Source organism: Trichosurus vulpecula, chromosome 2 (assembly GCF_011100635.1).
Source record: "Trichosurus vulpecula isolate mTriVul1 chromosome 2, mTriVul1.pri, whole genome shotgun sequence".
Taxonomy (NCBI): Eukaryota; Metazoa; Chordata; class Mammalia; order Diprotodontia; family Phalangeridae; genus Trichosurus; species Trichosurus vulpecula.
In genome coordinates, this window is record NC_050574.1 from 4,790,800 (window position 1) to 4,934,978 (window position 144,179).

The window sequence follows — 144,179 nt, forward strand, 5'->3', positions numbered from 1 at the left end:
CAAAAATATTATTTAATTTGATCCTCATAACGAACCTGTGAGTTAGATGATGTTATTATCCCCATTTCACAGTTGAGGAAACTGAGGCAAGCAGAGGCTAAGTGACTGGCCTGGGGCACTGAGCTAATAAGTTTTTGAGACTGGATTAGAACTCGGACCTTCCTGAATCCAGGACAAAGTCTCTCTGCACTGCATTGCCAGCTGCCTCTTAACTTCTAGATAATGGAATCTGTGGATTCAGCCCATCTTCCTATGAAGGAAATAGAGAAAAAGAATTTCCTGCTTCCTCCTTCCCCTCCCCCACTATAGCTCCCAACAGTAAATATCATGGCAGAGGTTCTTGTGGTGTCCTGGGAACCTCCTGTGATGCTCCTTTCCTGCCCCCTTTCCCTAGAGAGACCTAACTCACCAGAGTTTCTCCAAGCTCCTCCCTTCCTTATCCCACCTCCAGGACTTCCAGGTCCCAGAGAAGGTTTGAGCTACCATTTTGGACAAGGGGAAGCTCCGGGGATGCTGGAGCAAGAAGACCCCAGAACCTCCTGTCTAGGTGAGTGAGGGGAGAGCAGGTCTGTGAGGGCTGTTATCACAAGTCAAGGTTATCACATTTCACAGTGAAGGAAGTGCTAGACTTGGGGGCAGGAAGACCTGGCTTGACATTCTATTTCTGACATTTTTAGCAGTGGAATCTGGGAATGTCACTGAACCTTTTTACCTCAGTTTCCCCATCTGTAAAATGAAAGGTGATAAAACTATGATCCCATAAAATCCATTGTTTGGAACTTTGGGTCACAGAGCTCTCCTGAAGTTATCTAGAAAGGACCTAGTTGTTTGATACAGTCTGTTTACTAGAATATCTTCAAGTCCGCAAGCATTTCTTAAGTGCCTACTATGTGCCAGGCCTCATGCTAAGTGCTGGGGATTCAGAGAAAGGCAAGAGACATGCCCTCCTCTCAAGGTGCTCCCAGGCTAATGAGGAACACACCATGGACAGAGCCATATACAGAGCTATATACAGGTTAATTTGGAGCTGTTCAAGGCAGGGAAGGCACTTAGATTAAGGATGGTTGGAAAAGCCTTATTGTGGAGGGTGGTCTTGAGCTGGGTCTTCAGAGAAGCCCAGAGGAGCACTCCAGGCATGAGAAGCAGCCAGGGAAAGCCCATGGAGACTGGGGATAGTTTGTCCTGTTCAAGACATAGAAAGGAGGCCTTTGGTACTGGATTATATTATATGTGGAGGGGGAGTGAGATGAAAGAAGACTGGAAAGGGAGGAGAGGGGCAGGTGAGGAAGGCCCCTGACATCCCAACAGAGGACTTTTTATGTCATCCTGGTACTAGGGAGCCACTGCAGTTTATTGAGGAGGCAGTGAGGTGGTCAGATGTGAGCTCTAGGAAGGTGAATTTGACAGCTGGGTAGAGCATTGATTGGTCTAGGGAGAGACTGGAGACAGTGAGACCAAACAGCAGGCTTTTGCAACGCTGCAGGTGTGGCATAATTGGCATCTGAACCTAGAAGGTGGCAATGTTGGGAGAGAAGAGGAAGGATGGTATATGTGAGAGATGTTGCGAAGGTGGAATCAACAGGACTTTCCAAAAGATTGAAGATGGAGGGAGAGTGATGGTGTGAATGTGAGAGATGGTGAGCAGTGGATGACATCTCTTTTATGAGTCTGGACAATGGGGAGGGTGTCCTGGATAGTGTTAGGTAAGTAGGAAGATGGGAGGGTTGGGGGAAAGATAGTGAGGTTAGTTTGGGACATGGCAGGAGGAGAACCCAAAGAGACAGTGTGTCACCAAGACCGAGAGGGAAGGGAGTATAAAGGAAAAGGGGATGAGTGATGGTGTCAAAAGCTGCTGAGTGGTCAAGAAGGTTGAGGAGTGAGAAAAGAGCCTTTGGTTTAGCAATTAGGAGATCACTGGTTTCTTTGGAGGGAGGAGTTTCAAGTGACCAGTGAAGTTGGGAGCCAGAATGCAGAGTTTTGTAGGAAGTAAGAGTAAAGGAGTTGGAGACCTAAAGTGTAGATGGCCATCTCTAGGTGTTTAGCCATGAAAGGGAAGAAAGATAAAGGATGCTATCTGCTAGGTGTGGATAAAGTGAGGGATTTTTAAAAAGGATTTATTTATTTATTTTTAGTTTTCAGCATTCGCTTCCATAAGATTTTGAGTTTTAAATTTTCTCCCCCACTGTCTCCTCCCCCTTCCTCAAGATGGCCCGCAGTCTGATTATAGGCTATACAGGTACATACATATTAAACACATTTTCCCATTAGTCATGTTGTAAAGAAGAATTAGAACCAATGGGAGGAGCCACAAGAAAGAAGAAACAAAACACAAAGACAGCAAATAGTCTTCAGTCTGCATTCCCACTGCATAGTTCTTTTTTCTGGATGTGGGCAGCATTTTCTAGCATGAGTGTTTTAGAGTTGTCTAAGATCCTTGTATTGCTGTGAAGAGCTCAGTCTGTCAGACTCAGTTATGGCACAATGTGGCTGTTGTTGTCTACCATGTTTTTCTGGTTTCACTTCCCCCAGCATCAGTTCATTTAAGTCTTTCTTAGGTTTTTCCACTTGCTCATCAGTTCTTATGGAACAGTAATATTCCATTCCAGTCACGTACCACAACTTGTTCGCTGTTCACCAATTGATGGCTGGAAATCAATTGATTTCCAATTCTTGGCCACCACAAAAACAGTGCCTACAAATATTTTTGTACATGTGAGTCCTTTTCCCATTTTTATAATCTCTTTGAGTTAGACCCAAAGTAGTATGTCTAGGTGAAAGGGTGAACATTTTTATAGCCCTTTGGGTATAGTTCAAAATTGCTCTCCAGAATGGTTGGATCATTTCACAACTCCACCAACAATGCATTAGTGTTCCAATTTTCCCATATTTTCTCTTAACATTTATTATTTTCCTGTTTTATCATTTTATCCAATCTGATTGGTGTGATGTTGTACCTTAGTTTTTTTTTATTTGCATTTCTCTAATCAGTAGTAATTTGCAGCATTTTTTTATATAACTATAGATAGCTTCAGTTTCCTCCTGAGAACTGCCTGTTCATAGCCTTTTCCCATTTGTCAATTGGGAAATGACTTGTGTCCTTAGAAATTTGATTCAGTTCTCTATATGTTTTAGAACTGAGGCCTTTATCAGAGGCACTGGCTTTAAAAAAATTTTTTTCCCAGCTTTCTGTTTCCCTTCTAATCTTGGTGGAATTGTTTTTCTTCATGGAAAACCTTCTTTAATTTCATGTAATCAGAATCTTCTGTTTTGTATTGCAGAATGTTCTTTATCTCTTATTTGGACATAAGTTCTTCCCTTTTTTGTAGAGCTGACAGGTAAACTATTCCTTGCTCTCCTAGTTTGCTTATTATAATATCAGTCTTTATACCTAAATCATGTAATCATTTTGACTTTTTCTTGGTGTAGGGTGTAAGACCTTGTTTTATGCCTAGTTTCTGCCACACTTTCTTCCGGATTTCCCAGCAGGTTTGCTAAATAGTGAGTTCTTATTCCAGAAGTTGGAGTCTTTGGGTTTATCAAGCAGTAGATTACTATAGTCATTGACATGGAATAGGTACCTAACCTATTCCACTGATCCACCACTCTGTTTCTTAGCCAGTATCAAGTGGTTTTGTTGCTTGCCACTTTATAATACAATTTAAGGTCTGTTACAGCTAGGCCACCTTTCATTAATTCCCTTGAATATTCTTGACCATTTGTTCTTCCAGAAGAATTTTGTTATGATTTATTTCTAGCTCTGTTATAATTTTTTGTTAGTGTGATTGGCATGGTACTGAATAAGCAAGTTAATTGAGGTAGAATTGTTATTTTTATTTCATTAGCTCAGCCTATCTATGAACAAGTGATATTTTTCCAGTTATTTAGATCTGACTTTATTTGTGTGAAAAGTGTAGTTATGTTCTTACAGTTCCTGGGCTTGTTTTGGCAGGTAGCCTCTCAAATATTCTATATTATCTATAGTAACTTTATTCTTTTGGTTCTGTTTTGTAATTTCTTGATTTCTCATAAAGTTACTAGCTTCTACTTGCTCCATTCTAATTTTTAAGGCATTATTTTGTTCAGTAATCTTTTGGACCTCCTTTTCCATTTACTTAATTCTGCCGTGTGTGCGTGCGTGCGTGCGTGTGTGTGTGTGTGTGTGTGTGTGTGTGTGTGTGTATGTTTGTTTATTTATTTATTTGTTTATTTGCAAGGGGCAAGGTAGGGCAATTGGGGTTAAGTGACTTGCCCAAGGTCACACAAGGACTATTTTTGTAGAATGGTTGTGATGGTCCATGATGGTTTCAAGATCACTTGTAGGGCATTCATGGCTTCCAAAGAGCCTGCCATCTGTGCAAGTACTTGTAACACCTCTATCTGGTGATTACCCTGGGAATGAGCTTTGCTGTGCCTACACGGTAACCTGGGAATGACTACCGTAGTGTGGTGACAGCAATCAAATGACCACAAGTGCATGCCTGGGACCATCCACTGGGAATCAATTTGCACTTGAATTTCAAACTTTTCTGAGTGCTGGGAAACAATTTGATGTCAGTTGGAGAAATTGAAGGAACGTGTTGCACTTAATCAGAAGTGGCCAGCGTTTGGTATAATCGCTGCATGAATCTGAAAAGCATTGTACACCTGGTCCTGAGAGTCTAGAATTACTGCAGAAAAACCATTGTGCTTGAAATTAGTGGTTTTTGTTGTTCTAGTGCAAAATATTGATGTATTTACATTTATTCTATATTTATATATTAATACATTACATATTCCTATACTAAATAAATTTATACAATTAAATCAAATGATATATTTACATTTATTTTATTTACTTAAACATATGCATGACTAAATTGGGCAATTATTTCCTGCTCCAAGTTCCATTAAAGAATTTTTAGCTCAAACCCCTTAGGCCACTATTATGGAGGCCCAAAGGGTTTATCAGCCACCAAATGTCTGGTGCTACAGTAGGACCAGTAGTGAAGCATGCTGTCCAGTTCCTGACAGAAGGATGACAGACTGAAAGTTCTGTGTAACAGATACTGCTTTTGCACATGGGAAAGAAATGGATTTTTAAAATCACGGTCATTCCCATTGAGGAGCACAAGTATTCAAAGATAAAATTTTAAAAAAGAAACACGTAATGGCTCTCCTAAAAAAGTGATGGATGAGTCCAGAATATAGCACGCCTCAAGTGAATACACAAAACAAGGCTTGCAGTTATGTGGTCTTAGACCTAAGAACAGAAGAGAGAAAATAAAAGGGATCACCAGGGAAATTAACTATGCTTATAGACATGATGGGTAGTGAAATAGTGTGAGCATTTATTGTATAGGCCACAGATGGCTTATCTTTGGGTCTAAAGATACTATAAGAAAAGTTGGACACACACAAAGTTGAAAATTACTAAAGAACAGCTTTTAATCTTAGCTTATGATTAACAAAGAAGGACTGATAAATTATCAAAATTGATCAATAAAGAGGAACAGGAAGAACCCCAAGCACATTAGAAAGTACAAACAACAACTAGTATTTGGAGAAATGCAATGGAGGTGAAGGGGTGGAGAGTGGGGGGAGGCTGGGTTGTGGGGGTCACATTCCTCCTGGGACTGTGGGATTCTTTGCTCAGGAAGGTCTCCAGAGATCCAGGGTCCATAGTGTTTGGGCATGTTGCTGTGGAGACCAGCAAGTAAGAGGCCACCTGTGGGAGATGACAAGGGTCTCAGAGACCCCTCTTAAAGATTTCTGTACCTCCCTCCCACCCTGAAGTGTTCTGCACAGCAGGAGGGACCCTCACCTGTCTCATGTCCGGACTATACACCTCAACCTTGGGCTGTTTGTCTGAGTGTTGAGAGTTTTGGACAAGATTGGAAGAAATGCATTCAAATCCTGCCACTGGATCCTAGTTGCTGTATACTTTATCTGAGCCTCAGGCAATGATGGAAGACTTCTACTTAAAGGCTTCCTTATACCCAAAGTATGCCCCCTACAGTCAGTGCAGAGAACCAGAATCTTAACCTCTGGGAATCCTCCAAGTATCCTGACACAGCCACTGAAGGGCAATGACATAGAGGGCTATACAGTCATGAAGAAGGGAAATAACCACCAGAAGACTAGGCTGGAGCTGATTGTGTCAGGGATCATTGTCCAGTCCTGGTACTTGGCTACGGTCACCTTCTATTCCAGAGTGGGATACTGGTCCACTCCCTACAATCAGGGAACTTAGTGATGCCTTCCCAAGGGAACTATTTTTCAAACACCTGAGTACAAATTGGCAATCATCACTTTTAATAAGCACAATGAATTTAACTATAGGATGTGAAAAGCAGTATAGCTTTTAAAAATCCAACTAAACTTGTATTTTAAAAATGTCTGGACTCAAATTACATTTTCTAGTGTATTTCTCTTACTGTTCATTGGGCTTGAACTCATACTTCTACAGCAGTGCCTCTAAAATGATATTCCAGACATGCCAAGGGGGTACTTGTTTAAATGACTACTTACATAATGATCTACATACATGCTCACAAATACAAACAAATAAACATGTAATAATAAAATAATTTTTCTTTTTAAAAACAAAGTACAATAGAGAAACACCGTCTAGACAGAGCATGCCCAGTCACAGGGTTTGAATTCCAGTCTCAGCTACAGGGATGTTGGTTAGGTCCCTCAGCCATTCTGAGCTCATGGCCTGAGCTGGGCATGTAACGTGGATGATGGTTTCCCCTATATTGTAGCATTGTTATGAGAATCCTGTGTTGTGTGTGAAACTCCTTGTAAATTAAATCATCTGGGATGTGAGCTAAAGGCATTTTCAAATGATTGATTCTGCACGTTTAAGTTTGAAGACTCTTTTTTTCCCTAGGGAAATTAATTACAAATGAGTTACTCTCTGGCAATGGAGGAAAGTGGATATATTTGGTTATATGTGCATGTGCCCATAAATAAACAAATGTTTCTTTGCTTCCTTCAGATGAAGAGACCCGGCTTGAAGTCAGGGAGATTGCTTCAGATCCAAGCATTTCTGTGGAAGAATCACCACAGCCAAGATTCATGATTGTGAAAAAACAAGAGAGTCACTGCGAATTTGATAAAGATGGAAAGAGTTTCAGACAAAGTTCAGTCCTAATTCCTTGTGAAAAAAGGACCTCTGGGAATGGCTGTTTACAAGATCATAAATATAGAGAAAGCTTAATTGGACAGGTAGGGCTTATTGAGTCTCATGGGAAGCCTCCAGAAGTGCAAACTTATCAATATAATGAATGTGAGATGCCCTTCAGCGTGAATTCAATTAGACATCAGAAAAGTGATCCCAGAGAAATGCTTTATACATGTAATGAGGGTGAGAAGGCCTTCACTCATAATTCAAAGCTTATTGACCATCAGAAAATTGAAAATGGAAACACTGTAGAGAAATCGTATCGTTGCAGTCAGTGTGGTAAAGCTTTCACAGAGAAGAGCAATCTTGCTTCACATCAGAGAATCCATACTGGCGAGAAACGTTATGACTGTAATCAATGTGGAAAGACTTTTAAATATGGTTCTGATCTTGATAAACATCAGAGAATCCACACTGGAGAAAAACCTTATGAATGTATTCATTGTGGAAAGACTTTCACACAGAGTTCCCATCTTTTTGTCCATCGGAGAATCCACACTGGAGAGAAACCTTATGAATGTAACCAATGTGGAGAGACTTTTAGATATGGTTCTTTTCTTGATAAACATCAGAGAATCCACAGTGGAGAAAAACCTTATAAATGCGTTCAGTGTGGAAAGTCTTTCACACAGAGTTCTAGTCTGTCTATACATCAGAGCATCCATACTGGAGAGAAACCTTATTACTGTAGTCAATGTGGAGAGACTTTCAGACAGCGCACTAGTCTTGCTGATCACCAGAGAATCCACACTGGAGAAAAACCTTATAAATGTAATCAGTGTCGAAAGACTTTCAACCACCTAGTTAGTCTTGCTAATCATCAGAGAATCCACACTGGAGAAAAACCTTATAAATGCGTTCAGTGTGGAGAGTCTTTCACACAGAGTTCTAGTCTGTCTATACATCAGAGCATCCATACTGGAGAGAAACCTTATTACTGTAGTCAATGTGGAGAAACTTTCAGACAGCGCACTAGTCTTGCTGATCACCAGAGAATCCACACTGGAGAAAAACCTTATAAATGTAATCAATGTCGAAAGACTTTCAACCACCTAGTTAGTCTTGCTAATCATCAGAGAATCCACACTTATGAATATAATCAGTGTGGAAAGTCTTTCACACAGAGTTCCAGTCCTGTACACCATCAGAGAATCCACAATGGAGAAAAATTTTATGAATGTAACCTATGTGGAAAGACTTTTAGATATAGTTCTTGGCTTGATAAACATCAAAGAATCCACACTGGAGAAAAGCCTTATAAATGTATTCAGTGTGGAAAGACTTTCACACAGAGTTCCAATCTTTTTGTACATCAGAGAATCCACACTCGAGATAAACCTTTTTACTGTAGTCAATTTGGAGTGACTTTCAGACAGCGCATTAATCTTGTCGATCACCAGAGAGTCCACACTGGAGAAAAACCTTATAAATGTAGTCAGTGTCGAAAGACTTTTATTCACCTAGTTAGTCTTGCTAATCATCAGAGAATCCACACTGGAGAGAGACCTTATGAATGTAATCATTGTGGAAAGTCCTTCACACAGAGTTCCAGTCTTTTTCTCCATCAGAGAATCCACACTGGAGAAGAATTTTATGAATGCAACCTATGTGGAAAGGCTTTTAGATATAGTTCTTGGCTTGATAAACATCAGAGAATCCACACTGGAGAAAAACCTTATAAATGTATTGAGTGTGGAAAGACTTTCACACAGAGTTACAATCTCTCTGTACATCAGAGAATCCACACTGGAGAGAGACCTTATTACTGTAGTCAGTGTGGAAAGAGTTTCGCACAGAAGTCTACCCTTGATAATCATCAGAGAATGCACACTGGAGAAAAACCTTATAAATGTAGTCAATGTGGAGAGACTTTCAGACAACGTTTTAGTCTTGCTGAGCATCAGAGAACTCACACTGGAGAGAAACCTTAAAAATGTAGTCAATGTGAAAAAACTTACACAGAGATCTATTTTTTTCTCTGCATCAGAGAATCCATACTGGAGAGTAAACTTACAATTGTAATCAGTGTACAAAAAACACTTCACAAACACCTCTTATCTTGCTGCACATCAGAGAATCCACACTGGCGAGAGACCTTGTGAATGTAATTAGTGTGGGAAAACTTTCAGATGTAGTTCTGGCTTCTGTACAATCTTAAACATCCCAGATTTCATATTGTGCATATACCCCTTTAAATGTAATGATTTTTTCTTTGACGTACTATTGTTTTTCAATTCTCAATAATATTCCATAACGTTGACATCCCATAATCCCATCAGCCATTCCCCAGTTGATTAATACTTGTTTCCTGTTTTTTTTTTTTGTTGACACAAAAAATTCTGTATAAATATTTTGGTAACTGTTAGACATTTCTGTATTGATTTCTTTAGTATGTGGCACAATGCATAGAATGCTTCCTCTGGAATCAGAAGACCTCAGTTCAAATTCAGTCTCTGGCACTTCCTAGTTGTGTGACCCTGGGCCAATCACTTAACCTATCACTGTCAGTTTACCCCATCTATTGTAGGATGTGTATACTAATGACACCTCTCTCTGAGAGTTGATGTGAGGATCAAATTTGACAGTATCTGCAAATTGCTTCATAAGCATTAAATCACTCTAAGTGCTGGGAATTATCATTCCTTGGGTCATAAGTCTCAGAATATTTGCCTAAATATTTGGACAATATAGTCACTATTTTAATAATTGAGATTGCTATTCAAAACAATGTAGAGAAAGGCAATTTGTTGTAATTGTAGGGCACTGGATTTAGAATCAGGAATACTTGAGTTCAAATGTTGCCTGAGATGGTTGCTTGTTGTGTAATCCTGGGCAAGGTACAACCTCTATTTGTCTCAATTTACTCAACTCTAAAATGAGGAGGTGGATTCCAGTGACTACAAGCAAAGCCTCCAAGAAAAAGGCAAAATGGGCACAAGCCCACTGAGAATTCTTGAAAGAGTTCAACAAAGAAATAATAAAAGGCAAAAGATTTTGAAAATGCAATAACAATATTAGGGGATAATTGAGAAAATAAAAGCAATAGAAGAAAATTGTGGCAGAAGGAAAAACAGCTTAGTAAAAGGCAGAAAAAAAACTGAAAGAAAATTCCTTTAAAATCAGAATTGGCATTAGTATATTATGTTTGTGTCTAAAAGAATTTGGTAGGACTCCACCTATTTTCCCAAATGGTCTCTAAAGTATGGGAATTAATTGTTTTTTATATGTTTGATTGAATTCACATGCAAATGCATCTGGCCCTGGGGAGTTCATTGATGGCTTGCTCAACTTCTTTTTCCCAGATGGAGTTATTTAGGTATTTTACTTCTGTTAACTTGGGCAATTGGGCAAAATTATTCCTAATTATTTTAATTTCCTCTTCATTGGAGTTGAATTCACCCTTTTCATTTTTGATACTGTTAATTTGGTTTTCTTCTCTTTTTTAATCAAATTGACCAAAAGTGTATTAATTTTATTGGCTTTTTCATAAACCAGCTTTCAGTTTTATTAGGTCAATAGTTTCCTTGATTTCAATTTTATTACTCTCCTTTGGTTTTCAGTATTTCTAATTTGGTATTTAATTGAGGGTTTTCAATTTGTCCTTTTTCTAACTTTTTCAGTTGCAGGCCTAATTCATTGATCTCCTTTTTCTCTATTTTATTCATGGAAGCATTCAGAGATATAAAACTTCCCCTAAGAACTGTTTTTGCTGCATCCCATAAGATTTGGTTCAGCAACTTATCATGAGAATAATATACTACAACCAGGTGGGATTTATTCCAGGAATGCAAGGCTGGTTCAATATTAGGAAAACTATCAGCATAATTGATCATATCAACAACAAAACTAGCAGGAACCATATGATTATCTCAATAGATGCAGAAGAAGCTTTTGACAAAATAAAACACCCATTCCTATAAAAACACTAGAAAGCATAGGAATAAATGGAGTCTTCCTTAAAATTATAAGTAGCATCTACTTAAAACCATCAGTAAGCATTATATGTAATGGGGATAAGCTAGATGCACTCCCAGTAAGATCAGGGGTGAAACAAGGATGTCCATTATCACCCCTGTTACACAATATGGTACTAGAAATGCTAGCTTTAGCAATAAGAGAAGAAAAAGAAATTGAAGGAATTAGATGAGGCAAAGAAGAAACTAAGTAATCACTCAAATAAAAAACTACTTGAAATAATAACTAGAAAAGTTTCAGGATATTAAATAAATCCACATAAATCCTTGGCATTCCTATATATTATTAACAAAGCCCAACAGCAAGAGATAGAAAGAGAAAATCCATTTAAAGTTACTGTAGACACTATAAAATATTTGGGGGTCTACCTGCCAAAACAAACCCGGGACCTATATGAACACAATTACAAAACACTTCACGCAGTCAGATATAAATAAATGGAAAAACATCAGTTGCTCATGGTTAGGAAGAGCTAATAAAATAAAAATGACAACTTTACCAAAATTAATTTACTTATTCAGTGCCATATCCATCAAACTACCAAAAATTATTTTATAGAGCTGGATAAAATAAAATTCTTCTGCAAGAACAGAAGTTCCAGAATATCAAGTGAATTAATGAAAAAAATGCTAGTGGAGGTAATCTAGCCATACCAGATTTTAAACTATATTATAAAGCAGCATTAATCAAAACTACCTGGTACTGGCTAAGATACTGGTGGATCAGTGGAATAGGTTAGGTACACAAGACACAGTAGTCAATGACTATAGCAATCTACTCTTTTGACAGATCCAAAGAATCCAGGCTATGGCTTAAGAATACAATCACAAAAATTACTGGGAAAAGTGAAAAATAGTATGGGAGAAACTGGGCATAGACCAATATCTCACACCATATACCAAAATATAGTCAAAATGGGTTCAAGATTTAGGAATAAAGGCTGATATTATAAGCAATTTGGGAGAACAAGAAATAGTTTACCTGTCAGATTTATGGGAAAGGGAAGAAATCATGACCAAACAAGAGAAAGAGAACATTGCAAAAGGGATAATTTTGATTATGTTAAATTGAAAAGTTTTTGTACAAACAAAGCCAATGCAACCAAGATTAGGAGGGAAGCAGAAATTGGGAGAAAATCTTTACAACCAGTGTCTCTGATAGAGGCCTCATAGCTAAAACATATAGGGAACTGAGTCAAATTTATAGGAATACAAGTCATTCCTCAATTGAGGAATGATCAAAGGACATGAGCAGGCAGTTTTCAGAGGAAGAAATTAAAGATATCTATAGTCATATGAAAAAAAGCTCTAAATCACTACTGATTAGAGAAATGCAAATCAAAACAAGTCTTAGGTACCATGTCTCTCCTGTCAGATTGGCTACCATGACAAAACAGGAAAATCATAAATGCTGGGGAGGATGTGGGAAAATTGGAACTTTGTTACATTGTTGGTGGAGTTATGAACTGATCCAGCCATTCTGGAGAGCAATTTGGAACTATGCCCAAAGGGCTATAAAAATGTGCATACCCAGTAATACCACTTCTAGGGCTGTATCCCAAAGGGATCACACAAGTGGGAAATGGACCAGTATGTACAAAAATATTTATAGCAACTCTTTTTGTGGTGGCAAAAAATTGGAAATCAAGGGGATGCCCATCAATTGGGGAATGGCTAAACAAATTGTGGTATATGAGTGTAATAGAATACTATTGTGCTATTAAAAAGCTGGGGAGCAGACGGACTTCATAAGAACCTGGAAAGACCTATGTGATCTGATGCTGAGTGAAGGAAGCAGAACCAGGAGAACATTATACTCAATTACAGACACATGGTATCTGCGATGGCTAACTTTGATAGACTTGTCTCTTCTCTGCAATACAAGGGTCAAAGACAGCTCCAAAAGACTTATGATGGAAAAAGCTATCCACATCCAGAGAAAGAATTACAGAGTCTGAATGCAGATTGAAGCAAACTATTTGCTCTCTCTCTCTTTTTTCTTTTTTCTTCTTTTTTGGTTTTGTTCTTCTTTCTCATGATTCATCCCACTGGTTATAATTCTTCTTTACAAGTGGACTGTTATGTAAAACAGTTCAATATGAAGGTATATGTAGAACCTACATTGGATTATATGCTGTCTCGGGGGAGGGGGGGGAAGAGGGAGGGAGAGAAAATTTGGGACTCAAAAACTTGTGGGACTGAGTATTGTAAATGAAAAATAAAAAATAAATATAAAAAAAAATCAGAATTGGCTAAGTGGTAAAAAAGGGTCAGAATTTCCCTGGAGAAGATAACTCCTTCAAAATTGGAACTGGTTAAATGGAAGGTAATAACACCATGAGTAATCTAGAAACAATAAGGCAAAATAAAAAGAGAAGAAAATGTGAAATATCCCATAGGAAAATAAGCAGCCTAGAAAAGAGATCAAGGAGATGTCAAGAATAATTGGACTACTACTGGTGCAGCTAGGTGGGACAGTGAGTAGAGTACCGGCCCTGGAGTCAGGAGGACCTGAGTTCAAATCTGGCCTCAGATGCTTGACACATATATTAGCTGTGTGACCTTGGGCAAGTCACTTAACCTCAATTGCCCTGCCAAAAAACAAAACAAAAAGAATAATTGGACTACTGTAGTAGCAATTTTGATTTGAAGATCTTTCCCACCTATTAATGGGCCATGTGACCTGCTTATGTCACATGAAGCCTAAGTTACATGGTGGGAGGATCTTCCTGACAGGACAAGGAAGTTGTGACATAGAAAATCCTGAGAGAGAGAGAGACAGGAAGATGTTATAACTGCTGGTGGCTGCTTTTGTGATTGTTAGAACTGAAGAGGCTGACTTAGCTGTACTGTGAGTTTGTTTTGGGGAAGACCCCAGCAGGACGTCAGAGTGGTTTTGGGATGTTGAGGCTCCATGTTGTGATTTTCTGTATTGAATGTTTTGGATTCCTTGCTGTTGTGATGAAGTGGACTGACTGGCTGTGGGAGCTGAGCATTTGGTTATGGGATATGGTTCTCTGGTGTCTGAATAAATGGTTTACTTCTACTTTCTATGGGGAGAGTCTGGTATACTTTGGGATACAGAACTACATAGGCATTTTGACAATTATCATCTACATTGTTATTTTTGCCTAACTGTTTCAACTATCTAAAAGCCGTGATAAAAAACAAAAGAGTCTAGATGTCAGTGTAATGGTAATTAGGGTGGGATTTTTTTTTTTTTACTGATTTGTCTTTTGGAATGCTGATGTAATCAAGTACCTCTGATGAGTCCTACCTTCCAAATGTAATGGCAAGCAAAGTGAACTTTTTGTTGTCTTTGTTTTAGAGTGCTTCTCAGCACTAAGGAATCTTTGATTGAATTGGGAGTCTTTGATGACCTGCTTATGTCAAGGCAAGGCCTAGTTCACATGAGTTTGAGTCACATGGTTGTGACGCCCATTGGCTCTGAGATGTGTATATTAGGCCTGAGGATAGCATTTTATCTTGGGGGGGCACGTCCATTGAATTCCATAATTTATTATTTAATATTTTTTAGTTTTCAGCATTGATTTCCACAAGATTTTGAGTTACAAATTTTGTCCCCATTTCTACCCTCCCCCCACTCAAGATGGCATGTATTCGGATTGCCCTGTTCCCCAGTCAGCCCTCCATTCTGTCTCCCCACCTCCCCTCCCCCTATTTCCCTTTCCCTCTTACTTTCTTGTAGGTCAAGATAGATTTCTATGCCCCATTGCCTGTATATCTTATTTCCCAGTTGCATGCAAAAACAACTTTATTTTTTGGAGCATTTGCTTTTAAAGCTTTGAGTTCCAAATTCTCTCCACTCTTCCCTTCCCACCCACTGTCTCTAAGAAGGCAAGCAATTGAACATAAGCCACACATGTATCATTATGCAAAACACTCCCATAAATAGTCATGTTGTGAAAGACTAACTATATTTCCCTCCCTCCTGTCCTGTCCCACTTTATTCAATTTTCTCCTTTGACCCTGTCCCTTTTCAAAAGTGGTTACTTCTTCCCCCATCTGCCCTGCCTTCTATCATCCCCCCTTTTTTATCCCCTTCCCCCTACTTTCATGTGGGGTAAGATACCCAATTGAGTGTGTATGTTATTCCCTCCTCAAATCAAATGTGATGAGAGGAAGATTTACTCATTCCCCCTCACCTGCTCCCTCTTCCCTTCTAATGAACTGCTTTTTCTTGCTACTTTTATGTGAGATAATTTACCCCATTCTATTTCTCCCTTTCTCCCTGTCTCAATATATTCCTCTCTCATCCCTTAATTTGATTTTATTTTTTAGATATCATCCCTTCATATTCAACTCACCCTGTGCCCTCTGCCTATATATATGTATATTCCCTTCAACTACCCTAATACTGAGAAAGGTCTCATGAATTACACATATCATCTTTCCATGTAGAAATGTAAACAAAACAGTTTGACTTTAGTAAGTCCCTTATGATTTCTCTTTCTAGTTTACCTTTTCATGCTTCTCCTGATTCTTGCATTCGAAAGTCAGATTTTCTATTCAGCTCTGGTCTTTTCACTCAGAAAGCTTGAAAGTCCTCTATTTTATTTAAAATCCGTATTTTCCCTTGGAGCATTATACTCAGTTTTTCTGGGTAGGTGATTCTTTGTTTTAATCCTAACTCCTTTGACCTCCGGAATATCATATGTGGAAGCTGCTAGATCTTGTGTTATCCTAATTGTGTTTCCACAATACTCAAATTGTTTCTTTCTGGCTGCTTGCACTATTTTCTCCTTGATCTGGGAGCTCTGGAATTTGGTGACAATATTCCTAGGAATTTTCTTTTTGGTATCTTTTTCAAGAGGCGATCAGTGGATCCTTTCAATTTCTATTTTACCCTCTGGCTCTAGAATATCAAGGCAACTTTCCTTGATAATTTCTTGAAAGATGATATCTAGGCCCTTTTTTGGATCCTGGCTTTAAGGTAATCCAATAATTTTAAAATTACCTCTCCTGGATCTATTTTCCAGGTCAGTGGTTTTTTCAATAAGATATTTCACATTGTCTTCCATTTTTTCATTCCTTTGGTTCTGTTTTATAATCTCTTGATTTCTCATAAAGTCACTAGCTTCCACTTGCTCCAATCTAATTTTTAAGGTAGTATTTTCTTCAGTATTTTTTGGGTCTCCTTTAGCCAGTCCTTGACTTGTTTTTCATGATTTTCTGGCATCACTCTCATTTCTCTTCCCAATTTTTCCTCTGCTTCTCTTACTTGCTTTTCCAAGTACTTTTTGAGCTCTTCCCTGGCCTAAGTGAAAACAATATTAATAGCTAACAATTACATAGTGCCTCATCTGTGGCAAGACTTTACAACTGTTGTTTGATTCGATCATCATGAGAATCTTAGGAAGTAGGTGATATTATCATCCCTATTTTACAGATAAGGAAACTGAGGCAAATGGATACACTGTGACTTGTCCAGGTGTTTCAACAATCTGGCTAGCAGCTTCTGTGGGGGTGTAAGATCCACCCACAGCCAGCACCCAGAAAGCTGCCGGCACGCTGGGAGAGCACAGGTTCTTTTGATCTGCTTAACCAAGGAAGGCAAGGTGAAGGGGTTGACAAGTTTACTTTAATCCAGCATACAGACAGCATTCAGTTAGTTCAGGGGAAAAAGCCAGCACCCTGAACTTCAGAACAAATACAAACAAATTAGAAGCATCAACAGACAGACCAAATACAGATTCATTCACTTACTTCAGGGCAAGAGACCAGCACCATGAACTTCAGAACATTCATTTAGTTCAGGGGAAAAAGTCAGCACCCTGAACTTCATAACAAAATACAAACATCAACGGACAGACCCAATACAATTCATAGTTACCGACATCTAGGTTCAGCCCGGGAGCTCCGAACAAGGGCTGGACCAGAGTCATGCGTCACCACTGCTGCCGCAAAGAGCTCCAACAGAAAAGGGATCTTCAAGCTGTCTTCTCTCCTCTTATAGAGCTTTTGACATCATCAAGCGTCATCTGAATGACCAGAGGCTCTGGTGATTGGTTCTTGAGTTGGCCCCTCCCCCTAGGACCCTGGGAGGCTCACATCCACATAGATTAGGTCAACACCCAATAGGGCATGGCTCTGGAGTCAATACCTCCCCCTAGCCAGCCCCATCCTGGGCCCACCCCAGTCACCAATCTGCACCCACATAGGTTCCACACCTAATAGGGCTCTGGGCCTGGGGCCCAGCACCCGGCAAGGCTCAATGAAATACACTGAGTCACTCAAAGAAAACAAAGGCCATTTTGCTTACCAACATACTCCACCCCTTTCAATGTTCTAGGATACACAATCCAGTCATAATCTAAATTAAATTATGTATCCTAGAACATTGTGATCCAATTATGCAGGAAACTAAAACATATCATTCAGTGACATTCCCAAATATTTGTTTACAACACAAACATGACCCACCCCTAGGTCCCAGCAAGATAATCTTGTCAATCATTCCCAAAATACTTGTTTTACAATTCATATGTCCACCACTAGATCTTTGTATCCATTACATAGGATCAATAATATCATAACAATAAAATAATACAGCAAGGATAATACAAAATAAGTACCTAGTACAGTATCATCGTTCACCCCCACTCGAATGATTGGGGCTCAAAACCTTGGGGTAAGGGGTGAAGGTCTCATTTTCCATAGCTTCTTCTTGCTGAAATTGGATGTAGAGCTGTCCCTGCCCCAAGAGTCCCATTCCAGAGGTCAGTTCTTTAACGAGCTGGCAGGAATTCCAAGAATTCTATATGCTTAGGCAGTCACCTGAAAGTGTAGGGTGCTTAAGCCTAAAGGAGACAGAACTGGCAACAAAGTTAACCAAAACAAAGAACAAAAAGAGTAGGCAAGTATGGGCTATTATCCTTCAAATAAAATCATCTCCAGTTTGGTTGAGATTCCAGTTATGCAAAGATCCAATATCAGAGCCAAACTCAGGTGGGAAATGTTTCTTTTCAAAAGGAACACCAAGAGGATCCCATCCTAGATAGAGATTAGGATTTCCCTCAAGCCTTTTTCCCCAGATACAAACTTTCATCCGTTAATCACACAAGATCACCTTCTCTCTGAGTGGCTTGTGGCATTTATCAGCATCAGCCACACTTGTGGAGTCCATGAATCTATTATTATAGTCCTATTCACGGTAAAATATACAAAGGGTATTTTTTCACAGGGGATAATAAGCATGATAGTGTAAAGCAAAATCATATACATGCTTCCCCTCTATGGTAAAAAGATTACCCACTGGCCTCAAGTCTTTGTTCAACTTCCTCCCATAGGTCAGCTCTGCTACTGGCAGCTCCTGCTTCAGCTTCAGCTGTGGCTGTAGCTGTAGCAGCCGCTGGCTCCAACGGAAGCTGTTTTTAACCATCCGGCTTCTGCGGGGGTGTAAGGTATGCCAGGGAAAGCACAGGTTCTTTCCATCAGCTTAAGCAAGGGAAGCAAGGTGAAGGGGCTGACAAGCTTACTCCAATCCAACATACAAACAGCATTCAGTTCAGGGGAAAAAGCCAAACTAGTCAAGGGCCCTTGTTGACTAAGTGCTAAGGAGCCCATTTTTGGTTACCAACACACTCCACCCTTTGTTCTAGGATACATAGTCTAATCAGCCATGTATCCTAGAACATACATTGTGATCCAATTACGAAGGAAACTAAAACATATCATTCATAGTTAAGCAAAACATATCATTCAGTGATATTCCCAAATATTGGTTTACGATTCAAATGTGACCCACCCCTAGGTCCCAGCAAGATAATCTCTTCAATCAATCATCCCCAAAATAATTATTAATAATAATTCAAATGTACACCCCTAGATCCTTGTATCCATTACATAGGATCAATAATATCATAACAATAAAACAACATAGCAAGGATAACACAAAATAAGTACACAGAACACTATCATCATTCCCACCCCTTCGAACGATTGGGGCTCAAAACCTTGGGGTAAGGGGTGAAGGTCTCATTTTCCATAGCTTCTTGCTGAAATTGGATGTAGAGGTGTCCCTGCCCCAAAAAGTCCCATTCTAGAGGTCAGTTCTTTAACGAGCTGGCAGAATTCCAAGAATGCTGCCTGCTTAGGCAGTCACCGGAAAGTGCAGGGTGCTTAAGCCTAAAGGAGACAGAACTAGCAACAAGGTTAGCCAAAACAAAGAACAAAAAGAGTAGGCAAGTATGGGCTATTATCCTTCAAATAAAATCATCTCCAGTTTGGTTGAGGTTTCAGTTATGCAAAGATCCAATATCAGAGCCAAACTCAGGTGGGAAATGTTTCTTTTCAAAAGGAACACAATGAGGAAGGCAAGAGGATCCCATCCTAGACAGAGACTAGGATTGTCCTCCCAGCCTTTCCCCAGATGTACAAGCTTTCATCCGTTAATCATACAAGGTCACCTTCCCTCTGAGTGGCTTGTGGGTTTGCAGGAACAGTTCTTATTTCCCTATTTCTTCTGTTATCAAGTCCTTTATCTCGGTCCATTCGGTACAATTCATTGGTTGTAATGCCATCTATCATTCCAAAACCTACCCCTGCTCTCAATAGAGCAGTAAACATTTCTTTCCTTGTTACTCTCCTTTGGCGCCAAGTTTGCTGGTTATTCACCCTTCTCTCTGGAGGAGATCTATCCCTTCCCCAGTCTCCTAAGTCATGTAACTGTAAAATCTTATTTATCACTGTTGTAAGACAGCTCCCTACTTCCCCAAGTAACAAATTCAAAATTAGTTGTTTATAAGCAGGGGGAGCTGTCCTAATTATTAAATTCCTATGAGGCAGTCCCATTGGATCATTGTAATATTTGTCTGCAGTTCCTATCATGATAGCAGTCTTCATTACCTCTTCCTTTAGTCTCATGATACAATCTCTAAGTGAATACTAGGGTTTGTGCTCAGTGGGCCACATAGATTCAGTAGCATATCTCTTATTGCATCCCGCAGCGGCTAACGCCAACAGAGTAGTCCTGCCAACACCATCTCCTGGCTGATGATGTTCCCTAAAAGCTTGTTGAACTAGAGGATCATGGCTGATACCTATGAATCTCATAGAGTCTGTCCTATCTACTGACATTCCACTGGCCCCTTGATCACTGAGTCTTACCATCCAAGATATTAATGGTTCTCCTATTCTTTGGCTGAATCTACTCAAAATATCTGTGACCTCTTGCGGTGAGAAATCTTCCTGAATTTCCCTTGTAACTGAGTCATCACCTCAGGTTTCTGTCTTCCTCCTTTGTATGGGTCGAGCCCTTGTCTGATCATTTAACCATCTCCCATTCTCTATGCGAGGGATGTCCTGAACCCTAGTAGTGTTTTGTGCCTCAGCCCCTAACGTTGTCTCATTTTCCCCCCACTTGCTTCCCCTGCCACCATGGCAGGGACAAAGCAGGCAGTCAGGTTCGGTCTGGGCTGGGTTGGAATGCACTCTTGGTTTATTTGGTCTCCTGTTGCTCCTAGCCACATTGATAGAAAAGTTTTCACTTGAGTCAGTTTGTTCTCCTGCTATCTGAGATTCCCCTTCTTGCCATGGGGTAGGAGTGCCCCCATCTCTTTCACTTAATCTCAATCTTTCATATACTAGATGGTAGGCTGATAACACTATCCAGCTTTGCCTAGATAGTGATGCCCCTGACTGAATCCCGACCTCTTGTAAACACCTTTCCAAATCCCTAGGATCTCCTCTCTGTAGCCTTGGTTCCTAGTTTTCACAGGGCCCAGCTTTTTTAGCCAATTCTTTTGCTAGGGAGGAATAAAATGGATCCTCCCACCCTGGAATATTCATCTCTTCCTCTGAAGTTCTTCTGCTTCTAAATAGAGATCTTATACCTAGCGATCCCATCCTCATTGCCAAATGTAGTAGGAGGGCAGAGTTTATAATTTCAAAGAGGATCATATATATGTCTGAAAGGTTCAGAACCGCCGGATATAAGAAACTCTCAAAGTAGGAGGCAGAAGAATCAAAGCATATATTTAGGCTCCACAGTAACCAACCCATGAACCAGCATCCCCATTCTGATATATTGATCAAAAGCTTCCAGGCCCAATAAGTCCGCCTCACAAGAGTAACCAGGAGGCCACAGAGAAGCATGATAGAGTAAAGCAAAATCATATACGTGCTTCCCCTCTACGGTAAAAAGATTACCCACTGGCCTCAAGTCCTTGTTCAGCTTCCTCCCATAGGTCAGCTCTGCTACTGGCAGCTCCTGCTTCAGCTTCGGCTGTGGCTGTAGCTGTAGCAGCCTCTAGCTCCAACGGAAGCTGTTTTTAACCATCCGGCTTCTGCGGGGGTGTAAGATACGCCAGGGAAAGCACAGGTTCTTTCGATCTGCTTAAGCAAGGTGAAGGGGTTGACCAGGAAAGCACAAGTTCTTTCGATCAGCTTAAGCAAGGGAAGCAAGGTGAAGGGGCCGACAAGCTTACTCCAATCCAAAATACAAACAGGACAGTATTCAGTTCAGGGGAAAAAGCCAAACTAGTCAAGGGCACTTGTTGACTAAGTGCTAAGGAGCCCATTTTTGGTTACCAACACACTTGAAAGTCTTAGCATCCCAAAAGGGAAGAACAGGGAAAAGTCTGATTGCCTTAACACAGTTATGTGGTCTTAGACAAGAGAACAGAAGAGAGAAAATAAAAGGGATCACCAGGGAAATTAACTATGTGTATAGGCCTGATGGGTAATGAAACAGTGAATATCTAGTCTATGAGCCACAAGTGGCAGATCTATGGATCTAAAGATCATATATGCAACATTGGACAGAAAGTTAAAAATTACTCTAGAACAGCTATTAAGCTTAGCTTATGATTTATAAACAAGGACTGTGATAAGTCACCAAAATGGATCAATAAAGAGGAACAGGAAGAACTCCAACCCCATGAAAAGTACAAACAACAAGTGACATTAGGAGGTCCTGTGCAGTGCAGTGGAGCTCCTTTTGAGCGGTGCAGAAGCTGGCTTTTGGGGGTCACATGCCCCATGGGACTGTGGGCATTTTTCTCCAAAGTCTTTAGTGGTTGGGCAGGTTGCTGTGTAGACCAGTAAGTAAGAAGCCACCTGTAGAAGATGACAAGCATCTCAGAGACCACTTGTCAAGATTTTCTGTATCTCCCCCCCACTCTGAAGTGTTCTGCACAGCAGGAAGGACACTCACCTCCCTCATGGCTGGGCTGTACACCCCGCCCTTGGGCTGCTTGTCTAAGTACTGAGAGTATTGGACGTGATTAGAACAAGACATGCATTCAAATCCTGCCACTGGCTTTGTACCTTATAGTTAAAGGATTCCTCATAACAAAACAATGGCACCTACCAGAGTCTTAAACTCTGGGAATCCCCCAACTATGCTGACACAGCCACTGAAGGGCAATGGCATAGAGGGCTATACAGTCATGAAGAAGGGAAATAATCACCAGAAGACTAGGCTGGAGCTGATTGTGTCAGGGTTCATTGTCCAGTCCTGGCACATGACAACGGTCACCTTCTATTCCAGAGTGAGATACTGATCCACTCCCTACAATCAGGGAACTTAATGATGCCTTCACAAGAAACTATTTTTCAAACACCTGAGTACAAATTGGCAATCATCATTTTTAGTAAGCAGAATGAATTTAACTATAGGATGTGAAAAGCAGTATAGCTAAATAATCTAATTCTAAAGAATGTGTGGGCCAAAGAACAAATCATAGAAACAATTAATAACTTCAATCAAGAGGATGACAATGAGACAACATACCAAAAATTATGGGATGCAGCAAAAGCAGTTCTTAGGGGAAGTTTTATATCTCTAAATGCTTACATGAATAATATACATAAAAAGGAGAACAATAAACTGGGCATGCAACTGAAAAAGCTAGAAAAAGAACAAATGGAAAATCCACAATTAAATACCAAATTAGAAATACTGAAAATCAAAGGAGAGGTTAATAAAATTGAAATCAAGAAAACTATTGAACTAATATATAAAACTAAAAGCTGGTTTTATGAAAAAAAACCAATAAAATTGATAAACTTTTGGTCAATTTTATTTTAAAAAAGAAAGAAGAAAACCAAATCACCAGTATCAAAAATGAAAAGGGTGCATTCACTTCCAATGAATAGGAAATTAAAACAATAATTAGGAATTATTTTGCACAATTGTATGCCCATAAATTTAACAGTCTTAGGGAAATGGATGAATATTTACAAAAATTTAAATGGCCAAGTTTAACAGAAGAGGAAGTATATACACCTAAGTAATCTCATCTCAGGAAATGTAATTGAACAAGCCATCGATGAACTCCCTAGGAAAAATTCTCCAAGACCAGATGGTTTTAAACATGAATTCTATCACACATTTAAAGAACAATTAATTCCCATACTTTATAGACTATTTGGGAAAATAGGTGAAGAAGAAGTCCTACCAAATTCTTTTTATGACACAAATATGGTACTAATACCCAAACCAGGAAGAATCAAAACAGAGAAAGAAAATAATAAACTAATTTCCCTAATGAATATTGATGCACAGATTTTAAGTAAAATATAACAAAAAAATTGCAGCAACTTTTATGAGAATAATACACTATGATGAGGTAGAATTTATTCCAGGAATGCAAGGCTGGTTCCACATTAGGCACGCTATTAGTATAATTGATTATATCAACAAAAAAAACTAACAGAAACCATATGATCATCTCAATAGATGCAGAAAAAGCCTTTGACAAAATACAATACCCATTCCTATTAAAAACGCTAGAAAGCATAGGAATAAATGGAGCCTTCCTTAAAATTATAAATTACATCTACCTAAAATCATCAACAAGCATTATTTGTAACGGGGAAAGGCTAGATGCATTCCCAAATAAGATCAGGCATGAAATAAGGATGTCCATTATCGCCCCTACTATTCAATTTGGTACTAGAAATGTTAGCTTTAGCGATAAGAGAAGAAAAAGAAATGGAAAGAATTAGAATAAGCAAAGAAGAAACTAAATTATCACTTTTTGCAGATGATATGATGATTTACTTAGAGAATCCTAGAGAAGCAAGTAAAAAACTGCTTGAAATAATAAACAACTTTAGTAAAGTTGCAGGATGTAAAATAAACCCACATAAATCCTCAGCATTCCTATACATTACTGACAAAGCCCAACAGCAAGAGATAGAAAGAGAAATTCTATTCAAAGTTACTGTAGACACTATAAAATATTTGGGAGTCTATTTGCCAAGACAAACTCAGGGCCTATATGAACATAACTATGAAACACTTTTCACGTGAATAAAGTCAGGTTTAAATAAATGGAAAAATATCAGTTGCTTACGGTTAGGCTGAGCTAATATAATAAAAATGATGATTTTACCTAAATTAATTTTTTTATTCAGTGCCATACCAATCGAACTACCAAAAAATTATTTTTCAAAGCTGGATAAAATAATAACAAAATTCATCTGGAAGAATAAGAGGTCTAGAATATCTAGGGAATTAATGAAAAGAAATGCTAGGGAAGGTGGCCTAGCCATACCAGATATTAAACTGTACTACAGAGCAGCAGTCATCAAAATTACTTGGGACTGGCTAAGAAACACAGCCGTGGATCAGATTGAGAAGTCAATGACTATAGCAATCTACTCTTTGATAAACCCAAAGAGGCCAGCTTCTGGGCTAAGAATTCACTATTTCACAAAAACTGCTGGGAAAATTGGAAAATGGTATGGCAGAACCTGGGCATAGACCAATGTCTTATACCATATACCAAAATAAAGTCAAAATGGGTTCATGATTTAGGAATAAAGGCTGATACTATAAGCAATTTGGGAAAGCAAGGAATAGTTTACCTATCAGATTTATGGAAAAGCAAAGAATTCATGACACAACAAGAGATAGAGAGCATTACAAAATGCAAAATAGATAATTTTGATTATGTGAAATTGAAATGTTTTTGTATAAAAAAGCCAATGCAACAAAGATTAGGAGGGAAGCAGAAAACTGGGAGAAAATCTTTACAAGTAGTGTCTCTGATAAAGGCCTCATCTCAAAAATATACAGGAAACTGAGCCAAATTTATAGGAATACAAGTCATTCCCCAATTGAGAAATGGTCAAAGGATATCAGAGGAAGAAATTAAAGATATCTATAGGCATATGAAAAAATTCTCAAAATCACTACTCATTATAGAAATGCAAATCAAAACAAGCTGAGCTGAGGTGGTCTGGGTTATCCATTAAGGCTTTTCTCTTTAGCTGTCCCTTCATACCCATAAAGAGTGTGGAAAATATTATACTGTTTTATAATATTTCTAATTTCAACCAGACCCAGAGCCTGAGTTAATGAGTAACTGGATGAAGATCCAGGACCTGGGCTTCTTTGTTCTCTCTAAAAGTTTGCTCAGGCAATACCCTTACCTCTGTCAGCAAGGCCAGATTAGACTGACCTAAGGACATTACCCTAACCCCAAGAGAGATTACCTTGCTCAATATTCTACAGGTATATACTATGTTATGGAATGTAATGAGACACAGAGATGCCGGGCTGTAGTTTCAACTGACTTTTGTCAACATCCTTTACAACTCTATTCCATTAAGGAAAATCCTCTTCTTGTATCATGGTTAAACATACATGGGGGTCATAAAAAATGAGGTAATACAGGCTTGCTAGCTCTGCTAAAATAACGTATATAAGTTTTCTCATTGCTTTGTTCAGGCAGCCAGAGTTTATACTCTGACTCCTTGTACATACAAGTAAGCTAGCTCCGCTATGCTTTAAGGGAAAATAATAAACAACATGGATTTTTCTATCACCTAGCTCTGTTGTTTCCTTCAACCAAATTTTCAGGTTTAACAAGAGTGATACATTTGAATCCCCCAATTGTCATGCCAATGTGGACAATTTTTCAGAAAATATTCCCCAATTTCAGGTAGAGCTTGATTTGTAAAATGTACATTAATAATTTTAGCATCTCTTGGATTGCGTGAATCTGATACAGCTACCACATAGCATTTGTCTGTGGTCTATCATAAAAATGAAAAAGGGGTTTATTTTACTCTTGGACAGATTCTTGGAACATGCGCACACCTCCATAAGTCTGATTAGAGATGGCCTAGCCATCTGTAGCCTGGTGAAGCCAGCTGGGACACTGGGGTCCCAATGAGAGGCTTGCAACAGCCAATTAGGAACCCAGAGGGCCAGCAGGAGATCCCATTACCGGGGCTCGTCTCTTTGCAGCCTCTACAATGGCAGTTCTTTCTCCTGGAGAGAGTAGGGTTCCCATCAAATCTGTAACATCTCCCCAAGTTGAGGTATAACTTCCAAATACGCCCTGATATTGGGAATAGCCACAGGATCGTCATCAAATTTGGGAGGATTTCTTCTCCATGTGGAGAGGTCAGAGAGACTAAAAGGTTGATGATGTCTAAACCTTAAAAAAAATCTACTGGGTTAATTGGGTCAAGAACAAACCTTTCCTGAAGAGGATAAACACCTGAAGCAGTCCTGAGGACCAAAATAAATCAAAAGTCTTGTTACAGAGGAGCAGAAGGGCAGTGAGCTGGAGGAGCAGAGAGGAGGAGAACTTTGTTTAGTAGCTTGTCCAGCAGCGTGAGGTAGAGAAGCTGCAGTGGCAGAGAAGGAAGCATTGGATGGAAGGGGCTGGAGGAGAAGGAAGGATCGGACTGAAGAAGAACCCTTTTGTGGGGGAGGAGGCAGAAACCATCCCTCAAGGCTGCCCAGCATAACCAGGAGTTCGTCTGATCAGAAGATTTTTCAGTGGCTAGCCTTCATTTCTTTAGTTTGCAATCGTGAGAAGACCCACACTGGGGCCAGAACAAATGACCACTCGAGTCCCTGGCAGATGGGTACAAAATGGGACACACCTCAATTGCTTGCCTTTATTTACTCCTGTGCCTAACAACAGCTGAATCCTTTAGTTCCAAGCTATCAAAATTCTATCCAAGGGGAAACTCTCATTGCTTCTGGGGAAAAAAATAATCAAAAAGTTAACTCTAAAGCACCCCGCTCCCTGGGGCGACTGCCAAGCCTTAAAGTCAAAAAAGTCAAGCTACACCCTACACCTTACCTGAACTCGAAAGATAATGGGATTGAGAGCAGGAGTCTGACCTGCGGGCCAGTCAGTCTCAAAGAGGTCCCGTGGTGGAATCACCAGGGCATTCCTGGGTGACCCCCACCCCAGAACCAAGCCAGGGGCCAGAATCCAACCTAGATGGCTCTGCCAAAGGTGTGCTAGAGAATCATTAATAGCCAAGGAAACAATCTGAGCATAAGTGATTTATTGGCCAGGCAGTCAGAATGAAGGGGTCAGTGGACTCCCGTCAGTCCAAAGACCTCAAATACAGAGTAAAGCAGATTTTTATACACAAAAGGCAATTAATTTAAAAAAAATCCAACGTATTATAATAAAAACAATTGACCAGGATATAAACAAAGACACAAAATTAAGTTGTCTAATTTCTAAATGGAGAAAAAACGAGGGGCTTTATAAGTTGAGAATAGAAAAGAGTAAGTTTTGGTCAAGGTGGAAGGGGGATGGGTAGGATTCAGGGTTTTCTGTTCATAACATGACACAATATTGATTAAATGAATCAATCTACATGTATGAAACAATAGAAGTTTTTCTTAGATGAATATCAGAAAAACAACAAAATGGGGGAGAATACATATGGCAGCTGAGGATCCTATGAGATCTTTTTAAGCCCCCAAGACCTGAGAAAGTTTTAAAACTTGGATTGGCCAATCAGGAGAAGGACATTTTTGGCCCACTCTGACCTTAACCTACCATAATTCCTTGCATGCTCTGGCATAACAGACATGCTTTGCTTTGCTCTCTGAGTGAACCCAAAATGTCCCCTCCTGCATCAGCAACTACAAAGCCAGATGAAGCTGACCAGGAGAATTCTTCTGTTTATGACAACCAACAAGGACAAGGCACCTTGAACTGGGGGGAAGCTGCATGTGTGTGTTTTCCTTTTCACCTAGGGAAGATCAGTTCAGAGAAGGACAAAATGAATGTTAATTTAAAAATTAAATTTGACAAAATTTGGCATTTTGAGGGGTATTAAGAATAGGATTCCCCTTCGCCCCACCAATTTCCCTTCCAAAAAAAAGGACAAGAAGGAAATTGTTGGACATTTGCAATGCTCACACAATAGAACAGCAGGAAGGCCAGAAGGAATCAGGGCAGTTTTAGAAGTGGCGTGTTAAATTTTTTTATGATCTCAAAAAGAAAAGCAAGCAATAAAAGATAGAAATTATTTGACATGCAATTTTCTTTTTTCTGACAAATTATATCTGTCTCTATGTGTATGTGTAACATGTAAGAAAGGTTTTCTAATTAATGGTAAAGGTCATATTATAATAAATACAATAGAATGGGTTCACTTTCTTTCATGTTTGTGAATTTTAAAATGAATCAATCAAATATTAATAGTTTCCTCTTTGTCATTTTTGCCAGTTTTGAAGGCATTCTCTCTGTTGGATGTAATGATTTTATGGTTCATTTCTGATGTAACATTTGATATAACTGAGGATAACCCACAGAAGAAATGCCCTAGAATCCAGGGGGTTAGGGAAAGGCTTCCTAGAGAAGGTGCGATTTCAGCTGAGACTTTAAGGAAGCCAAGAAAGATAAGGGGTGTGAGGATGAAGAGGAGAGCCAGGCATGGGGGATGGTGAGGAGAGCCAGGTATGGGGGGTGGTGAGGTGAGCCAGGCAGGGGAGATGGTGAGGATGCCCATAAGGAAGTTAGAATATTGGGGCTGGGGGCAGATTTGTTAGAATTTCATCAGAAATATAGTCATATAAAAAGGAAAAAAGCATTTGGGATATTATTCATGTCCCAAAATGTGCTTGTTATTCTACATCTTGGATCCATCACCTCTTTTTAGGAAGGCAGACAGCACAGACCTTTCTACGTCCTCTGGGAGAATGGTTGGCCGTTACAGTAATCAGAGTTGTGATGTCTTTCTGGTTGTTGGTCTTTACACTGTATTGTTATCACTTACTTCTTTGCCTCCACTCACTTCACTCTGCATCAGTTCACATACATCTTCCCATGTTTCACTGTGATTGCCTGTTGTTTCTGGCACGTTAATGCTCCATTCCATTCATTTATCAACATTAATTCAGTCATTCCCCTATTGAAGGACCTCGTGCCTCAGTTTCCAGTACTTGGCCATAACCAAAGGAGCTGTCATTAATAATTAAATTGGCTCATTTTCCTCCTTCTTTGATTTCTTCAGGGGAATGTGCCCATTATTACCGTCCCTGAGTCAAAGTGAATACAGAATTTAGTGACTCTGAGTGTCACAGCTTCCCCAGCAGTGAATCAACATGCCTGTTTTCCCAATGAGCCTCCAACACTTATTTCCTCTTCCTGTCATCTTGGCCAATCACATGCATTTGAGGGAGAACCTTAGAGGGGTTTAATTGGCATTTTTCTAAGTATTAATGATATGAATCATGTTTTTCTTGAGCTCGTTTTTTAAACTTAATTTTCTTTTTAAATTAACAAACATTTATTTCTCTACCTGACCTGGCCTCCCCCAAGTGAAAATGAAAAAAAAAAATACAAAAGCCATGTAACAGACATATAGTCAAGCAAAATAATTTCCCCAGCTGTCTATATCCAAAAATGCCTACCTCAGTATGCAGGAAGTCCATCACCTCTCTGCAAGGGGGTGGGAAGGACCTCCCCCATTGGCTACTGTAGCATTTATCTGAGTTCTTCAGTTGTTCAAGTTGTTTGGGTTTGTAATGTTACCACTCTCTGTTTAGTTCTGCTGGTCCTCCTCACTTCACTCTTCAGTTCATATAAATTTTAATAAATTTCTCCAACTTGCCCCTTTCAGAATTTCTTCTTGTAAAATTATATTCCATTCCATTAACATGTCATAATTTTCTCAGCTATCATGGCCACCTCCTTTTCCCCATTCTTTCCTATAACAAAAAGAGTCACTGAAAATATTTTTAACACTTGCCTTCTTTTCCTGTTTCTTGATCTTGCTGGCACACCAGCTTAATAGAAACATTCCTGGCTCAAGGAGTATGAACAATTTAGGAACTTTTTGTGCATCGCTCCAAATTGTTTTTACAGAAATGACAGGGCCAGTTCACTGTTCCACTAACAGTGTCAACATAGCTAAGACTCCTCAGGCCTGCCAACATTTCTAATTTTTATTTTCTTGTCATCTTTGCCAATCTGATTATCTTTCTAATTATTGGTGACTGGGTTTAGTGATTAAAGATGTGGAATGTTTTTTCCTGTGGTTGTTGATAACTTGGCTTTCTTCCTTTGAAAACTACAAAGGAAGATATCCAAGCTGTCAATACTCATATGAAAGAATGCTCTAAGAATTAGAGAAAGGCAAATGAAAGCAACTCTGAGTTGCCACTTCATACCCATCATATTGGCTAATATGACAGAAAAGGAAAAGGACAAATGCTGGGTGAGATGTGGAAAAATAGGGACACTCATGCACTGTTAGTGGAGCTGTGAATTGGTTTAACCAGTCTGTAGGACAATTTCAAACTCTTCCCATAGAGCTATCAAGCTGGGCATACCCTTTGACCCAGAAATGCTTCTACTAGGTTTGTATCCCAGAGACTTCATGGAAAAGGAGAAGGACCTGTATGTACAAAAATATTGACAGCTGCTCTTTTTGTGGTGTCAAAAATTGGAAACTGAGGGGATGCTCATCCATTGGGGAATGGCCAAAGAAGTTGTGGCATATGATTGTGGTGGAATTTGTGAGTGTGATCAACTCATTAGTGAAGCTGGTAGTAACCAATAAATTGGGTCAATGGCCTCTCTCAATGCCCAAAAACTCTGAGTGAGGGCTCATAGGGTCTTTTATTAGTGTTAGACATTTCAATGAGAAAGTTGGCTCAAAGTCACCTTAGCTCCTCCTCATTACTTCCTCCTTAGGAGATGGGAGTACTCCTTCATGGGAGGATTAGTTTGAAATCTTGGGTTTAGTCTGTAATGAAAGTTTTGATTGAATCAAATGGAATTGGAGGGAGTGCTTAGTGAGGGGGTGAGCTTACAAAGAGAGACCATACAAGGACAAAGATTCCATTCGCAGTGCAACGCTGTTGTCATTGTTGTTGTTGGTCCTTCCTTTTCAAAGAGGACCAATGACATCACAGATCTAGAGACTCCTGTGTGGATGGCTTTGTGGTGAGGCACAGCTACACAAAGTTATGGGCTTCACTCACCCAGAGTCATAACAGTCCAGTGCCAAGACAAAAGTCAAATGGTGGGCCATAGCCCTGGATGCAGTGGATGACCTTGGTGTCTTTGATATCTGACCAAGCTCTAAGCACTCCACAATACCTGCTTCAGCCACCCTCAGGGCCACTGGGACAAATTGTTCTCACCCATCCATTCGACTAGGACAAGTCTTCATGTGCTTGTACTAGCATTCCCCCTAACTCACCAACAGTTTGAAGCCTGTCAGTTACCCTCAACCATCTGCCAAGAGGATTTACCAGGGTGTGCCCTGTGTACATGCTACAGCTTCCGGGAGCCACAGGTGAGAGTTGAGTGTGAGGTAGACACCAAAGAGGGATGAACAGCCCTGAAAAGGGCTTGGTTCTGGAGGTGGTAGACCTTCTGAAATACCCCATATACCTCCCAGAACATAGGGGAAGGAAGGCATTACAAGGTAAGGAGTTTGGACTTGCACAGCTGTGACAGAATATTAACCCCATGCCAGTTTAAGTCTTAAAAATAGAATTAACACCATTTTTTAATTTACAGCTCTAAGAAAAGGCAAGTAGGATGATTTCAGAAAAACTTGGGAAGACTTACATGTACTGATGCAAAGGAAGTGAACATTGTACACAGCACCAACAATATTGTAGCAATAACCAACTGCGAAAGACTTAGCTGCTCCGAACAATACAACAATAAATGACATTTAGGAAGTATTCATGATGAAAAATGCTATCTACCTCTAGGGAAACAGGTGAGGGACTATAAAGCATATTTTTTCTCTTTATTTTTTCCTCAACATAGCTGATATGGAAATATATAGTAGCTCAAATATTTCGTGCCCTCCCAATGGGTGGGGGAGAGTGAAGGGAGGGAGAGAACTTGGAACTCAAAATAAAAATTATAAAAATAAGAAAACTGCCTTTTCATGGTTTTTGACCAGAATTCTATTGGAGAATGGTTCATTTAAATAAAATTGCATTTGTTTTTATATATATTGAAGATAAGTCTTTTATCAGAGAAGCTTCCTGAAAATCTTTTCCCCAATTGATTCCATCTCAATTTTAGATGCATTGGTGTTTTTCTGTGATCCAAATGGTTAGTTTTATCTTCTATGATCTCCCCTATCTTTTGTTTGGGGGGGTGAACTCTTCCCTTCCCCATAATAGCACAACGTATCTTCTTCATGGTTCCTCTCCTCTCTTTGAGGTGAGCTCAAAAATTCGGCCCCAATTATTCATTATATAGGGCAACGGGAATTCTGGGATAACTGGTGTCAACAAAACTTCACACAACAATATAACAAGGAAAACACAACAAAAGTATATGAAACAATGTCATCATTCCCCCGTCAAATGAATGGGGCTCAAAATCTTGTGGTAAGGGACACAGGTCTAGTTCTCCCAAGTTTCTTCCTGCTGAATTTGGACGCAGAACTCTCCCTGCCCCAAAAGATTAAGAGTCCTATTCAAGAGGTCAGTTCTTTAGCAAGCTAACATCTGGAATTTGGGCTATACAGATATCCTTGTGGCAATTGGGTAAAAGTATATTGTCAGCCCTGCCACATAAAGTAAACTAGTTCCATTGTTTGGAGTCTATTGTGATTGTAAAGAAAGAATTGGCCAAATCATTAACTGCATACCAAGTCCCACCATATTTCTGGATCCTTTCTATTAAGGTAACAGTATCTGGAACAGCAGCATACAAGGGAGGAGTCACTTTATTCAATGGTCCATAATCCACTGTCATTCTCCACGTTCCATCTGACTTTCCTACTGGCTATACTGGATTATTCCATTGAGTGGTTGTAGGAACTAACACTCCCGCTTCAACATATTCCTTTATAGTATTAGCAATCTCATCTTGCCCACCTGGCACACAATACTTCTTCAAAGTAATTACTTTAGAAGGTTCAGGTAAAGTGATTCAGTCCATCTTTATTTTTCCCACTAAAACTATATTAATTCTTCCTTACTGCAAAATGAGATCTCCCCTTAGGCAAATTCAGAGTCATGCCTTTCAATATATCTATTCCAATAATGTATTTGGGGAATGGATATGATCACCATGGTATATTCTTTCTTAGGCTATATCAGGTATTATTAGGTAATTTTAGGTATTATAATATTAGGTATTATAGTAGGTAATTAGGTATATTCTTTCTTAAGATCTGTAGGATTTTTAGGGGCAGTTCTTACTCCTCTGTTCTGTTTACTATTAAGTCCCTTCTCTTTGTACATTTTGCATAGCTCATCAGTTGGAATACTATCTATTCTTCTAAAATCTACCCCTGCTTTCAAAAGAGCAGTAAACATTTCTCTTCTTGTCACTCCACTCTGACACTGAATCCACTGGCTATTTACTCTTCTGTCCCAAGGAAATTTATTTTTTTCCCCAGTCTCCTAAGTCACTTAACTGTGAAATCTTAACCAGCACCTCTGAAAGAGGGTTCCTTGCTTCTGCAATCAGCAAAGTCAGAATTACATGTTTATAACTAGGGGGTGCTGTTTTAACTATCAAATTCCTAAGAGAAATCTCAAGGGAGTTTCATAATTAACTTTGTCGTTCCCTAACATAGTAGCAGTCTTCATTACCTCTTCCTTTAACTTTCTCGAACAGTCCCTAATTGAATACCAGGGTCTATCTGCAGTAGGCCACATAGAATCAGTGGGGTATTCTGTATAAAAACCGGTTGCAGTCAAAGCTAACAGATTGGTTGTTTGGTTACCTCTTTGAAAATGATAATCCCTAAAAGCTTGCTGTATGAAAGAATTCGGACTAATAGTTATGAATCTCATATGATCGACAGTATCTACAGACACTCCTGTGGCCCCTTCATCACTGATTCTCACCATCCAAGATATTAATGATTCTTCCATTGTCTGGTAGAACCTACTGAAGATACCTGTGATTTCCTGCTGTGTAAAATCTTCCAAAACCTCCCCGAACACAGTATTATGATCCTGTTTCTTGCCCTCTTAGCTGTATGGGGCGCACTTCTGTTTATGAAGTCTGGTATGATACTGTAACATGATGCTTAGCAGCGTCATAGCACAAAGTATCATCAGCTTTTGACATTGTATCCTCCCGTCTAGATTCTCTCCCCCTGTTACCAATGGTAACGAGACTGGCTGCTAACACTCGACCTGTGCTGAACCGAGGTGCACTCTTGACTTCCTTGGCTCTCTCTCTGCCTTCTAGCTGAATTTAGAAGCAGTTAGTGGATTCCTGTTGTAGGTAGAACATCACCTGAGATTCCCCATTTTCCTGTGGTATACAAGAAGCACTCTCACTTGAATTAGGAGACATTTCAGTAACTGTCTGAGTCTGAGTTGTCTCTTATAATAATCTGTCCCTGCTTTCATATATAATACGGTAAGTTATGAGTAAAATCCAGCCTCATCTAGAGATTGCTCTTGGCATTCCCATTGCTGGCTCAACAGTAACTTCTCTGAGACATCGCTCCAAATCTCTGGGTCCTCCCATCTGTAGCCTCTGCTTCCAGTCCTCACACAAACCAGCGCCTTTAGACCATTCCCTTGCTAGGGAGCAATAAATCACATCCTCCCACCCTGGGATAACCATTTCTTCCTCTAAAGCCCTTCTACCTCCAAATGGAGATCTTATACCTTGCGATCCTGTTCGTGATGCCAAATAATGTATCAACGTAGGTGATCATTGTCAAAATGCCTATGTGCTTCTGTATCACAAAGTATATGAGACTCTGCACATAGAAGGTAGAAGAAGTACACCATTAATTCAGACACCAGAGGACCAGATCCCACAAGCCATTTATCCAATCTGTCAGAGCAATAAAACATACACAGTATCACAACGTGGAGCCTCACTATCCCAAAACTTCTCTGACCCCGTGCTGGGGTCTTCCCCAAAACAAACTCACAGTACAGCTAAGTCTATCTGTTCAGCTCTAACTATCATGACAGCAGCCCTTAGCAGCCATAACTGCTTACTCTCTCTCTCTCTCTCTCTCTGCATTTCCTGTGACATAACTTCCTTTTCCTGTCAGGAAGCTCCTCCCACCACATGTAATTTAGGCTTCCTGTGATGTAGGCAGGTCACATGGCCTATTAATGGGTTGGAAAGACCTTCAAATCTAAATTGCTAATACAATGGTTCTTTAGAAACGTTTATAGCTCCAGATGATTTTATAATTGAAAACAACCTTTGCAAAGATTGAATTGTAAAAATTACAGTGGGTCATCTGAAGTGCCTGGAGACACACACAATTTCAGAAATACTTCCCTTCATATTTTGATTCTAAAAAGCTAAGCTGGGTTCATAAACCATACTCAGTTGAAATAAAAACCAGTCATCTGCCATTTAAAGTTCAAGAAGATTTTACAGAGTTATCAAGTGAAACAGATTCAAACCTTGAGTTTCCTTTAAAAAAATAATTAAATGAATTTTGGCTTGGGATTAGGATAGAAATTCCAACAATTTCTGAAATGGCCCTAAAAACATACTTCTGCCATTTTGTACTATGCATTTATGGGAAGTGGCGTTCATAGAATTGATGATTATTAAATCAAAATGATGGGGATGGGATTTGAATCTCCAAAAGGAAAAGACCATGTCTTTGGGATCTTGATCCCTAAAAGGAAAAGCTCCTGGACTTTCAGAGATGGCTCAGGTCCCTGGCTTTCACCTGGGGAGTCAGCCCTTCCCACTTAATTGACTGTCTGGCCCCACCCTGGACCACCACTCCCTTAATTCCATCTGGACCCCTTCTCTGTTCCCAAAGTCTTCTACATAAAAGATCCATCTTGCTTCCATGAAAATGCTCAGATTCCTTAAGTGTCTGTCCAACATGGCTGATTTTTAGAGTCGCCCTCTATAGGTGTTTTAATAAACCTTGTGTTTCTTTGACTGAAAGAAGGCTTGGGTCAAATTCATTCGGGCAGGATCTGCATGTTGCTATTTCCAGAGCCTAGCACCCCTCAACCTCCACAAAAATACTGATCAGCTCTGAAAAACGTTGAAGATGCTCTGCGTTGGAGATGCTCTATGTCCTGCAGTAGAAAATATCCCACCAAGATTTAATTCTTTATGTAAAAAGAAGTGTAAATATCACAGCATGCAAATTTGCTTTCACATTTAATAGCTAGTAAAATTGTATGTATACCAAAGAATTGTTTTAAAATAATTTTCTTTATGACTTATTATCCTTGAATGTTTGATTCACATATTTTATATGCCTACATACTTGAGGTGGTGGAAAAATTTCTTGGGCCAAAAGGAGTCACCAGTGGAAAAAGTTGAAGAAGCCCTGGTCTATATGTACTTTCTGCCTGATGGCTCTCCAGTTTTTCCAGTATTAGTAGTACTGTATTAGTATTACTAAGCCTGGCTCCCCAGTGGAGGTCTTTGCATTTGTTGAATCAAGGTTCTTATTCTCATTTTCTTTCGCGTATCATTCACCTGGTCTCTTCAATGTGTCAACCTCTCTATTTTTTTAATATCACAAAATATTTTGATGACGACTGCTTTATAGTCTTCCTGGCACAAAATGCAGTGCCTTATCCATTACCACCCCCTGCCTTCCCTTGCACGGTTCTGAATATCAGTGTGAATGATAAGAAAACTGACCAAACTCTGCATAGCTTTTACTCCATTGACTTTGCTATAAGACTTAGGATCCCAGGCAAGTAATAATAACAACTCCCATTTATGTAGTGATTTAATGTTTGCAAAGCATTTTACAGATATTATCTCATTTGATCCCCCCATCGACCCTGTGAGGTAGGTGATCATTCTCCCTATTCTACAGATGGGGAAACTTAGGTAGGAATAAGTTAAGTGACTTGCCCAGGGTCATACAGCTAGTAAGCAACAGTGACTTAATTTGAATTCAAGTCTTCTGGTTCCAGATACAAAACTCTCTCCACTGAGCCACCTAAAGAAATCATTACCAAAATAAATATTGAACAGACTCCAAAATAGCTAAACTAGGACTTTTGGTGCCAGTGAAGAGCTGGAAACAAAGTGGGTATAAATCACTTGAGGAATGGCTAAAGAAGTGATGGTATGGGAACACTACAGAACACTATTGAAGAGTAAAAACAACCATTAGGATGTCGGAGAAAAAGTCACTGCTTTTGTACGGTTTTATGCACAGTATGAAATTCCAGATGTCTAATGAAGTCTGTGCTGCAGCGAGAGGCCTTCCCTCATTGAATTAATCCACATGCATTATCTCCAGCAGTATTTCTCCAGCAACCCCTCACCTATGAGCTCTAGGTGAAGGCCTTCCCAATGCTTTCATAAGGCTTCTGTCCAGTTCGAATATTCTAATGTCCAGTGACCTCCTCCTTCCAGCAAAAGGCATGTCCCCAGTAAGCCTATTCATGAATGTAAATGCTCTGATGTAGATAAGAGATGCTCTCTGGCTAAGGGCCTTCCCACACTGAGTCCATGTAGTGATTGTCTCCAGAATGAATTTTCTGTTGTCTAACAAGCTCTGTAGGGCAGCTAGGTGGCACAGCCTGGCCTGGAGCCAGGAAGATATGAGTTCCAATCTAGCTTCAGGCACTTACTAGCTCTATGACCCTATTTGCCTCAGTTTTCTCATCTGTAAAATGAACTGGAGAAAGAAAGGGCAAACCATTCCACTGTCTTTGCCAAGAAAACCCCAAATGGGATTTCAAAGAGTGAGACATACTGAATGAGAACAAAAAGCTCTGTAGTCCATTTGAATGCCTTTCTTCATTTATTGCAGTGATAAGAGTTCAATCTAGCATGAATTCTCTGATGGCCAATGAGGGATGACTGTTGTCTAAAGACTTTATTACCTTAATAACATTTATGAAGTTTCTTTCCAGTGTGAATTTTCTGATGTCTAATCAGCTTTGAGTCCTGACTGAAGGCCTTTCCACCTTCATTACATATAGAAACCATTTCTGGCAAGGGCATAGAGGGGATTGTTGGGGTAGTGCCTAAGAAGTTGGTTAAGAATAAAGAAGTGGTTTTGATGATGATTTCTCTGGCCACTAATTATGAAAATTATAAAATTGAAACTGGCATAATATTGTATTGAACTTATACCTTTGAGCCACCCTAGTTCCAACACACCCCAGATTTTGGCTTTAGGTGTCAATATGTAATACCTTAAGAAATCCTTGCCCGTCGTACCCTGGAGACTTTCACTGGCCTGTGGTTGTCTGGGTTTGAGTGAGCAGTCATGTATTCACGGCATGTGTGTCACTATAGAATGTGGTTATCTTGTCCACATCTACTGATTGATTTCTGCTCTAGGCTAGCTGTAGACTGGAAAGAGCGAGGCAAGACCACGAATGTACTTAGTAAGGACTTAAGACTCATGTTTTTCTCACGAAGTGGCACTGAAAGAAAATGAAAAAAAAATCTTAACTGTACCTTGCCCTCAGGTGATTAGTAAAACTGACCATTTGAGGAAAAATCTCACAGGACAATATGTGTATGTATACATAAATAAATAAATACATACACACACAAAAATTTATGCCCATATATGCATATATTCATACATATACACACATACATACATATACATATAAAAATTTGGTATTGTTTTGAGTTCTAAATTCAGGCATAATTGTCTGAATTACCATTATACCAGAAAACTACCATTCAAAGGAAATGCCATAAGCTGCTCAAAGTGAGTATGATCTGAGAATTGCTTCAGGTTGCTGCCTGTGCCTGGGAAGGTTGAGAAGACAGCCTTACAAAGATAATGGAAGAATTCTTTTGACTTGATTTCCCCAGTGTGCTATTTCCCTTGTGAACAGGAATGTTTCCCATCTCCTTAATCCTGAGTCTCTCAATGATGCCCTGTGAGTAATGTGGACCTTTTCTACGTGATTGGCTATTTCATAATGTTAACTATAATTTACCTGCAAAGTGACCACAGCTAAGGAACTTTTATCCTCTTCAGGTCAGTTTGTGCCTTTGAAGGGACAGTCTTGATGTTGTTGCCATCATGTCCCTCCCTCTTCCTTTCATAATCAATTTCTAAAACCAGGGCAGTAGAATTCTAAAGGTGTTTGTTTTTAATGAATCTTATTTTTGTAATATTTAAATATCTCTGAGTGGCTGTAATGTGACGCAAGATTTTATTGTTTTGATTTTAGGATTCTGAATTGGTGGTCACCATTTCTTTCAATTTCCCAGCCTCAGCAACTAGGAAAGTGAGTCAGTAGGCTTGCCATCCAGTGCCTTGTTGAAATATATGTCATTATGTGCAGCATCAGGTCTGAACAGTGCCACTTCCTTTCTAGAAGATCTGATGAGATACATACATATGTATGTATATGTCTCTAGATCTTCCCTCAAAGAAGCTGAGGACAGAGCGAAAGGCCTAGGACAAAGATATAATAGGATAAATATGTAAAAGTTTTAAATTTTAGTTACGAATTTTAATGAAGTAGTAACCTTCACTTTGAGAAAAGGAACAAGATTAGACTGTTTTCCCTGAGAACTGGGTATATGAGATTGGCTTCCAGATGTTTCTATTGGGGCAAGTAAACATCAGGTCCTGAATGATATGCAGTACAACCTCAGTTTAGGAATAACCTAGTTTACATATGCTTTGCTGGACGAGGAAAACTCTTTCCCAAAATTTGTCTTGCAGGATGATCAAAAATCCACAGTACGAGCATCCCTCATGTCAAGCGAGATAAGAAGGTTTATCAGACATGGGAAAAAATGCAAAATTTTGTTGAAAAACGTCACCCAAATAAGGCTGTAGCAACGAGAGCCACTAATATTTTTAATGATGATGCAATGTCACATTCCTGTGACATTCTGAAAAAAACACCAAGAACAAGTGTCATTATATAGATTCCTAGTCAGAAGCAAATGTAGAGAAAAAAAATCAGTGAGTCAAAACATGAAAATGATTCTAAAAAAGGAAAAGTAAGTGAAGGCACTAGTGTTAGTCTTACTTCTGGTGAAAGTAGCTTAAGAGAAAACACTCCTGACATTGAAATCCCTGATGTTCTTATGGAAGGACATTCTCCTTCCAAGCAGTAACCCTTCTTCCTTCTCCCTCTCATCTCCCTCACACCAGCCAGGACCCTTCCCAAAGGTAAAGTGCAAGTTGATTTCTTTCATTTTCGGTTTATATTACGTAATAATCATTGCAATTGTATTCCAGGTGCATTAGGGACAAAAAACTTACTTAAAGCTATAAATAATTATTTTATACGAATATTTTTGGGGATGGGGTATAGCTCATTCAACTTTACATTATTTCCTATGGGAAAATTCACTTTGCAATACAAACAGATCGTATGAAGAACAGAATCTCAGGTTCTACTGAACATTTCCATTTTCTTTTGATCCTGAAGGTGTGAGAGATTGGTAAAAGTTAGAGAAAGTTAGGTTTTCACAGAAGAGTTAATTAAGTTCCACAGAATAATTAATGAAGTGTCAGCCTGAACAATGAAGGTGTAAAAATTAACCAGGATGAGGTTCCCCAGCCAAGCGGAATTAAGTTTGTGGTTTGAAAGAAACCACAGATTCAGGATGTTAGGAAAACTGGTCTAAACTGGCCAGAGAATGGTCAGGGTTGAAGAGAAAACTGGGTCAAATGGCTACCACCCCTGCTTAATTGGCTAATTGAATATTACCTTACATACTGTGGAAAATATTATACTATTTTATATCATTTTTAATTTCAACTAGACCCAGAGCCTGAATTAATGAGTAACTGGACCTGGGCTTCTTTGTTCTCTCTAAAAGTTTGCTCAGGAAATGCCCTTACCACTATCAACAAGGCCAGATACCTGTTAGCCATTAAGGGATGAGACCCTAACCCTAAGGGAGACTACCTCGCTTAATATTAAGTGACCTTTGTCAACATTCTTTCCATTAAGGAAAAATCCTCTTCTTGTATCACGGTTAAACATACATGAGGGTCATAAAAAATGAGGTAATACAGGCTTGCTAGCTCTGCTAAAATAACGTATATAAGTTTTCTCGTTCCTTTGTTCAGACAGCCAGAGCTTGTGCTCTGACTCCTTGTATGTACAAGTAAGCTAGCCTAGCTATGCTTTAAGGGAAAATAATAAACAACATGGATTTTTCTATCACCTAGCTCTGTTGTTTCCTTCAACCAAATTTTCAGGTTTAACAATACCCAGAGGGAGGAGTTTTCTGCCAGTTTTGAACATGCTTACACATATCAAGGAGAGAACACACAAAGAGTTGCATCAGGAAGAGTGGAGTGGGCCAGATAGTTCTCTGAAGGGAGGTGCTGAGCTGGTGGTGCATCAGTCTGTGAAAGTCTAACAGAATAAAGCTGGTCTCACTCCTGTGTTCTCCACTCCCTCTTCCTAAAGAAGGGTGGAGTGGGTTCCTGGCCAGGAACTTTTACCAATTCCTCTGGATTCCTCAATAACAATAAATTGCCCTTGATCCTTGAATTTCAGTGTCAAGCCTGTTTCTAACAAAGGTAATAAAGTACAAAACTAAAAAGGAGACCAAAGTACGGAATTTCCTTATGGTCCAATGCATATATAGAGATAAATGACGTTTTTGTGAATTTATTTTATTTTTTAACCTAAGATATATAGGCTTTGTTTATGTTTTAATAATTGACTATACATCTCAAAATCAGGTTAAAAGTTTTTCATATGAAATTGGTTTAATAAATTGTGAATAAATTTTAAATCATGTTTTCCTCTCTGCTTTGAAATCCGTCTGATAATATGAAGACACAGAAGGGCTCATTATACAAGCACCTGTAATACCCGCCCTGGGACCCTGGGGTCCTGACTTCCTGGCCCTAGCTCCTCCAGAGGGTCCATTTGTCTTCCAGTGAGAGAATGTCCCTTAGGGAAGAATAACATGATAGAAGGAAAGGTCCCCAAGGCTGTCCAAATGAGCCCAGGCTGGAAAAGACAGTTAAACTGAGGTGGGGGGGTCTGGAGTCCAGACTGCAGGGAGGACAGAGACACCTGCCTAGTGGGGGAGGGGAATGGTTGGGAGAGTCAGATGGGAGGGTCTGGGTGTCCTAGTATGGAAGAAGATGAGTGTTGGGGGAGGGGATTGTTGGGGAGAGCTAGAAGAAGACCAGGACATTGTGCTCAGAAGGAGGAGGGTCTGAATCCCAGAGCAGGGGGAAGGAAGGAGGGAGATTATTGCTAAGGGACTCTCCCAGATGACCAGCTGTGTGGGTGGAGGCCCAGGTGGAATTTGAGCCCTGGGGTGGAGTTTGGCGGCCTGGGAGGGGAAAGGAGTTGATGCAGTGACCAAGGCATTCCACATGATGGAGAGAGGAGAAGCAGGCAAGGGTCTGAGCACCTGGCTCTGGGAGCCACTGGAGGAAATGGAAGATCCCGGGGTCACAGCAGGAAGGGGCAGGGCAGGGCTGTGGGACTGAGAGGACCCGCCCAAAGTGGGCTGGCTGGAAGCAGGAGCCAGTGGAGCTGACGTCAGGCAGCTTTCTTTCTTTGGAGCTGTGACTTCACTGCCTCCTTCCCTCAGAGCTGAGATCTGCGTTCCTACAGGAAGCCAGCTCTGTGCCTGCAGCTCCAGGTAGGTCTGAGCCAGGAAGCTATGCAGCCCTAGGCTTCTGCTGGCCGCCCTTTCCTCCCCATGTGGCCTCCTGCTCAGGGTCCTCTGGGACTGCTAGGAGCCCTTGTCTCCCAAAGCCGGCTCCCTGGCAAGCTCCCAGCTTCTGCCTCCTGTCCAGGCTCCCCAGCCCCTCCCAAACGTCCTGGGGCCCCTTCCCCAGCTTTACCACTGAGTCACACTTGGCCGACCTTCAGACCTCCCCTTAGGGACCCAGGAGGACCTCCTTCAGCCTCCTTATCAGGACCCCAGTGTCCTGTCCCCCTGCCCCCAGCTCCCGTTCAGAGATTCGGATGTCCCCCCAGCAGCGCTAGCTCCCCGTAAGGACCAGGAATCCTGCCTCCTCGCATCCAGGACCTCCCCAGGCACCAAAGCCCCTGCCTGACCTCCCTCTCCTGGACCTGCACTCTCCTGCTGGTTCCCTGTCAGATCCCAGGCATTGGCTCCCTGCCCCCACTTTCCCTCCAGGGACCCAGATGAGCAGCCTCCAAGCCTAAGCTCCAAAGAGGGTCCCAGGAGCCCTCTCCAGCTCCTGGGTGGACCCAGGACACAGTCATTTTTCTTTCCCAGGCTCAGCTGCCCTCCTGGAACCCTTCTGTCACTCTGATGTCCTCTCTCCTCCCCCCACCCCCCCAGCTTTGTTATACTGACTTGACTCCCGGAGCTTTCTTTACCCACCTCCTGCCAGGTGACTGAATCCCAGACAGGATTGTGTCTCCCACCTCAGGCTTCCCCTAGTCATTCCTGCAGCTCCATCCCAGAGAAAAAGCCAAAACAGGACCCCTAGGCAATGCAGATGAAGTTGTGACACGGTTATCAGATTCAGGAAGTTGTACTGAGGGAGAATTTAGATTCTGTTTGTGTGTTCCTTGGGGAGAGGGGAGGCAAGAGGGCAGAGGACCAGTTGGAGGGAGAGCTCTGGGTTAGGGGTCACTGAGGTTCTGGCTGGTGTCCTCCCACCTGGGATCCCAAAGCCCCTTCTGCCTCTTGGTTCTTGGTAGGAGAATGGGGGAGGGGAGTAGTCTTCCCGTTTAGACCATCTTGATTGCCAAACCTGACCCTTCTGCTGCCTCTATCCCTCCATAGGTTGGCATCTCTCCCCTAAGGGCAGGGGTAGAGGCTTTGTAATTCCTGTGGGACTCCACCCTCTGTAAATCTCTGTGGGCCAGGCTCCTGCCCAGAAAGTGAAGGGAAAGACCTTCACCCCCTGGAATCCTTCAGCCTCCCCAGCTCAGCCTCCAGAGGACCTAGGCCTGGCCCAAGCTTGGAGCCTGGAGCCAGAGGGAATGGCCCCTGGGAGCTGCAGACCCCCAGCCCAGGTGAGTGCACTCTGTCCTCAGACTTGGCCAACATCAGCCAAAGAGGCCATTTCCAGTGACCCAGAGCATTATCTGTGAGGCTGGTAATACCTCACCTACGGATTGTTTCTTTATGAAGTAGGTATGAAGTTGAATGCAGAAGTAACAACACTGCCCTGCTCTCTCTGGTGTTTTAAACTGAGTTATTGGCCCTCTGGAATCTTTAGCATTGATCGTCCCCACCCCACCCCAACAACCCCCCCCACACCACGCCGCCCTGCCCACCACCACCAAATTAGTGCCTTGCTGTGTTTGTCTTTTAAGTTCATCTTTACTATAACTGAGTCACCACAGGGACATCCACTTCACTCTTTGGTCTCTATTTCTTTGACATGGTGGCTTTGCTCTCTTTTTGTAGGCCTAACACACACGGACACACACACACACACACACACACACACACACACCCCTTCTCCTCCTCCTCTTTGTTTCTTTTAACCCACCTCTCCCTTATAGCCCCTGAAGATCCAGGAAAGTCCCTGACCCTGAGTCCTGCCTGGCCAGGCCTAGAGCAGAGCCCTGGAAGCTCCCCCAGCCCTGGTCCTTGGCAGTGCTGTCAGCAAACCAGAGATTGTCCTCCTGGTGCTGCTCATGTCCTCCTGCCTCAGTCACACATATCTTCCCTGGTCCCTCTGAATGCTTCCCATTTACATGTTCTTGGGTGAAGTTCACAAGCATTTAGAAAGGGCAGGGACACTGCACTAACCTACTGTGGGTACAGAGGAAGGAAAAACCATTCCCTGGCCTCAGGGAGCTCCCAGTCTAATGGGGAGAAGACATGTCAGCAGCTTTGTCCAAACAAGCTCTCTGCGTTGTGGATAGGGGGCACCCTGAGAGGGAAGGCTCTATACTGGCCTAGCGTCTGAGGCAGCATCTGAACTCAGTTCTTCCTAACTCCAGCCAGCCAGAGAAAATGATGTGAACTGACAGATGGAGTGGCAAGGAGGCTGGTGTCATTGAGTCACTGAGGAGGTGGCAGGAAATACAGCTTTAAGAAGACTGGAATACCAGGTGATGTCTAGGTCATGGTGGGCTTTGAATGCAGGAGATTTTGTACTTGATCCCGGAGGTGGTAGGGAGCCATTGGAGGTTATTGAGTAGAGGAGTCACAGGATCAGACCTGTGATTTAGGAAAATTCCTTTGTTGACCAAATAGGGGATACACTGGAGTGGGGAGAGTCTTGAGGCCAGCTGAACAGCAGCAGGCCATAGCAACAGTCCAAGAATGAGACAATGAGATGCAGTACCCAGGTGGTTGCAGTATCAGAGGAGAGAAGGGGTGCATTTGAAAGATGTTGCAAGGTGCAATTCACAGGTTTGAAAGACAGCTGGGAGCAGAGCTAGGTCAGCTGGAATGGCTTTAGTTGAGAAAGGACTGTAAGGAGGGAGGGTTGACATGGGAGTGGTTGGGAGGTCAATAGTCAATTCACCATTTATTAAGTACCTACTGTGTGACATGCCCAGTGCTGAGGGCTGGGAAATGAAATTTAAAAAGTGAAAGACAGTCCCTGCCTTCAAGGAGCTTATAAAGTCTACAAGATGAGAGAAGGTCCCAGACATTGGGGCCCTGTGGGGAAGCCAGTCTCATTAAGTCCCAAAGTGGTGCAGCCATGTCAGAAATGAGGTGGGCCAGCTGGGCTCTCTCCTTAAGTAAAAGTTCATGGCCCAACCCCACAGTGGTAAAGGATGAGTGTGGAAGGGTGGAGAAGAAAAGGAAAAGAAGCTTGGAAGTTTCTGTTGGGAGTGAGTTAGGGACCCAACTGTCAGTCAGCAAAAGCCTGCCATCCTCCAGTGAGAGCCCCCACTGTGAATAAATGCTGTGAAGGGAAGAGCAGGGACTGAAAAAACTAGTGAAAAGGAAATTCTTAGGAATTTCCCAAAGTCAGAAGTGTCTGTAAATTCCCTAATTGTTCAGCAGATACATAATGGAAGTAAAGGAAGTTAAAAGTGAAATATAGATTGCAAATAAATCATAAATCTGTTGTTTTAAAAAACATAGCAAAATCATAAAAAAAAACAACAAAAAGAATTTTATCTGCATGATAGAGAATGAGCCAAAATAATACAAACTCAAGAAAGTTGAGTCAGGTCACTACACAATGGAAGTAGAAGAAAACGAGATGGAAGAGTATGAGATTCCTAGCACACTGGCCCAACACGTGTTCCACATTGAAGATGTTGGCAAAAAGGATGACATATCCCATGTGTCAGTGTATTTTCAGATCTGGCCAAGCTGTCCTGTGTGCTGTTCATCAGTCTGCTCTGATCCATTCTCTTGACTCTTGTTCTCTCAAATTCCAGAGTTTTAGGGGTCTTTTGACACACTTCATTTTTCATAAGGAAACTGGCAGTGTCATTCTCATTTCTTATTAACCTTGGTTAATAAAATATCACCTTCATAATAAGTGAAGAAAACCTCCTTTCCACTTCCTGGTCACTGATTTCTTTATCACTAAATACCACAATGAATGAATATATGCCATTAACAAATGAAAGCAACCATCCAGCAAAGGCAGGAGATGCTTTGGCCCTGACACGTCATACCCAGAGCCACCTCAAGCCTCCATACAATAACTGATGGCTGTTTTCCCCTTGGCTGGCAACAGTCTCATGCTGCTAAGTTTAGTCCAGAATGTGATTGGTGTTTCTCTGCTTTCATCTGGATGAGACCTTACTTCAGGCACTCAGGCAATTGGACTAGATCAATTCTGAAGTGTCTTTCAGCTCTAAGTCCTATGGTTTTTGATGGTTTAGGATTTGGTGACATTCCAGGATGTGGCTGTGGACTTCACTGAGGAGGAATGGGGCCACTTGGACCATCTGCAGAAAGAGCTATACAAGGAGGTCATGCTGGAGAATGCCCAGAACCTGCTGTCCCTGGGTAAGGACACTTCCCCTGGAGCTATGAATTGACCATCAAAGGAACTGCCTTCCTGGTCTCCCTAGTGTTCAGGGTTTGGAGCAGTTTTCAGTGATTGAAAGGCCAAAATGTAGCTCTCTTGTGTCCAAGAGACAGGGTCCTCCTGCTGCCTGGTTTCCTGTAAAAGGTCTTAGCAGTGTGTAACAGGGAGCTGAGGGTTTCCTTCTTGCCCTTGAAGGTTACTGGTTCTTACTGGTTCTAGGCAGCCTGAGGTCAAAGATCAAGCCAGTGTTGAAGAATCTCAGACTTGGAAGTGAAGTGAGAGGTTGTACCTAGGCTGACCTCTCCCTGAACATGGATTAGGTCTGCCTAATCTCTACTGAGGCAGCTTTTCTTTGGAGAAGGACTGTGAAGGAAAGCCCCTTCCTCCCAAAGCAACCTCTTCCCCTTTGGGTTGGGTCTGGTCTTTGGAAGGTTCTTCTTGTTGACAAACACAAATTTGGGCCTCACAGCTCCTGGCCTTACCATCAGATGCCTGGTATTGCAAAGGTGTCCTTGGGCTTCCTTCTTAAATCCTCAGAATTCTAGCACAAATGATGGGAAGGGAAGGGAATATAAGCATTTATGTATACCTACTATGTGCCTGCATTGCACCAAAAATGTTTTTTAATTTGATCCTCATAACATGCCTGTCAGTTAGATGCTATTATCATCCCCATTTCACAGTTGAGGAAACTGAGGCAAGCAGTGGTTAAGTGACTTGCCTTGGGAACTTTGCTAATAAGTGTTTGAGATCAGATTTGAACTCAGAACTTCCTGAATCCAGGACAAAGTCTCTCTGCGCTGCAATGCCAGCTGCCTCTTCTCTTCCAGGTAATGGAATCTGTGGGTTCAACTCATCCTTCTATGAAGGAAGTGGAGAAAACAGAATTTCCTGCTTCCAAATTGGCTTTCACATGATCTCCTTCCCCTCCCCTACCATGGCTTCCAACAATAAATATCATGGCAGAGGTTCTTGTGACCTCCTGGGATCCTTCTTTCCTGTCCCTTTTCCCTAGAGAAAGCTTAGTTACCAATGCCTCTCCATCCCCGTCCCTTCCTTATCCCATGCCCAGGACTTCCAGCTCCCAGAGAAGGTTTGATCTCCCATTTTGGACAAGAGGAAGCACCATGGGCACTGGAGCAAGAAGACCCCAGAACCTCCTGTCCAGGTGAGTGAGGGGAAAGGAGGTCTGTGAGGGCTGTCATCCAAGGGGTAGCTACATGCCACAGTGAAGGCAGTGCTAGATTCGGGGTTAGGAAGACCTGGCTTGCCCTTCTTTTTCAGACACTTTTTAGCAGTAAGATCCTGAGAAAGGCACAGAACCTCAGTTTCCCCATCTGTGAAATGAAGGGGTTGGATACCATGGCCTTTTTCTTCCCTTCCAGTGATTAAACTTATGACACTGTAAGATCTATTTTTTGAACTCTGGGTCATGGAGCTCTTCTGAAGGTATCCAGAAAGGCCCTAAGCTGTCACAGGTTGTTTACTTGACTATCTTCAAGTCAACATGCATTACTTAAGTGCCTACTACATGCCAGGACGCCTGCTTAGCTCCAAGGATTTAAACTAAGGCAAAAGGTATCCCCTAGTGTCAAGGAGCTCTCAGGCTAGTGGGGAAGACAACATGGACAGAGTCATATACAACATGGACAGTATAACCTATATACAGGTTAATTTGGAGCTGGTCAAGGGAGGGAAGGCACTTAGATTAAGGATGTTTGGAAAAGCCTTATTGTGGAGGGTGGGCTTGAGATGGGGCTTCAGAGAAGCCAGGGGGAGCACTCCAGGCATGAGAGGCAGCCAGGGAAAGCCCATGGAGACTGGGGATGGTTTGTCCTGTTCAAGGCATAGAAAGGAGGACTTTGGTACTGGATTATAGTATATATGCAGTGGACATGAGATGAAATAAGACTGGAAAGGGAGGAAAGGGGCAGAAGAAGAAAGGCCCTAACAGCCCAACAGTAGACTTTATATGTCATCCTCATGCTAGGGAGCCACTGCAGTTTATTGAGGAGGCAGTGACATGGTCAGATATGAGCTTAAGGAAGGTGAATTTCACAGCTGGGTAGAGCATGGAATGTTCTAGGGAGAGACTCAAGACAGTGAGACCAAACAGCAGGTTTTTTCCACACTGGAGGTATGAGGTAATTGTGGTCTGAACCTAGAAGGTGGCTGTGTTGGGAGAGAAGGGGGGGAGGGGGTGCAGGGGGTGTATGTGAGAGATGATACCAAGGTGGAATCAACAGGACTTTCCAAAAGATTGAAGATGGAGGGAGGGTGATGGTATGAGCATGAGAGATGGTGAGCAGTGGATGACATCTCTTTTATTTGTCTGGACAATGGACAGTGTGACCTAGATAGTGTTAGAAAAGTAGGAAGATGGGAGGGTTGGGGGAAAGATAATGAGGTTAGTTTGGCTCATGGTGGAAGGAGACCCCAAAGAGAGGAGTGTCACCAAAACCTAGAAGAAAGGGAGTATCAAGGAAAAGAGGATGTGTGATGACATCAGAAGCTGCTGAGAGGTTAAGAAGGATGAGGACTGAGAAAAGGGCCTTTGGTTTAGCAATTAGATCACCAGTCACTTTGGAGGGAGGTGTTTCAATTGACCAGTGAAGCTGAGAGCCAGAACGCAGTATTTTGTAGGAAGTAAGAGTAAAGGAGTTGTAGACCCAAGTGTAGATGGCCATGTCTAGGTGTTTAGCCATGTGAAGGGTTAAGGGAATAGAAGATCTTCCCTGTACCATTAATAGCTCCATATGACCACGTGTTCCCTTTTTGCTTTGGAACGGGTACTTTCCCAGGTCTAAGGGTACACAGGTATTTCAATTACTGATATCTTGCTGCTTTGAACTCTGGCCCAGTTCACAGTTGTGATATATTCCAGGTTGAGTCACATAGAGCCCATCAGGTGAAAACTATATATTAAGGGAGATTTATATTGCCTTGAGAGAGGAAGCGTGCTTAGTGGGAGGCTCACATATGGAAGGATGTTTGGCTGTTATCAAGAGCCCTGAGAACCCCTTGACTTGAATCCATATGTTGGTTCTCTCTCTATCTGGTAATGTATATGGAGAGGAGACCTCTCATACCAACCTTTGTGAGAACTCTGGAACACTGGGACCTCTGACAGAGAGGGGACTTTTGATACCAACATTTGAGGGAACACTGGAACACTGGACTAGAATAAAATACTAAAGGAAAGTATGAGGTTTAGTGAGACTGGGATAGTTGTCTGTTGTTTTCCAATTACTGTATTATTTTGCTGGGCCCAAAGTCCAGACCGGAGCAGCCAGGTTGGGGGAGGACGAGCTACCCGAGAGTTGGGGTGGTGTGGGACAGAGGCAGAAGCTGGGATAGGGGCCCCTGGAGCCTGTTGTGCCTGGACCCAGGGAGGAGCAGAGAGAGCTTGGAATCGAGCAGTCCCTTCCCCTGTGAACTGGAACATGGAGCAGGAGCAGAGAACTGCCTGCCTGTGAACCCAGGCAGGAGCCGGGCATTGGTCCCTGGGCCTCCAAGAGGAAGAACCCCAGAACTCAGTACTCAGCCTTGAGGTGAGATGGAAGCTTTGGAGCAGGGAAGGAGCAGTGAGCTTACTTTTCTGCCAGGCCCCCTGGGATATGTTGGGACCCAGAGTATGGAGTTGTCTATGGTGGGATGGGGGAAGTCCTGTGGTCCCCTAGGACTTACCCAGTTGGCTTTGTTGCCTAGCTACTCCTCAGGCCTTGGAAGCTGGGGCTGCAGCAGTATTGGGAGGAGAACTCTTTGTCTCATTTGAGCATGTGTGTACCTGACAGTGGCAGGTGGGAGCCTGCAACAGCAGTGTGGGGAGAAGGACACACCCCCAAGAGGACTGTACTTGGACGCTTTGTTTTGAATTGAGGGGATTGTGATCTACTGTCACCTAGGGGTGGAGTGTGTTGTGTTCTCTGCTGCCTCTGAGGATGTCCTGTGTTAGGGAAGACCCTGGCCTGGAATCCCCTGATTGTATCAATAAGGATAAGGTGGGGGGTATGCTATATTATGTTATATACTTTGTTTCTCTTTAAGGTCATATGGCCACCCTGGTGATAAGTTATGTTGTTATCAACTGCGAATGCTTTGGTTTCTTGAATAAGGTTTAGTTTTGAGTAAATAGAGAGTTCTTTATATTTTGAATTTCAGCCCTAAATTAATATGTATATATTCACAGCAGCAGCCCTCAAGTGTGCTGTGTTGTTTGGTGTTACACCATGAAAGAAAAGAGAATGAGGATGATATCTAGTGTTGATGGATGCATAACGTGAGGGTTTTTTGAGGCCAGAGGACAAATGGTTTCATTTGTGGCAGTAGGAAAGGAGCCAATAGAAAGGGAAGGACTGAAAATTCATGAGAAAATGGAGATGGTAGAGTAGGGAATATGCTGCAGGAGCAAATGGGATGGAATGGGATCACTGGGACATGTTTGCCTTATCAATCAGGAGGGGGCCCTCTTCGTGAGAGAAAGGGATAAAGGAGGAAAAGAAGGCGTCTGGTTTATGTGAGATAAGGAGAGTTCTTGGTCAGTGTCCATTTGTTTCAGTGAAATATGAAGCCAAGTTCTCAGCTGAGAGGGTTGGTGGGAGCAAGCCATGTGGGACGGTTTGGGAGGAATGAAAAGATCTGGCATGTTGAGTGGGAATGGGAGTCAGGGAGATGTCAGAGGATTCAATTGCATTGTCCTGGTCAGGGCCCAGCTGAGAAGATGTTACCGAAATTTGTAGTAGACCCAGGCAACCTGGTTTCATGGTTTTCTCTCTTTTTATTTAGCAGCACATGAGTAGGACCAATGACTAGTGTCTTACCTTAACCCAAGGCTGAGGCTTGCATAAGTCATCAATCCAAATTCCTTTCATGATCTTTATGGTCCAGTCTTTGTCTGCCTTCTTGTAGAATCATTGGCCAGATCCATGTAGGTGACTGCCACCCTGTATTAGGAGGGCAGAGTTTATAATCTCAAAGAGGATCATATACATGTCTGAAAGGTTCGGAACCGCTGGATATAAGAAACTCTCAAAGTAGAAGGCAGAAGAATCAAAACATATATTTAGGCTCCACAGTAACCAACCCATGAACCAGCAACCCCATTTTGATATATTGATCAAAAGCTTCTAGGCCCAATAAGTACGCCTCGAAAGAGTAACCAGGAGGCTACAGAGAAGCATGAGAAATACTGATACCTCGATCCTGTGCCCATCGGTGGGTGGCCTGGACCCCTAAATGGCCAGCAGTCTGGTGGACCCATCTTGCTAAGGCTGGGTCATCAGTTGGAGTCGGAGTAGGGACAATACATTCAGTAGCAATCTTTGCTAGTCGATCCGCATGTGCATTGTACTCACGTTCTGGTGTGGTCAGGGTCGCATGAGCATCAACATGAAAAACTGACATATCTGTAACCAAAGACATGTCCCATATATTTTCCCATAACTCTTTACCCCAAACTTGTTTGCCATGAATCTCCCAATTCTGATTCCTCCATATAGGCATCCACGTAGCTAATCCATTAGCTACCGCCCACGAGTCAGTAAATATATGACACTGTCCTCCTTTCTCTGCTCTGATGGCCTGATGCACTGCCATCAGTTCAGCATATTGGCTACTTCCACCTATCCCAGAACTTTCCAGAGGTCGCCTTGTACAGGGGTTATAGGCTACTGCTTTCCAATGTCTCTTCTGTCCTAAATATTTTGCTGTCCCATCAGTAAACCAAGCATGTTTCTTCTGTTCTTCGTTTAGTCCGTCATATCCATTATTCCATTTCACTAAGGATGGTACCATCTGTTGCTTAGATTCAAGGGGCTTTTCATTCCTCTCAGTATCAATGTTCACCACAGATTCATGTAAAGCAGAAACTCCATTTTTGCCTGCTCTGGATCTATTCTGAATATACCACTTCCATTTGACTATGCTTGCCTCTTGTGCATGTCCAATTCTGTGAGAAGCTGGGGTACTCATTACCCAAGTCATAATTGGAATTCCAGGCCTTAATACCACTTCATGACCCAGAGTTAGTTGCTCAGTTTCTACTAAAGCCCAATATGCAGCTAACAGCTGCTTCTCAAAAGGTATATATTGCACTCCAGATGAGGGCAGTTTCCTTGACCAAAAGCCTAAAGGTACACTTCGGCTTTGTTGTTTTTGCCACAGACTCCAATTTGCATAGTCATCTTGTACAGTCACTTGTAACTCCATTGGCCCATTTTGCATAGGCCGTAAGTCTAGAGCTAATTGGATAGCAGCCTTTGCTTCCTCCAAAGCTCTACTTTGTTCAAGGCCCCAATCGAATTCATATTTCTTTCTGGTGACTTTATACAAGGGTTTTAAAATCTGTCCCAAATGTGGGATGTGGTGTCTCCAATAACCAAATAGCCCTATGAACTTTTGGGTCCCTTTCTTATTGGTAGGGGTGGGAAAATCCTGGATTTTTTGTCGAGCTTGTGGGAGAATTTCTCGCAGTCCTCTATTCCACTGTATTCCCAACAATTTTACAGTTTGAGCTGGCCCTTGAACCTTTGCGGGGTTGTAAGGTACACCGGGGAAAGCACAGGTTCTTTCAATCTGCTTAAGCAAGGTGAAGGGGTTGACCAGGAAAGCACAGGTTCTTTCCATCAGCTTAAGCAAGGGAAGCAAGGTGAAGGGGCCGACAAGCTTACTCCAGTCCAACATACAAACAGCATTCAGTTCAGGGGAAAAAGCCAAACTAGTCAAGGCCACTTGTTGACTAAGTGCTAAGGAGCCCATTTTTGGTTGCCAACACACACCCTCAGTTTGGGGAGCAGGCAGGTAGAGGTTCCCAGGTGTCCCAGAGCAGGACACCCTCCAGCAGCCTTTGGATCACCAGTATTTGGTCTGCTCAGGTCCCATCCACATTAGAAATAGACAAAGGTAACTCCTTGCAGGTTATAAGGTGAAAGAGACAGAAGGCAGGAGTGAGGCCAGAACCCACATGTGACCAAAGGGGAGAGACTAGATTCCAGGGATTGTGGTAGAGGTCAGGGCCTTTTATGGGCCTGGGCCAAGATAGCCCATCAATTAACATTCCTTAAGTGCCTGCTATGTTCTAGGCACTGTGCCAAGCTCTGGGGATACAAAGAAAGGCAAAAGCCCATCTCTGTTAAGGAGTTCACAGTCTAGTATGGAAAATGGAGATGGTTTGCGAAGAGGCAACAGATCACAAGCCTCAGTCTTAGCTGATCCAGGGAAAAGAGGGTATTTTGGTGAGGAAACACATGAAATTCAGCAGGGACTTAAATATATGCAAGCAGAGACATTGGCAATTCACAAAGGAGAGCAGAGCTGAGGAGAAGATAGTGAAAATAATAATAATAGCCAACAATTACGTAGAACCTCATCTGTGCCCAGACTTTACAAGTATTGTTTGATTTGATCATCGTGAGAATCTTAGGAAGTAGGTGGTATTGTCATCCCCATTTTACAGATAAGGAAACTGAGGCAAATGGCCACACTGTGACTTGTCCAGGGTCACATTGTTAGTAAGTTTCTGATCTGGAATTTGGGTCTTCTTGCCTTCAGGCCCCACTCTCTATCTATTGTACCACCAGCTGCATTTAGGTTTATAACCAGAATGCAGTGAAATTGTTCCTTCCCATGTGAATGAGGTGGGAAATGGCAGGAGAATTTTATGAGTTATCTTGCTGAGAGTTGAGAATTTTTGGTTTTTGGCTCTATGCAGTCAACAAAATGAACAACATGGATTGGTGTTTTTCTACTGGCCAATGATAAGTATTGTATTAAATACTAAATGTAGTTGAAGGTCAATTGCATGTATTTTTTTTAAACAATATTTATATGTAAAAAAACAAAGAACTTTTCTAAGGAAAGAATCTCGTTAGATATAATTGTCTTCTTTCTACCACTGGCACACTGGCTCTGCTCTCACATAAACTCTGCTGGGTGACTGAACCATGGTGCCAACAAATTCCTTTGGAAAGCTGCTCGATGGAAGAGTGTTAACTTAAGTACAGGACAAATCTAAGTCAGAAAATAGCTGTAAGACTGTAGTGAGGACCAATATAAGGAGTATTTTTGTAGAGTGATTGCGATTGTCCATGTTGGTGTCAAGATCACTTGTAAGGCATTCACGGCTTCCAAGGAGCCTGCAATCTTTGCACGTATTTGTAGCACCTGGATCTGGTGATGACCCTGCTGATGAGCTGTGCTTACAAAGTAACCTGGGAATGACTACTACAGTGTAGTGACAGCAATCAAATGACCACAAGTGCATGCCTGGGACCATCCACTGGGAATCCATTTGCACTTGAATTTCAGACCTTTCTGGCTCTTGGGAAACAATTTGATGTTGGATTGAGCATCTGAAGGAACATGTTGCACTTAGAAGTGGTCAGGGTTTGGTGTAATCACTGGGTGCCTGATCACTGTAGTTAGGAATTACTGCAGAAAGAAAACTATTATACTTAATCATATATATGCCTGTAGTCCAAGAGGAAAATGTATTTTATTGTTATCTTATAATATTTATAACAAAATTGGGCAATTATTTTCTCTTAAAGGTTCCATTAAAGAATATTTAGCTCAAACCCCATAGACCATTATGATGAAGACCCAAAGGGTTTTCAGCCACCAAAAAGCCAAGGCTTCAATAGGACCAATAGTGAAGCGTGCTGTCCACTTCCTGAGAGAAGGATGACAGAATCAGGGCCCTTTATGAGAGTTACTGCTTTTGGATAAGAAATGTTTAGATTTTTAAATTTTTTAGATTTTTTGGTCAGGCCACTCTGTCATCATGAGCTCTTGGCTTGAGTTGGGAATGTCATAAACATGCTGGTCCTGCCTGTGTGGCAGGCTTGTTGTGAGTATCCAATATTATTGTGTGTGAAGCTCTTTGTCAATTAAATCATCCTGGGCATGTGAACTAATGGCACTTTCAAATGACTGAGGACTTCTTTTTCCCTAGGGAAACAGATTACAGATCAGTTACTTTGTGTCAATGGAGGGAAGACGATGTATTTGTGTATATGAGCATGTGTCACTATATATATTTCTTTGCTTCAGATGGAGAGACAAGGCTTGACATGAGGAAGGCTACTGCCAAGTTGAACATTTCTTCAGAAGAATCACGACAGCAAAGATTCATGAAACCTGGTCCCTGTGACTCAGATATCACGATGGAGAAAAAACAAAAGAGTCACTGTGCATTTGATCAAGATGGAAAGAGTTTTAGACAATGTTCAGCCCTAATTCAGTGTAAGAAAATGACCTCAGGGAACTGCTGTTCACAGGATCATAAATATAGGGAGTGCTTTACTGAACCAGTAGAGGTGGTTGATTCTCATGTGAAGCTTCCTAAAATGCGAATTTATAGGTGTGAGAAGACCTTCAGCTTGAACTCAGAACTAATTAGATCTCAGAAAAGCCATACTGGAGAAATGCTTTGTATCTGTAATGAGGGTGAGAAGGCATTCAGTCATAATTCAAAGGTCATTGACCACCAGATAATTCAAAATGGTAAGCAACAATATGGATGTAGTTTATGTGGTAAAGCCTTTAAGCAACACTCATCCCTTATTTCCCATCAGAGAACTCATACTAGAGAGAATTCTCATGAGTGTCATGAATGTGGTAAAACTTTCAGTGAAAACTCATCCCTTAATTTACATCAAAGAAGATATGCCAGAAAGAAAATTTTTGAATGTAATCATTGCAGAAAAACTTTCAGACAAAAGTCCCGTCTTGCTGCACATCAGAGAATCCACAGTGGAGAGAAACCTTATGAATGTGATAAATGTGGAAAGGCTTTCAGACACAGCTGCAGTCTTGCTGCACATCGGAGAATCCACACTGGAGAAAAACCTTATGAATGTAATCATTGTGGAAAGAGCTTCACACAGAGGTCAATTCTTGCTAATCATCAGAAAATCCACACTGGAGAGAAACCTTATAAATGTAATCAGTGTGGAAAGAGTTTCAGACAGAGAGCCAATCTTGCTGAACATCAGAGAATCCACTCTGGAGAGAAACCTCCTTATGAATGTAATCAGTGTGGAAAGACTTTCAGCTTCAACTCCAAACTTACTGATCATCAGAGAATCCACACTGGAGAGAAACCTTATGAATGTAATCAGTGTGGAAAAGCTTTTAGACTCAGCTCCCATCTTGCTCTACATCAGAAGATCCACACTGGAGAGAAACCTTATGAATGTAATCAGTGTGGAAAGTCTTTCACAATTAGTGGCAATCTTGCTACACATCAGAGAATCCACACTGGAGAGAAACCTTATGAATGTCATCAGTGTGGAAAGAGTTTCAGACACAGCTCAAGTCTTGCTAATCATCAGAAAATCCACAGTGGTCAGAAACCTTATGAATGTCATCAGTGTGGAAAAACTTTCAGCGGCAACTACAAATTTGCTCTGCATCAGAGAATCCACACTGGAGAGAAACTTTATGAATGTAATCAATGTGGAAAGACTTTTACAATCACTTACTACCTTGCTCTACACCAGAGAGTTCATACTGGAGAGAAACCTTATGAATGTAATCAATGTGGAAAGACTTTTACATATAGCTCAAGCCTTACTAAACATCAGAGAATCCACACAGGAGAAAAACCTTATAAATGCAATCATTGTGGAAAGGCTTTTACACAGAGGTGGACCCTTACTAAACATCTGCGAATCCACACTGGAGAAAAACCTTATGAATGCAATCAGTGTGGTAAAGCTTTCCGACAACAGTCATCTCTTATTAACCATCAGAGAATTCATAATAGATAGAAATCTCATCACTGTCCTGAATGAGAAAAGGCATTCAGATGGAGTACAGAGCTCATTAGATTCATTCTTCAGATATGTTCTATATTGACTCAATGTAGGAAAACCTTTACAGATCATCTCTTTATATCAGATGATTCATAGTGGAGAAAAACTGTGAATGTGCTCAATGGGGACATGTGTGTTGCATGTATTATATTTATAGTAAATGTTATAATAAATTTAATAGAATGAGCTCATTTTTTATTTCATGGTTGTGAATTTTAGAATAAAAAATCTAGTACCAATAGTTTCCTCTTCCACCATTTTTTCCAATTTTGAGGGCATTCTCTCTCTTGGATATAATAATTTTATTGTTCATTTCTGATGTAACATTTGCTATAACTGAGGATAACCCACATAAGACATGCCCTAGAAGTAAGTGGGACAGGGAAGGGCTTCCTGGAGAAGGTGGGATTTTAGCTGAGACTTGAAAGAAACCAGGGAGGACAGGAGGGGTGAGGATGAAGATGAGAGCCAGGCATGGGGGATGAAGAGGAGAGTAGGCAAGGGGGATGGCCCGAGGGAATGCCTGGAGTGGGGACATGGAGGATGTTGTGTGAGGAACAACCAGGAGTCCAGTAGCACTGGATCAAAAGTACATCATGGGGTGGTATAAGCAGTGTAACAGGACTGGAAAGGTGGATGGGGCTAAAATGGGCTCTGGATGCCCAACTGAAGATTTTGTATTTGCTCCTGGAAGGCAATAGGGGGCCAGTGCAGTTTGTTGAGTAGATGTTGACATGGTCAGATCTGTGTTTTAGGAAATCATTCCCAGCAGCTATTGCCATGGTCCAGATATGAGATGATAAGGATCTGTACCAGGGTGGGGCCTGAGTCAGAGGAGAGAAAGGGATTTTAGAGAGAAGCTGCTGAGGTGAAGTCAACAGGCTGGAACAACAGCTTGGATGTTGGCGGGGTGTGGAGAACAGCCAAAGATAAGGGAGTGAGGAGTCAAGCAGGACATCTAGGCTGTGAGTCTGGGGGACGGGGTGTGAGTGGTAATAAGGAAATTCAGAAGAGGGGAGGATTGCTGGGGTAGGGGGTAAAGATGATGAGTTCAATCTTGGAAATGTTGAGTTTAAGATGGCTGCAGGACATCCAGGTGGTGATGTCCAAGAGGCCCCCAAGAGATTGAGACTGGAGGTCGCAGGGAGGGAAGAGCTGGATAAGGAGATCTGAGAATCCTCAGCACAGACATGATCAGTGATCCATGGGAGGGGAGGAGATCCCACAAGAAGAGGGAGAATAGGACCCAGAGCAGAGCTGAGTGGGGCATCCCTGGTCACAGAGTGAGTGGGTGTGATGTGGACAAAAATCTGGCAGAGGACCTGGAGAAGGATGGGTCAGAGGGAGCAGAACTGAGAGAGGAGGTGGATAGACAGTCATAGCCTGCAGAGAGGGAAAGAAGGATGATGAATTTGCAGTGATGAGCCCTTAATGACCTGGGAGAGCCCCAAAAATGCTCTGCCCCCTCCCTGCTAGCCCTTGGGTCCCTGTAGGAATCAACTCTGGTCTTCTTACAGGAAGTCTTTCCCAGTCACGCCAGCTATTGATGCCCTGTTCCCATAACCTCCAGCCTTCTCTATCTAGACACACTCACATACACACACAAACCCCATTTCTATGAAGTATCCCCTGTTAGAATGGGAGCTCCTTGGCCCAGGCGATCTTTTAGCCTTCTTGGCATCACTGCAACTTAGCCCTGCACCAGCACACAGTAGGTACTTCATGCACTTTTGTGGGTGCACACAGTAGGCACTTCACAGGCTTTTGCAGATGCACAAAGTAGGCACTACATGCAATTTTGCAGATGCACACAGTAAGCACTTCATGCATCTTTGCAGATGCATACAATAGGCACTTCTCAGGTTGTTGCAGATGCACACTGTAGGCACTTCATTCAATTTTGCGGCACACAGTAGGCACTTCATGCACCTTTGCAGATGGCAGGCTGCCTAGTGAAGGAGCACGTGAGCAGCCAGGAGTCCCAGGCTCCGAATCACAGAAGGCAGGTTGGGGTCTTTCCTGCTTTGGGAACAGCCCCCTCCGGGGGAAGGCTTTAGGATGGAAACCACCTGGGGGAAGCGGGTGGGCTCCTCAGTCTGGAGAACTAAGGAGTCCTGAAAGTGACCAGGGAATGTCCTCCCGCTCTTCTCCCACCCCCAGCCTGCTCCTAACTCCGGTGGGGACCAGAGTCCAGCCTGACGCCCACAGACCTCATCAGGGGTCAGTAAGGGGGGAGGGTCTGGTGGAAGGGGGGCAGGGGGACAGAAGTTCCTGACACTGGCCGGGTCAGAGGGATTAGGAGACCGTGGAGACCCCAGGGGAAGGGAGGGCCGGGCTCAGGGAGGGGACATGAAGGCTTCCCGCAGGTGCTGCAGAGGATGGAGGAGAGAACTGGGGGTCGCAGAACCAGAGGCTTTGAGGGGCTGAGTCAGGGCCAGGCTGGGGGAGGGGCAAGACTGCCTCGGTCCAGTCCTGGGAGGGAGGGGGCGGGAGAGGCAGGGTTGGAAAGGGGGAGACTGGCGGGGGGCAGGGGGGGGGTGTGGGGGAATTTGCAGGTGGAGGCGAGGGAGTTCCTTTGGTTCCAGCAAGGAGGGACCGGTTAGGGAGAGTCTTGGGGGAGCAGGGTGGGGTGGTGGGGGTGGGGCCAAGTTCCAGCGGGCCTCAAGACTCCCGGTCTCGGGGATGGGGGGAGGTGTCAAGGCTCCAGGATGCGGGGGCTGATTGGGGAGGACTCGGAAGTGGTTAAAAAAAAAGAGGGAGGGGAAGGGGGAGGGAGGGAAGAGGGGAGATCATGCGCCTGCTGTGGAGGGGAGGAAGCGGAAATGGCGGGTCGCGTGGCCTTCTGGGAAACGTAGTCCGGGGGTTGCGCATGCCCAGAAGAGAAGGCTCCTGGGTGGGAGGCGTATCCCGCTCCGACCCCCCTTTTTTGCGGGATCCTCAGGCCCCGGAGCTTCCTCCCCTCCTTCGTTCGCCTCCGGACCCCCCAGGTCGTCTTCCAGGAGAACCCCCAGACCCCAGCCCAGGACGCCCCCCTTCCTTCTCTCGTCAGGGGCCTATGGGGGGGAGGGGACTTTTACTTCCAAAATTGACCGTTTCCCGGATGATTCAAGGGCCCCCGGGGAGCCCCCACCTCAGCACAACCCCAGCTCCGGAGCCCCGGGGGCAGCCCCCTCCCCACAAGGAACGGTCTAGAAGCAGAAACATTCTCGTTCTAGGGCCTTGGGGAGACCGCGGCGCCCAGAGCCTATGACCGTGACCTTTAACCCGGCCTTATTTCTGATGAGGGCACAGTCTCTGGGAACCCCTTGAACTCTCCTTGAATCTTCCCACTCGACCTGGCCTTGGCCTGAGGCTATAACCATTAGGCCTGAATGCCTGCCTTGCCCAGCCCTCTGTTGTCCAGCTGTTTCCCACCCTTAATCCTGATCAAAATGTCTATACCCTAGCTCTGCTACCCTAGCCCTCTATTGTCTGTCATTTCCATGTAGCCTTCAGCTGTTTCGCACCCTGGAGTCTGACCTCCTCCTTAAGTCCCTCCCTAGACCCCTCCTCTGGTCACCCCGGACCACCCCTCAATCCCTCCCACAATCTTTGTGTATATGATCGCCATCTTGCCTCCATGAAGGGGGTCAGGTCCAATCTAGCTCAGATGGGTCTGGCCCGCTTTCCTTACAGGCATTACAAGGGGTGGGATCTCTTGGGGCAGGCCTACGTGGCTAACTCTTAATAAACTTTGTCTTTTCCCTTGGCTGAGAAAGCTTGAGTTGAATTCCTTCCGCAGGACCCGGTGTGTCGGTACATTGGGGTGTCGAGCACCCCTCACCCCTCACCTCTTCGATTTCGTCGGGGCTTATCCCGCCAGAGCCCAGAGAAGAAGAGGAGCCACATGGTGCAGAAGTGGAGGAACCCAGGATGGACTGTGATTGTGCTATTGGGAGTGTGGAAAATATTATACTATTTTATATCATTTTTAATTTCAAGTAGACCCAGAGCCTGAATTAATGAGTGACTGGATGAAGATCCAGGACCTGGGCTTCTTTGTTCTCTCTAAAAGTTTGCTCAGGAAATACCCTTACCTCTGTCAACAAGGCCGGATCATTAAGGACGTTACCCTAACCCCAAGAGAGATTACCTTGCTTAATATTCTACAGGCATATACTATGTTATGGAATGTAATGAGACACAGAGACGCTGGGCTGTAGTTTCAACCGACTTTTGTCAACATCCTTTACAACTCTATTCCATTAAGGAAAATCCTCTTCTTGTATCATGGTTAAACATACATGGGGGTCATAAAAATGAGGTCATACAGGCTTGCTAGCTCTGCTAAAATAACGTATATAAGTTTTCTCATTGCTTTGTTCAGGCAGCCAGAGTTTATACTCTGACTCCTTGTACGTACAAGTAGGCTAGCTCTGCTATGCTTTGAGGGAAAATAATAAACAACATGGATTTTTCTATCACCTAGCTCTGTTGTTTCCTTCAACCAAATTTTCAGGTTTAACAGGAGGAAGGAGGAAGGGGACGGTTCTGAGAATCCTGGGAAGATTCCTGTGAACTGATGCAAAGGAAAGTGAGCAATGATAGGGAATGAGAAAGGCTTCTGAAGGACTCGGAAAGGCAGAGGAGCCATTTGACCAGTGTGGACTCCAGGGGAGGAATGACACAGTAGTGGGCCCACCTCCCCTTAGGGAGGAAGAACTCAGGAAGGTTGTCCTTGGTCATCCATGTTTATAGCTGGGCTTTGGTGTTCTTTCTGTCTCACTTGGAGGCAGGTGAGAAGGGGAGGGGCGAGGTTTGCCCATTTTACAAAATCATTTCAGTGCAAGAAGAAAACACATTAAGGTATATTTCACAACTGTGGTTGGGAGAATTCTTGATCCAAAGTTGTTGGCTTTTTTTAATTCATAGATAATTCTAACTATGTACAAGTTAAAAGGTTTGAATGAAATAATTGAAAATCAAATAGGAAAAGAAATTGTGGAGTGGAGAATCTATCAAATGATTGTCAAATGAGATCGATGAAAGTCATTTATATCCAAGATCTAGAGAGAACTGATACTATGGGGAGAGCCATTGCCAATACACGTGAAAACATGTTCCAAAGAGGTAATAGAGAAAGGGATATTAAAAGAATTTTGACGTTTCTGGTGAGGCCTTGAACATTGGCAAAAATCACAAAAAAGATTTCATTTTTTAAAATGTTGAAATGCATAAACAGAAGAGCGCTTTATATACACGGCGCAACAGAAAGGACTGACCATGAAAGGGTTTGTATTACGCATAGCTTGATTTTTTTTTTACGTCGGTAAAAAACCCCAGCAATGTGGCACTTTCATAGTTGCCCTCTGTTCCAAGGGTGATTCCTTTGGCCTTCCTTTTCTAATCAGTGTGTGTATGTGTATTTTTATATATATGTATGTGTGCGCGCACAGAATATATACATATTCATGTGTATATATGTGTATATGTATATATGTGTGTGTGTCCATCCATTTCATTCTTTTCTTTTTTTCTTCGGGGAGGAGGGGAATTCTATTCCTAGTACCCCTCACACTGTAATCCTCAGAAATGAATAGAAAAAAATAAAATTTTCATCATGGAAATACAGTAAAGCAAAAATCAAGCAAACCCCACATTCATGCCCCAAAATGAACTTTCTATTCTACATCTTGGATCCAGTACCTCTTTCTGGCAAGGCAGACAGCACAGACCTTTCTACGTCCTCTGGGAGAATGGTTGGCCGTTACAGTAATCAGAGTTGTGATGTCTTTCTGGTTGTTGGTCTTTACCCTGTATTTTTATCATTTACTTCTTTGCCTCTACTCACTTCACTCTGCATCAGTTCACATATATCTTCCCATGTTTCACTGTGATTGCCTGTTGTTTCTGGCATGTTAATGCTCCGTTCCATTCATTTATCAACATTAATTCAGTCATTCCCCTGTTGAAGGACCTCGTGCCTCAGTTTCCAGTACTTGGCCATAACCAAAGGAGCTGTTGTTGATGTTTTCATACAGCTGAGTCCTTTTCCTCTTTCTTTGATTTCTTCAGGGGAATGTGCCCATTATCGCTGTCCCTGAGTCAAAGTGAATACAGAATTTAGTGACTCTGGGTGTCACAGCTTCCCCAGCAGTGAATGAATGGGCCTGTTTTCACAGAGCCTGTAATACTTGTTAATTTTTTTTGTCATTTTTGCCAGTTTCCACGCATGCGAGGCACAACCTCAGAGTTGTTCTTTTGCATTTTTCTAATTGTTTATGATTTGAAGCATGTTTTCCTTAGTCTTGTTTTTTCAAAAAAACTTAATTTTCTTTTTAAATTAACAAACATTTATTTTCTCTCTTTCTGACCTGAAAATGAAAAAAAAATAATACAGAATCCTTGTAACAGATATATAGTCAAGCAAAATAAATTTCCCAGGTGTCTATGTCCAAAAAGGCCTACCTGAGTATGCAGGAAGCCTATCACCCATCTGCAAGGGGGTGGGAAGCACCTCTCCTCATTGGCTACTGCTTCTGAGTTTTTCAGTTGTTTAGGTTGTTTGTGTTTATAATGTTACCAGTCAATGTTTTGTTCTGCTTGTTCTTCTTACTTCAGTCTTCAGTCCACATGAATGTTAATAAGGTTCTCTATCTTGTCCCTGTCAGAATTTCTTCTTGTAAAATATATTTCATTACATTAATATGTCAAAAAATTTTCAGCCATCATGGCCATAGATAGGTATCTCCTTTTTCCAGTTCTTTGCTATGACAAATAAAGCCACTAAAATATTTTTGAACACTTGGTTTCTTAGATCTTGCTGGCACAGATGCTTCATAGAGGCATTCCTGGGTCAAAGTGTATGAACAATTGAGGAATTTTTTGTGCATAGCACCAAATTGTTTTTATGGAAATGATGGGGCCAGTTCACTGTTCCACTAACAGTGTCAATATAGCTAAGATTCCTCAGGCCTGTCAATATTTGTAATTTTCGTTGTCATCATTGTATGAATTCTCTGATGGTCAATGAAGGATGACTGTTGTCTAAAGACTTTATTATGTTGATTACATTCATAAAGTTTCTTTCCAGTGTGAATTTTTTGATGTCCAGCGAGCTTTGAGTCCTGGCTGAAGGCCTTCCCACCTTCATTACATATAGAAACCATTTCTGGCAAGGGGTAGGGGGATTGGGCTGGGAGTGGCTAGGAAGTTCATTAAAAATAAAGACATGATTTTGATAATGATTTCTCTGGCCACTAATTATGAAAATTATAAAATTGAAACTAGCATAATATGTATAGGATTTATACCTTTGAGCCACCTTAGTTCCAACACACCCCAGATTTTGGCTTTAGGTATTAATATGCAATACCTTAAGATACCCATACCTGTACCCTGGAGTCTTTCAATGGCCTGTAATTTTCTGGGTTTTGAGTGAACAATCATTTATTCATGGGCATGTGTGTTACTATATTTTTTTTCCACTTCTACTGATTGACTTTTGCTCCAAGCTGGATGTAAACGAGAAAGAAAGAGGAAGGCAAGACCTTGAATGTACTTACTAAGGACTCGAGTAACATTTTTTTTAATGAAGTGATCCTGCAAGAAAATGAAAAAAAGAATCATGTACCTTGCCCTCAGGTGATTAGTAAAACTGACTAGTTAAGGAAAAATTGGGACTATATACATATATACATACATATATACAAACATATACATATATTCATACATACATACATGTATGTGTGTAAAATTTGGTATCCTTCTGAGTTCTGAATTCAGGTATAATTGTCTGAATTACCATTATACCAGTAAACTACCATTGAAGTGAAATGCCACGAGCTGCTCAAAGTAAGTGTGGTCTGAGAATTGCCACACGTTGCTGCCTATACCTGAGAAGATTGAGAAGACAGCCTTACAAAGGTAATAGAAGAATCCTTTTGAGTCAGTTTCCCCATTGTGCTATTTCCTTTGTGAATAGGAATGTTTCCCCCCTCATTAATCCTTAGTCTAGGAATGCTACCCTGTGAATAATGTGGAACTTTGCTTCATGATTGGCTATTCCAAAAAGTTAACTCTGACTTACCTGGAATTGACCAGAGCTAAGGAATCTTTATCTCATTTTGGTCATTCTATGCCCTTGAAGTCTTGATATTGTTACAACCGTGTCCCTCCCTCTTCCTTTCCTAACAAGGCAGGTGAATTGTAAAAGTGTTTTTAAAAAATGTGTTTCATTGTTGCAGTCCTTAAAATCTCTAAGCTGGTGCAATGCGATGTAAACCTTATTGGTTTTATTTTACCATTCTGAATCGGTGGTCACCATTTCTTTCCATTTCCCAACCTAAGCAACTGGAAAAGGAGTCAGGAGGCTGCCATTCGGTGCCCTGTTGAAATGTATGTCACTCTGTGTAGCATCAGGCGGAAACAACATCACTTCTTTTCTAGATGATCTGATGAGATACATAAATACGAATATAGATGGGTAGGTAGATATAGATAGAGTGTGCGGGTGGCGAGGGAGGCCTAGGACAAAGATGTGATAGGGTAAAACTGTAAAAGTTTTAAATTTATGTAAAGATTTTAGTTTCAAATTTTAATGAAGTAGTAAACTTCATTTCCAGAAAAACAAGATTTGACTGTTTTCCCTGAACATTGGGTATATGAGATTGGAGTCCAAATGTTTCTATTGGGACTAGTGATACAAGGCCAAGTAAACAGGCTCCTGAGTGATAGATATTTTATTTTCCTTTGATCCTGAAGGTAATAAACACAAGACTAAGAAGTAGCCCAAAGGCCTGAACTTCCACAAGGTCCAATGACTGAATGAAGTTTTTGTGAATTTTTTTTTTTACCTAGGATATACAGGCTTTGATTATGTTTTAATAATTGTCTATGAAATCACAAAATTAGATTAAGGCTTTTTCATATAAAATTGATTTAATAAGTTGTCAATAAACTTTAAATGATGTTTTACTTTTCCTGCTCTAAAATGTCTCTCTGATAATACGAAGAGACAGAAGGGCTCATTTTATAAGCACCTACCCTGGCACCCAGGGGTTCTGACATCCTGGCCGCAGCTCTCTCAGAGGATCCGTATGTCTTTCAGTGAGAGAATGTCCCTTAGGGAAGAAGAACAAGTTAGGGGGAAAGGCCCCCAGGGCTGTACAAATGTTTCCAGGTTGGAGGAGAGGGTTAAAATGGGGTGGGCAAGTCTGGGGTACAGACTGCAGGGAAGAAAGGGACACCTGTCTGGAGGGGGAGGGGAATGATTGGGAGAGTCAGAAGGGAGGGAGGATCTGGGGGGCCTAGTCTGGAAGGAGATGAGTGTAGCAGGGGAACAGCTGGAAGAAGACCGGGAGATTCTGTTCAGAAGGAGGAGAGCCTGAGTCCCAGAGCAGGGGGAGGCAGGGAGGTTGTGGGAGGAAGGGAGGTTGTGGGAGGGGGATTCTCTCAGATGACCAGCTGGGTGTGTGGAGGCCCAGGCGGAATTTGAGCTCTGGGGAGGAGTGTGGAGGCCTGGGAGGGGTCTAGAGTGGAAAGGAGTTATTCCAGTGGCCAAGGCACTCCATGTGATGGAGGGCAGGGCTTTGGGGAGGAGAGGCAGGCGGGGTCTGAGGGTCTGGCTCTGGGAGCAGTTGGAGGAAAGGGAAGATCCTGGGTTCTCAGCAGGACTGGGCAGGATGGGGGCTCTGGGACTGGGAGGACCTGCCCAGAGTGGGCTGCCTGGAAGCAGGAGCCAGTGGAGCTGAGATCTAGCTGCTTTTCTTTGGAGCTGTGACTTCACTGCCTGCTTCCCTCGGAGCTGAGATCTGCGTTCCTACCCAGAAGCCAGCTCTGTGCCTGCAGTTCCAGGTTGGTCTGAGTCAGGAAGCCATGCAGGCTCCGCTTCTGCTGGCCACCCTTTCCTCCCCATGTGGCCTCGTGCTCAGGGTCCTCCACAGCTGCTAGGACCCCTCCTCTCTCCCAAAGCTGGCTCCCTAGCAAGCTCCTACCTTCTGCCTCCTGTCCAGGCTCCCCAGTCCATCCCAAACATCCTAGGCACCTTCCCCAGCTTTACCACTGAGTCACACTTGCCCGACCTTCAGACCTCGCCTTAGGGACCCAGAAGGACCTCCTTCAGCCTCCCTATCAGGACGCCAGTGTCCTGTCCCCCTGCCCCCAGCTCCCGTTCAGAGATTCAGTTGTCCCCCCAGTAGGGCTGGCTCCCTGTAAGGACCAGGAGTCCTGCCTCATCGCCCCCAGGACCTACCTAGGACCTGGCACCAAAGCCCCTGCCTGGCCTCCCTCACCTGGACCTGCGCTTTCCTGCTGGCTCCCTGTCAGATCCCAGGCATTGGTTCCCTGCCTCCAGTTTCCCTCCAGGGACCCAGATGAGCAGCCTCCAAGCCTAAGCTCCAAAGAGGGTCCCAGGAGCCCTCCCCAGCTCCTAGGTGGACCCAGGACACAGTCATTCTTCTTTCCCAGGCTCAGCTGCCCTCCTGGAACCCTTCTGTCTCTCAGATGTCCCCTCTTCTCCCACCAGCTTTGTTACAGTGTCCTGCCTCCCAGAGCCTTCCCTAACCTGGCCCCCTGCCAGGTGACTGAATCCCAGACAGGATTTCTGTCTCCCATCTCAGGCTTGCCCAGGTCCTTCCTAGCAGCTCCATTCTGGAGCCTTCCCTGTTCTCAACCTTCTCTAGCTACTCTCCCACCTAGATTAAGAGGAGGTGGGAAGAAGGTGTGTGGGGGGGGGGGCGGGGGGCGGGCATTGGGGGTAGGGGCCTGCCTCATGCTGGCCAAGCATAACGAAAGCCAAGACATGACCACCAGAGAATAGGTTATCAGCATCAGGCAGTTGTAATTAGGGAGAATTTAGATTCTGTTTGTGTGTTTGTTGGGGAGAGAAGAGGCAGGAGGGCGAAGGCCCAGTTGGAGGGAGAGCTCTGGGTCAGGGGTCTCTGAGGCTCTGGCTGGTCTCCTCTCACCTGAGATCCCAAAGCCCATCCTGCCTCCTGGGTCTCTGTAGGAGGATGGGGGAGGAGAGTGGTCTTCCTGTTCTGACCATCTTCATTTCCAAACCTGATCCTCCCTGCTACTTCCCTCCTTTCCCCCCTCCCCACCATGAGTTGGAGTCTCCTCGCTTGATGGCTGGGCCAGGGTCTTTGTAACTCCTGTGAGACCTCACCCTCTGTAAATATCTGCAGCCCAGCCTGCTGCCCAGGAAGAGGAAGGAAGGACCTCTGCCCCCCTGGAATCCTTCAGCCTCCCCAGCTCAGCCTGCAGAGGACCAAGGCCTGGCCCTGCAGGGAGCCTGGAGCCAGAGATAATGGCCCCTGGGAGCTGCAGACCCCCAGCCCAGGTGAGTGCACTCTGTCCTCAGACTTGGCCAACATCAGCCAAAGAGGCCATTTCCAGAGACCCAGAGGATTGTCTGTGAGGCTGGTAATACCTCAACTATGGATTGCTTCCTTACAGAAATAGGCAGCAAATTGAAAACAGTAGTAACAACACTACCCTGCTCTCTCCTTCCTTGTTATAAAGTGATTTGTTGGCACTTTGGGATCTGGAGCACTAACCTTCCTGCCACCCCTCCCCCTCAACGGCTGCCTTCCTGTGTTTATTATTTAAGTTCATCTTTATTACAACTGAGTCACCACAGGAGCATCCACTCTTTAGTCTCTATTTCTTAGACACCATATATCTTGGCTCTCCTTTTGCAGATGTGCACACACACATACACACACACACACACACACACACACACAAAACTTCTCCCCCTAATCTGTTTCTTTTAATCCACCACATCAGAGAAGGTGCTGTGCTCTGTGAGCAAAGCAGCATTGAAACAGCTCAAAGGAAAAGCAGAATGTGGAAGTTTGGAGTATCCACCCCAAATGTTCACATGGACTATTTGTGCCCGACCTGTGGCAGAGCTCTCTGAGCTCATACTGGCCTGATTGGCCACAGTCAGACACAGTGAATCTGGACTGAGGCATAGTGATGTCATTTTGGTCATCTTCCAGAATGAAGGACAACCAACCAACCAACCTTTGTAGCCCCTGAAGGTTGAGGAAAAGCCTTGACCCTGAGTCCTGCCTGGCCAGGCCTGGAGCAGAGCCCTGGAGGCTCCCCCAGCCCTGGTCCTTGGCAGTGCTGTCAGCAGAGCAGAGATTGTCCTCCTGGTGCTGCTTGTGTCCTCCTGCCTCAGTCACATAGGTCTTCCCTGCTCTCTCTGAATCTTTCCCATTTACCTGTTCTTAGCTGAAGTCCACAAGCATTTAGAAAGGGCAGGGACACTGCACTAACCTACTGCGGGTACAGAGGAAGGAAAATCCAGTTCCTGGCCTCAGGGATCTCCCAGTCTAATGGGGCAGACAACATGTTAGCAGTTTTGTCCAAACAAGGTCTCTGCAGTATGGATGGGGGGCACTCTGAGAGGGAAGACTTCACACTGACCTAGTGCCTGAGGCAGCATCTACACTCAGTTCTTCCTAACTCCAGCCAGCCAGAGAAAATGATCTGAACTGACAGATGGAGTATCTTCTTCTGGAGTGGCAAGGAGGCCAGTGTCATTGGGTCACTGAGGAGGTGGCAGGAACTAAAGCTTTCAGAAGACTGGAATACCAGGAGATGTCTAGGTCACAGTAGGCTTTGAATGCAGGAGATTTTGTACTTGATCCTGGAGGTGATAGGGAGCCATTGGAAGTTATTGGTAGAGGAGTCACAGGATCAGACCTGTGATTTAGGAAAATTCCTTTGTTGACCAAATGGGGAATGCATTGGAGTGGGGAGAGTCTTGAGACTAGCTGACCAGCAGCAGGCCATAGCAACAGTCCAAGGGTGAGAAAATGAGAGCCAGTACCCAGGTGGTTGCAGTATCAGAGGAGAAAAGGGGGTGAATTTGAGAGATTTTGCAAGGCACAATTCACATGCCTTGGCAACGGATTGCATAAGAGAGGAGAGAAGAGGGAGTTGAGAATGAGGTATAGGTTGGTGGAACATGATGTTGCCTTTGGCAGTGAGAGGGAAGGTAAGTAGTTCTCTTGTGGACACAATGAGTTTAGGGCACTGGATATCATGTTGGAGATGTCTGAAAGGAGGCTGGGAGCAGAGCTAGATCAGCCTGGATGACTTTGGTTGGGAAAGGATAGTCAGGGGTGAGGGCTGAAATGAGGGTGATTTGAGTGGTCAATAGTCAATCACTATTAAGGACCTACTGTGTGCCATGCCCAGTACTGAGAGCTGGGAAATGAAATATCACAAGTGAAAAACAGACCCTGCCATCAAGGAGCTTATAATCCAGTGGGGGAAGACAACATAAAAAAGGAAGCTGAAAAGTCTAGGGGATGACAGAAGGTCCCAGACACTGGGGCCCTGTGGAGAAGCCAGTCAGATTAAGTTCCAAAATGGTGCAGCCATGTCAGAAATGAGATGGGCCAGCCGGGTTCTCTCCTTAGGTGAAAGTTCATGGTCCCACCCCGCAATGTTAAAGGATGGGTGTGGGAGGATGGATAAGGAAGGAGTTGGGAAGAGAAGGAAAAGAAGCTTGGAAGTTTTTGATGGGAGTGAGTTAGGCACCCAATTGTCAATCAGCAAAAGCCTGCCATCCTCCAGTGAGAACCCACACTCTGGATAAATGCTATAAAAGCAGGAACTAAAGAGACTCTAGTGAAAAGTGTATGTAACTTCTTGGGAATCTTAAAAAGTGGGAAAAGATCGTTAAATTCCCTAATTGATCTGCAGATAAATACTGGATGTAAAGGCTAAAATGTGGTTACCAAATAAAGCATAAATCTGTTTTTTTAAAGAACATGTGAAAATGATGAAAAAGTAAAAAGAATTTTGACTGCATGATAGAGAATGAGCCAAAGTAATAGAAGGTGAGTCAGGTCACTACATAATGGAAATAGAGGAAAACAAGATGGAAGACCATGAGATTCCTACCACATTGGCCAAACACATGTTCTACATCAAAGAGGTTGGAAAAAATGGTGAGCTATCCCACGTATCAGTGCATTTTCAGATCTGGCCAAGCTGTCCTGTGTGTTGTTCATCAGTCTGCTGCGATCCATTCTCTTGACTCTTGTTCTCCCAAATTCCAGAGTTCTAGGGGTCTGTTTAGACCCTTTATTGCTCATAAGGAAACTGGCAATGTCTTTCTCATGAATTAGCTCAAATGCAACCCTTGGTTAATAATATATTACCTTTATAATAAATGAAGAAAATCTCCCTTACCCTCATCTCTTTACAACTAAATATCACAAAGAACGAAAATATCCCGTTAACAAATGAAAGAACCATAAAACAAAGGCATGAGATTTGGCCATGACACGTCATACCCAGAGGCACCTCAAGCCCTCCATATAACAATTGATGGCTCTTTTCCCCTTGCCTGGAAATAGCCTCATACTGCTCAGTTTGGTCCAGAATGTGATGGATCTCTCTTAAGGATCCTTTTCATGTTTTCATCTGGATAAGACTTTATTTCAGCCTCTCAGGAAGTAAACCCCACCCCCCACCTCTCATCTCCTCCCTGCCCCCAAGAATATACAGTTAGTATCTACATGGAATTTTCTGTATGACATATCACTTATGTCTGTTTATAATGAGGAAGACATTTCAATCACCTTCTCTCTTTCTCCTCCAAAGATCTTCATGTATCCCTCAGATCAATCACGTAACTTCCTCTGATTCCATAGGGAAAAGTAATTCATAGTAGCACATTTCCTTATTCCGACTCCAAACAGAAGCTTTTCTCCATTTTCCACCGGACTTTTCATGACCATTGTTCTAAGTGTTGGCCCTGACACTCGTAAAGGTTATGACCTTTTGGTAAATTCCCTTTCTGTGCTTCATTTTCCTCCTATAAATTGATTGAATTCTGGAGTCTTTTTCAGCCTAAATCTTGTGATTTTTGATGGTTTAGGAGTTGGTGACATTCCAGGATGTGGCTGTGGACTTCACCCCAGAGGAGTGGGGCCTCTTGGACCATCCTCAGAAGCAGTTGTACAAGGAGGTCATGCTGGAGAACACCCAGAACCTGCTCTCTCTGGGTAAGGACACTTCCCCTGGAGCTGTGAATGACCATCACCAGGATGACATATAGACCACCCTAGTGTTCAGGGTTTGGAGCATTTGTAAATTCTTGGAAAGGCCAAATTGCAGATCTCTTGTGTCTGAGACAGTTGTGCTGCTGCCTGGATTTCCAGTAAAAGGTTTTTACACTGTGTAACAGGGAGCTGGAGTTGTCTTTTGTTGTCCCAGAAGCTGTCTCTTACTGGGTCCTGGGAGCCTGAGGTCAAAGATCAAACTGGTGTTGAAGAATCTCAGACTTGGAAGTCATCTCAGAGGTTGTACATAGTCTGACCTCTCCTGAACATGGATTAGGTCTACCAAATCTCTGAAAACTACTGAGGCAGCTTTTCCTTGGAGAGGGGCAGTGAAAGGAAGCCCCTTTGTCCCAAAGCAGCCTCTTCCTTTTTCAGCTGGGTCTGTACTCTGGAAGGTCCTTCTTGTTGACAAGCATAAATTTGTAGCTCACAAATTTGGAACTATGCCCAAAGGGCTATAAAACCATGTATACCCTTTGACCTGGCAATTCCCCTACTAGGTCTGTGTTGCAAAAGAGATAAAGAACAAAAAGGAAAAGGACCTATATGTAGAAAAAAATCTTCATTTTCTGAGGGTAAAGAATGAGAATTTGAGGGGCTGCCCATCACTTGGGGAATGGCTGAACAAGTTACGTTATGTGACTATTATGGAATACTACTGTACCATAAGAAATGATGAGCAGGATGCTCTCAGAAAACCCTGGAAAGATTTACATGAGCTGGTGCAAAGAAACAGCCATATTGTGAGATGACTTGGTTATTCTCAGTAATACAAAGATAAGTGAGAACTCTGAAGGATGAAAAATGCTGTCCACCCCCAGAGAAAGAACTAACGGGGCCTGAATACAGACTGAAGCACACTTTTTTAAAACTTTCTTTTTCTTGGGGTTTTTTTGTGTGTGAATGTCTATGTTTTCTTTCACTCCGTGACTGTCATGGAAATGTTTTGCATGACTGCACATGTATAAGCTATATCGAACTGCTTATCTTCTCAATGAGTCGAGGTGGAGAGGGAGGAAGGGAGCGAATTTGGAACTCAAAGTTTTAAAAACAAATGTTAAAAATTGTTTTTAAATGTAACTCAGGAAAAAGAAAATACTAAATGAAAGCTAAGAAAAATAAATTTGTAGCTCACAGTTCCTGGTCTTACTCTCAGATGCCTGGTATAGCAGGTGTCCTTGATCTTCCTTCCTAAATCCCCAGAATTCCAGGACAAATAGTGTGAAGGGAAGTGAAGGGAATAAAAATTGATGTATGCTTACTATGTGCCAGTCTCTGTGCCAAGAGCTTTCTTTACAAATATTATCTAATTTGATCTATGTAAGAAGCCTGTGAGTTAGATGCTATTATCATCCACATTTCACAGTTGAGGAAACTGAAGCAAGCAGAAGTTAAGTGACTTGCCTGGGGCACTGAGCTAATAAGTGCTGGAGACCAGATTTGCACTCAGAGCTTTCTGAATCCAGGACAAAGTCTCTGCACTGCACTGCCAGCTGCCTCTTAACTTCTAGATAATGGAATCTGTGGGTTCAGCCCATCCTTCCATGAAGGAAGTGGAGAAAACAGAATTTCCTGCTGCCAAATTGCCTTTCACATGATCTCCTTCCCCTCCTCTACCATGGCTCCCAACAGTAAATATCATGGAAGAGGTTCTTGAGGCATCCTGGGAACCTCCTGTGACCCTCCTTTCCTGCCCCCTTTCCCTAGAGAGAGCTAAGTTACCAGTGTCTCTCCATCCTCCTCCCTTCCTTATCCCATGCCCAGGACTTCCAGTTCCCAGAGAAGGTTTGATCTCCTATTTTGGACAAGAGGAGACACCATGGACGCTGGAGCAAGAAGACCCCAGAACCTCCTGTCCAGGTGAGTGAGTTGAGGACAGGTCTGTGAGGGCTTTTATCACAAGTGGTAGCTACATGTCACAGTGAAGGGAGTGCTAGACTCGGGGAAGACTTGGCTTGCAGTTCTTTTTCTGACATTTTTAGCAGTAAGATCCTGGGAAAGTCATTGAACCTTTGAACCTCAGTTTCCCCGTGTGTGAAATGAAAGGGTTGGATAAGGGTTGGAAAAGCCAAGGGGCTTTTCACTTCTCTTCCCATGATAAAACGATGATGCTATAAGATCCACCGTTTGGAACTTTGCTTCATGGAGCTCTCCTGAAGGTATGCAGATCCTCTTCAAGTCAACAAGCATTTCCTAAGTGCCTACTATGTGCCAGGCCTTCTGCTAAGTGCTGGGGATTCAAAGAATGGCAAGGAACATCCCCTGCTCTCAAGGAGCTCGCAGGCAACATGGACAGAGCCATGTAAAACGTGCTTTATACAGGTTAATTTGGAGCTGGTCAGGGGAGGGAAGGCATTTAGATTAAGGAGGGTAGGAAAAGTCTTTTTTGTGGAAAGTGGGCTTAAGCTGGGACTTCAGAGAAGCCAGGGGGAGCACTCCAGGCATGAGAGGCAGCCAGGGAAAGTCCATGGAAACTGGGGATGGTTTGTCCTGTTCAAGGCATAGAAAGGAGGCCTTTGCTACTAGATTATAGTATATATGCAGTGGGCATGAGATGAAATAAGACTGGAAAGGGGCAGAAGAAGAAAGGCCCTAACAGCCCAACAGTAAACTTTATATGTCATCCTCATGCTAGGGAGCCACTGCAGTTTATTGAGGAGGCAGTGACATGGTCAGATATGAGCTTAAGGAAGGTGAATTTCACAGCTGGGTAGAGCATGGACTGTTCTAGGGAGAGACTCGAGACAGTGAGACCAAACAGCAGGTTTTTTCCACACTGGAGGTATGAGGTAATTGGGGTCTGAACCTAGAAGGTGGCAGTGTTGGGGGAGAAGAGGGGGAGGTGTATGTGAGAGATGATACCAAGGTGGAATCAACAGGACTTTCCAAAAGATTGAAGATGGAGGGAGGGTGATGGTATGAGCATGAGAGATGGTGAGCAGTGGATGACATCTCTTTTATTTGTCTGGACCATGGATAATGTGACCTAGATAGTGTTAGGAAAGTAGGAAGATGGGAGGGTTGAGGGAAAGATAATGAGGTTAGTTTGAGATATGGTATGAGGAGACCCCAAAGAGAGGAGTGGACCAAAACCTAGACAAAGGGAGTATCAAGGGAAAGGGGATGAGCGATGGTGTCAGAAGCTGCTGAGAGATCAAGAAAGATGAGGACTGAGAAAAGGGCCTTTGGTTTAGCAATTAGGAGATCACTGTAACATTGGTAAGAGGAGTTTCAGTTGAACTCTGTTGACTGCAGAGTTCTGTAAAAAGCAAGAGTAAAGGAGTTGGAAATCCTAAGTGTAGATGGCTATCTCTAGGTGTTTCACCATGAAAAGGAGGAGAGATGTAGGACAAAATTTACTGGGGATACATAGATCACATATGGGTTTTTTGAGGACCAAGGGGAAATGGTTGATTTGTGGCAGTTGGGAAGGAGCCAGTAGAAAAGGAGAGATTTAAAATTAGTGAGAAAATGGAGAGGATAGAGTAGTGCATATGCTGGAGTAGCAGGGGCCTCCCTCTTCATCAGAGAGTGGGGTAAAAGAGGAAAAGAAGGCTTCTGATTTATGTGAGATTAGGATGGGATAAGAAATCTCAGAGTAAATGTCCAATTATTTCAGCGAAATACGAGGCCAAGTTCTCAGCTGAGAGGGTTGGTGGGAGCCAGCCACATGACAGGGTTGTGGAAGAATGAAAAGATCTGGAAAGGGTAAGTTGGGAATCGGTTAGGGAAGTGTCAGAGAATTGCTTTGCCAGAGTCAGGGCCCAGCTGAGATTATGTTACTAAAATTTTAGTGGACCAAAGCAACGTGGTTTCATGATTTTCTCTCTTCATTCATCAGCATGAGTGTAGGAGTGAAGGCCAGTATCTTATCTTGAAGTGTCCAATATTGAGATTTCCTTTCCAGATCTTTATGGGCCAATCTTTATCTCCATTCTTGGAGAATCATTGGGCTGATCTATGTAGGTGACTGCCACCCTCAGTTTAGGGAGATGGAAGGTAGATTCCCAGGTGTCCCATAGCAGGACACCCTCCAGTAGCCTTTGGGATCTCCAGCACTGGGTCTGGTCAGGTTCCATCCACATTAGAACTGGAGAAAGGTAACTCCTTGTAGGTTATAAGGTGAAAGAAGGAGACAGAAAACCTGCATGTGACCAAAGGAGAGAGACTAGATTCTAGAGGTTAGGGCCTTGTAGGAGAATGGCAGTTCAAGAAGAAGAGCAGAGTTGAGGAGCAAATAGGAAAAATGGTAACAGTAGCTAACAATTATACAGTGCCCCATCTGTGCCAAAACTTTACAAATATTGTCTCATTTGATCATTGTGAGAAGCTTAGGAAGCCAGTGCTATTATTTCCCTCATGTTACAGTTAAGGAAACTGAGGCAAACAAGTCCTGTGACTTGCACAGGGTCACATTGCCTGTAAGTTTCTGAGCTGGTTCTGGAACTCGGGGCTTCTTGACTTCAGGCCCAGCTCTCTATTATGCCACCAGCTGGTTCATAACTGAGGTAGAGGGAGAGTATTCCCTCATACATGGGTGAGCTGGGAAATGGGAAGAGAATTTGCGAGTTATCTTGCTGAGACTTGGGAACTTTTTGTTTTTAGCTCCCTATCTTGTCACCAAAGTGAACAATATGAATTGTTAGGCATTAGAGAAAAGATTTATTTTTCTATTGGCTAACGAGGAGTGTATTAAATGATAAACGTACTTGAAGGTCAGCTGCACTATTGCTTTGTTTTTTTTAAACAATGTTTATATGTAAAACCCTTCTTTTTTAAAAAAATAATATCTTAGTTTTCCCCTGTTAAATGTAAAATCAATTTTCAACATTCTTTTAGAAAATTCTTTGAGTTTCAATTTATCTTATTCCCCGCAACCCACACTCAGTCATTGAGGAGGCAAGTAATTTGATACAGGTTATACACGTACAATCATGCAAAACATATTTCCCTGTTAGTCATGTTTTGAAAGAAAACAGAGACAAAAAAAATAACAGGAAAACTAAAGAAATAAAGGTAAAATTTACTTCTATCTGCAGTCAGACTGCTTCAGTTCTTTCTCTGGAAATGGATAGGATTTTTCATCACAAATCCTTCCCAACTGCCTTGAATCATTGTATTGCTGAGAATAACAACATTGTTCACAGTTGATCATCACACAATGTTGCTGGTACTGCATACAATGTTCTCTTGGTTCTGCTCATTTGACGTTGTATCAGTTCATATGAATCTTTTCCGGTTTTTCTGAAAACATCCTGCTTGATATTTCTTATAGCACAACAGTTTTTCATCACAATCACATACAACAATTTATTCAACCATTCCCCAATTGAGGGACAACCCCTCAATTTTTAATTCTTTGCTGCCACTAAAAGAGCTGCTATAAATATTTTTGTACATGTGGGTCCTTTTCATTTTTGTTTTTTAATCTCTTTGGGATACAGACCTAGTATTGCTTGATCAAAGGGCATGCAGGGTTTTATAGTCCTTTGGGTATAAATTCCAAATTGTTCTTTAGAACAGTCGAATCAGTATACCACTTTACTAATAGTGCACTAGTGTCTCGGTTTTCCCACATCCACTCCAACATTTATCATTTTCCTTTCCTGTCACATTAGCTTATCTAATAGGTGTGGAGTGGTACCTCAGAGTTGTTTTAATTTGCATTTCTTGAATCAATAGTGAATTAGAGCATTTGTTCATATGATTAAATAGCTTTGATTATTTCATCTGAAAACTGTCTGTTCTTATCCTTTGACCATTTATTAATTGAGGAATGGCCCTTATTTTAATAAATTTGACTCAGTTCTCTATATATTTGAGAAATGGTGTCTTGCTCAGAGAAACCTGCTTGCTGTAACAATCCATCCTCTCCCCGCCCCCATTTTTCTTATTCTTTCTCTCCTTTCACCCTACCCATCCTCAAAATGTTTTGCTTCTGACTTTTCTCTCCCCCAGTCTGCCCTCCCTTCTATCAACCCTCCCCTCCTTTCTCTTCTTTCCCCTTCCTCTCCTACTTTCATGTAGAGTAAGATAGATTTCTATACCCAGCTTAGTGTGGATTTATTCCCTCTTTGAGTCAGTTCTGATGAGACTAAGATTCTCCCTCTCACCTCAAAGCTCTTTCACACCTTTTTTATGGCAGATAATTTACCCCATCCTACCTCCCCCTTTCCCCTTCTCCCAATGCATTCCTCGTCCTCATCCCTTAATTTTAATTAAAACGAACTTCCTAAGGAACATAACTGTCTTCTTTCTACCACTGGCACACTGGCTACACTCTCAAAAACTTTTCTGAATGACTGACCTATGTGGCCAACCAATTCCTTTGCAAAATTGCCTAGTTACTAAACAAGTTGTGGTATATGATTATGAAGGAAATTATGAAGTACTGTGCTTTAAGAAATGATGAGCCCAATGATCTGAGAAAGTCATGCACAATCTTGCATGAAATAATGAAGAGAGAAAGGAGCAGAACCAAGAGAACATCATACATAGTACCAGCATCATTGTTTTAAGAATGACTCTGAGGGGCAGTTAGGTGGAGCAGTAGATAGAGCACTGGCCCTGGTGTGAGGAGGACCTGAGTTCCAATCTGGCCTTAAACATTTGACACTTACTAGCTGTGTGACCCTAGGCAGGTCACTTAACCCCAATTGCCTCACCAAAAAATAAAAAAAAGAATGACTTTGGGTGAATAAATTATATTCATTATAAATATAAAGGTACATCTAAAGAAGGGTGCTGCTGCATCCAGAGTGTAGACTGATAAATAGATGTATAGAATAAATTTACATATATCTATATATATACATACACACACATACATATTTATTTACAAATTTACATATATATATATCTAAGTATATATATTTCTAATGGTAGCCATCTATAGGGTGGGGGAAGGATGAAAAAAAGGAGAAAAATTTAATGATTATTTTGTTGTATATTTCAAAGGAATAGCAAGTTGTGAGGAATAGATTTGCAGTTTCATGCATGATCATCCTTTTTTATTGTACTTTGTTATGGAAATGCTTGATTTATTCCATAAGTATTATTAATGTAAACAAAGAGAAAAGGGTAAAAAAAGAAAAAAATTTACTAAAGTGAAGTGTATTAACATAAGTTCAAATCAGAAAAAAAGCCTTAAGACTGTAATGAGGCCAACATAAGGACTGTTTTTGTAGGATGGTTGTGACAGTCTATGATGGTTTCAAGACCACTTGTAAGTCATTCATGGCTTCCAAAGAGCCTGCCATCTGTGTAAGTATTTGTAACACCTTGAGCTGGTGATGACCCTGGTGATGAGCTGTGCTTACAAGGTAACCTGGAATGAGTACTCTGTACTCTGGTGTACTGACAAAAAGCAAATGACCACAAGTGCATCCTGGGACCATCCACTGGGAATCAATTGGCACTTGAATTTCAAACTTTACCGACTGTTGGGAAACAATTTGATGTCAGGTTGAGAACCTGAAGGAACATGTTACACTTAGAGGTAGTCAGAGTTTGATGTAATCACCACATGAATTTGAAAAACATTTATGCCTAATCATGAGAGTTTGGAATCTCTGCAAAGAAAAACCTATTGTGCTTAAAACAAGAACATGTTTGTTATTCGAGAGGAAAATATGTCTATATTTACATATATTTATTTAAATAGATTTATATGTTCAAATACATTTATTACATATTTATACAATATATTAACATAGATTTCCATACTAAATTTATATAATTAAATAAAATTATATATTTACATTTATTTTATTTATTTAAACATACTTATAACAAAATTGGGCAATTATTTCCTGCTCCAAGTTCCATTAAAGAATATTTAGCTTAAATCCCTTAGGCCATTATTGTGGAGGCCCAAAGGGTTTATCAGCCAGCAGATGACTAGGGCTATGATAGGACCAATATTATCTGCTTCTTGCAAAAAGAATGACAGACTTAAAGTACGGTATAACAGATATTATTTTTGCATGTAGGAAAGAAATGGATTTTTAAAATCATGGTTATTGCAAGGATTCTGCTTTGTCTTTATTTTTCCCATTGGGGAACAGAAGTATTCAAAAATAAAATTTTTAAAAAGAAATAGATAATGGATATTCTAAAAAAGTGATGGATGAGACCAGAATATGGCATGTCCTAGGTGAATACACAAAATGAGGCTCACAGTTCTGTGGTTTTAGACATGAGAACAGAAAAGAGAAAATAAAAGAGATCACCAGGGACATTAACTATGCTTATAAATGTGGTGGGTAATGAAATAGCGTGAATATTGAGTGTATGCACCACAAATGGCTTATGTATGGATCTAAAGATAAGATAAGCAAAGCTGGACACACACAAAGTTGAAAATTACTAAAGAATAGAACTATTGCCCAACTCGGCACATGATTTACAAAGAAGGGCTGTGAGGTCATCAAAACCGATAAATGAAAAAGAGAACAGGAAGAACTCTAATCCCATAAAAAAATACAAACAATGAGTGTCATTTGGAGAAATGCAATGAATTCCTGTGATGGGGTGGGGAGAGGGGGGAGGCTGAGTAGTGGGGGGGTGTATCAGGAGGGCAGAGTTTATAATCTCAAAGAGGATCATATATCTGTCTGAAAGGTTCGGAACCGCCGGATATAAGAAACTCTCAAAGTAGGAGGCAGAAGAATCAGAGCATATATTTAGGCTCCACAGTAACCAACCCATGAACCAGCAACCCCATTTTGACATATTGATCAAAAGCTTCCAGGCCCAATAAGTCCGCCTTACAAGAGTAACCAGGAGGCTACAGAGAAGCATGATGGTATAAAGCAAAATCATGCTTCCCCCTCTATGGTAAAAAGATTACCCACTGGCCTCAAGTCCTTGTTCAGCTTCCTCCCGTAGGTCAGTTCTGCTACTGGCAGCTCCTGCTTCAGCTTCGGCTGTGGCTGTAGCTGTAGCAGCCTCTGGCGCCAACGGAAGCTGCTTTTAACCATCCGGCTTCTGTGGGGGTGTAAGGTACGCCGGGGAAAGCACAGGTTCTTTCAATCTGCTTAAGCAAGGTGAAGGGGTTGACCAGGAAAACACAGGTTCTTTCCATCAGCTTAAGCAAGGTGAAGGGGTTGACCAGGAAAACACAGGTTCTTTCCATCAGCTTAAGCAAGGGAAGCAAGGTGAAGGGGCTGACAAGCTTACTCCAGTCCAACATACAAACAGCATTCAGTTCAGGGGAAAAAGCCAAACTAGTCAAGGCCACTTGTTGACTAAGTGCTAAGGAGCCCATTTTTGGTTGCCAACACAGGGGGTCACATGTCCCCTGGGACTATCGAGTTCTTTCCTCAGGGAGGTCTCCAGTGATCCAGGGTCCTTAGTGTTGGGCATGTTGCTGTGGAGACCAGCAAGTAAGAGGCCACCTGTGGAAGATGACAAGGGTCACTGAGACATCTCTCCCATGCCCCAAAATGTCCTGCAGAGCAGGAGTCCCCCAGCTCACCCATGGCTGGGCTGTACAACTCAACCTTAGGCTGCTTGTGTGAGTGATGACAGTATTGGACAAGATTGGAAGACGACATGCATTCAAATCCTGCCACTGGATCCTAGGAGCTGTGTACCTTATTTGAGCTTCAGGCAAAGATCTAAGACTTCTCTACTTAAAGGCCTCCTTACAGCAAAAGTTTGCCTTCTGCAGTCACTGCAGAGAACCATCACCTTAAGCTCTGGGAATCTATGAGGTCACTATAATGACCCAGCCACTGAAGGGTGATGACATAGAGGGATATACAGCCTTTAAGAAGGGAAGCAATCACCGGCAGCCTGGTGCTGAAACTGATCGTGCCAGGGCTCATTGTCTAGTCCTGGTACTTGGCAATGGTCGCCTTCTATTCCAGGGTGAGATATTGGTCCACTCCCTACAATCAGGGACCTGAGTGTTGTAACAATCCGGCTAGCAGCTGCTGTGGGGGTGTAAAACCACCAACAACCAGCTCACAGAATGCTGCAAGCTCAGGTTCTTTTGATCTGCTTTATCAAGGAACACAACGTTAAGGGGTTAACAGTATACAAACATCATTCACTTAGTTCAGGGGAAAAAGCCAGCACCCTGAACTTCAGAGCAAATACAAACAAATTACAAACATCAACATACAGACCTTGTCTGATTCAAATCTCAATTCATAGTTGCCAGAGTTTAACAAAGTCCCAGCATCCGGGTTTACAAGCTGGAGGGCTCTTAACTACAGCTGCCCAGAGTCTCCACATCAGCACACCACCAAGAGTGAGAGCCCTAAGCAAATAGCTCTGTCTTTTCTTTTTATGCGCTCTTTAGCCATCATCAAATGTCATCTGAGCGACCAGAACTAAAGCTCTTACTATTGGCTCTGGAGTTAGCACCTCCCCTTAGGACCTTGAGGGCTTCATGCCCACATCAACTTAGCACCTAATAGCTAGGGGTTTTGGGCCTACTTGGGAGTGAAGATACAATCAGACCTCCCTTCATGGACCCCACCTGGAGCCCCAGCTTTGTTACCTAATTTAATCAAGGAGATAAATGACAAACTCTTCAAGGGCGCTTGGTTGAATAAGTGCTGGGAGCCCATCTTGATGGCCAATACACTGAGCAATACCTTCCCAATGAAACCGTTTTTCAAACACCCGAGTACAAAATGGTAATCATCATTTTTAATAAGCACAATGAGTTAATTACATGATGTGGCAAGCATTGTAGTTTTTAAAAATTCAACCAAATTTGTATTTTGAAAATGTCTAAAATCAAATTGCATTTTATAGTGTATTTCCCATACTGTTTATTGGGCTTTTAACTTATACTTCTGCACTCTAAAATGATGTTACAGACATACCAAGTGTTCTACTTCCACTGGGTGCCTGTTTAAAGGCATGCTTACATAATAGTCTATATACATGCTCACAAATACAAACAAATAAACATGTAATAATAAAATAGTTTTTCTTTAAAGAAAAAAGTACAATGGAAAAAGGCCATCTAGTACTGTGGACTGAGCATGCCCAGTCACAGGGTTTGAGTTCTCATCTCAGCTGCAGGGATGTTGATTAGGTCACTCAGCCATTCTGAGCTCATGGCCTGAGCTGGGAATGTAAAGAGAATACTGCTTTTTCCTGTGTTGTAGGTTTGTTATGAGAACCCTGTGTTGTTGTATGTGAAACTCTTTGTAAATTAAGTCATCCTTTGTATATGAGCTAAAGGCATTTTCAAATGATTGACTCTGCCCATTTAAGTTTGAAGGCTTTTCTCTTTCCCTAGGGAAATAGATTACAGATCAGTTACTTTCTGGCAATGGAGGGAAGAGAACATATACATATACATATATATATATATACACACACACACACATATATATATACACACATATATATATATATACATATATATATATATATATATACACATACATATATATATTTATATGTATGTGTCCATAAATAAATAATTTTGTTTCTTTGTTTCCTTCAGATGGAGAGACCCGGCTTGAAGTCAGGGAGATTGCTTCAGAGCCGAGCATTTCTGTGAAAGAATCACAACAGCCAAGATTCATGAATGATGGCCACTGTGACTTCCATTTGAGAGAAATCTGTGAATCTAATGTCAAGATTCAGAAAAAACAGAGTCTCCATGAATTTGATAAAGATGGAAAGAGTTTCAGGCAATGTTCAGTCCTAATTCCCTGTAAGAAAAAGATCTCAGGGAATGGCTGTTCACAAGATCATAAATATAGAGAAAGCTTTACTGGACGAGTAGGCCTTGTTGAGTCTCATGGGAAGCCTCTGGAAGTACAAACCCATCAATGTAATGAATGTGAGATGACCTTCAGCTTGAATTCAGAGCTAATTAGACATCAGAAAAGTCATCCCAGAGAAATGCTTTATACATGTAATGAAGGTAAGAAGGCCTTCACTCATAATTCGAAGCTCATTGACCACCAGAAAATTCGAAGTGGAGAGAAACTTTATGGATGTAGTGAATGTGGTAAATCCTTTAAGCAACAGTTATCGCTTATTCACCATCAAAAATTTCATACTAGTGAAAAGCTACATAAATGCGGGCAATGTGGACAGGCCTTCAGGCGACATTCATCCCTTACTTCCCATCAGAGAATTCATACTAGGAAGAAATCACATGACTGTCACGAATGTGGTAAAACTTTCAGTGGAAACTCCTCTTGTATTGTACATCAGAGAAGCCATACTGGAGAGAAACCTTATCCTTGTAATCAGTGTGGAAAGACTTTCAGACAGAAGTCCAGTCTTACTGAACATAAGAGAATCCACACTGGAGAGAAACCTTATACTTGCCATCAATGTGGAAAGTCTTTTAGGTGCAGTTCTAGTCTTGTTCAACATCAGAGAATCCACACTGGAGAGAAACCTTATGGATGTAATCAATGTGGAAAGACTTTCAGATACAACTCTAAACTTGCTCTACATCAGAGAATCCACACTGGAGAGAAACCTTATTACTGTAGTCAGTGTGGAAAGAGTTTCAGGCAGAGCTCCAATCTTGCTGAACATCAGAGAATCCACACTGGGGAGAAACCTTATGAATGTGATCAATGCGAAAAGACTTTCACACAGAGTTCTAGTCTTTCCTTGCATCAGAGAATCCACACTGGAGAGAAACCTTACAAATGTAATCAGTGTGGGAAAAGTTTCACAAACACATCCAATCTTGCTGAACATCAGAGAATCCATACTGGAGAGAGACCTTATGAATGTAATCAGTGTGGGAAAAGTTTCAGGCAGAGCTCCAGCCTTGTTGAACATCAGAGAATCCACACTGGAGAGAAACCTTATTACTGTAGTCAGTGTGGAAAGAGTTTCAGGCAGAGCTCCAATCTTGCTGAACATCAGAGAATCCACACTGGGGAGAAACCTTATGAATGTGATCAATGCGAAAAGACTTTCACACAGAGTTCTAGTCTTTCCTTGCATCAGAGAATCCACACTGGAGAGAAACCTTACAAATGTAATCAGTGTGGGAAAAGTTTCACAAACACATCCAATCTTGCTGAACATCAGAGAATCCATACTGGAGAGAGACCTTATGAATGTAATCAGTGTGGGAAAAGTTTCAGGCAGAGCTCCAGCCTTGTTGAACATCAGAGAATCCATACTGGAGAAAAACCTTATGAATGTAATCAGTGTGGAAAGAGTTTCAGACAGAGCTCCAATCTTGCTGAACATAAGAGAATTCACACTGGAGAAAAACCTTCTGAATGTAGTCAATGTGGAAAGGCTTTCAGATTCAATTCCAAACTTGTTCTCCATCAAAGAATCCACACGGGAGAGAAACCTCATGAGTGTCATGAATGTGGCAAAGCTTTTAGGGAGCGTTCATCTCTTATTGTACATCAGACAATCCACACTGGAGAGAAACCTCATGAATGTAATCAGTGTGGTAAAACCTTCCGGCAACAGTCATCCCTTATTTCCCATAGAAAAATTCATAATAGATAGAAATTTTATTACTGTCATGAATGAGAGGAATCATTGAAATGGAATATAGAGCTTGTTAGATATCAGAAGATTCATTCTGAGGTCAAACTTAATTTGGACTCAGTGTGGGAAGACCCACAGAAGTCAGAGATCATCTCTTACTTTATGTCAGAGGATTCATAGTGGAGAGAAACCTTATGCATGAGTTCAAATGGGACATAGCTTTTGATGGAAGAAGGAGGTCCCTAGACATCAGAATATTCACCCTGAAAGAAGGGTCGTAAAAGCAATGATTGTGGGAAAGCCTTGGAGGGGAGCTCATGCTGGATTGTATATTGGAGCAATTATGCTAGAGATAAAACTTTTGAATCTAACAAGGGGAAACTTTTTGCTTCAGCAAAAACTTAGACATCCCGGATTTCATAAATATTTGCTAATTACAAATTTGATAAACCTAAATGCACAGATAAAGCCCTTTAAATGTAATGATTTTTTCCCAGAAATAATTTTGTTTTTTCAGTTCTTCATAGTATCCAATAACATTAATACCCCATAACAGTTATGGCATAACCCCATCAACCCTTCCCCAGTTGCTTAATACTCACTTATTTCGTGTTTCTTGTTGACATGAAAAATTCTGGTATAAATATTTTGGTGACTGTTAGACATTTATTTATGCAATGATTTCTTCAGTATGTGGCACAGTGTATAGAGTGCTGCCTCTGGAACCAAAAGGCCTCAGTTCAAATTCAGTCTCTGACACTTCCTAGTTGTGTGACCCAGGGCAAATCACTTAAACTTTCACTGCCTCAGTTTACCCCATCTGTTGTAGGATGTGTATACTAATAACACCTATCTCTGAGATTGATGTGAGGATTAAATTTGGTAATATCTGTAAATTGCCATGCAAGCATTAAATCACTATTCTTATCATTCTTTGGGTCATGAGTCTCATAGTCAAATCTTTGGCCAAAAGATTTGGACAATTTAGTCACTTTTTTAATAGTTGAAATTGCTATGCAAAATAGTGCAGAGTAAGACAGTATGTTGTAATTATAGCGCACTGGGTTTAGAATCAGGAAGACTTGGAAAGGATTCTGGGAAGATGGCCAAGTAGGTCAGAAAATTCCAGGCTCTCAAGATTTTCCCCCACAAAAGAGTTAAAATAGCACCTTAGGGTGAACACAGTGTGGGTGGGGAAAAAGAAAAATAGGAGCACAACCGTGGTCTTCCTCAGACAGTTTGAGAAGATCTAAAGAAAAACCCCCGGACCAGGTTTGGTCCCTTTGAGGAGTAAACACCTCCAGGCTAGGTTCCGTTTTAACAACAAGTGGCAAGCCGCTGAAATAACTAGCAGCAAGTCCCAGGGTTAGTTGGGTGAGAGGCTGCCTCAGCCCCAGCCTCTGGAACTTTTCACCACAGGATAGTAAGGGAAGTTGTGCGTTTGAGCCCAGGAAGATTGCATGAACCTCTCCTGATGAGGAACACCAGAACCAGCTATGCTCTGAAGAGCAGCGGAGGCAAGAAGGAACAAGCACAGGCCCAGTGAGCACATAAGCAGTGGGACAGAAAGCCCCTGGCTATGGGCACTTACAGGAGGTGGGAGGTTTGGCTTTGGTTCCAGGATAGAGGAGAGAACTGAAGATCTGGGGCAAGAGGCACCATTTCCCATACGCCAGGGCTAGAGGTGATTACAAAAATCAAGTTATTACCCCCCCACCACACACACACACAAATGCGCAGGCAAAGGAGAAAGAATCCAACCATAGAGACCTATTACAGGAATAGAGATGACTGGGGTTCATCTTCAGAGGAGGATATGGAAGTAAAGAAACCCCCAAAGAGCAACATCAAATGGTCACTTGCCCAAAAAGAATTTATAGAAGATCTTAAAAAAGACTTTAAAAATCAAATGACAGAGATGGAGGAAAAACTAAAATAAAAATAATCCAAGAAAAACAAGAAAGTTATGAAAGGAAGGTCAACCAATTAGAAAAGGAGATCCAGAATCTCAAAAGAGGAAAATGACACCTTGGAAATTAGAATTGGGCAAAATGAAGCCAGTGAAATTATAAGAGATCAAGAAATAATTAAACAAAACATGAATAATGAAAAAATAGAAGAGAAAGTGAAACATCTTATAATAAAAACAACAGAGTTGGAGACTAGATCAGGAAGAGAAAATATAAAAATAATCAGAGTAACTGAAAGTTATGATCCAAAAAAGAATCTTGATACAATAATACAAGAAATAATTAAAGGAAATTGTCCTAAAGCATTACAACAAGGCAAGGGAAGTAGAAATAGAAAAAATCCATCAATCACCACTTAAAAGAGATCCTATGAGGGAAACTAAGGAATATCATAGTGAAATTCTGGAAGCCCCAGCTCAAGGATAAAATATTAAAAGCATCAAGATTAAAACAATTCAAATATGGTGGTGCCACAATTAGAATTACACAAGACCTAGCAGCAGAGACATTAAAGGACCACAGGTCTTGGAACACAATATATCGAAGAGCAAAAGACCTGGGGCTCCAGCCCAAAATATCATACCCTTCAAATTTCAGTATTATCTTGAATGAAAAAAAAATGGACATTTGACAAACCCTCAGACTTTCAAGACTTTGTTAAAAAGAATCCCTAATTTAATAGAAGACTCGACATACGAGAACCAAGAGAAATAAGGTACATACCAAAGACTGACTATAAGGGGCTCATAAGAACAGACTGCTTACCTTTTATATAACATAAAATGTAAAATGTTTGTCTAACATTCTTATTAATAATTGTCAAGCTCATAAGAAAGAGGGGGATAAACCTGACTATGATATGAATTTAAAAAGTAAAACCATTTAGAAACAGCTAAAAACAGCAACTATTTTATACAAAAGAGGTGCAAGAAGAAGAAAGAATACAGAAGATTTAGATAGGGCAGGAGGGCTAGTAGTTCTGGTAACCTACTTTCATTGGGAATGAGTTTAAAAGGGAGCAATACATGTGTGTGTGTGTGTGTGTGTGTGTGTATTTAGAAGAATATAAAAGTCTTCTAAATTTAGAAGAAATAAAATGGCAGGGGTATAGTGAAGGGGGAGAGGACAAGGGAGGGATATTTAGAAGGGAGAATGAGGGAATAGGTAAAGGGAGTTCAGATCAATGGGAATGGGAAGATAGGGAAGGGATCCTTGGAGGGGGGAAGGCAAGTAATAGGAGGGCAGGGTGTTTGGTGGAGGAGGGGGGTAGGCAAGTAATAGGAAGGTGATGTAGTGGGTAGAAGTAAAGTAGAGGAGGCAGGAGGGATAGGAAACAAAAGAAATGTACAAATATAAAAAAACAGCAGAAGTAGAGTAAGTTTGGGAAAGTATATGTCTATATATGCATGTATATATGTATAAGTGTATGTATATATCTGTATGTGTATGTATATATCAAGAAACATATCTAAATTATATTGTAGCCTTCTGGGGGGAGGGACGAGGGGGAAAAAGAACAAAGTTAAGTGCACAGCAGAAAACAAAAGAAAACACAAGGAAGCAAAGATGGACAATTCTGAACACAAGGTGTATTATTTTTCATACAGGTTTTCTTGAAATGGGAATTTATTGTTACATATTTTGAATCCTGTCCTATGTTCTGCTATGCACATGACATGCTTTTTTTCTTACTTTGTATTTAAGTTTCAGTATTTAAGTTTATGATATGTTTTTGTTTCTTTTCTCTGTATTTGTGTTCTGGTAAAATAAAATTAAAAACTATCAAAAAATCAGGAAGACTTGGGTTCAAATCCTGCCTGAGATTATTGTATAACTTGTTGTATAACTCTGGGCTATCCATTGGTTTCTCTTGGACATTCCGAACCAACATAGGAAAACAGGGAGAGTGGGTCCTCAGACACATGCAGGTTCAGAGATCCATCTGGGAAGCAGGAAATTATACCTCTAAGGTTGTACAGAAGATAGTGACCTAACAGGTTAATGGGGGACTCAGGCATAAGGAGAAAGGAATGCTCACAAAGCGCCAACCATAACAATTCTGGGGGACAACCTGGGCACAGTGAAAGGCATTCCCAAGACCCTGACTACATCTAGAGGTCCAACAGTGGAACAATCACCCACCTTCAGAGTCACATAGGATTCACTCATTTGTGTAGGGACAGGGATAGTTGCAGCCAGGACGTCAGGATCCAAGACAACCAAAGTATCCTCAGCTGAAACCATTTAGAAACCTGGAAAGCAGTCTGGCTAAATCTGGGCATTGACTAAACGCTTATACAGAATACCAAGATAAGTTCAAAATGGGTATGTGATTTAGACAACTGGTGATAAGCAAAAACAAATTAGTGGATCCTGAAAGAAACTACCTGTCAGATCTATGGCTAGAGGAAGATCCCATGACCAAACAAAGAGGCTGACAGGAGAAAAAATGGTAACTTTGATTACCTAAGATTAAAAAGTGTTACACAAATAAATTCAATGCAGCCAAAATCAGGAAACTGAGAAATGAATTTTCTTTAGTAAACTTTCTCAGATGAAGGTCTTATTTCTCAAAGATGTAGAGGATCGAACCCACTTTACATAATCTCCAGGTGAGAAATGGACAAAAGATACAAATAGGTACTTGTTAGAGGAAAAAATCCACTAGCTATATGAAAACATGGTTTAAACCACTAATATTTAGAAAAGTGCAAATGAAAACAACTTGGAAGTACCACCTCACACCCATGAGACTAGCCAAGATGATGGAAAAGGGAAATGACAAATGCCAGTGAGGATGTGGGAATGCAGTGTTGGTAGAGTTGTGAGGTAGTCCGACCAATCTGGAGAACAATTCGGAACTATGCCCAGAGGTCTATAAAACTTTGCATATCCTTTGACCCAGTAATATCACTGTCTATTCCCCAAGGAGATCAAAGGGGGAAAAAGATTCATATACAAAAATATTTATAGAATTGGAGACTGAGTGGACACCGATCAATTGGGTTAAATACAACATGGTATTAGAATGTGATGGGTATTATTTTACTATAAGAAATGATGAAAGAGATGGTTTCAAAAAAATCTGGCAGAACTTACATGAACTGATACAAAGTAAAGTGAGCAGGACCAGGAGAACCGCGTACGCAACAACAGCAATATTGTAATGGTGATCAACTGTGAGACTTCGTAACTGTTGAGCATTAAAATGATCCACCATAATTCCAAAGGACTCATGAGGAAAAATGTTATCCGCATCCAGAGAGAACTGATAGTCTCAAAGTGCAGATTAAAGCATTTTTTTCCCTTTCTTGTTCTTGCTCTTTTCCAGATTTCTTTTTGAGGGCAATCAAGGTTAAGTGAATTGCCCAGGGTCATATAGCTAGCAAGTGTCCAAGGCAGGATTTGAACTCAGGTCTTCCTGGTTCCAGGGCTGGTGCTCTATCCTAGCAGCCACCTTTCTTTTTCTTGCTTTTTTTGTTCCAGAACATGGAAATTGCAGAAACACTTTTCTTGACTTCATGTGTATAATAGGTATCATATTTCTTACCATTTGAATGGGTGACGGAGGTGGTGGAGGGAGGGGCAGAATTTGTAATTGAAAAAAAATAATGTAAAAAAAGAAAATGAGTGTTGTACCCTGTTGTCAATAAATCTAACACCTCCAACTATAGGGCCATGACTTACTAAGCCCTCCAAGATGCTACAAAAATTCGAAAGCAGCCTGGCAGAAACTAAATAATGCCCAGCATCTCACACTACATACCAGATTACCTCCAAATGGATACATAAGTTAGATAAAAAGATCACCTGAAACAAATTAGAGGTACCATAAAGAAGATACATATTGCAATTCTGGGTAGGGGAAGAGTACATCACCAAACAAGATAAGGAGGATCACAGAAAATCAAATGGGTATTTTGCATAACATAAAAACAATGCATTTTAAACCCAAAGGAAGCAATCAACTGGTAAAAGAAAGTGCAGCAAGTTTCTATGATAAAATCCTCATATCCAAAGCATGTGAAGAATGGAGACAGATTTATAAAACTAAGTCATTCCCCAATACCTATGATCAAAAGCTAAGAACAGGCAGTTTTCATACGAAGAAGTACAAGTTTTCAAGAAATATATAGAAAAATACTCCACATCTCTTATCACTAATGCAAATAAACAATAATTTGAGTGATTCTCAGATTGGTAGAGATGATAAGAAAATGAAAATAACAAATATTAGAGGGAATTTATTTTGCTTGTTTTCATATTTGTTATGTATGCCTTTCTTTTTTTTTCCTTTTCACCTGTGAAAGGGCAGGTCAGAAGGGGAGAAATAAATGTTTTTTTAATTTTTTGTGTGTTTTTTTGGGGGGCAGGGCAATTGGGGTTAAGTGACTTGCCCAAGGTCACACAGCTAGTATATGTGTCAAGTGTCTGAGGCTGCATTTGAACTCAGGTCCTCCTTGACTACAGGGCCAGTGCTCTATTTACTGTGCCACCTAGCTGCTCAATAAGTGTTTTTTTTTTTTTAAAAAAAAAACATTCAGGGGCAGCTAGGTGGCTCAGTGAGTAGAGCACTGGACCTGGAGTCAGGAGGACCTGAGTTCAAATCCGGCCTCAGATACTTGACACAGGTACTAGCTGTGTGACCTTGGGCAAGTCACTTAACCCCAGTTGCCCTGCCAAAAAGCAAAAAAAAAAACAAAAAAAAAACCATTCTTTTAAAAAGTTTAAAAAGTTCAAAATCACTGAAATTAAAGTAAATTAAAACATCTCTTAGGTTCCACTCATGCAAATTAGCGATGAAGACAAGGGAAAAAAATAACCAGGATTGGAGGAATTGTAGGAAAATAGGCAACTTCATTTCCTGGTGGTGGAGGTGTGAAGCTCCCAGATTCACTACATTGTGTCTCCCCTTTGCCTAAGCTATACCACTCGAGGGCATATTCCCTTAAATCAAAGAAAGAGGGAAAGGACTGAAGTGGATGAAAATATTAGAGCCCCTTTAGTGATGACAACTCCAAACTAAGGCATCATGCCCTAGAACAGGGCAACTGCTGAACACAGGTTGGTAGGCAGATGGATCTGAACACAAATGTTCCATAAGACAAGACAATTTCAGTGAAACCTGGCAGGTGAACTGAGGCAGTGAGGTGAGTAGCACCAAGAGGATAATTCATAACAAAAACAACATTGTAGACATCACAATGTGAGGGCTGTAATGACTAGCCAGTATTCCAGAGGACTGTGGTACCTGCCTCCTGACTGAAACATGATGCATTTGACACGTTGAATAAAATGTACATTTTAAACATTGTGAGAATGGATTTTACTTCACTGTGTGCTTTCATTTCAAATACTTTTGTTTTTTGTTTGTTTTTCAAATTTGGATGGGAGATAATGGCCATATAAAGGAGCAGGGATAGCATTGGATTCCCTAACCACCCCCCCAAAAAAGGAAACTTATGAATTTTTATTAATAACCTGCTGGCTTTGTTAATAAAATGATCTCCCCAAGCTATGTCTCTCAAATGCTTTTCATTATCACAAGGTAAAACACCTGTTAGCTATGTGTTAGCACAAAGCACAGATGGCATAGCACAGACACAGATATTTGGACGAGTCAGCCCTTTATGGAGCAGCAGACACGTGCCGTGGTTTTATTCTTAGTTTCTCTAATGTGGAAAGAAAGGAGATGCTACAACTATGAGGGCCACCTGCTTTCCAGTGTCACAAATCAGTCTCCAGGTCTGTCTTCTTTAATACGAACTTTTTCTTTTTCTTCAGCTAAAAATCTACTCTACCGTCACCATGGAAATAGGTGTGCTTCAGCAAAATCTCCCTCCCTAGTGCCCACCGAAAGCCAGGTCGCAATGGAGACTGAGTAAAATGGAAACGGTTCAAATATTTGGAAGATGAAGGTTTTGCAACATCAGCAGCGATTTGGCCCTAAACTGGTTTTGGGAGATCATTCACCAACATCCCATAACTTCCTGAGTAATCAAAAGTTCCTGCTTTGGCCAGAACAGTTCCCTGAACTTTGTATTCCTCAGCCCAGGACTCCCATGGCTTACCTTCTACCTCCTCTTAGCTTTCCTTTGCTGGACAGGGAATCCACTTTTGTCCCCCAAATTTGAAATCCCTTGGCCCCTCACCCAGTGACTAGGACTTTCAAGTCATGGTTTTTTTCCCCCTGCTTTGAAATCTCTTTCTGATGATCTGAAGAGACAGAAGGGCTCATTTTACAAGCACCTCTCCTACCTGCCCTGGCACCCAGGGGTCCTGACTTTGGCCTCAGCTCTCCCAGAGGATCCATTTGTCTTACAGTGAGACAATGTCCCATAGGGAAGAACAGAGACAAAGACCCCAGTAGTGTACAAAGGTTTCCAGGTTAGAGGAGGAAGATAAATTGGGGTGGGTAAGCCCGGGGTCCAGACTACAGGGAGGACAGGTGAGTGAGAAATGACCGGGAGAGGAATGGTTGGGAGAATTAGGAGGGAGGTAGGGTCTGAGCGTCCTGGTTTGGAAGATGAGTGGAGCAGGGGGAGAGCAGGAAGAAGACCAGGACATGCTGCTCAGAAGGAGGAAGGCCTACGTCCCAGGGCAGGGTGAGGGAAGGTGCTTGTGGGAATAGGATTCTCCAATGGCAGCCTGGTGGGTGGTGGCCCAGGTGGAATTGGAGCCCTGGGGAGGAGTTGGAGGTCTGGGAGGGGAGAGTAGAAGAGGCTATAAGCCGTTGTCAAATCATTCCACAGGACATTCCACAGGCTTGGGGAGGAGAGGCAGGCAGGGTCTGAGGGCCTGGCTCTGGGGGCCGTTGGAGGAAAGGGAAGATCCTGGGGTCTCAGCCAGACTGGGCAGGGCGGGGCTTTGGGGACCGGAAGGCCCCGCCCAGAGCGGGCTGGCTGCAAACAGAAGCCAGTGGAGCTGAGATCAGACTGCTTTCTTTCTTTGCAGCTGTGGCTCCTCTGCCTTTCCTCGGAGCTGAGATCATCCTGCTTCCTTTGGAGCTGAGATTGCTGTTCCTACCAGAAGCCAGCTCTGTGCCTGCAGCTCCAGGTAGGTCTGAGCTAGGCAGCTATGCAGCCCAATGCTTCTGCTGGCCGCCCTTTCCTTTGGGTCCCTTCCTGCCCATCTGACCTCATGCTGTGTCCTCCAGGCCACCAGGCACCTTCCTCCTTCCCAAGGCTGGCTCCCCATTGCTCCCCCTTTTCCAGGCCCCCATCCCATCCCAAACGTCCTGGGGAACCTTCCCCAGCTTTACCACTGAGTCACTCTTGGCCCGACCTTCAGGTCTCCCCCATAGGGACCCTGGAGGACCTCCTTCAGCCTCCCTATCAGGACCCCAGTGTCCTGTCCCCCTGCCCCCAGCTCCCATTCAGATTCGTTTGTCCCACCAGCAGCCCTGGCTCCCTGTAAGGACCAGGAGTCCTGCCTCCTCGCAACCAGGACCTTCCCAGGCACCAAAGCCCCTGCCTGGCCTCCCTCTCCTGGACCTGCGCTCTCCTGCTGGCTGCCTATGAGATCCCAGGTGTTGGTTCCAGGAAAGGCCTTGACCCTGAGTCCTGCCTGGCCTGGAGTTTCTCTCCAGGAACCCAGATGAGCAGCCTCCAAGCCTAAGCTCCAAAGAGGGTCCTAGGAGCCCTCCCCAGCTCATTCTTCTTTCCCAGGCTCAGCTGCCCTCCTGGAACCCATCTGTCACTCAGATGTCCCCTCTCCTCCCCACCCAGTGTTGTTACAGTGTCCTGCCTCCCAGACCCTTCCCTACCCAGGCCTCCTGCCCTGGAAGGAGGCCAAGGAAGAGCAGGAAAGGGAGGGGAGTAGTCTTACTTTTACACACCATCTTCATTTCCAAAGCAGATACTTCCTGCTGGTTCTCCCCTGCTGGCTCTCCCCAGGTTGGAGTGTCTCTCTTGAGGGCAGGGCCAAGGTCTTTGTAACTCCTGTGGGATCTCACTCTCTGTAAATCCCTGTAGGCCAGCCTCCTACCCAGGAAGAGAAGGGAAGGACCTCTGCCCCTCTGGGTTCTTTCAGCCTCCCCAGCTCAGCCTGCATAGGACCAAGGTCTGACCCAAGCTTGGAGCCTGGAGCCAGAGGGAATGGCCCCTGGGAGCTGCAGATCCCCAGCCCAGGTGAGTGCACTTTTTTCTCAGACTTGGCCAACATCAGCCAAAGAGGCCATTTCCAGAGACCCAGAGGATTGTCTGTGAGGCTGGTAATACCTCACCTACGGATTGTTTCTTTATGAAAGTATGTATAAAGTTGAATGCAGGAGTAACAACCCTGCCCTGCTCTCTCCTTCTATGTTATAAAGTGATTTATTGGCCTGTTGGGATCTTGAGCACTAACCTCCCTCCCCCCCACCCCTGCCATTGCTGATCTTTTGTGTTTGTTTTTTAAGTTCATCTTCATTAAGACTGAGTCATCACAGGGACATCTGTGTCAATCATTAGTCTCTATTTCTTAGACACAGTATCTTTGTTCTCCTTTTGCAGGCCTAACACACACACACACACACACACACACACACACACACAACTTCTCCCCCTGATCTTTGTTTCTTTTAACCCATCTCTCCCTTATAGCCCCTGAAGATCCAGGAAAGCCCTTGACCCTGAGTCCTGCCTGGCCAGGCCTGGAGCAGAGCCCTGGAGGCTCCCCCAGCCCTGGTCCTTGGCAGTGCTGTCAGCAAACCAGAGATTGTCCTCCTGGTGCTGCTCATGTCCTCCTGCCTCAGTCACACATATCTTCCCAGATTTCTCTGAATCCTTCCCATTTACCTGCTCTTAGGTGAAGTCCACAAGCATTTAGAAAGGGCAGGGACACTGTGCTAACCTCCTGTGGGTACAGAGGAAGGAAAAACCATTCCCTGGCCTCAGGGAGCTCCCAGTCTAATGGGGAGATGACAAATCAGCAGCTTGGTCCAAACAAGCTCTCTGCATTGTGGATAGGGGGCACCCTGAGAGGGAAGGCTGGAGCAGTCCAAATAAGGCAGCCCAGGATGCAGCTAGCCAAGTCCCCTGCAGGCTCTCTATCCACTCCAGAGGGCGACCCACACCATCAACAGGGGATGGACACAGGTGTCCTTTGCTTCCACAGATAATACATTCATGTTTCTACTTGGGTATGTTTGTTTATATACACATATGTGTGTCTATGTGTGTTTGTATCCCAGAGAGAGCAGACAGCAGTTCTTTGTAGGTCCAGGAAGGGGCCTTATGTGGGAAAAGGTAATGATCATAATAACAGCAACATTCACGTGGTTCGTACTCTGTGCCAGGCACTGTGCCAAGCACGCTATTATTATCTGACTCGATCCTGACAACACCCCTGGGAGGTGAAGGTGATTATATGCCCATTTTAAGTAAACTGAGTCATAACTACAAAGAACCTGATAAGTAAACTGAGGCGACATGTGTGAAAAAGAATGTGGATGCTGGAACCATTCATAGGACTTTAGCTCAGGACTTTAGTGTTGGCACCAGACCAAAGGCAAGGATATTTTCTTTACCCATCAGTTAATTAGTATGTGTTAAACTCCTACTGTCTGCCTCCTTTGATAGGATGAAGTGAAGAGGGGGAACAGTTTGTGGAATTTTTTAAAGTCCTGTGAAGTTTCTTTTGTAATAGGGGGAAGGGCCGTCCTGAAGGAGATTCAATGTGCCCCTCAAAGAGGCGTTGGTCTGAAAGGCAACGAAGTATCATAATTGACAAAATGGAATCAGTTAGGTTTTCCCTGAAATCCACTTTTGACAACCCTAACAACAACCCCGTGAGATAGGTTCTATTATGTTCTTTATTTCACAGTTGAGGAAACTGAGGCAAACTGGTTGAGTGGCTTACTCAAGACCTTACAGCTAATAAGTGTCTTGAGTTTGAATTTGAATTCAGATCTTCCTGACTCCAGGCCCAGGAATCTATCTATTGAGTCACCAGCTTCTTCTAAAGAGGGATAGTCTTCAGTCTTTTCACCCATTCCGGTCCCCCAACCCCCAACGCATTTGTTAAAATGCCCAGGAGGGAAGAGAAGAACTTTGGGAAAGATGCTTGGCACAGAGAAGCCACATCTTTGAAAGGAATGTAGTAGTACTGTTATTTACTATTTTTTTTTTTGGAGCCAGGAAGGCAGGGCAATTGGGATTAAGTGACTTGCCCAAGGTCACACAGCTAGTAAGTGTGTCAGTCAAGCATCTGAGGCTGGATTTGAACTCAGGTCTTCCCGACTCCAGGGCCGGTGCTCTCCTCACTGCACCACCTAGCTGCCCCCATTATTTACTATCAAAAAGAAGCTGAACCCAATAGCCATTCATGATTCCACCCCTTATCAATCCTCTTTCTCTTCTGCTTTGTTTATGGGAAGCTTTCCCCTGTTTGGGTTGGTTATCACATTTAGAATAAATTAAAAAAATAAAGAATCCTTGGCTTCCTTCAAGACTCAGCTGGAATGATAGCTTTTCCAGGAAGCTTTTCTGATCCCCAATCAGCTGGTGCCTTCCCCCGTGAGATTAATATCTGTCTCCTCTTAAGTGTCTCGTAGGCAGTGAGGTGGCCCAATGGTTAGGGAGCTGGGGCTAGAGTTAGGAAGAACTGAGTTCAGATGCTGCCTCAGACAGTTACCAGGCAGACAACCTGGACAAATCACTTAACCGCTGTCTGCCTCAGTTTCCTTATCTCTAAAAACGGGGATGATAATAGCACCACCTCTCAAGGTTGTTGTGAGCCGAAATCATCAATCAAAGACAGTTACTAAGGGCCTACTATGTGCCAGGCACTGTGTTAGCCTCTGGGGATACAAAATGAGGCAAAAGACAGTCCCTGCCCTCCAGCTTACAATTGATGGGGGAGGCAGCATGCAAAGAGTATATACAATACAAAGCAAGCTCTATGCAGTATGCTTAGGAAATAATTAACAGTGGGAAGGCAGCATAATTGAGAGGGGGCAGGGAAGGCTTCCTGGAGGAGGTGGGATTTTAGTTGGGAGGTCAGTGATCTGAGTGGGAGAGGGAGAGCCAGATGTGGGGAACAGCAAGAGAATATGCTGGGAGGCAGCAGGGTCTTCTTCTTGGAGCCCCCAGGAGGCCAGTGTCACTGGACTGAAGAGTAGGTGTGGGAGACTGGAAGGTAGGAAGGGGCTGGGTTAGGAAGGGCTTTGAATGCCAAACTGAGCCTTTTGTATTTGATTGGAGGCAGTAGGGCCTGGCTGGTTGGGGTGACGTCATCAGACTGGCACTCTAGGGAGCTCACTTTAGTGGCTGAGGGAGGATGGACAGGAGAGGGTAGGGACATGAGGAGGGCAGACCCTGAGCAGCTGCTACAACAGTCCTGGGGTGAGTTGATGAGGACCCACCCTAGGGCAGGGGCAGGATCCAATGTCACATGTTCTGGAAACCTGGAAGGGCTATAGGAAGGCTAGCTATTCTTAAAGGTACTTGTTTCCTTCCCTGTAGTCTTCCCCACTGGGACCTTTTCCCTTTTGCCTTTGAATCCTGAGCCAAGCTTGGCCCTTAGTAAGCGGTCTATCCATGGTGCGCACTTCCTGGCGGGAGGCATCTTTCTCTTGTTCTCATACTTGATGAGCTGCCTCTTGAGGCCACCTGTGGCTCACAGCTGGAGAGTCGGAAGGGATCTCAGTGACATCTCCTCCTACCACACCCCAAGTGAGTCCCCACTAGGACTGAGAGGTGGTCATGCAGCTTCTATGTGAAGATCTCCACAGGTGGGAGAGCTGCCTGCACCTTGTGAAGAAGCTCCTTCCACCTTGGGACACTCTCACTGTTGGAGCTGTTTGGGCTCAGTTTAGGTTAGGTTAGGTTTTTTTCCCAGAAACTGGCCTCTCTGTAACTTTCATATGTCATTCCTGGTTTTGCTCTCTGGGCACAACCCAAACAGTACATGTTCCACAGTAGGATCCCTCCTTCCAATACTTGAACAAGGTGCCATGTGCTCTATTCGCTGTCAGAATTGACAGAGTGGCAGTGTTGTGAATTACGCAGGTCCAGTCAGGAGTGATGCTTAATACAGGATGTTTATTTTAAAGGCAGGTGTAAATGTGGAGGGCCAGGGATGGCCTTGGGCAAGACTGATGGAAGCTGTCTGCCAGGAGCTGTCCATGCTTGCAAGGGTACAGGATCACCCCATTCAGGCTACTGGATCATGAATCCCCTTGGGCAGTTAGGTGCTCTCTGCCATCCCATAGCGAGTCAGCCTTAGTGACCAAGCTGGCTGACCAGGGGACAAAACCATGGGTTTTTTATACAGTTTTTAGAAGGGCCTAGTTATATGGAGGGGGAGGCATTGGAGCTTCATCTGGGGTACACAGTGGGAGCTCAGACAGTGCCTTGGGGTCCCTCAAGCTTATCAACATGAAACTTCTACCCAGAGGGTATAACCATGGAGGGTAACTCTGACTGTGCTAACTCATGTTTCTTTTTACATTTAAAAAAGGAGTTATGTAGCTAAGGGAGAGGGCTCATGCCTTGCAGTTACATTCACACATAATATGGAGGCTTTAGGAATTTCCTAGATTGCACATCTCCCGATACAATTTATAAAACCCCAAGTGGCCCTTTTTGTGGTCCTCAGATTCTCTCTTTATCCTTAGACCATGAAGAGTCCTAGCATTTCTGACCCTGAATTTACTAGACAGCTCCACACTCATCATTATATCCTCTGACTCCTGTTCTTGCTTCCATTTTCTGTCCATTTTGTTTCTAAGACTTAAGTTGGCTGGTGAGTTCTCTTTCCATTAATACTGGTCTCTTATTGAGATTATCTTCCCTTGTGTCTCAATGATTAACTATTTGAATGTCCTTCACTGCTCTTGGGCTGGCTTCCCATAAAGACCTGAGGACCTTGGGATCATCTCTGTCCTATCTCTGAGTGAGTCCCATGAAACCTACCTCCTCCCAATCGAGAGTTCACGTCAGCCCATCGCCAGATTTCTCCTCTGTCCCTCGTTCTAGGAGGGGTTCGGCACTTGTCCCCAAGGGTCCCACCATTTCCATGCCAGCAGCCAGTTCTTTCCTGGAAATGACAATCAGTTTCAGAATACGATGTCTCCTTTTTGATATGTTTTGAAAGATGAAATTATCTTGAAGACTAGTCAGGACATTACTGGCTGCTCTGAGAGACAGACAGACAGATAGACAGAGAACACACTCCAGCCAACATTCATAAAATGAAGATTCCTCATCACTACTCTCTCCTGCCTCTGGGCCAGCCTAGATGTCTCCTTTCCTTGGAAGTGTGGTGGCTGCTTCCTTTCTAGAAGGTAGATCTGGCTCCTGTTGCATGACTTTTTTCATTCCTTCACTAGGTAATGCCAATGAGCCAGTAGGAATCAGAGAAAAAAGTTTTCTTACACCCTAGAGCATGGCTCAGCCCACCAGATTTTGAAGGCAAGTTATATGGTTAACAATTCAGCTAATGGTGTTCATACAAGAAGAAGGGAAATCAGTGGCTCCTTAATATATTGTAGCTGGTTCTGCTCTTGTTAAGGAGAATGGGTCTCCTCAGTTACAGGAGATGGATGAGCAACGGTCGTTGTCATTATAGCTAGTGGCACTAAATCCAAGAGAACTCCTTGTCTGGCTAGATGAGGGAGGAGGGCATTCTGGTGGTGGTGGTTGTTGGCCTTCATTCTGGAAGAGGACCAAAATGACATCATTATGTTAGAGTCAAGGTACAGCATGTGCAACTGTGACTGATCAGCCCAGTACAACCTCGGAATGTTTACCACAGTTCGGGCACAAATAGTCCATGTGAACATTTGATGTGGATTCTTTAAATTTGTGCATCTCGCATTTCTTTTGAACTACTTTAATACTGCTTTGCTCACAGAGCACAGTACCTTCTCTGATTTGGGAACACCATGCTGAGCAGTCCTGTGCCAGTGTCTTCCATGTCATACAATCAATCCCAAAGTTCTTGAGAGAGACCTTGAAAGTGTCCTTGTATCGCTTCTTCTGACCACCATGTGAACACTTGCCCTGTGAGAGTCCTCCATAAAATAGTCTAAAATAGTGTAAGTCTGGGGTTCAGAATTGCGCTCTCTGAAGCAGAGTTCGAACACTTGGCAGTTTAGTTCGAGTAAGGACCTCAGTGTCTGGTACATTATCCTGCCAGTGATCTTCAGAATCCTCCGAAGACAATTCAGATGGAAGCAATTCAGTTTCCTGGCATGGCGCTGGTAGACTGTCTAGGTTTCACAGGCATACAACAATGAGGTCAGCTTTTAGACCTTCAGTTTGGTAGTCAGTCTAATACCTCTTCTCACACTTTCCTTTGGAGCCTCCCAAACCCTGAGCCAGCTATGGCAGTGCATGCATCAACCTCATTATCAATGTGTACATCCCTGGAAAGTACACTGGCAAGTAAGTGAATTTGTCCACAACATTCAAAACTTCTTCCTTTGCTGCAACTGATGGCTCCACATACGGATGGTGTGGTGGTGGCTGGGGGAGAACCTCTGTTTTCTTGGTGTTAATTGTTGGGCCAAAATTAGCACAAGCAGCACATCCATACTTTGTTGCATCTCAGCTCCAGAGGCTGCACCGAGTGCCCAATCATATGTGAACAGAAGATCAAGTACCAACTCTCCCTTCACTTTAGTCTTGGCTTGTAGCCTTTTCAAGTTAAATAATTTAACATCAGTGCATGACCATGATGCCATGTTCTTCCTCATTGAAGGCATATGACAACTTTTCTGTTAATAGGCTAAAAAGCATAGGAGCAAGCACACAGCTTTGTTTCCCTCCATTGGTAACTGATGAGAGCATCATCCATTATCCAGACCCCAGGCAAGCATGCTGTCATGGAATTGACATAAAATACCGATCGATTTCTTTGGGCAAATTTTAACATAATTTTCCATAAGCTCTCATGACCAACAGTATCAAAGGCCTTGGTAAGATTGATGAGTGTTGTATACAGACCTCTGTTCTGCTCCTGGCATTTCTCCTGGAGTTGCCACGCAGCAAACACCATGTTGACTGTTCCTTGGCCCTTTCCAAAGCCACACTGGCTCTCAGGTAGATGACCATCTTCCAGGTGAAGGAGTAGCCTATTAAGGAGGACTCTGGCAAGAATCTTGCCAGTAATGACTAAGAGAGAGATTTGCGCCTCTCCCGCATGATTGTGACAGGACAACCTATTTCCTTTACCTGTATAGAGATGGGCAATGGAGGCATCCTTGAACTCCTGGGGGATAACCTCCCCTTGCCATATATAACCTACAAAATTTCAGTCAGCTATTGTATGAGCAATGGATCCCCCCACCTTGTAAATCTCATCTGGAATAGAATCAGCACCAGGTGCTTTGCCACAGGAGAGGAGCTTAATGGCATTCCAAACCTCTTCTTCAGTTGGAAATTTGTCTCGAGACAGACTGACTTCAATTTGAAGTATAAAGTCAATGGCTTCAGCATTGGTTGATGAACCAGTGTTCTAGTAAGAACGCTATGGAATTGTTCAGCCCATCTTCCCAGGATCATGTCCTTATCACTAACCAGTGTAGCTCCATCAGCACTGAGTAGTTGAGATGTATCATAGGTCTTTGGTCTATAAATAGCCTTCAGAGCATCATGAAAGTACTTTGGATTGTTACTATCAGCATAAAATCGAATTTCATCTGCCTTCTTAATGAGCCAAGAATCCTGCATCTCTCTAAGTTTTGCTTGTACTTTACTTTTGATGGAGTTAAATGCTGCCTTCTTAGAGGTGGATGAACTTTCCTGCTGGCAAATCCTGTAGAGCTCTCATTTTTCATTTAGCAGCTTCTGAATTTCCCCATCATCATCAAACCAGTCTTGATGTTTGTGACTGTTATGACCTAGATGAGTAAATGTGGTGCTGTACACCAAATTTCTGAAAGCTGCCTACTCCTTTTCTACTCTTCTGTTGTCAGTTGTATGATCGTTCTACTTTCCCTCCAAGTTAGCTATGAACTGTTCTTGTTCAGAGAAGCTCTCTAATGTGTTAACATTAAGTCTTCTGGCAGTCATCTTGCCTTGGGGCTGCCACTTTTTTAAATGCAAATATTTAGGTGGGAGAGGATAAGTCTGTGATCTGTCCAGCACTCTGCACCACACATTTCCTTCATCACTATCACATCCTATCTCTTCTCCTTACTATGACATAGCATATTAAATACAAATGTTTGCTGTGAGGGGGCATCCATGAATTTTTATTGCATTTAGGTAAATTGAAGACAGTATTGGTGATGAGAAGGTCATGAGATGCACTTTGGTAGTAAGTGACCGTTGTTGTTGCTGTTTCCAACTCCATTCCTCCCAAGGAGTCCCTTGTCTGGTATTCTATACCTACTCTTGCATTGAAGTCACCTAGAAATAGGAACATTGGCACAGTTCTTCATAAAATTTGTCTTTGAGCCCATCAAGGTTAGTTATGGTAGGCGTATCAGAACCAATGATGGTGGCGTGGCACTTTCCTGCAAGTGGCAATCACATTGTCGAGAGCCTGTCATTCACACCTTTTGGCAGGCATACAAGTTTGTTGACTAGATTAGTTTTGATTGCAAAACCTACACCGGCTTCATGGCAGTCCCCTACACTGTAGTCACTTTACAAAAAAGTGCATCCAGCTCCAACTTCAGTTAGCCAGTCTTCATTTGCCAGGCTTGTTTCACTCAGGGCTGCTATTTGGATGTGATACTTGCTGAGTTCTTTTGCTACAAGAGCTGTTCATCTTTCAGGTCTCCTGGATTTTGGGTTGTCTATAAGTGTGTGCACATTCCATGTAATGATGGTGAGTAGAATCATCTTTGCAGATGTTTTTGTACATTTCTTTGTGTTTTGACCATAGAGTGGAATCCCTAACTGCTGCAGTAATCAGGCCAGGTTCGGTGAGCAGACAATTTTTAGGGCACCTTTTCTAGCCCCTTCCTCACACCTGGAGGTGAACGAACCTTAAAAGGCTGCTCAGACACCCAAAGGGCTGCCAAATGCCACTGCTGCAACCAATGAGAAAACAACCCTATGGCCTGGGCCACCTGTGTGCAGGGTTGTGACTCCAGCTCCCAATGTATCTACACCTGCTGCTTCACCACTTGCTTGTCACCACAGGACTTTGATATAGATAAAATGGTAAGATAGTATTGGTGATGTGTTTTGATTTTTATAGATTGAAGTGAGGCAGAGTTGCACAAAATCCTGGGCCTCACCCTCTTCTCATCACAAGTCAGTGACAGGACAGAGTCAAGATGACTGGTGATGGCTTGAGATGCAGTGGATGACCTTGCAGTCTTCAATGTCTAACCAAGGTCTAAGCATCCCACAGTACCTGCTTCAGCCAGCTTCATGGCTATTGGAACAAACTGTTCTCATCCACCCATTCTGCCAGGGGAAGTTTTCAGATGCTTGGGGTAGACATTCCTATAACTCAAGAAAGGATTTGGGACCCCTCAGTTACCCTCAACCTGCTTTACCCTGTCTGCTGAAGTGGTTTATGGAGGTGTGGCCACTGCATATGCTACAACTTCTTAGAGCCATAGGTGAGAGTTGGGTGGATCAGGTAGACACTAAATGTGGAAAGCAGTCCTGAAAACAGCTAGGCAGACCTCACACCAGAGGTACTAGTCTTCCCTGAACACATACCCTGAAGGGCACTCTAGAGACTGTTAAGTCCTATCTTTTTAGCAACTGGGTCTTTTTATACCAGTTAGAAGAGGGAAGTAGGCACTGAAGGGAAACAACCATTGCAGTTGTTCCTGTGGTTCATGTAGGGGTCATACATAGCAAAATGGAAAATACAGAACAAAATGGATTCAGTTACATTTTCTCTGAAATTAAATTTTAGCACTCCACACACGTGCTGGAGTCAGTGTGAACTGGCTGGCAACAGCCAGTTGTTAATATTTTCAGGTGAGCATCTCATCCGAGGAAATCAGAAAGGCCACAAGTCAGGGCTTGATTATTAGTATTTTTTAATTTTTTATACATAAGAAAGTGATGTTCATGAAGGAAAAAAACTTCAAAATGCATTGTGTGTATTTTTTGCAGAAAGCTCGTTGTTAAACATTTAATAGCACACCACTATCCATCTCTCTCCTGTTTTAGATTTGTCTCCCTTAGGTTTCTGTGCTGTAGGGATTCCAGCAGACTCCCTTCCCCATCACGTGAGGACATCTGGAAAGCAGTCTGGATATAACAAAATGGGGGACAGTGGGTAGAAGAAGTTGGGAGCATGGTACTGATACTCTACTCAACTGGAACTAATGGGGGAGGGCAGAAATGGCAAGAATGTTTATGAGCAAATGGCTGGTTATAGATCTAGGCCCAGAGCCCAAGGAAGTCCACTTGTCAGAGGAATCAAGATTGAAAAAGGAAGAAAAGTCTAGAAGAAAGACCTAGTCAATCAACAATTTTGTAAAGTGCCTACTATGTGCTGGGCATTATACTAGGTACAAGGGATAAAGCTACAAAGAATGAAATGGTCCCTACTCAACGTGCTTATATTCTAATGGAGGAGATAACAAGCACACATCAAAATAGACATAACATAAATATAAAAGTGAATTCAAATAAATAAAAGGAGCTGTATGCCCAGGGGCTTAATAGGGAGGACCAGCAGTTGGAGACGGCAGGTATGACCATGAACAAGATGGTGCTTGAGGTGGGAGAAGGGGACCCCAAGGTGGAAGGAAGCAGGGAAGGAGCTCTGGGTAAGGGGGATGGGCAGTGCACAGAAGTGGGAGGTGGAATGCTGTGAGAACCCAAAAGAAGGCCCATATGGCTGGATCTCAGAGGGCAGGAGGCTGAGGAGTGTCTAATGAGACTAGAAGGAGATATCAGGGCTTTCCATCAGCAGAGGGTTGATATTTGATCCTAGAACAAGAGGAATCCACTGGGATTGGTTGAGTAGAGTAGTCACATAGTCAAATCTGTACTTAAGGAAAATGGCTTTGGCAGGAGTGTGGAGGGTGGACTGGGGTGGTGAGAGACACGAGGCAGGGTGTGGAAGGAAGGGAAGAGAAGGGAATAAGCATTTATGTAGCACCTGCTATCTTATCACAACTGCAAATATAAAAAGATTTTCTTGCTATCACATTGAACTTTTTGTGACTATTACTCTTATGGTGACTCAGATTCGAACTGAGGTTGCTGCAGCCCCATTGCAGAGTACTAACCACTACACCGTCATGGCTTGCCACAGAGGAGACTCATGACTATTACTTAAGTGTTGGCCCTGACACTCACAAAGGGTGTGACCTTTGGGGAAATCCCTCCAGTTTCAGGTTCCTTATGTAAATTGATGAGCATTGGACTACATGAACTCTGGAGTCTCAGCTCTACATCTTGTGACTTTTGATGGTTTAGGAGTTGGTGACATTCCAGGATGTGGCTGTGGATTTCACCCCAGAGGAGTGGGGCCTCTTGGATCATTGTCAGAAGGAGTTGTACAAGGAGGTCACCATGGAGAATGCCCGGAACCTGCTGTTTTTAGGTAAGGACTGGTTCTGGAGCTATGAATCTATCATCAGAGGGACTGCCTTCATTCCTTCCCTAGTGTGTATGATTTCTAGCATTTTTCAATGATTGAAAGGCCAAAACAGGGATCTTTTGTGTCCATGGGACAGAGTCCTCCTGCTGCCTGGTTTTTCCTGTCTTTGCATCATGTGCATGGGAGCTGGGGTCCCCTTTATTGCTCCCGAAGTTCTCTCTTACTGGTTCTGGGGAGCTTCAGGTCAAACACTGAAGATCAGTGTTGACGAATCTCAGACTTAGAAGTCACCTCAGAGGTCTCAGCCAGTTAATCTCTACTTCAATGTGAACTTTGTCCTCCAAATCTCTGAAAACTACTAAGGCAGCTTTTCCTTGGAGAGGGGCAGTGAAGGGAAGCCCCATCCTCCCAAAGCAGCCTCTTCCCCTTTGGGTTGGGTCTGGTCTACGGAAGGTTCTTCTTGTTGACAAGCATAAATTTGGGCATCACGGCTCCTGGCCTTACCATCAGATGCCTGGTATAGCAAAGGTGTCCTTGGTCTTCCTTCCTAAATCCCCAGAATTCCAGGACAAATAGTGGGAAAGGAAGAGAAGGAAGTTAGAACTTATGTATACCTACTATGTGCCAGCATTGTGCTAAAAAACTATATTTAGTTTGATCCTCATAACATGCCTGTGAATTAGATGATATTATTATCCGCATTTCACAGTTGAGGAAACTGAGGCAAGCAGAGGTTAAGTGACTTGCCTTGGGAACTTTGCTAATAAGTGTTTGACACCAGATTTGAACTCAGAGCTTCCTGAATCCAGGACAAAGTCTCTCTGCACTGCATTGCCAGCTGCCTTGTAACTTCTAGATAATGGAATCTGAGGGTTCAGCCCATCCTTCTATGAAGGAAGTAGAGAAAACAGAATTTCCTGCTTCCAAACTGGCTTCCACATGATCTCCTCTCCCTCCCCCACCATGGCTCCCAGCAGCGACTATCATGGCAGAGGTTTCTGTAGTGTCCTGGGCACCTACTGTGACCCTCGTTTCCTGCCCCCTTTCCCTTGAGAGAGCTAAGTTACCAGTGTCTCTCCATCCTCCTCCCTTCCTTATCCCATGCCCAGGACTTCCAGCTCCCAGAGAAGGTTTGATCTCCCATTTTGGACAAAGGGAAGCACTGTGGATTCTGGAGCGAGAAGACCCCAGAACCTCCTGTCCAGGTGAGTGAGGGGAGAGCAGGTCTGTGAGGGCTGTTATCACAAGGGGTAGCTACATGTCACAGTGAAGGGAGTGCTAGACTCGTGGGCAGGAAGACCTGGCTCGTTCTTTTTCAGACAATTTTTAGCAGCAAGATCCTGAGAAAGTCACTGAACCTCAGTTTCCCCATCTGTGAAATGAAGGGATTCGATACCATGGCCTTTCAGTTCTGTTCCAGTGATAAACTATGATACTATATGATCCATTGTTTGGAACTTTGAAAGGTCACAAAGTTCTCCTGAAGGAATCTAGAAAAGGCTTAGTTTGTCTGATACAGTCTGTTTACTAGACTGTCTTCAAGTCAACAAGCATTTCTTAAGTGCCTGCTATGTGCCAGGCCTTCTGCTAAGTGCTGGGGATTCAAAGAATGGCAAGGAACATACCCTGCTCTCAAGGAACTCCCAGGCTAGTGGGGAAGACAACATGGACAGAGCCACATGAAACATGCCATATACAGGTTAATTTGGAGCTGGGCAAGGGAGGGAAGGCACTTAGATTGAGGAAGGTTGGAAAAGCCTTATTGTGGAGGGTGGGCTTGAGCTGGGGCTCCTGAGAAGCCAGGGGGAGCATTCCAGGCATGAGAGGCAGCCAGGGAAAGCCCATGGAGACTGGAGATGGTTTGTCCAGTTCCAAGCATAGAAAGGAGGCCTTTGCTCCTGGATTATACAGGGTGTTCCTAACGTCTGGATACATAGGAAAATTAATGGCAATGTGGAGTTATTGCATCGAGTTCAAGTGATTCTGGCAAAGCTCATTAATCTTTGCATCTCAAATGATGGAAATCTTATTGAAAATGTTATTTGTTAATATTCCAATTAAATAAAATGTGGTTGAAAATTTCATTCATTTTATTTCTTGAAAATATGCATTTTTGCTTATGTGTCCAGAGTTTTAGTGTATATGGAGATGAAAGAAGACTGGAAAGGGAGGAGAGGGGCAGATGAAGAAAAGCCCTAACAGCCCAACAGTAGACTTTATATGTCATCCTGGTGCTAGGGAGCCATTGCAGTTTATTGAGGAGGCAGTGATGTGGTCAGATGTGAGCTTTAGGAAGGTGAATTTGACAGCTGGGTAGAGCATTGACTGGTTTGAGAGACTTGAGACAGTGAGACCAAACAGCAAGCTTTTGCAACGCTGCAGGTGTGAGATAATTGGCGTCTGAACCTAGAAGATGGCAGTGTTGGAAGAGAAGGGGAGATGTATGTGAGACATGTTACCAAGGTGGAATAAACAGGACTTTCCAAGAGATTGAAGATGGAGGGAGGGTGATGGTATGAGCATGAGAGATAGTGAGTAGTGGATGACACCTCTTTTATGAGTCTGGACAATGGATAGGGTGACTTGGATAGTGTTAGTTAAGCAGGAACATGGGAGAGTTTGGGGAAAGATAATGAAGTTAGTTGGGGACATGGTAGGAGGAGAACCCAAGGAGGAGAACCTAGAGAGAAGAAAGTAACTAGATAAAGGGAGTAACTGACAATGTCAAAAGCTGCAGAGAGATTAAAAAGGATGAAAACTGAGAAAGTGCATTTTGATTTAGCAATTAGGAAGTGACTGGTAACTTTGGGAATAGGAATTTCCATTGAACACCGAAGTTGGGAGCTGGACTACAGAGTTTTGTAGGAAGTAAGAGGAAAGGACTTAGAGACCAGAGGTTCAGATGGCATTCTCTAGGCCTTTTGCTATGAAAGAGAAGAGAGACATAGGATGACATCTACTGGGGATGACTGGATCGAGATGGGTCAATGCTTTGAGGACTGGAGGGAAATCATTTCATTTGTGGCAATAGGGAAAGAGCCAGTAGAAATGGAGAGATAGAAAATTCATGAGAAAATGAAGATGGTGGAGTAGGGAATATGGAGGAGGAGTAGATGGGATGGAATGAGATCATTGGGGCATGTTTGCCTTATCAATCAGGAGGGGGCCCTCTTCGTGAGAGAAAGGGATAAAGGAGGAAAAGAAGGCGTCTGGTTTATGTGAGATAAGGAGAGTTGTTGGTCAGTGTCCATTTGTTTCAGTGAAATATGAAGCCAAGTTCTCGGCTGAGAGGGTTGGTGGGAGCAAGCCATGTGGGGCGGTTTGGGAGGAATGAAAAGATCTGGTATGGTGAGTGGGAATGGGAGTCAGGGCAATGTCAGAGGATTGCCTTGTCCCAGTCAGGGCCCAGCTGAGAGGATGTTACCGAAATTTGTAGTGGACCCAGGCAAGCTGGTTTCATGATTTTCTCTCTTTTTATTCAGCAGCACATGAATAGGACCAATGACCAGTGTCTTACTTGGAAGTAATCCAAGGCTGAGGCTTGCATAAATCATCCACCTAAGTCCTTTCATGATCTTTATGGTGCAGTCTTTGTCTCCAGGAATGGAGAATCATTGGCCAGATTCATGTAGGAGACTCAGTTTAGGGAGAAGGCAGGTAGAGACTCTCAGGTTTCCCAGAGCAGGATGCTCTCCAGCAGGCTTTGGGATTACTAGTATTTGGTCTGCTTAGGTCCTATTTGCATTATAACCAGGCAAAAGTAATTCCTTGTAGGTTATAAGGTGAAAGAAGGAGACAGAAAACAGGACTGAGGCCAGAAGCTGTATTTGACCAATGGAGAGAGACTCGATTCCAGAGATTAAGGTGGTGGGTAGGGCCTTGTATGGGTCCAGACATTATGAAGAAACATTCATTCAGTGCCCTCTATGTTCTAGGCACTGTGCTAAGCTCTGGGGATACACAGGAAGACAAAAGAGAGTCCTTGTTGTCAAAGAGTTCACAATCTAGTACAAAACAGGGAGATGGTTTGAGAAGAAGCAACAAATTATGAGCCTTTGTCTTAGGTGATCTAGGCAAAGGAGGGTGTTTTTGTATGGAATTACATTAAGTTCAACAGGGATATACAGAAATAAAAGGAGAAAGGAGAGTGGCAGTTCAAGAAAGGAGCAGAGTTGAGGAGGAAATTGTCAAAATAATTATGATCATAATAGCTAACAATTATATAGTGCCCCATGTATGTTTTTTACAAATATTGTCTTGCTAGATCCTTGTGAGAATCCTACAGATAAGGAAACTGAGGCAAACAGACAAACTGTGAGTTGCCCAGGGTCACGTTGCTAGTAAGCTTCTCAGGTGGCTCTGGAATTTGGGTCTTCTTGACTTCAGGCCCAGCACACTAGCCATTGTGCTAGCAGCTGGACTGCAGTGAAAATGTTCCGTTGTATATGGATGAGGTGGGAAATGGAGAAGAACTTTACAGGTTGTCTCACTGCGAGTTGGGAATTTTTTGTTTATAACTCATCAGAATGAACAATTTGAATTGCTAGATTTGTTTTTTTACTGTCTAATGACAAGTAGTGCATTAAATGATAAATGTGCTTGAAGGCCTATTGCACATACTTCTTTAGGTTTTTAAAACAATATTTATATAATAAAAACAGCCTTTCTAAGGAAGAAATCTCTTCAGATATGACTTTTTTTCTTTCTACTACTGGCACACTGGCTATACTCTCACAAAACCTCTTCTGAATCACTTACCCACAGTGTCAACCAATTCCATCGGAAATCTACCAGATTGAAGAGCATTAACATAGGTGGAGGATAAGCTCAAATCATAAAATAGCCATAAGACTGTGATGAGGGCCAATATAAGAACTGTTTTTGTAGAACAGTTGTCATGGTCCATGATGGTTTCAAGATCACTTGTAAGGCTTTCATGGCTTCCAAAAAGCCTGCCGTCTGTGCAGGTATTTATAACATCTTGATCTGGTGATGACCCTGCTGATGAGCTGTGCTTACAAGGTAACATAGAAAGGAGGGGACACTGTGGTGTAGTGACAGCAATCAAATGACCACAAGTGCATGCCTGGGACTGTCCACTGGGAATCGATTCGCATTTGAATTTCAGGCCTTTCTGGCTGTTGGGAAACAGTCTTGATTGTCAAGGTGAGAACCTGAAGGAATATGTTGCACTTTGATGTAATCATTACATGAACTTGAAAAGCATTGTATGCCTGATCAGGAGAGTTTGGAATCATGGCAGAAAGAAAACTATTGTGCTTGAAACCTATATGTGTTTGCTGTCCCAGCTGAAAATATGTATATATCTTTATTTGATTTTAATTTAAATATTTTCATGACAAAATTGGGCAATGACTTTCTGCTAAGGATTCATCCATTAAAGAATTTTTAGCACGAACCCCTTAGACCATTATTGTGGAGCCCCAAAGGGTTTCTGAGCCACCAAATGGCTAGGGCTGCAGTAGGACCAATAGTGAGGCATGCTGTCCACATCCTGCCAGAAGGATGCCAGACTCTAGGTGCAGTATAAGACATAGTATATTTGCACATGCCAAATAAATGGATTTTTAAAATTGTGGTTATTACAAGGTTTTTCTTTTTTTCTTTTTTTCATTGGGGAGCAGAAGCATTAAAAAATAAATTTTAAAAAATAGACAATAATTATCCCAAAAAAGTGATGGGCCAGAACAGCATATAGTATGCCTCAGGTGAATACAAAAAACAGGATTGGCAGTCATTGTGTGGTGTGAGACATGAGCACAGAAAAAAATAAGTGAGATCACTAGGGAAATTAACCTACATTTATAGATATGACAGGTAGTGAAATAATATTAACATTCCGTATATATATATATATATATATGTCACAAATGGAACATTTGTGGATCTGAATACAATATAAGAAAAGTCAGATACAATATTGAAAATTGCTACACAACATTACTACTCCTTAGCATACGAAATTTACAAAGAATGACTACGATAATGCATCGCACTTGTCAATAAAGAGAAATAGGAAGAACCAAGACCCATAAAAAGTATCAACAGTTGGCATTTGAAAAAAGGGTTGAAAGTATGATGGAGTTCCTGCTGAGGCATGTGGAGAGGGGAGATTCTGGGCTGAGGAGTCCAATGCCTCCTGGGACAGTAGGCTTCTTGACTCTGGGAGGTCTCCAGAGGTCTGGGGGCCTTAGTGGTTGGGGGTGTTGCTGTGAAGACCACAACTAACAGGCCACTTGTGGGAGAGAACATGGATATCCCCCCCCCACTAAGATTTCCTGCCCCTCACAGTGATCTGTGCAGCAGGAGGCACCCCCTGCTGGACCTGCGGCATCTATGTTTGTGGCTGGACTACACACCCCGACCTTAGGCTGCTTGTCTGAATGTAGAAAGTATTAGAGATGATTAGAAGAATATAGGCATTAAAATTCTGCCACTAGCTCTTGGGAGCTGTGTACCTTCTCTGAGACTCAGGCAAAGATCTAAGACTTCTCCACTTAAAGGCATCCTTACACCAAAAGAACGCTACCTACAGTCAATGCAGAGAACCAGGATCCCAACTTCTGGGAATCCCTAAACTGTGCTCTCAAGCCACTGAAGTGCAATCTCATAGAGGGATATACAGTCAGTAAGAAAGAAAATACTCACCAGAGACTGGGCTGCAACTGATTGCATCAGAGATCATTGTCCGGTCCTGGTACTTGGTAATGGTGGCCTTCTATATTAGAGTGAGATACTGGTCCACTCCCTACAATCAGGGAGCTTAGGGATGCCTTCCCAAAGGAACCATTTTTCAAACAGCTGAGTGCAAACTGGTAATCACTACTTTTAACAAGTGCTGTGAATCTACAGAATGTAACAGGAACTCTAAATTTAAAATATTCAGCCAAATTTGTATTTCAAAAATGTCTGAACTTCTATAAATTAATTTACAGTACATTTCTCATACTGTCCATTAACTCATACTTGTGAAGCAATACCTCTAAAATGATTTTACAGACATGCCAAGTGTCCTCCTTCCACTGAGTATTTGTTTAACCTACTGCTTACACAATAGTCCATACACACATCTCCAAATGCAAACAAGTGAACATGCAATAAAAAAATAGTTTTACTTTTAAAAAAAAGTGCAATGGAGAAAGGCCATCTAGTACCATGGACAGCGTTTGCCCCATCACTGCGTTTTAGGATCAGTTGCAGAGATATTATTGGTCAGGTCCCTCGGCCATTCTGAGCTCGTGGCTTGAGTTGTGAATGTAATGAGGATGCTGGGCCTGCCTGTGTCTCAGGTTTGTTGTGAGGATCCATTGTGATTGTAAATCTCTGTGGAAATTAAATCATCCTGAGGATGTGAGCTAAAGGCATTTTCAAATGATTGATTCTGCTCCATGTAAGTTTGAAGACTCTTCTCTTTCCCTAAGGAAATAGATTCCAAATCAGTTTCCTTTCTGCCAATGCAGAGAAGAGAATATATTTGTGTATATGTATATATGTCATTAGATATGTTTGTTTCTTTGTTTACTTTAGATGGAGAGACTAGGCCTGAAAGGAAGAAGGCTACTGCCAAGCTGAGCAATTCTATGGAAGAATCGCAACAGCAAAGATTCCTGAATGGTAGTTACTGTGGCCTCAGTTTGAGAGAAATCTGTGATTCTGATATCAAGATTGACATAAAACAAAAGAATCACTGTGAGTTTGATAAAGATGCAAGGAGTTTTAGGCAATATTCAGTCCTAACTCACTGTAAGAAAATGATCTCAGGGAATGGCTGTTCTCGGGATAGTAAATGTAGGGATTGCTCTATTGAACAGGTAGAGGTGGTTGAAAAGCCCCCTGAAGTGCAAACTTCTCATTGTGAGATGGCCTTCAGCTTGAATTCAAACCTAATTAGACCTCAGAAAAGTCATACTGGAGAAATGCTTTATACAAGTAATGAAGGTGAGGCCTTCAGCAGTAATTCAAAGCTCATTGAACACCAGAAAATTCATAATGGAAAGAAACATTGTGATTGTAATGAATGTGGGAAAGTCCTTAAGGAACAGTCATCTACTATTCACCATCAGAAATTTAATACTAGTGAAAAGCCACATAACTGTATGCAATGTGGAAAGGCTTTCAAGAAACAGTCCTCCCTTACCTCCCATCAGAAAATTCATACTAGAGAGAAACCCTATGAGTGTCATGAATGTGGTAAAGCTTTCAATGAAAAGTCGGCCTTTACTGCACATCAGAGAAGCCACACTAAAGAGAAATGTTACGAATGTAATCATTGTGGAAAGACTTTCAGACAGAGGTCTAATCTGGCTGAACATCAGAGAATCCACACTGGAGAAAAACCTTTTGAATGTAACCACTGTGGAAAGACTTTCAGACACAGCTCTAGTCTGGCTAATCATCAGAGAATCCACACTGGAGAAAAACCTTATGAGTGTAACGAATGTGGAAAGGCTTTCACACAGAGCTCCAATCTTGCTCAACATAAGAGACTTCACACTGGAGAGAAACCTTATACATGTAACCAATGTGGAAAAACTTTCACACACCACTCCAGTTTTACACTACATCAGAGAATCCACACTGGAGAAAAACCTTATGAATGTTATCGATGTGGAAAGAGTTTCAGACAGAGTGTCAGTCTCGTTGTACATCAGAGAATTCACAGGAGATAGATCTTATAAATGTGATCAATGTGGAAAGGCTTTCAGATGCAGCTTCAGTCTTGCCATACATCTGAGAAGCCACACTGGAGAGAAACCTTGTGAATGTAATCAGTGTGGTAAGACCTTCTAGTAATACTCATCCCTGATTTCCCATGGGAAAGTTCACTCCAGTTATAAGTCTTATCAGCATAATGGATGGGAAAAGGCATTCAAATGGAGTATAGAGCTGGTTAGACATCAGAAAATTCATTCTGGGCACAAGCTCTATATTAACTTAATGTGGGAAGACTGTCAGTCAGAGATCATCTCTTACTTTACATATGATCATTCTTAGTGGAGAGAAACTTTGTGAATGTGCTCAATTGGGACATGTCTTTTGTTGGAAGATGGAGAGCCCCAGACACCAGCATATTCACACTGGAAAGAAGACTTATAAAAGCAATGATTGTGGGAAAGGGAAAGCCTTGACATGGAGGTCATACTTGACTACACATTGGAGAAATGATACTAGAGATAAAACTTATGGATCCATAAGAAGACCTCTTGCTTGAGCACAGTGATAATTAGATATCCCAAATTTCATACTGTGTATAAAGCCCTATAAATGTAATGAGTCTTACTCTGAGATACTATTGTTTTTCAGTACTCCTCAATAATATTTCATAGCATATACCATAACTTCATTAGCAGTTTCCCAGTCAACTACTACTCTCATTTCCTGTTCTTTGTTGACACAGAAAATTTTGACATAGATATTTTGGTAACTGTTGGACACTTGTTTCTATAATGATTTCTTTTGGCTGGTAGGTGGCACAGTGAATAAATGCTACTCCTGAAGCTACATCAACTGAGTTCAAATTCAGTCTAACAAATCTTTTAACCTTTTAATGCCTAGTTTTCCCCATCTGTACAATGTATATACTAAGGGGTGGAGCCAAGATGGCAGAGTAAAGGCAGGGACTCTCCTGATCTCCTCCAAATCCCCCTCTAAACAACTTTAAAATAATTCCTCAAGACAAATTCTGGAGTGGTATCACCAAATAAAGGATGTGGGGAAACAATTTTCCAGCCACAACAACTTAGAAAGATCTATCTCACTGGGGTGAGAGTAGAATGCACTCCAGTGCAGGCTGTGCCCCAGCAAACCAACTAAGGGCCCTTGGGGGCAATTGAATCAGCAAGCCAACAGTGTCTTTGGAAGGTCTCAGCCCACATGTGGTAAGTGTGTTGGACACCTCATCAGAAGAGTACCCTTTATTGCCACTGGGTCAGGACTCTGTTGCATTGTCCATGGTTGCTGTCCCAGAGTGAGAAGGAACAATGGCACACTAGATATTGCAGCTGTAGGGGATTGGGTACCTTGGTCACTGTTCCAGGGTGGAAAAGAATGCTTGTGGTCACTCACAGACCGGAGCTCAGACCAGTAGAGTAGTAAACAAACCTTTCTTTAGATCATACCACCTTGGAAGAATTGGAAACTTACAGACCCCCAGATCTAGCTCTGCAGATAGCAGCAAGAAAAACCTGAAGTTTGGGACAGTGCCTCCTCCCCACCCCCACCCCCCAACTCCCACCCCAGCAATAGAGCTCAATTTTAACACAAAATTAAAAGTCAAGAAATAGGTTGGGAAAAATGAGGAAACAATAAAAAAAAGAACCTAACCATAGAAAGTTACCATGATGACAGGGAAGACTGAAACATGAACTCAGAAGAATGGTAAAGTCAAAACTGCTACATACAAAGCCACAAAGAAAAATGTGAATTGGCCTCAGGACCAAAACTAATTCCTGGAAGGTGTGAAAAAAATTAAAAATCAAATAAGACAGGTAGATGAAAAATTAGGAAAAGAAATGAGAGTGATAGAAGAAAATCATGGTGAAAAAAGTCAGCAGTTTGGTAAAGGTGACACAAAAAATACTGATGAAAATAACCTTCAAAAACAGAATAGGTTATGAACAAGAAGTTTTCAGAAAAAGTAATCAAACTTATATGTAGTTATGTGAAAAAATACTCTAAATCACTATTGAATAGAGAAATGCAAATTGTTTGAGGTACAAACTCATAACTATCAGATTTGCTAATATTACAGAAAAGGAAAATGCAAAATGTTGGAGGAGATGTGGAAAACTTGGGATACTAGTGCACTGTTGGTTGAATTTTGAATTGATCCAACTATTTGGAATTTGTTATTATGCCCAAAGGGCTATTAAAGTGTGCATACCCTTTGACCCAGCAATATCGCTATCAGTTCTGTTTCCAAAAGAGAAAAGGGGGGGGGGAGAAAGTACTATTTGGGTTTTGTTGTTCTTATTGTTTTACTTTTTAGTATTTTATTTTTCCCCAGTTACATGTAAAAACAATTTTTAACATTGGTTTTTAAAGCTTTGTGTTCCAAATTTTCTCCCTTCCCCTTTCCCCACATTGAAAAGGCAAGCCATTTGATATAGGTTATACATGTATAGCCATGCAAAACATTCCCATAATAGTCATGTTGTGAAAGAAAAGCCTCAAGAAAAATAAAGTTAAAAAAATGTGCTTCAGTCTGTATTCAGACATATCGGTTCTTTCTCTGGAGATGGATAGCATTTTCATCATAAGTCCAGGAAGGAATTTTTGTACAAAAATACTTATAGCAACTCTTTTTGTGGTGGCAAAGAATTAGAAATTGAGGGGTCATCCTTCAATTGGGAAATGGCTGAACAAGTTGTGGTATATGGTGGTAATGGAATAGTATTGTGCTATAAGCAATGATGAGCAGGGTGATTTCAGAAAAACCTGGACTTACGTGAACTGATGCTGAGTCAAGAGAGTCGAACCAGGTACACAGCAACAGGAATGTTGTATACTGAATATCTATGAATGATTTAGCTATTCTCAGCAATATAATAATCCAAAACAATCCCAAAGGACTCATGAAAAATGTTATCTGCCTCCCAAGAAAGAACTGATGGCATCTAGATACAGAATGAAGCATGCTATTTCCTTCCTTCCTTCCTTCCTTCCTTCCTTCCTTCCTTCCTTCCTTCCTTCCTTCCTTCCTTCCTTCCTTCCTTCTTTCCTTCCTTCCTTCCTTCCTTCCTTCCTTCCTTCCTTCCTTCCCTCCCTCCCTCCTTCCTTCCTTCCCTCCTTCCTTCCCTCCCTCTCTCCCTCCCTCCTTCCTTCCTTCCTTCCTTCCTTCCTTCCTTCCTTCCTTCCTTCCTTCCTTCCTTCCTTCCTTCCTTCCTTCCTTCCTTTCCTTCGAGTTTTCTTCCACAAAATGACTAATATGGAAATATATTTTACAAGCTTGCACATGTACAGCCTATTACTATCACAGGGAGGGTGGAATGCAGGGAAAGAGGTATAGAATTTGGAACTAAAAACTAAATGAATTTTTAAATTGTTTTTACATATAATAAGGGAAAGATTATTTAAAAACATCAATAAAATACAGTCTGTAGGTGGAAAATGACATAAGATGAAAGCAAAATTAGTGACCTTGAATAGCTCCGATGTTAGTTTTGAAATGCTGTGACAAACTTTACCAACAAGAACAATTAAAACACTCAACTTTTAATAAAAATTAATTATTTAAATCCTTTACAATCAGCTAAAGAATTGAAAAATACCTATTATTATGAATGAAATAAAACCTCTAGAGTTTAAAAAAAAAACCTGAATAATCCAAAAGTTAAAGGAGGCACAAAAATCAAACTGAAGAGAACTTCTTTTAAAAAGCAGAATTGCTTTTACAACAAGCTGTGATATATGAAGGTAATGGAATACTATTGTGCCATAAGAAATGGGGATGATACGGACTTCATAACAACCTGGAAAAACCTACACGACATAATGCTGAGTGAGCGGAGCAGAGCCAGGAGAACATTATACACAACCACAGATATGTGGATTCCGTGAGGACCAACCCTGACCGACTTCGCTCTTCTCAGCAACACAAGGTGCAGGCACAACTCCAAAGGACTCTCAATGGAGAATGCTATCTACATCCAGAGAAAGAACTATGAAATTTGAATGCAGATTGAGGCACACTTTATGCTTGCCTTTTTCTCTTCTCTTTTGTTTTTGTTTTTGGGTTGGTTTTTTTGTTTTGTTTTGTTTTTTGGTTCTGTTTCTTCTTTCTCATGATTCATTCCATTGGTCATAATTCTTCTCCAGAACTTGACTAGTGTATAAATTAATTCAATGCGAAGTCATTCATGGTAGTTATATGAGATTCCATGCCATCTTGGGGAGGGAGGGGGGATGGAGGGGAGAAAATCTGGAACTCAAAATTATGTAGAACCATCTGTTGTAAACTAAAAATAAAAATAAATATTTAAAAAAAAAGAAGAAGAAGAACAGTGAAATGTGGTGAAAATAAGCAGGACAGGATATAGAAAAAAACTATGAAAAAGAAACAAAAACAAAAACTCAAGGAAAAAAAAGCAGAATTGGCTAAATGGAAACTCGTACAAAAATTCACTGAAGAGAACTCAAAAAGTACTATTGGTCAAATGGAAAAGAAGGTACAAAAGCTCACTGAAGAAAATAATTCCTTAAAAATTAGAATTGGGCAAGTGGAAGCTAATGACTCCATGAGACATCAAGAAACAGTAAAACAAAATCGAAGGAATGAAATAATAGCAGAAAATGTGAAATAACTAATCAGAAAGATAACTGACCTAGATAGCAGACCTAGGAGAGATCATTTAGGAATTATTGGACTACCTGAAAACCATGATAAAGAGAGCCTAGTCATCATCTTTCAAGAAATTATCAAGGAAAACTTCCCTGATATCCTAGAGCCAGAAGTTAAACTGGAAATTAAAATCACATCCTGAAAGAGATCCCAAAGAGAAAACTTTCAGGAATGTTATAGCCAAATTGCTGAGCTCCCAGGTCAAGGAGGAAGTATTGCAAATAGCCAGAAAGAAATATTCTAAATAGCATGAAGCCATAGTCAGAATCACACAAAATTTAGCAGCTTCTATGGTAAAGGATCAGAGGGCAGAGGAATTGGTTCACAACCAAGAATCAGCTTCCCAGCATAAGTACATTCAATTCTTCCAGGAGAAAATGGATATTTAATGAAATAGAGGACTTTCAAGTATTCCCAATGAAAAGACCAGGACTGGATAGAAAATTTGACTTTCAGATACAAGACTCAAAAGAAGCACTAAAAAGGTAAAAAGAAAAGAGAAATTAATTATAAGGGATTCAATAAGGTTAAACTGTTTACAATTCTACATGGGAAGATGATACTTATAACTCCTAAGAACTCTATTATTATTAGGAAAGTGAGACAGTGTATACATAGGCAGACAGCATGGCTGTGAGATGACTCTGACGATATGAGATCTAGAAAAAATAAAATTAAGGGGTTAGAAATAGGGATGCACTGGGAGAAGGGGGAAGAGGTAGAATGGAGTAAATTATCTCACATAAAAGAGCTTTGCAGTGCAGAGGAAGATGGGGGAAGGCAGAGGAGAATGCTTGAACCTTACTCTAATTAGAATTGGCTCAAAGAGGGAATAGCACACACTTGGGTATAGAAATTTATCTTGTCCTACAGGGGAAAAGGAGGAGAAGGGATTAAAAGAAGGGGTGGGGACTGACAGAAGGGAGGGCAGATTGGGGGAGGAGATGGTCAGAAGTAAAACACCTGAAGAAAGACAAGGTCAAAGGGGAGAGAAGGATAAATGAAAAAATGGGATGGAGGAAAATACACAGTAATTATAACTGAATTTTTTCTTACAAGTTTCTCTGATAAAGGCCTCATTTCTCAAATATATAGAGAACTGAGTCAATCTATAAGAATATAAGTCACTACCCAACTGATAAATGGTCAAAGATCATAAACAGGTAGTTTTCAGATGAAGAAATCAAATCTATAGTCATAAAATAACGCTCTAATTCACCATTGGTTGTTGTTCAGTCATTTTTTCAGGTCTATCTGACTCTTTAACCCCATTTGGGGTTTTCTTGGCAAAGGTACTGAAGTGGTTCATTTCCTTCTCCAGCTCATTTTTTTTAACAGATTAGGAACTGAGTCAAAAGAGGTTAAGTGACTCTCCCAGGGTCACACAGTGTCTGACGCCAGGCTTGAAATTAGGTCTTCTTGGGCCTATGATCTTCCCACTATATATCCTAGCTGCCCTCCCAATATGGTTCAGTGTAGTTAGATTACAAATTGCATGGAGAGCAGTAAGGTGTTGGAACACTGCAAAAAAAAAAGGTAGGGAGGGTCTAGGTTATTAAGAGCTTAAAATATCTATAGAAATGACTTTACATTGATCCTGGAGATTATAGGGAGCCACCGAAGTTATTTAATTGAAGACTAATATGGTTAGATCTGCTCTTAAGGAAAATCATTTTGGCAGGTGAATAGAAGATAGATTGGAGTGGGAAGACAGTTGAGGCAAGGAGACCAAGTAGAAGACTATTTCAATAACTTGTGTGTATGTGTTTGTATGAAATAGAGAAAAAGGAAGAGAGAGAAGTGAGGGAGGTAGATAGATGGATAAATGATAACTAGATAGATAGGAAAGAAGGAAAGAAATGAGCATTCATTAAATGCCTACTGTATGTCAGGTGCTATGTTAAACACTTTTTACAAATATACCATTTGAACCTAACAACCTATGAGGAGGATGCTATAGATCAAGCATTAATTTGGGCCTTACTTTGTGCTAAATACAAGATGGGAAAAAAGTCTCTGCCTCAGGGATGTGCTAGAGCCACAGCAAATCTGCTTTAGATAGTCAGTTGTTAAATTTTTCAGTGTGAGGATACCTCAGAAATCAGCAAATCCAAAAATTTGGGCTTGATCGGTTGATTGTCTAGGCTTATGAAAGTGAAGGAGAAAGGTTTAATAACGCAAATTAAACTTCAAAATGTGTGGAGGATACTTGTTTTTCAGAAGTAGCTTGAAAAATGCCAATTAAAACAATTCTCATGTACTACCTCACACATATCATATTGACTCATATGACAAAAAAGGAAAATGACAAATGTTGGAGGGGATATTGAAAAACTGGGACATTAATGCATTGGTGAAGTTGTGAACTGATTCAACCATCCTAGCAAGCAATTTGAAACTATTCCCAAAGGGCTGTAAATCAATGCTTACCATTTGAACCAGCAATACCACTACTAGGTCTACGTCCCAAACAGATTTTTCAAAAGAGGAAAAGGACCTATATGTACAAAAGTATTCATAGCAACTCATTTCATGGTGGCAAAGAGTGGAAATTGAGAGAATGCCCATCAACTAGGGAATGGCTGAATAAGTCATGGTGTATTATTGTGATGGAATACTATTATGTTATAAGAAATGACAAGCAGGATGCTCTTTGTAAAACCAGGAAACACATATGAACTGATACAAGGTGAAGCGAACAGAACCAGAACATTGTACACCCTAATAGTGATAGTCTGTGTTGATCAACTGTTTCCACAATTCGGCTAGCAGCTGTTGTGGGGGTGAAAGATCCACCAACAACCAGCACCCAGAAAGCTGCCAACACACTGCAAAAGCACAGGTGCTTTTGATCTGCTTAAGTAAGGAAAGCAATGTTAAGGGGTTAACAAGCTTACCTCAATTCAGCATACAAATATCATTCACTTAGTTCAGGGGAAAAAGGCAGCACTCTGAACTTCAGAAGGAATACAAACAAAGTACAAACATCAACAGATAGACTTTGTCTGATTCAAATCCCAATACATAGCTACCAGAGTTTAACAAAGTCCCAATGTCTGGGTTTATGAGCTGGAGGGCTTCTAGCTACAGCTGCCTGGGAGTCTCCACATCAGCACCCCCGCGAGCAAGAGCCCCCCCGTGCAAATGGCTCTGTCTTCTCTTCTTATAGGGTTTTCAGATGTCATCAAACATCATCTGAATGACCAGAACTTAGGCTCCTATGATTGGCTCTGGAGTTAGCAACTCCCCTTAGTTAGCCCCACCTTGAGCCCCACCTTAGTTACCAATCCACACCCACATAGGTTTTACACCTAATAGGGGTTTGGGCCTGGTGCTTAGCACCTAGTAAGACTCAATGAAATACACCGAATTAACAAAAGCCGAACTCTTCAAGGGCACTTGGTTGAACTAAGTGCTAAGAGCGCATTTTGCTTACCAACACATCAACTTTGAATGATTTAGCTATTCTCAGCAATACAAGACAATTCAGACGATGAAAAGTGGCATCCGCCTTAAGAGAAAGAACTGATGAAGTCCTAATCCAGATTGAGAATACTTTTTTTTAACTTTTTCTCATTTTTTTGGTCTATGTTTTCTTTCACAATGTGACTAATATGGAAACATGTTTTGTATGACTCCACGTGCATATACTATCAAATTGCTTGCCTTCTCACTACCTCTGTTAGGACCAAAGCACAGACCAAGAGGCCAGTGGTCAGATCTGAATTACACCACTTTGGAAGCACTAAAAACTTACAAAAGCTGACAGACCTAGCAGTAAAAGCAGCAGGATATAAAAGACAAAAGCTCAGACCAGACATTTACCCCAGTGGGTATGTGATTTAGAAAAATGGTGATAATCATAAGCAAATTAGTGGAGCCTGGAAGAAACTACCTGTCTGATCTATGGGTAGAGAAAAAAAAAAACCATGACCAAACAAGAAATAAAGGTTGACAGGAGATAAAATGGGTAATTATATATATATATATATATATATATATATATATATATATATATATATATATATATATAGTTAGTTAGTTTTCAACATTCACTTCCATAAGATTTTGAGTTCTAAAGTTTCTCTCCTTCCCTCCTCTCCCCACCCCCCAAGACGGCATACAATCTGATATAGGGTCTACATATACATTCATATTAAACATATGAAATGGGTAATTTTGATTACATGAAATTTAAGTTTTTATACCAACCAAAACAATGCAGTCAAAATTAGAAGAAAATTAGGAAACTGAGAAAAAATTATTTTAGTAAACTTTCTCAGATGAAGGTCTCATTTCTCAAATATGTAGAGAAGTGAGCCAAATTTTTATATTCCCCAATTGATAAATGGTCAAAGGATATGAAGAGGCATTTTTCAGAGGAAGAAATCCATGCTATTAATAGGTATATGGAAAAAATGGTCTAAATCACTAATAATTAGAGAAATACAAATGAAAACAACTCTGAGGTACTGTACTTGATCCCCAGTTCCAAAATCACATCTCTCCCTAGCCTCAAAACACTGTCCCTAGCAGTTTCTCTCTCTAGCAAAACAGAATAGCATGCCCTAGCAAAAAGTTTATCTCTCTTCCTGATAGAGTAGCCAGCTGTACCTACAGAATTTATTAGTTTGAACTAGCTGTTCCCTGACTGAACTGGCTGTGTACTGGGTCATAGAGATGCTTACTACTCACTGACCTATCATATGCATGCTAGACCTAGACATATGTATACTCCTTTACATTTATCTTGTCTAACAAGACATTGATGGGAGCAGCCTGGGTATTTCTCAGTCAGCCCTGACCATTAGTTGACTTAGTGACATTTCAGGCCTAAAACCACACCTCCATGTATCCTCACCTTGGGCTATTTCCCAGTGAACTCTGGGTAAAATAGCTGTGCAGTAGATACAAAAAGTGCTTGTTTCTTTAAGAACTGACCACTCCTTAACCACTCCCTAATCCCACCCTGAATCACCTAATTAGCATATTTGACACATGTTTTACTATAGAATAAACTGTATAAACTTTACCTATAGCCCTCTAAGGTTGAAGGTTCCCTAAGAACTCTTACCCACTGAAAAGCGTAATAAATCTTTGCCACTGTGACTTAAAGAATGCTTGAGTCCATGAATGCATTTCAGATGGCCTTGACCTTCTCCACTATTCTAGTCCTTGAAGGGTACCCCACCCTCAACGACCCTGTCTGGGAACATCAGTCTTGAGGTTCCTGGACTTCATCTCAAACTTCAATACCACCTCACACCCATGAGATTGGCTAAGATGACAGGAAAGGAAAAATGACAAATGCTGGCCAGGATGTGGGAAAGAAGGTATGCATTGTTGGTAGAGTTATGAACTAGTCCATCTAATCTGGAGAACAACTTGGAAGTATGCCCAAAGCTCTATAAAATTGCACACTTTTTGACCCAGCAATACTTCTACTTGGTCTACACCGTAGGAAGATTTAAAAAAAGAAAGGAAAAGCATCCATATGTACAAAGTATTTATAGCAGCCAGTTGGGGAATGGCTGAATAAGCCATGGAATAAAAATGTGATAGAGTATTATTGTGCTCTAAGAAATGATGAAAAGGAGTGGTTTCCAAAAAAAAAAAAAAAAACAAACAAACTGGCAGGACTTATATGATCTGATGATGGAATCCTAATAGAGTTCCCCCCAGCCCCAATATTCTAACTTCATCATAGCCCACTATACCTACCTTAGCCCCCCCACCCCCACCCCATGTCCTAATTATGCCTCACTGCTCGCTAGAACAACAGGTGTGTCCCTGAAAGCTTAGTTCCCACAGAAACAGAAACCTCTCACTGTCCCACAGAAACCCTTTCCCATGAAACAGGCATAATCATACTATCCATCTTGACCAGACAAGACTGCAATAGCTAGCCAATCAGAAGACACCACCACCAGGATGTAGAGCAGGATGCTTGATCACCTAACTGTAGAAGGGGCCCACCCTACTATAGCACCTGCACAGTTCCACTGAGGCTGGGACCCCTCCTCCATTACCTAATCCCTTAACAAACTCCTCCTGCCTTTTAAATATTAATCATATTCCTGTATTCCATATAAATTTTGATTGTGTAATCAGCATCATATTCTCTATAAAATTGTATGTCTTCCCTTAGTGAAGTTGCTAGTTCCTCTAAGGGACTTAGTCACTCACCAGAGCATGAAACCTTAGAACTATGATAAATTTTTCCAACTGGCTTGGAGTCCACCTGAGTCTTTGTAATTCTTTAGAGACATCCCACCACAACTCTACCTCCTCATCAGTCAGTTTGGCGCCCAACTTGAGGCCCTGTCTCTTTGAAGAGTCCGGCATCCCCAACCCCGAGGGAGGCCCATTTTTCCTTCTCTTAGCTTGAAGGTCCTTCAGCTACTTAGGAAGACTTGACTGGCCCTGGAGGCCAGCATGTTGCCTCTAGACAGAGGACTCCCTGTATGGGAATCACATAGGGAGTTCTCTCTCAACTCATCTTTCTTCACCTTGAAGTGGAATGCCACTGGAAAGGTGAATAGTGGCTCTAGGAGGAAATTCCACAGGCCTACAGCAGCAATAGGCATCATTGGTCATTGTCGGACTAACTCCCTCCATCCCTTGAGACTCCTCACTGGACTGTCTCTCGCATAATTGGAACAAATTTGGCTCACAATATTTAAAAAGGAAATGTCTCATATTTTTCTGTAATAAAGCCTGACTTCAATATGATCTGGAAGATCAGGAGAAATGGCCCAAGGGTGGGACCATCAATGACAAGACAATTTAGGGTCGTAACCTAAACTTGAAACTTGTAAACCCAACTTGACCTTTATTGCTGCAGGGAAGGGAAGCAGACCGAGATGCCCTATGTACAGGCTTTTATGAGTCTCACAAAATCCAGCTCTAAGACAAGTGTAGGATGTTCCTGGCCAAACTCACTCCAGGCAGCCTTAAAGAGGAGGACAAATTTGCCATTTTGGATGAGCCTCTTCTCCCAAACCCCCAAATCCCCCAGGGTCCCACACCACCAGAGCCTGGAGCATCTGCTCCTACTCCACCAGGACTGAGCAACCCCTATCAGAAAGCTCCCAGGTTCCTCTGGGACCCTCCCCCTTATCCACAAAACCCCCCTTCTCAGCAGCCTCCCAGATCTTTAACTCAGGACTTTACAACCTACCAGAACAACCCGGTCTTTAGTCCCTCCCACATGAGGAACAGGGCCCTCTTTCTCCCTCCTCCTTAAATCCCTGACTCACCACTCCCACAAATAGACTTCTCCCTTTGAAGGAGGTAGCAGCTCCATCAGGAGGGACAATTAAAGTTCATGTCCCCTTCTCAATATCTGACCTTGCCCAGATAAAAAAAAAGTTTGGCTGTTACTCTGAAAATCCCACTAAATTTTGAGTCGACATGAGTCTTTGTAATTCTTTAGAGATGTCCCACCACAATGCTACCTGAACCTCATCGGTGATGCCAAGTGAAGCGAGCGGAACAGGAGAACAATGGACAAACTAACAGCAATATTGTATGACAATCAACTACGAAGGACTTAGTAACTGATTAATAAAATGACCCACCCAAACTCCAAAGGACTCATAATGAGAAATGCTGGCCACATGCAAATAGAGAGCTGACAGAGTCAGTGCACACTGAAACATTTTCCCCCCTTTATTGTTCTTGACTTTTTTTTTCAGAACATGTCTAATGTAGAAATCCATTTTGTATAGCTTCATATCTACAAAGTGTATTATGTTTCTTATCATCTGAATGAGTGTGGCAGGGGCATTGGGAGGGCCTCAATTTGGAAGTGAAAATAAAGTAATAATTTTAAAAAGAAAATTAGTGTTTTAACCCTGTGTTCAGTAAATCCAACACCTCCAGCTACAAGGCCAAGGACTTACTAATCACTACAAAATGCTGGGAAAGCCTGGAAAGCAGTTTGGCAGAAACTTGGTATAGACCAGCATCTCACAATCTATACCAGATTAGCTCTAAATTAGCTGATAATTTTGCAATGCTGCCTAGGGAAAGAGTACATCATTAAAGGAGGAATAGGGAAGACCACAGAAAATCAAATGGGTGACTTTCATCACATAAAAAAGCTGACACGTCTTAAATCTAAAGAGAAGTAATTAACTAAAAAATAGATGTGCAGCAAATTTTTCTGATAAAAACCTCACATCTAAAGTATTTAAAGATGGATAGAAATTTATAAAAATGAATCATTCCTCAACAGACCGATGATCAAAAGTTGGAACTGGTCATTTTCAAAGGAAGAAATACACATTATCAACAAGAATATGGGGGGGGGAGCTCTATATCTGTTATCACTGATGCGAATCAATAATAATTAGAAAGATTATCAGATTAGTAAAGGTGACAAGAAAATGGAAATCACAAATATTAGAGAGAATTTATTTTGCTTGACTGCGTATTTGTTATGAGAGTCTTTTTTATTTTTCTTCTCATCTGTGAGATGTCAAGTCAGAGAGAGAGGGAAAAAAAGTTTATTTTAAAATAATATTAAGTTTTCTAAAAGCTTAAGGAAATATGCTCAAAGTTGCTAATAATGAGATAAATGTAAGTTAAAATATCTCTGCGGCGGCACTTCTTACTCGTGCAAATTGGCAATGACGAGAAGGGAAAAAAATAACCAGGGTTGGAAGAGCTGTGGGAAAATAGGCAAATCATTCAATTCCCTGTGGATGAAGGTGTGAAGCTCCCAGAGCCACTACATTGTGTCCTCCTTCGCCTCAGTGATCCCACTAGAGGGCATAGTCCCTTAAATCAAAGGAAGGAAAAAGACTGAAGCATATGGAAATATTAATTCCAGCTCCCTTAGTGATTAAAACTTGAAACTAAGGTGTCATGCCCTGTAACAGGGCAAGGGCTGAACACAGATTGGTGTATGGATGGATTTGAACAGGCAATAACTGTAAAGACCAACAACTTTGAAAGATGTCACAACTCGGATTACTGTAATGACCAACTGTTATTCCAGAGGACTCTGTGCTACCTGCCTCCTGACTGAGAGATGATGCATTTGACATGCTGAATAAAATGTACATTTTAGACAGTGTGAGAATGGATTTTACTTCACTATGTGCTTTTGTTATAAACACTTTTTGTTTGTTTTTCCAATTGGGATGGGAGATGATGGCAGTATAAAGGATACTAGGAATAGGATTGGATTCCCACCATAATCCCTACCAAAAAGGGAAAAGAAGGTAATTGATTGATTTTTTTTTTGATAGAAGAGAGGAAGTTCCCAATAAAATCAGGACAGCTTTATAAATATCATATTGAAATTTTTATTGGTCAAAATAAAACCAAGCTCTACATAATAGAAATTGTTTCATATGCAATTTTCTTTTTTCTGGTTTACAGTGTTCCTTTTATTACAGTGTTTTTATTTTTATATACAGTTTTTAAATTTTATTTTTATATACAGTTTATTACGGTGCTCCTTTTATTTGATGTTTGAGAATTTCAAAAATTTTTAAAAATCTAATCTTTGGTTTCCTTTTTGTCATTTTCACCAATTTTAAAGGCAAGAGAAGTGTTGGGTCACAAAAATGAGGAGACATAAGGTATATCAAATTAATGAGAAGTTTGTTGGTTACCAAAGGCAGTAGCCTGAATACATGCATGTAGGCTGAGTATGTGCATGAAGGTGGCCTCTGAGAGTCTACAAACTTCCCCTAAAGAGTCCTCATTTATGAACCCTTGAATAATCAACTCTGGCCTCTTCTCTTTGCCAAACATTGTTCCAAGTTAACACAACACTGGCTCAAGTCTTCATCTTTATCCTGTTTTCAAGAACATGGAGGTATCTGCTTTCATGCGATCCTGCAGTTTACCAGCAAATCTGTTGCCTCCTTTTTCTGTTTGCAATATTGTGGAAAGGGACTATTTTTTTTCAGTATTCGGTTATATGCTTATCCAGAACTGAAGCATTCATTTCTCCCTTTTGAGACTCATCATCTCATGATTTTCTAACAATTCCCAAAGTGGCATCAGTCAGAGCAGAAATGATGCACAGCTTACAGAATAAGGATCAGGCCCATAACACAGAGAGACCGAATCAAATAATTTGACAATAGGGTGAATCAAGAGACCCAATGTAGCTGTAGCTTAAGGAATGTCAAGTCTGGCGGTGTCCATGATCTCTTCCTTCAGGGGTCTGGGGAGCAACTCCTGTGTCTCTCTCAAGCATCTGTGCACATACTCTTTGGCCATTCCCCAGGTGACTGTCCCAAGGAAGGGCCTCAACTCCAAACAAGATGCCCCTCCACTCCACTTTGACCATCATCCATGTTCCAGGTCAATTGTGGAGATTCTTGAGGTCAGGGGTGGTGAACTTGTGGCCTTCTAGGTCCTCAGGTGCGACCCTTTGACTGAATCCAAACTTCACAGAACAAATCCCCTTAATAAAAGGATTTGTTCTGTAAAACTTAGACTTAGTCAAAAGGACTTCTAGGCCCAAGGACCTAGAAGGCCATATGTGACCTCAAGGCCACAGCTTCCCCACACTTGGTCTAGGTAATGCTGTTAAAGGCTGCTGGTGATGAGAGTATGATTTAGGAAAACTTGAAAAAAATCTAATCAGATCTGCATTCCACTGCTTAGTTCATGTGAGAACCAGTTCAGACCTTATGGAGCTAACCATCTGAACAACAGAGCTAGAGGGAGAACATCAGCGTTGGCTCCCAGTAAGGGACCTTATTTTTTTTTAATCCCTTTAGAGGAATTCAGAGGTGCTGGAGCATTGCAGTAACAAGATTTCATTAAATAACAAAAGTACAGTTTTACCTGCCATGGCTAGAGAGAGTTGCTATGAAAGGAAGGAGGGGTTGGACTTGGTTGTATGAACATCCAGACTGCTCTTCCAGGCCTCAGCCCAAGGGCACAGAAGGGCCCAACATTCCATCTACCTGCAGGGAAACCCTCCTATTCATGGTGTTTCAGCAGAGAAGTGTCCTTGCACTCAACCACAACCACATCACCCATTTAGCCCAAGACAGGACCACAATACCTAACTGTCTATCTTGACCAGATGGGACCACAATAGTTAGCAAATTGGAGGGCAGCATGACCAGAATGTTTAACCACCAAACCATACAAGGGGCCCCTCCTCCATTACCTAGTCCCTTAACAAACTTCTCCTGTCTTTTTAATATTAATCCTATTCCTATATTCTATGCAAATTTTGATTGTGTAATCAGCGTCTTTACCCTCTAAAAATCCATCTTGCTTTCTCTGAAGTTGCTGGTTCCTCTTGGAACTTAGCCCGCTTCATGAGAGGTGTCAATCTCAATAAATGTCTATACTTGGATTAAAGGTGGTCTGGCTGAAATCTTTGAGACAGTTCCACCATAACACATCATGAAACTGCAACAGTTTTTGGCCCTAGATGGGCAGAAACTAAACCTCAACGTTCTAGATCACTATGTCCATATGGAAATCATGTTTCCTTTTAATGTCATTGCTTTTTTGCTTCTCTTCTAGATCAGAACTTCTTAAACTGTGGTGGCTTGGTTCTCTACATATTTGAGAAATGAAACTTTCATCTGGGAAAGTTTACTAAAGTAAAAAATTTTTCTTAGTTTCCTTGTTTTCTTCTATTTTGCTGCAGTGTTTTGGTTTGTATAAACCCTTTTAATTTTCAGGTAACCAAAATTACCCATTTTATCTCCTGTTAGCCTTTATCTCTTGTTTGGTTATGGGCTTTTTCTCTACCCATAGATCTGACAGGTGGAATCTTCCAGGCTACACTAATTTGCTTACTATTATCACTGTTTATCTAAATCACACACCCACTTTGAGCTTATCTTGGTAGATGGTTGATAATCATTTAATATCAATCTAGTAACTTCAATAAGGGCCAGAGACTAAACCAATAATCAACCAGAAGAAGAGTCTGGACCTAAGCCTCTTTGTTCTCTGAGTTTACTCAGAGAATACCTCTTCCTATGTCAACAAGCCCAGATCAGGCTGACTCAAGAGCATTCTTTCCTCTGTCTATGGCCATTAAGGATGAGACCCTTAACCCAAGACACTATCTTGAATAATGTGACTTTTTCTTTTATGGGCATATACTATGTTATGGCATGTTAATGGTAACTTAAACACAGAAACTCTGGGTTGTAGTTTCAATTGACCTTTGTCAACTCTCTTATCTTATTGTATTTACAACCCATTCAATTTAGAAAAATCTTTTTTTTGTATCATGGTTAAACATACATGGAGATCATAAAATTGAGGAACACAGACATGCTGAGTTCTAATTAAGCCTTCTCATTCTTCTGTTCAGGCAGTCAGATTTTGTCTGGCTCCGTACATGTATGTATCTGCTAGCTTTAAGGGAATAAACAATATGAATTTACATATCACCTAGCCTGTTTGCCTCCTTTAACCAAACTTGCAGGTGGGTAAATGCCCATTTCTTCCAGACTACTTTCCAGTGTTAAACCAAGCTCTCCCCACCTTTAGGGTGGCAGCTACCATATCTTACTCTGGCTCCTTGGTATTGGAACTTTCTTCTGGGCTACTTACAGTTTTTTTTTCCTTTGACCTGAAAGTCCTGGTTTCTCTATGACAATCATGGGAGTTTTCATTTTGGGGTTTCTTTCAGGAGGTGATCAGTGGATTCTTTCTACTTTCACTTTTTCATCTGGTTCTAAGAAATCGGGGCAGTTTTCACTTATAATTTCTTGAAATATGATATTCAGGATTTTTTTCCTCATGATTTTCGGATAGGCTAATAATTATTAATTTATCTCTCTTAAATCTGTTTTCCAGGTCAGTTGCCTTTAATTTTATATTTCTCACATTTTATTTTTTCCAATTTTATAATTCTGTTTTAATATTTCTTATTGTCTCATTGGATTATTTGTTTGTGTTTGGTTCATTCTAATTTCCAGGGCATTTAGTTCTTGTGTTAGGATTTCCACTACTGATTCTCAGCTGTCAATATTTTTTTTTTGCCATTCTTTTCCTCTTAGCTATTCTACTTTGTATCTCATATCATTTCTTCCAGGTATTCTTGTAGTCTTTGTGGTTCAGATATTTCTTGTTCTCTGAGGATTTAATTAAAATCATGAGATTCCTCTCTTTTTCAGGATTTGCCCCCTGGGCATCTCTCAGTCAGTTCTGCCATTAAATCACCATGTTATATAAAACAGCACAATAGAAAACCACAATGCTTATGGAGGAAATGGAGTTAGGAACACAGTATTTCCAGCCACGAATATTTATTTTTGTGGCATTCTTTCTGATGGTTCACAATTCCTCTGTGCCTGTTGTTTGAGAGATATCACATCTTCATTTCTTTCAAAATGTTTTACTTCAATCTTCTATTCCATACTTCAAGCCTTCCTTTTGCATACATTGCTTGGCATTTTTGAACCAGGATGCTTAGAGGTATTTGGGATGTTGAATGAGTGGGTTTTTCTTAAAAATATGAAAAGGCTCACAGATGCAGAAGAATAGCAAAAGACAACCTTATAGGATAATCCATGTACGTAGTGAACTGAGGTAGGTAGGTAGAGGTTTGAGGTGTGTGCATATGTGTGTTTTGGATATTTCTATAAGGCTTAGTTCAGGTTGTGCAGTCAGATAAAAGAGTGCCAAAGCAAACATGAAATTAATATTGTGCTCAAATTATTTGCCAATATATCAATTGAATTGGGACAAATTATGTTTTCAAAACAAATGTTCTAGCAGAACTGACTGTATTTGGAGTTTTCCTTGGTTCTGTCGCTTAAATAGCCTTAGTATCAGAGTCTAGGTTGTAGGGACTGTGCTTGGGTCTGGATCTGATCTGGCACTCTTCTATCCCAGAAGGGCCTGCCTAATCCCAATTCGGACTGTAGTGGCCAAGACACTCCAGGCTGTTCCAGTGTTGATTTCCCACCACAGAGCTCTGGGGTGCCCCACTTTACCTGAGGCCTTTCCCCCCAGCTGCTAGGCTCCCACTGCAGCCTTGGGATCTGATCTTTGCCCAAGGCCTTTCTCCAGCTTTAGGGCTTAGGGCTATTTCCTCCCATGCTGGCTATGGCAGGGCCCTGCTGGGCCAGAAGCTCCTGTCCAGGTGCCCTGGGGCTGTTTTGTGTTTTGCTTTAGAACCTTTCAGTCCAAGCCTTTTTGAATCTGGTCTGCATGGAGTCTACAGGGTATTCTCCTTTGCCAGTTAATCATTCATTTTTAGTTGTTTTTTTTTGGGGGGGGGCGGGGATTACAACTGGGTTTCTCTAAGTCCTAGCACAGCTGCCATCTTCCCAGATTCCACCCCCACCCCCATTTGGCCTTTAAGGCCCTTACCAACCTTGCCACATGCCTCATGCCTGCTATACAATTATTCCAGCCAAATTGGCTTACTTGCTTTTCCCCCTCTACACCATTCCATGTCACAGCCCTGTGCCTTGGTAAAGGCTGTCCCCCAAGGCAGGTGTACCCAGGGGTGTTGTAAGGCTTCAATGAGTTGATGGAGACCTGGTGAAGGTAACAGGAGGAGGAAGAAGATAAGTGGCACTCTAAGGCTTGCAAAGGGCTTTACACCCATCAACTTATTTATTATCATCTCTGACTTCCTTCCCGGAGCTTATTATTGCATTCCTGCTGAGCTCCAGTGATGTTTATAAAGCAGTGCAGAGGTATGCTGGTCAATGTTGACAACCAGACACTCCAGAAGACAAAAAATGTAAATACACATGTTTTTAAATTTCATCTTCATTATTGACACATTCTTAAGTCTATATAATCAACAAAACAATAAATCAAGTCCCAACTCATATCAATGGCTGATTTCTGAGATAGAAATGCTCACAGTGAAAATTTGAACAATCACCTCTCCCAAGCCAGCAAAAGCTGGCTCCAGCACACCCCTGGGTATGCTCCAGAGAACTTCTGCCTTGGTAACTAAGGTGGGGTCCATGAAGGGAGGTCTGATTATATCTTCGCTCCCAAGTAGGCCCAAACCCCTAGCTACTAGGTGCTAAGCCCATGTGGGTGTGAAGTCCCCAGGGTCCTAAGGGGAGGTGCTAAGACCAGAGCCAACAGTAAGAGCTTAAGTTCTGGTGGCTCAGATGATGTTTGATGATGGCTAAAGCATGCATAAGAAGGGAAGACAGAGCTGTTTGCTTAGGGCTCTCACTCTTGGAGGTGTGCTGATGTGGACACTCTGGGCAGCTGTAGTTAAGAGCCCTCCAGCTTGTAAACCCAGATGTTGGGACTTTGTTAAACTCTGGTAACTATGTACTGTAATTTGTTTGCATGTGCTCTGAAGTTCAGGGTGCTGGCTTTTTCTCCTGAACTAAGTGAATGATATTTGTATGCTGGATTAAAGTAAGATTGTTAACCCCTTAATGTTGCCTTCCTTAGTAAAGCAGATCAAAAGAAGCTGGGCTTGCAGCGTTCTGTGTGCTGGTTGTTGTTGGTTTTACACCCCCTCAGCAGCTGCTAGCTGAATTGTTGAAACAACTTCATATCAGTCTTTTGGAACCTGTAGTTGCTTTAAAGGCTCAGCCCAAGTTCTGCCTCCTACAAGAGGCTTATCCTGAATCCTTCAGCTGTTACTGAACTGCCCCCCCCCAATTACTTTGTGTATTTGTCTGTATGCATATGATTTCCCCAAAAAGAAATTAAGCTTTGTGGACACAGAACTGAATCTATATTTCAGCTAATCTCAATTCTAATTCCTGTATTTGTTAATCATAGCATCTGCCCAGTTAGAAGAGAGTATATATTCTAGTAACAGAATTAGATTTAGAAAGGACACCAGACATCCAACAGACAATCCAACCCCTAATAGAACAAAAAAACCCTTTACAACATACTAAAAAAGTGGTCATCCAACTTGGGTGTGAGGACCTTCAGTGGGGGTAGGGAACTCACTGTCTTCCAAGGCATCCCATTTCACTTTTGGCTAACTCAAATTGTTAGGAAATTTGTCCTTACATTAAACCTAAATTTAACATAACTTTTGATTCAAAAACTGTCAATGTACATTCACCATTATATATTAAGGAATAATTTTATTAGAATATTTAATATGACATAGAGATAAATAATGTACTGATTTGCAAGCATATTTATGAAGTAAAAGTTGTTTTTTTTTTCTCTCCACAATCTCCTTTATTTCTTGTTTGGTTAATTCTCCCACAGCCATAAAAGTAAAAAGTTACTCTTTCCATTCTTAAACAACTGATTTGACAATTATATTATGTATCTATTTGGAACTTGGTATGGATATGGCACAAGATACCATTCTGAATCTGTTTTCTGCCAAAATGCTTTCTAGTTTTCCTATCAGTTCTTGTCAAATCACAAATCTTTCCATAAGTAGTTTCTTTGGATTAGTCAAATAGTGGGCCACTGAATCAGTGCTGCACGTCTAGGTTTATAAGATTATCTTTCTTGAAACCAAAATAATTTGTCTGATCCTCCTTAGCATTTTAATTCCTAAATTTGGAAGTAAACGTCTCTCTAAACAAGCGATTCTGTGGTGAATCAGTATCCATGATAAGGAAGAGAAAAGCAGAAAGCCCTTATACAAAAATGTACATGTGAAAATCACACTTTTGGATATCTTTCCACCCAACTCAAGCCTCAGGAGGGTTAGAGACAAGAGTGCTGCAAACCTCTAGGATTGCAATTAAACCAATTCATGGGAGTCAAAGGTGGGTGTGGTAACAGCTCTAAAGACAGCTTCCTAGTTTTCACACTTTTAATTATTAAAATAGGAAAGGCTGAATCTTCTGTGGGTTAGCTTCTCTTGATTCCTTAGGATCCTAGGGTAGTAACTAGCAAAATGTTGTTCCTTCCACTCCAAAAACTACACCTTAGGATCTCTACCACTATACAAAGCATCTTAAGCAGGAAGGTTTGGGGTCCCCATTGGGGGAAAGCCATAATACACAGTAAGAGGTGAAAGCCATTAACTTAAATTCCGTGAAAGATGGAAGCCCGGACATGGTGACCTGTTAAAAATTATAACTTAGATACAAAATTATAACTTAGATTCTGTGACTGGAACATGACCAGTACATGACGAGTACCCAACCTTGAGCGCCTGGGCATTTATCCAACAGCACTGGGTAAACACTTGGATGTCTGAGAACCAGGTTCAATACTAAGTATAAACTATTAGCCAAAACATTAACCAAGCAGAAAAAAACCCAAAGTATCCACCAATCCATAGTGAAGCACTCTATGGCTCCTCTTCCCTTTGTCTGATTTCTATAATTACCACAAGGATTTTGGCAGGGTGTCTTTGAGGGGATTCACCATTGGTGTGGCTGCTACCCCAGATGGAAGATTGTTACTCTCTTGGCAGGCATTCATCATACTGCCCCAATGTAAGCAACCCAATTGATTAAACTACTACCTACAATCAATCTGGAGCTTCTTGGCTTCTTCCTTTGGTATTGAACTTGCTCCACTGTTTGGGAGGGAGGTACAGGATTCTCTAAGTAGAGGAATTCTGGAGTTTACAATTGGCAGTCAGCAGGATTCTCTAGGTGGGGGAATTCTGGACCTTACAGAAGGATATAAACATTTATTAAATGCCTACTATGTGCCAGGAAATGGGCTAAGCCCTTTACAAAAAAAATCATCTTATTTAATATTCACAACTCGGAGATGTAGATGCTATCATTCCTCCCATTTTACAGATGGGGAAACTTAAGCAACAGTTAAGTGACTTGCCCAGGGTCATACAGCTAGGAAGTATGAGGCCAAATTTGAATTCAAGTCTTCCTTTCTCCAGGCCCAGTACTCTGTGCACTGTGGTACCCCCTAGCTGCTATTAACAAGGGGATGTGGACATCTTATTTGTGATCCAGGCATAGGAGGCCATTTGGATCCAGGTGAACACACCAATGAAATCATAATTTTGAAGACGGGGAAGATTTTATTAGCTGTATTACGAGTTTAAGACCAAAAAGTGGAAAGAAAAATTATATACACTTGCAAAAAAATACAATTGGCATAAGTACAAATCTTGGCAACCCGTGATCCAACAAGCCTTTATTAATCATTCACTACTTGCAAGGCACTGTGCTAAGCACTTGAGATACAAAGCAAAAAACAAAAACAAAAAAAAAAAAACCCTGTCCCCGAGGAGTTCATATTCTAATGGGATAGACACCATGTAAATAAGTATATTCATATAAGAAATAAACAGAGTGGATAAAAGGTAATCTTAGAGAGAAGGTACTAGCAACAGGAAAGTCCTCCTGCAGATGGTGGATTTGTTGTTGCTGTTGTTTGTCCTTCCTTCTCAAAGAGAGTCATGACTTCAGGAAGGTGATGCCATGACTTGGAAGTGAATTGGATTTAAGTGAGGGAGGGCTGTACAAACTCACCAGCCTCATTTTCTCCTCCAGAGCCCCCTGGGTCCAGTGGTGAGATATAGATCAGGATGACTAGAGATGACCCAGTGGGATTTGAGTTGAATATTGAAGCCAAGGAGATTAGGAGGAGAGAGTATCCCAGGCATGGCAGAGAGACAGTATAAAGATGGAGTATGCAGACCAGTGTAGCTGGATCCTAGAGAGTGGGGAGGACAGCAAAGTGGAAGAAAATGAGAAGGGGATCAGGCCATGAAGGGGTTTAACTACCAAGAAACTTCACATTTGATGCTGGAGGCAAGAGGCAGAACCAAATGGAGGTAATCCATTGGGGAGGGGTGATAATACAGTCATATGTGTGCTTTGGGAAAATCACTTTGGTGAGTAAACCAGTATTGCCAAAGGGGCTCCAACACTAAACAGCTCGGCCATCACCAACCAAAGGGCCTACTCTTCTAATGTAATAGGGAAAAGAAGCATCAAGGGCCTACAGTTTTTCTTTTGTAAATGAAGGGGATAGAAACTCAATAGATTTCAAAACTACGGTTAAAGAAAATCACTTAAACTAAGTAAATAGAAAACACTCCAACAGTTTTATTACAAAGAATTTTTTGGTAATATTGTCATTCAAACAACCCATCACTCTATAAGCTATGTTAACAACATGCCTGTTTTGCCACAGCCATGCCAGTACTTAATTTTGTAACTTTTCAGTATATTTTGCCAATTTCATGGATATTGTAGGGCAAACTTGTGAAATTTGCCTTCTGGTCAGAAAGCATCAAACAGCCCAGAAGTGTGGAGAACCAGATAAAAATGTAACTGGGAAATGTTTAACAAAACAAATAAAAATATAATGCAATAGAGATAATGTCAACTTGTGGTTCTCGGAGGCAATATGCAGGCTGGCAGAGATCAGTTTCTCAGTTTGACACCGTTAGGAAATCTGATGCATTCACTTGAATTCTTTCAATATATTGTTTCCCCATTTGAAAACTGCCCATTCACATAATTTGATAATTTCCCTACTGCAGAATGGCTCACATTGCTGTAGATTTGTCAGATCCTTATCAACTTCTCAGGTCAGACTTTTAGGAGAAGGCTGTGGAGTGGGGAAAGAGCTCTGTCCAGAAATGACTATGATGGAAAAACAGAAGGCATCAGTAAAACTTACTGTAAAGTGTGAATGCACTTATATACATATATCTGAATACTTCAACTTGTTTTTAAAAACCAAGATTTTTAAAATAGTAGTTTAATTGCTATTGATTCTGCAGAGATCACACCAGCAGCCCTATGTGATCTACTACTATGTGAAGACAGTCAATATATCGTAGTGAGGTGGCTCAAAGGAAGATGCCATTACTTTTCTCCCCAAACACCACAAAATCTTATGGCTAATAACTCAGCAACCTTGACTTGCCAGCATTGAACAAATGGCAGGTTGCTGTGATGCTTTTCCATCATTATTAGATCTCTATAGTTCACCTCCAATAGGAATCCATGAACATCATAGATTTCAAGGCAGAAGGTACATAAGAAGTCCTTGAGTTCAGGCCACTCACTTACTTGGGCTCAGAGACAGGGAGTGACTTTCATCCAGTTATACAACTCAGAAGTTTCTGTGGCAGGATTTGAACCCAGGTCTTCCTGACTCCAAGTCCAGCACACTATTCACTACACACTGCCATGGTTATTGAATTGTGGTGGCAGAGGGAAGGGGAGGGAGACCATATTATTCATTTCTAGCCATGTGTAATGTTGCTTTAGACTGTGGGTCTATTTCAAGTGAAAATGGGCAGTCATGACTAATCCCTGTGGGGAGCTTTCCCACCCCTCAGTTCTTCTCCAAAGCCAACCAAAAGACAGAGGGCCCCTTGGAGTAGATTTGAATGTCTTTGCATCCCCTCCCCAAAACATCACAACTCACCCCCAAGGCCAGGGGCTGATCGGTTGTGAGCTCAGCATGTTTATGTGTTTTCTGCCAGTTACCTGCTGCTACTGCACATAACAAGGTATGAAATAAAGCCATTCACTGACTTATCTTCTACATTACAATAAAGTGGGTTTTTTATTGCATAATCTTTTTATTCTGTATTAATTCTCTGACCCTTTCTCTGAAAGTGTTCAACTGGTGCTAAAGGCTTTCTCATATTTAATTGCATTTATGGAGTTTATCAGCAGTCCTTTCTGGCTGAAGATTCCATATTCATTGTTTTAATGTATTTTTTTCTTAAATAAGAGCTCTCTAATATAGTCAAGCATGAGGCATATCTGAAGGGTATCGCATATTTCATTCTGGTCAAAGGCTTAACCTCCAGCATGAATTCTGTTCAGTAAGTTTTCTTCATTCTAGAAAAGCTTTCCTACATTCATTACATAAGTAGTATTTTCTCACAGGATCACAGATTTAGAGTTGGAAGGGACCTCAGAGGCCACTAAGTCCAAATCCCCCATTTTATAGATGAGGAAACTGAGTCTGAGAGAGGTTAAGTAATTTGCACAGTGTCACATAGCTAGGAAATCTCTGAGACAAAATTTAAACTCAAATCTTCCTGACTCCAAGGACAGAACTCTTATTTACTGGACCACCTAGTTGCCTTCTTGGCATTCTCCCCCGTATGAATTCTCATGTTTGATGAGTGATGATCTCCAGCAAAAATTTTCCAAATTCATGACACTCAAAGGGTTTCTCTCAAATGTGAATTCTGATGGTCAGTAAAGTGGTCCTTTCAGGTGAAGCTTTTCTCCATATCTAATGGGTTTCTCTCCAGCACATTTTTCTGAATTTTCTGATGTTCATTAAGCTGAGATTTGTAGTGAAATATTTCCCATTAATTATCCTCAAAGGGTTCCTGTCCAGAATGAATTATCTGATGTACAATAAATGACAGAGTTTCCAAATTCATGGTACTCAAAATGTTTCTCTCCTGTATGAATTTTCTGATGTTTAATAAATGATGACCTCTCACTGAAGTTTTTCCCACATTCTGTACACTCAAAAGATTTTCTTCTAGTATGAGTTCTCTGATGTACAGTAAGCTGAGATCTGTTGTAGTAGGCTTTCCCACATTCATTACACTCAAAGGGTTTCTCTCCTGTATGAATTCTTTGATGTGAAATAAGGGATGACTTCCAGCTGAAGTTTTTCCAACAATCGGTACATTCAAAGGGTTTCTCCCCAGTATGGGTTCTCTGGTGTTTAATAAGTGATGACCTCTGGTTGAAGTTCTTTCCACATTCATTACACTCAAAGGGTTTCTCTCCAGTATGAATTCTCTGATGTGAAATAAGTGATGATCTCAGGCTGAAGTTTTTCCCACATTCTGCACACTCAAAAGGTTTCTCTCCAGTATGAATTCTCTGATGTTCAGTAAAGTGAGATTTGTTATAGAAGGCTTTCCCACATTCAGTGCACTCAAAGGGTTTCTCTCCAGTGTGAATTCTCTGGTGCTGAATAAGTGATGATCTCACAGTGAAATTTTTTCCACATTCAATACACTCAAAGGGTTTCTCACCAGTATGGATTCTCTGGTGTTCAGTAAGTTGTGATCTTCTGTAGAAGGCTTTCCCGCATTCATTACACAAAAAAGTTTTCTCTCCAGTGTGAATTCTCTGGTGTAAAATGAGCTGAGATCTATCATAGAAGGCTCTCCCACATTCATTGCAAGCGAAGGCTTTTTTTCCAGTATGAATGCTCAGATGAGAAGTGAGTGATGATCTTTGGCTAAAGTTTTTCCCACATTCATTACACTCAAAGGGTTTTTCTCCAGTATGGATTCTCTGATGGGAAATAAGGGATGATCTCTGGCTAAAGTTTTTCCCACATTCATTACATTCAAAGGGCTTTTCCCCAGTATGGATTCTCTGATGTGAAATAAGTGATGACTTCAGGCTAAAGTTCTTCCCACATTCCTTACATTCAAAGGGTTTCTCTCCTGTATGAATTCTCTGATGCACAGTAAGCTGAGATTTGTTGTAGAAGGCTTTCCCACATTCAGTACACTCAAAAGGTTTATTGCCAGTGTGAATTCTCTGATGTGAAATAAGGGATGACCTTTGGCTAAAGTTTTTCCCACATTCACTACATTCAAAGAGTTTCTGTTCAGTATAAATTCTGTGATGTGCACCAAGTTTATACTCCCACTGAAAGGCTTTGTCGCATTCATTAGAATTAAAGAGTTCCTTCCCAACATGTGCTTTCTCATGTAGAAGAAAAGCTTTCCCTGATTCATTAAAAAGAGGGAGTTTCTTTTGGCTATGAATGTTCTGATAATCATTAGGGCTTCCCAAATGATGGAAGGCTTTCTCATTTTCTTTAAATTTATAAGGTTCCTCATCAGTATGAATCATTTCCTGTAGAAGAAAGCAAGAATTATTAATGAAGCATCCATTACACTCACAGTTTCTCTTCCAGTATGTATTCTTTAATAGAAAGAAATACTCTTTTTACTTAAGGCCTTCTCTAGTCAATAAGCCTATGAAATGCATGATGGGCTGCATGT

At 41.9% G+C, this 144,179-nt stretch overlaps 4 protein-coding genes across 9 annotated transcripts in view; 3 read left to right on the top strand and 1 right to left on the bottom strand.

Annotated features, from left to right (window-relative positions):
* Positions 1-438: 438 nt before the first annotated feature.
* On the top strand, positions 439-9,923 carry LOC118835628 (zinc finger protein 883-like). The gene is made up of 2 exons (XM_036742831.1): positions 439-547; positions 6,980-9,923. The coding sequence occupies exons 1-2, from the start codon at positions 511-513 to the stop codon at positions 9,094-9,096; spliced, it is 2,154 nt and encodes a 717-aa protein (XP_036598726.1). The 5' UTR covers positions 439-510; the 3' UTR covers positions 9,097-9,923.
* Positions 9,924-42,820: 32,897 nt separating this feature from the next.
* LOC118836074 (zinc finger protein 2 homolog) lies at positions 42,821-88,461 on the top strand. 3 transcript variants are annotated; one of them, XM_036743426.1, is made up of 6 exons: positions 42,821-42,899; positions 44,022-44,254; positions 47,048-47,174; positions 48,269-48,364; positions 56,245-57,942; positions 85,272-87,306. In XM_036743426.1, the coding sequence occupies exons 2-6, from the start codon at positions 44,222-44,224 to the stop codon at positions 86,552-86,554; spliced, it is 3,237 nt and encodes a 1,078-aa protein (XP_036599321.1). In that variant the 5' UTR covers positions 42,821-42,899; positions 44,022-44,221; the 3' UTR covers positions 86,555-87,306. The 3 variants fall into 3 exon arrangements, with proteins under 3 accessions (XP_036599321.1, XP_036599320.1, XP_036599319.1); XM_036743425.1 differs by lacking the exons at positions 47,048-47,174; positions 48,269-48,364; positions 56,245-57,942 and adding exons at positions 72,898-73,024; positions 74,846-74,941 and having other exon boundaries at positions 84,555-87,306; XM_036743424.1 differs by lacking the exons at positions 42,821-42,899; positions 44,022-44,254; positions 47,048-47,174; positions 48,269-48,364; positions 56,245-57,942 and adding exons at positions 67,620-67,844; positions 69,176-69,330; positions 72,898-73,024; positions 74,846-74,941 and having other exon boundaries at positions 84,555-88,461.
* Positions 88,462-95,406: 6,945 nt separating this feature from the next.
* On the top strand, positions 95,407-117,538 carry LOC118835594 (zinc finger protein 664-like). Its single transcript, XM_036742791.1, has 5 exons — positions 95,407-95,562; positions 96,480-96,635; positions 107,838-107,964; positions 109,071-109,166; positions 115,510-117,538. The coding sequence occupies exons 2-5, from the start codon at positions 96,603-96,605 to the stop codon at positions 116,649-116,651; spliced, it is 1,398 nt and encodes a 465-aa protein (XP_036598686.1). The 5' UTR covers positions 95,407-95,562; positions 96,480-96,602; the 3' UTR covers positions 116,652-117,538.
* A 22,710-nt stretch (positions 117,539-140,248) lies between these two features.
* Positions 140,249-144,179, bottom strand: part of LOC118839631 (gastrula zinc finger protein XlCGF57.1-like) — a 22,169-nt gene continuing 18,238 nt past the window's right edge. For 3 of the 4 annotated variants that reach the window (XM_036747128.1, XM_036747127.1, XM_036747129.1), the window contains exon 6: positions 142,241-144,030. In XM_036747128.1, the coding sequence (XP_036603023.1) occupies positions 142,519-144,030 (1,512 nt within the window). In that variant the 3' untranslated portion in view covers positions 142,241-142,518. Of the gene's footprint in view, positions 144,031-144,179 lie in introns of all 4 variants that reach the window. The other variant, XM_036747126.1, reaches the window with a different exon arrangement.

Bases quoted from the DNA above. Each gene is read 5' to 3' on its own strand.
- LOC118836074 (XM_036743426.1), top strand. From the start codon at position 44,222: ATGGCCCCTGGGAGCTGCAGACCCCCAGCCCAG. The intron at 44,255-47,047 runs GTGAGTGCACTC...TTGATGGTTTAG, and splicing joins GCTGCAGACCCCCAGCCCAG to GATTTGGTGACATTCCAGGA. The intron at 57,943-85,271 runs ATCAGAGAATTC...CTTGTATTGTAC, and splicing joins ACAGTCATCTCTTATTAACC to ATCAGAGAAGCCATACTGGA.
- LOC118835594 (XM_036742791.1), top strand. From the start codon at position 96,603: ATGGCCCCTGGGAGCTGCAGATCCCCAGCCCAG. The intron at 96,636-107,837 runs GTGAGTGCACTT...TTGATGGTTTAG, and splicing joins GCTGCAGATCCCCAGCCCAG to GAGTTGGTGACATTCCAGGA. The intron at 107,965-109,070 runs GTAAGGACTGGT...TCCCATGCCCAG, and splicing joins CCGGAACCTGCTGTTTTTAG to GACTTCCAGCTCCCAGAGAA.
- LOC118835628 (XM_036742831.1), top strand. From the start codon at position 511: ATGCTGGAGCAAGAAGACCCCAGAACCTCCTGTCTAG. The intron at 548-6,979 runs GTGAGTGAGGGG...TGCTTCCTTCAG, and splicing joins CCCCAGAACCTCCTGTCTAG to ATGAAGAGACCCGGCTTGAA.